Genomic DNA, 144,179 nt, shown 5'->3' with positions numbered 1-144,179 from the left:
CCACCAAGCCACGCCCACCAAGCCATGCCACGCCCACCAAGCCATGCCCACAGAACCGGTGTAGATTGCTATCATATTGCCTCTCACTCTTCTCTTTTGCAAGCTCTATGGTTTTTTTAACTTAGTCCTCATAGGATGTCTTTCCAGATGCCCTATTATCCCGAATTGCCAAATTCTGCACATCCCTAATTAGTTTATCCTAATACATTTGTGTGCATTTAGCTGTTACTTTCATAAGAGAAATGTGTTTTATCCAAAGGAATTTCATTTTAAAGTTATTCTAAGTCAAAGTCTCTAAGTTATGGGAAACAGCTCAGTTTTTCAAATGCTTAAACACAGGTTTTGCAAGAACTGGCCACCAGCGCTCAAATAAAAACAAATTGCAGTCAGTAGAAAGCCAAGAACGGGAACGGAAATAATTGTGAATATACACCGAGATTCATCTGACTGGATTCATCCGGAATGCAGCTTTCATGAATAGAAAGTTTTCTTTCATCTTTGAAGAGCTTTTGATGCAGTAGAAAAATCCCTCCAGCAGAAAGGGGAAGGATAGGAATATATTTTGCCAATCCTCCCTTCCTGCACACAATAGTCATAAAAGCCTCTTTTGAGTTTTGCTCAGTCCCTAGGAATTTTTCCTGTTCACATCCAGGTAACTCCCTTGGCAGAAACATAGAGGTATATTGTCACTGCCTTCTTCCTGTGTGTGTGTTGTGTGTTTTTTAGTCTACCCTGCAGCTTTAGTAGTTCTTGCCCTTCCATTCAAACCCTAACTATGCTTTAGCTTGCTTAGCTGACCAGCCAAGCCAACATCAAGCCATCTGCTGCCATCTACTGGCATTATTAGATGCTTCCTGAAACCCCTGGCTCATATACGTATGGAGATCCTCAATCATCCAGGTCATGATTATCTCACTCAAAGGTGCTTTTTTCCAAAGGCAACTGGACTTTCTTAGTATATTCTTGGAAGATGTTTCGCTTCTCTGATGACCAGATGAAGCTTCTTGGAAGAAGCTTGGAAGAAAACACTAAGGAAGTCCAGTTGCCTTTGGAAAAAAGCACCTTTGAGACCCTAGCTCATATGTCCCAATATGCTTTTGGATTTTCTTAGGGTTTTTTTCCCTTGGAAACCTTTCGTTTCTCATCCAAGAAGCTTCTTCGGTTCTAAACTAAACAGTAGGGAACGGAAGGATTTATATTGCCTTCCATATAAATTCTTCCATTCCTCACCATTTAGTTAGAACTGAAGAAGCTCCTTGGATGAGAAGCGAAACATTTTCAAGGGTGAAAAAAAACCCAAGAAAGTCTAGTTGCCTTTTGCAAAAGCACCTTTGGGACAACCATGACCTGGATTATTGAGAATATCCATAGACCCTGGTCCATAGTTTTCCAAAATACAAGGAAGGGGAGGGTGGACTTTTAATATATACACTGCTCAAAAAAATAAAGGGAACACAAGCAGAAGACATCCAAGATCTGAATGAATGAAATAGCCTTAATAAATACTTTGTTCATTACATACTGTAGTTTTGTGTTCCCTTTAGTTGTTTGAGCAGTGTATAAACTACTGTATGTAAAGAACAAAGTATTTAATAAGACTATGTCATTCATTCAGATCTCGGATGTCTTCTGCTTGTGTTCCCTTTATTTTTTTGAGCAGTATATATATTTTCCTGCTTTCCAGTGGCAATTGAGTTTCTGTTTGCCCTCAACAGTGTAGGGAACACAGACGGGACCTAGGTTATTTTCTAGCAGATGTTTCATTACCCAAACTAGATAATATCATCAGTGCTTAGCTACAAATATTCTCAACCCTGAGCCATATTCTCCTTTATTGGTAGGGAGCACTCTTGTAAGTCTGACTGCAGATACCTCAATGTGATTTGGGCTGAGATATACTGAATTTGCAACTGGATGAAAAGAGATTCCCCTTGCTTTAGTGTGATAAAGATTTTAAGGGATCACAGAACCACTTAATTGATTTACTACCTTCCATGTCTTCTGTCATTATCTTTGTTTTTGTAGGGGATGGATAGCCCAAACAAATGCAAAGCAATTCATTCTGCATTTGAAATGCAAAAATGTCATTGAAGGTTACTGACTCCAATAGCTATTAGAAAGATAATTGAACCGGGGCGTGGTAGTTCCTTCTCTCAAAGGAATATTTTTCAAAACAGGAAAAAACAATCCCAATATGCCAATTGAGAAGCAAACCTGACTGCCTTTGATTGAACTTTCTTTGACCTTAGTCTTTTATTGACTCCCATCTAGAGTTCCACAGAACACAGCTTGGAAAACCTGTGATCCGGAGGACAATATTGGCAAATTCCAGATGTGATCCAGTGTGGTTAAGGTATTGCCAAGACACAGAGGAGATCCAGATTCAAATCCACCCTCAGCTGTGGAAGTTCACCAAATCATTTAGGTGAGGGGTGGGCAACAATGGCCCTTTTATGACCTGGAGACCGTCAAATCCCAGAATTCCTGATCCATGCTGGCTCAGGAATTCTGGGAGTTGAAGTCCACAGGTTGTAAAGGGGCCATAGTAAAGGGCGAGTCACTCTCTCATAGCCCAATCCTAGCCTAAAGCATAGGATTCCTAGCATGAGGAAAACCAGGGGAAGGCAGCTCTATCCATGTCATCTTTTCTGCAATAGCTTTTCCACATGTTCTAAAACAGGGATCTCCAATCTTGGCAACTTTAAGACTTGTGGACTTCAACTCCCAGCTTTGCTGGCTGAGGAATTTTGGGAGTTGAAGTCCACAAGTCTTAAAGTTGCCAAGATTGGAGGCCCTGTTCTAAAATCTAAGATTTTGTTCAAGCAAGCAATATGGAATTAGCCTATTTAGATAGACTTGGTTTGGGTTGGTTTGGAATTCTCTTGGTGTGGAACTGTCTCTTTTCTCAATTGCTCTCTCTCTCTCTCTTTTTTTTTTATCTTGTACCTCTTTATGTCTAGAAATCAGTTACTGTACAGTATGTGATTTGAAGACACATTGAGATTTACTTTAATGCTAGGTACCCCTCGTTTTTCCAAGGCTTTGGGCAAAATTTAAAAAACATCTCTCTTCCTGTTTTTTCCTTGAGGAGAACTGAGGGGATAGGATGGTCGGTGGCTAAAGAGTTAAGAATTCCCCAACTGGGTAGCCTAAACTAGTCGGGGCAAGAGGCAAAATGCTGCAATTTGTTTAGTCTGAACAAACCTTGAAAGTTCTATCTAAAGTTATCCCCTTGCTCTACTCTGCAGACACAACACAAATCCTCGCCTTTTCATATTATAGAGGGGAAAAGGTTGTCTCCATCTTCTGATATTCAAAGAAAGAACAAGGTGCAATGAAGTTTTGCAATGTGCAATATGTATTTATGATTTTTCCCCCTTTCCATTTTAGCACCTGATAGTGCCCTCTTTGAATTCCTTCCTTCCTTCCTTCCTTCCTTCCTTCCTTCCTTCCTTCCTTCCTTCCTTCCTTCCTTCCTTCCTTCCTTCCTCCCTCCCTCCCTCCTTCCTTCCCTCCCTCCCTTCCTCATAAAGGATTGCTGCAAATTTGAGAATTCTCTCAAACTTAGTGGCTAAGGCAGGGATGTCAAACTGGCAGCCCGCAGGCCAGATGCGTCATGCACAGGCCACGCTCACCCAGGCTCCACGAAGAGAAAAAAACATCGCTAAACATCATGGGACGCCAAGGTGACGCTGCAAGTTTGACACTCATGGGGTAAGGCATCAGGCTAGAAACCAGGAGACTGCAAGTTCTAGTCCCGCCTTAGGCATGAAAGCTAGCTGGGTGACTTTGGGCCAATCACTCTCTCTCAGCTGAACCCACTTCACAGGATTGTTGTTGTGGGGAAAATAGGAGGAGGAAGGAGTATTAAGTATGTTTGCACCTTGAGTTATTTATAAAACTAATACAGGTAGGATAAAAATAAATAAAATCCCTCCTGTGTTTAGATATGTTGTTTGGTTCAGAAATAGTGTCGCTTGGGTTTGAACAGCTATTTTAACAATTTTATGCCAGTCAGACAATTCTGGGGAATTCAGGAGCTGCAAAGGAGGGATTAGAAGTAGGTTCTGCATTGGCAGTGGGTTCTTCCTTGTGAGATGAGAAATATCCTGTTGATGCTTCTTGCCTACTATTTCTTCTCCTAAGCACATAACCTCTACAGCAAGTTTGTATTAGCTGATGGTTTCTTTCAACTGTATAGAATGCAGAGAGGAGGTCATTGTTGAGTCCCTTCACCTCTCTGAGCATACCTGAAATATTAACAAAGAATTTCAGTTTTAATTAGCCTCATGACTGGCCAGGCTAAGCAATTATGTTGGTTATACTCAAAATACCTGAAGAATATCAAGTGGCCGTCCTACCAGTCAGGCTATTATCCCCTAAAATTGCTTTAGGACTAGCTTTCAGTTTATAGCCCTTCCAGATATATTAGAATTCTTTCTAACCCAGCAAAACATACCCAGTGGTCATACTAACTGAATTTTGTAATCTAACCCTGCAAGCCTTCTCTGGCCTACTAGTTCATCTGGTAGTAGGCAAATTTTAGAAGATCTGTGTCTCTTTATGCTTACCAAGCTTGTTCCAGGAAGGAGAAAAAAGAACCACCTGGAGAAATTCTACTCAACATGTCCTTCTTAAAAGCAGAGATGTGTGGTAATACTCTGGACTGTACAATAAAGTTCTGCAAAAGAGAACTTCACCCTCTCTTATTTCATCTATTATATGGTTTTCTCTGCAAATTACAGGCTGCTTTGCCTCACAGGGACTAGTTAGCACTCTCGGCTTTCTTGCTGGTCTGCGTCTCTGTCTATCAGTTCTTCAAGATCCAAAAATAAGAGAAATATTTCCACATTAATTGGCTTCACAGTTACATAAATCACATTTTTAGTTTCTTGGCTCTAACCAACCACGGTCTGAAAATCTTCAATTGCAATTGATTGTTTCTTGCTTTCAGTCATGTGTTGAATCTTATTCTTTTTGTCAAAAAGAGAGATCAAATTTATCTGTTCCTGTGGAGCAAATAAAACAAGCATAGTTGATCCAGCTGTATTGGGCAGGGTTCAGTAATATATCTTAAGATTGAACAAGTTCTCTGATGTATGCACTTAATTTTTTAAAAAAATCTTTTTAGGGTCCTGGAATAATATGTCAAGAAGAACCTTCACCACCAGAATTGCAGATTGTTGGTTGTAAAATATGCTGGATTTTTTTAAACCAGTAGTCTTTTTTTTTTTTTTGAGAGAGAGAGAGAGAGAGGAGGGAGGGAGGGAGAGAGAGAGAGAAAGAGATTTTATGATGTTAGCACATATGTGAATTAATGTTTCTCTGTTTATCAAAACTGCACTTTGTAATAAGAATGTATTTCCAGACATTATTCACAGCGTGGTGATGATCTCCCTTCCGGCACTGAAGGGTTGCAGTCCACCTTGTGGCTAAACCTTCCAATCACATTTGGGGATTGTTTACAAGAAAGAATTAAGCAATCAACATTTAAACGTCGACCGAGATTCTCAGTCATCCAGGTCACGTTTGTCCCAAAGGTGCTTTTTTTTCAAGAGGCAACTGGACTTTCTTGTTTTTCTTTGAAGACATTTCACTCCTCATCCAAAAGAGCCGAAGAAGCTTCTTGGATGAGAAGCGAAACGTCTTCAAAGAAAAACAAGAAAGTCCAGTTGCCTCCTGAAAAAAAAAAAAGCACCTTTGCGACAATCAACACTTAAATAGAAAAAAGAAGAGAAATATAAGAAGGGGAAACAATGCACAGTTATCAAAGTGGTGCAAAAGTATCTTTGGGGTTAAAACTGAAATCATATTTCTGCACCGTAGCCCTCAGAACATGATTATCTGAGCTCTTCTACTATTGTTACTACTATTGTTACTATTGTACTACTACAGGAGCCTGGATAGCTCAACAGACAGAGCTCTGTAATTTAAGGCCAGTTGTCTGCAATTAAAGTAAGATCGAATCCCGCCAGGCTCAAGGTTGACTCAGCCTTCCATCCTTTCTAAGGTAGGTAAATTGAGGACCCAGATTGTGGGGGCAATAAGCTGACTTTGTATAAATATACAAAAGTATGAAGGCTATTGCTTAACGCATTGTAAGCCGCCCTGAGTCTCCGGAGAAGGGCGGCATATAAATCAAATTAAAAAAAAAATTGTTGCTATGACTCCGCCATCTGGTGGCCTATCTCAACTACTCACCGCAGGAATGCATAGCACCCTGGATCGCTCGGGAAGGGCTGTTCTGCTCAGAATATATCAGCAGAGGTCCTGGATTTATTGCCATGCTTCAAAAAGCCAATTTTATATATTTAAACTTTCCCACATGGTTGGTAACCTTTCTTTTGAGATAAATGTTATGGCTCCCCCACGCGTAGAAGGTGAACTGCTAGGCCTGCATCAGACCAACCAGGAATTAAATCTGTTCCAATTAAAGTTATTTCAAAAAGGAATAAGGGAGGCGCATGGGAGCAGAGAATACCCTTCGTTGTACCATGTCAAATCATGTGCAGGGTAGTCCTCATGTTATGACCATAACATTAGGAGCAGAATTTTCTGTCTGTTAAGTGAGTCACACCTTTTTTTTTTGCCACGGTTAAGCAAATCATTGTTATGTGTGTTCTGTCCCCAACCACACGCACACACACCAACAGACGTTCAAGAGTTAAAGACCAAACCAGCCGGCAAAATCCTTTTCCTTATGATAACAGAACTTGGCAACAACCTAGTGGCTGCCTGCCAAGAGTTTATTATTTACGAAGAGGAGAGATAACTTCTCCCCACTCCTGGTACATCAAAAGAAACAGCTCAATAATTACGGAGTCAATCAAGTCCAGAGATAATCCAGCAAAGTCTATAGCAAAAAGTCTGGCAATGCAGAATGGCGTGGAAGCTTTCAGCTTTGTTCGTCACAAGGTTTGACTGGCCACCACGCTCCCTTTTATATCCTGTGGGGTATGGTCCAGTGACTCAGCCTAATCTCGGGCATGCCTTTTCTTCTGTTGCGCGCACTTATCTCTGCGACACTGGCATGGATCCAGCCAAGACTCATTACCCTCATCACTGTCTATCTGTGGCTGCGTGGACGTGCTTGGCCCCGGTCCTATCTCTTGCCCTTCGGCGGACATCGAAGGCATTGCCAGAGAGGAGGGTCCTGGAGAGGGAGGCCTTGCCAACTCCTCTTCTTCATTCTCAGAGTCCTCTCCTACCGATGACACAGGCTCAGGTAATGGAGCCACAACAATGTGAATCCTGTGATTCTCCCATTGACTTTGCTTGTTGGAAGCTGGCGATCACATGACCCTGGGATAGATTTAGAACTTAAAATAACTTTATTGTCACTTTGAATGTACACTAATCAGCATACATTAAAATGAAATTTTGTTGCATACAGCTCAGATATACACTACATAAACCTGACAAAATAAATAAATACAAAATTATGTATATACCAACATATATTATATGACACAGAGGTGTTGCAACCATCATCAATATATGCCAGTTACCAAGTCCCCCAATTTTGATCGCATAACTGTGGGGATGCTGCAAAGGTTATAAGTGCAATGATTGGTCATTTCAGTGCCATTGTAACTTCAAAGGCTTGTTAAACAAATGTTTATAACCCAAGGACTACCTGTATTCATGCTACCTGGAGATAGAATGTAATAAGAAATAGAAGACTATTACCTATTTCCATACTTCTAGAAAGATGGATCTTTCCCATCATTTGGGGGGCAGACTGAAAAATGCAAGGTTCATATTCTCCTACCCCAGAGGTAGGCAATATGTTCCCCTTCCAGATGTTGTAAATTCAAGCCCCATAATTGAACAACATATGGAAGACACAGGCTGATTATCCCTGATTTAGTGCTGAAATTCCTGCCTATCATCAAACTGATCAGCCTTTGTATTCCTTGATGGCAAACTTTTCAAGAGGCCTCTGTCAATCTGTCTTTAACAGAATGGATTTACAGCTGTTTAGAAGGGGATTGTCTTTTATCAAATGCCCTTGGAAGAAAAAAAGAAGAAGCTTCATTTGTTAATTTCTCCCTATAAAACTCTTTTTGAAGACAGAAAAACAAGATGGGTTTGGGGTTGTAGAAGAATTTATTATCCTGGAAATGGCAAATCAGCATGTTTAATTTCAAATTAAAAGGAACAGTTGTTAAACTGGAATAACAATTATGCTTTAGGCAAGGAGTCTTTTTTAGTGCCCCTTTTACTGCATTAGTTTGATAAGTGTTTAGGACACCTACAGTTTTGGCTTATTAAATTAATTTTACTATGAACTATCTCAATTATAGCACAGTTGCCATTTTTAATTGTGACTTTCAAATTGTAAATTTAAAGTTAACATTAGCAAGAATTGACTTGTCAGTTATTCAATATAAATTGTTCTGGTTTTTAAACTTCCTCTTTTTTGTAAAATCTCAAGTTATATTTGAAAACCCAATGAAAGGGTTTTCTACATTCTACATTCAACATTCAACATTCTGTGTCCCAGTTTTTCACTGTTCATTTGACTAAATGGCTTTGACTGTATTCCATTATTCTCGTTTATTTCTGGCATATAATAGAGGCTAAAAAAGGAACTTTCTTTAGCAGGACCCACCATTTCATGCAAAGTTAAACCTTTTTTTTCTCCTCTGTTAAGTGAAATGAGCAATTTTTATTTTGAAAAGATATAGAAATATCGTTTGTCTAGTCTTATACCTTTCTCTTTCCTCCTTAAAGATTGATCCATGAAACTTTGATGTTCATTTCAATGCATTAAAATAACCCTTTTATATTATAAACACACACACACACACACATATATGTGTGTGTGTGTGTGTGTGTGTAGGTCTTTGGTTATTCGGGTCTTCTCCCATGTAAAATTGGAAGTGTCTTGGCGACGTTTCGACGAAGTCTCATTCGTCATCTTCAGGCTGGTGTTCTCGGCTTCGTGCTTCTTGCTCCTGGAAGCACGAAGCCGAGAACACCAGCCTGAAGATGACGAATGAGACTTCGTCGAAACGTCGCCAAGACACTTCCAATTTTACGTGGGAGAAGACCCGAATAACCAAAGACCTACATACAAACACCCGAGAAAACCTGAGAAAATATATATATATATTGTATAGACCTAAAGACACCATAGGGGACACGGTGGCTCGGTGACTAAGGCACTGAGCTTGTCGTTCGAAAGGTCGGCAGTTCAACGGTTTGAATCCCTAGCGCTGCGTAACGGGGTGAGCTCCCGTTACTTGTCCCAGCTTCTGCCAACCTAGCAGTTCGAAAGCACATAAAAAATGCAAGTAGAAAAATAGGGACCAACTTTGGTGGGAAGGTAACAGCGTTCTGTGCGCCTTTGGCATTTAGTCATGCCGGCCACATGACCATGGAGACATCTTCAGACAGTGCTAGCTCTTCAGTTTTGAAATGGAGATGAGCACCGCCCCCTAGAGTCAGGAACGACTAGCACATATGTACGAGGGGAACCTTTACCTTTAAGGACACCATGGGTGACTTGGAGGCCAGGCTGAACTGTTTTTGAGTACAAAAAGTGAACAAAATGTGTGGACTGCTAATGCAACAGGAAGTGAGATGGGTGGTACCTAAATCTGATAAGTAAGAAGAAGTCAAGCTTATGGACAGACTACAGAAAGTAAGTCCTCCACTTACAACAGTTCATTTAGTGACCGTTACAACAGCACTGAAAAAAGTGACAACTATTTTTCACACTTGCGACCTTTGTAGCAGCCCCATAATCATGTGATCAAAATTTAGATTTTGGCAACTGGTTCACACTTATGACCGTTGCTCTGTCCCAAGGTCATGTGGTCACCTTCTGCAACCTTCTCAGAAGCAAAGTCAATGGGGAAGCCAGATTCACTTAACAACCGGGTTACTAACTTATCAACTGTGTGATTCATTTAACAATTGTGGCAAGAAAGGTGGTTAAATAGGGCAAACTTCACTTAATAAATGTCTCACTTAACAACAGAATTTTGGGGCTCAATTGTGATTGTAAGTCAAGGGCTACCTGTATATTTTCTGAACCTTTTGCACTTAGTTAACCAATTTATAGGCTGGCTCTGGGTAGCTAACAAACCCCAACCTTAATCAAAACAACAAAAAGAACTAAAATGTTTAAATGTAGATGTGTGGATATTTGTCTTTATTTATTTACATTATCTCTATTTTAAGCTAAACTATAGGACTGGCCTATTTGATGAATAGCCAGAATATCCTTTATCATAGTTCATGACTGAGGCCAAGAGATAAAATTAATATACGTTCCTCCTTATGCGTGACTGTATCAAGTGACTCTAATCAGAACTTGCAAGACTGACCAATTACCACTGAATTGATAACTACAAAGGGGCTGAATGTAAAACAAAGCACACTGTCAGTCAGTCTCCCTGACCTTTCTGATGGAAAGATGAAGATAAGGAAAGACATCAATTAGGGGGTATAAAGGCAGAGCCAAGCCAATCAAATGATTGGGAGAAAAACAGATACATTGTAAAGATAACAAGCACCCACTAAGTTTTGCATCACAGTCTGGTACAGCTGCCCTAAATTGGTTAAGCTCATCTTGACCTTTTTACAGAGTAAACCTAACTTCCAATTAGATTAGAAGTCTTGATGAACTCAGAACCTGGCCTGTTTATTGTTAACTGATTTTTTTTTTGTTAATATGACCAAGTCTTTATGCATACGATTGTTCTAAAGCAGACATGCCCAAATCCCAAATAATAAGGCACCCTGTTATTAAGCTGCTTAAGACCAGCTGCCTGCAATTACTGCAGGGTTCGAATCTCGCCAAGGCTCAAGGTTGACTCAGCCTTCCATCCTTTCTAAGGTAGGTGAAATGAGGACCCGGTTTGTGGGGGCAATAAGCTGACTTTGTATAAAATATACAAAAGGATGAAGGCTATTGCTGAGCACATTGTAAGCCACCCTGAGTCTTCGGAGAAGGGCGGCATATAAATCAAATTAAAAAAAAAAAAATATTTGTTCCTGTGACAAAAAGCCTGCCAAGTATTAAAACTCATGGGAAACAGTCATATATGAATTTGCAATTCATTAATCTCAATTATGTGCAGAATTCCATGGAATAGTTATCTGGCCGGGCTCTGGAATGAGGCAAATATGGGGTAAAGCTTTGTGTTTTTTCAGGATTTCGGGTTGCGAGAGGAGAGAGTAGGAGGGGGTCATTATTGGACGAGAAAACCAGGAGAGGCGAGTTGCCTGCAAGGAATATAAATCCTTCCATTCCCCACTATCCTGTCAGAGCTGAAGAAGCTTCTTGAATGAGAAGCGAAATGTCTTCAAAGAAAAAAAAAGAAAGTCCAGTTGCCTCCTGAAAAAGTATCTTTGGGACAACCATGACCTGGATGACTGAGAAGCTCTACAGACTTTTAGCTATACAATTTGGGATGAACACCCTTGGAATGGTGTGGGAGTAGCGATGGGTTTCCAGAAGAAGAAGAAAAAATGCCTATTACAGGAGCCAGGAGCACCACTCAGGTGACCCTGAGGACAAAGATAAACTTCCAAGTGCTTCAATGATCCTCTAAAAAGATGCAAATAATAATAATAATAATAATAACTTTATTGTCATTGTACGTGTATACACAATATACCCATACAACAAAATTCACTGAACACCCAAAGACCAGGTCCAACACACATAACAATCCCCAAACACACTCCCACCCACCACAATTCCCCACCCCTAAACCACCCAAACATCCACACAACAGACCAAGTAATTATAGCTCTGGGATAAAAACGATTCAGAAAACGGGCGGTCCGAGTTTTAATTGTTCTGTATCTTCTGCCAGAAGGCAACAGTAGGATGACCATCTGCCTGCAAGGAACATCAATCCTTCCATTTCCCCCCACCCCCTCCCACTATCCTGTCAAAGCTGAAGAAACTTCTTGGATGAGAAGCAAAACTGTTGAGAAGAGGAGAGGAGAGGAGAGGAGAGGAGAGGAGAGGGGAGGGGAGAAGAGAAGAGAAGGGAAGGGAAGGGAAGGGAAGGGAAGGGAAGGGGAGGGGAGAGGAGAGGAGAGGAGAGGAGAGGAGAGGAGAGGGGAGGGGAGGGGAGAAGAGAAGAGAAGGGAAGGGAAGGGAAGGGGAGGGGAGGGGAGGGGAGGGGAGGGGAGAGGAGAGGAGAGGAGAGGAGAGGAGAAGAGAAGAGAAGAGAAGAGAAGAGAAGAGAAGAGAAGAGAAGAGAAGAGAAGAGAAGAAGGACCCAGATTGTGAGGGCAATAAGCTGACTTTGTATAAAATATACAAAAGTATGAAGGCTATTGCTTAACGCATTGTAAGCCGCCCTGAGTCTCCGGAGAAGGGTGGCATATAAATCAAATCAAAAAGAGAGAGAGAGAGACAGAGAGAGAGACAGAGAGACAGAGGGAGGGAGGGAGGGAGAGAGAGAGAGAGAGAGACAGATGGAGGGAGAGAGAGAGAGAGAGAGAGAGAGAGAGAGAGAGAGAGAGAGAGAGAGAGAGAGAGAGAGAGAGAGAGAGAGAGAGAGAGTCTAGTTGCCTCCTGAAAAAGCACCTTTGAGACACGCGAGCTGTGTACTTCACCCTTTGTCCGCTAGAGGGCGGAGAGAGAATGCAGGAGCCGCGATCGTAGCCTGATGCTGTAGCCAGAGTCTTAATTCCAGCCTGGAGCATTTAATTGCGCAACGGGGATCCCCTTTGAAGTGTGTGACTTTTAAGAGCGATTACCTCGCTCTCGATATCCCAGGGGGCGAAGCAGGCAATCCCATTAACTTCGACCTGGCCAAACCTTTTACTTTTTTTTTTTCTTTTTTTTTTAAAGCGGCTGCGATTTACCGGCAAGCCACGTGGAATCGCCGCCTAGACGGCGATTAAATCGCTGCTTCCCCTTTCCAGGCGCCCCCCCCCCTCCACCCCACTCCTCTTGCGAGTCATTTCTTTATCTAACGTAGCCTTTGATCCTCTTTGTAAAAAAAAAACATTAGCGGCTGATCGCTTGCCGATGCACCGCCGCCGGCCAGGAGGGTGGGGAGAGAGAGGAGCTAGACTCAGGCGTCGGACCCGATCAGCGAGGGGTCGCCTTCGCACCCTCGAGGAGATGGGGGGGTCACCTTCAAATCCGATCAACTCAATCTGACGCCTGCCGTTGCAGAATAGCAGACCAAAAGGCCAATTGCTAAAGAGCCCCTGCGGGAAGGGTTGAAAGGCCAGCAAAGGAAGACCTTCTGGTGACACCAGGAATGTCCTCAAGAGCAGGGGTCTCCAACCTTGGTAACTTTAAGCCTGGCGGACTTCAACTCCCAGAATGCCCCAGCCAGCTTTGCTGGCTGGGGCATTCTGGGAGTTGAAGTCCGCCAGGCTTAAAGTTGCCAAGGTTGGAGACCCCTGCTCAAAACCATGTTCAAAAAGTCGATTCCTGCCTTGGTTGCCTTGTTGGCTCTTTTTTTTAAAAAAAAAAAACCACACTGCGGAGACCCTTGAGTTGAAAGAAATGCCTAATTTGGTAACGCTCCTTAGTTCTCGGTTTCCCCCAAGTTCGCTGCCCGTGTCGACAGCTTGCAAAGGTTTTCCGAATCGCCCCTGCCGGCATCCCGTGAACAGCAGGAGTTTCGCAGCCCCGGAGGGAAGGCGGTAGCTCTTCCTTTGATTAGCCTGGTTGGCAATCCATGAGAACTGAATTTCAATTGAGTTGAAATTATGCTCTGAAATAGCAAAAGGGGAGGGGGCATTGGGGGGGAGGGGGAAGGGCGGTAATCCCGGCGCCCTAACGGAGAACCTGAGCCAATCTTTTGAGTTTAAATATTTCATCCAAAAGTTGGACTGGGCCCCGGTCAAGGCAGGGGACTGAGAAGGAGCGGGGGCGAGTGTGTCTGGGCGCATGTGGGTTTGGACGAGATTTGCACAGCGAGTCCCAAGAAAGAAAGAAAAAATCAACCACCCCTAAAAGAAACACTCCACGGCTTTTTCGATTGCCTTAAACTCTCAGCGCGTTCAACCTCGCGAATCCCAGCTGTGAATCAGAAAAAACCTCCAGGCTGCAGTGAGCCAATGCCTAGCTTTAAGGGGGGGGTAGGGATGGGGTTCCCCATTAGCCTTGGCTTCCATCAAAGAGCCTTGGTAGTACAGTGGTCTAAAGCACCCTGTTATTAAGACCAGCTGCCTGCAATTACTGCAGGTTCGAATCTTGCCAGGCTCAAGGTTGACTCAGCCTTCCATCCTTTCTAAGGTAGGTAAATTAAGGACCCAGCTGACTTTGTATAAATATACAAAAGGATGAAGGCTATTGCTTAGCGCATTGTAAGCCACCCTGAGTCTCCGGAGAAGGGCGGCATATAAATCAAATTAAAAAAAAAAAAAAAAAGACACCAACTGCCCAGAATGAGCCCCAAAGGGCAAAAGCTTCTCTGAGTCGCTTGACAGGAGATGGACAGAATATAAAGTTAATAAGAATAAATATAAATAATAAAAGGATGGATGGTTGAGATGCCTTCCGCCCTTTCCATTAGTAAGCCAACAGAATGCTGGGAAATCAAAAGTTTTCTGCAGAAATGACAAAGTAACCCTTCCCGCTAAGGGGCCGTGCGATGTAGCAAATCTGCGCTTCCTTGCTGTCTGACGTCACCGGAACTGTGTGGGGAGCAAGTGATTTTTGTTTTATTAAAATGGAGGGTCCCAGATCAAATACCCCATGAAGGTGTTCTCAGTTTATATTCACGTGCGACAAAAGCATTAGGTAGCTCCGAGTGGCTCAAAATAGCAAAGTGAGTTTTCGAATATTCCAGAGATGGGGTGTGGAGATGGGGTGGAGGGTGGGGGGTGGGAAGCAAAGTGTGGAGATAGACAACTACAGGGAATCTGCAATTGTCGGGGGTGCTGGGATATTCGGGGTTAGTAATAAAGCTAGCCTAGTTAACTAAATTAAAAGTATTTGTACAGCAGAACTGAAGGACATTGGAAGATGTTGTCAGTAAGATTCCAAAGATCTCATGTGAACCCTCGAAAAGCAAAGAAAGAAGGAACTATTGGTTAACACCTTGACTTTTAAAACTTGATTTCAGAACTTCTTTAATCGGACGTCCTGCCGAAAGAGGAAAATATAAATAGTCCATTTGACTGAACGTGATATAAATACAAAGGGACTCTGTACTGAAGAATGGTTTGAAATAATGGGAGGAAAGTGAGAAAACGTAGGATAGCTAAATGTCTATGGAAATTCTCAGTCAACCAGATCATAGGTTTCCTGCAAAGCTGTGTGAAAATGATCCTTACCTTTCAGTAGGATTTCTTTGGGGAAATGAAACCCCCACTTCTATTATGAAATGGCTTGAAGGGACCATCTTACTATTAATCTGGGCTGGGGGTGGTTGAATGGTGGTGGCTTGGCTGTTCTTCATGTCTACTCAAAAACAAACCAACAAACCAATCCTCCTTGGATTCAATGGGGCAACTCCTGTACAGGATGTAAAGCAGCATAGGCTTATAGAGCTGTAGCTCCAATGAGACAATGGATTTCAATGCAACTTTTGAAAGGTCAGATTTGGAAATCTGCTAATGGACTAGAAATGTCCCAAAACATTGGTGGGTTGAGAGGCCTTCCTTCATCATCATCATCAACAACAACAACAACAACAATCAAATTAGTGAATTCTATGAACGGTTTATTTTAGACTTCCTTTTCAAGAAACTCATCAAATAGTCTTCAAGACTAAGCAGGTTGGTATTTTCTGATCTAGACTATAAAAATACTAAGCCTGAAAGCTAGCAAGAAAAGCTATGGCATTTCAGAGGCCACTATCAGTTTAGGTGCTTAGGTGGAAACTTTTTGGCTAGGAAGGGAATCTGCTTCGTGCTGCCCGTTGCTGTCCGTGGTGCTGAAGTAGCAAGCAAGAGGCGAGTCAAAGTCTTTGAGTTATCAAGATAGCAAAAATAAAGCAAGGAGTTAAATAGTTAATAACACGATAGGCTGCCAAATTTGAGATGAAGTCAGGCTCCTTGAAATCACTACTCTATTTATTGCTATAGTAATATACATTACTATATTGTCCAATAGGACTTACTTTTAAGTCAGAATTATCTCTTTTAAAAATTACATAAGCCTAACCAAAAATCACACAGGAATAAAGATACTTTAAAGATACAAAAAGATAAAACATAAAAATACAGGGAGAAAAACATTGTGAAAGAAATATTCAGTAACATGGTCTCCCCTTTCCTACAATATTCCCCAACTGCTAACCGCTATTTAAATATTTATGGTTTGCACTGAATGTTAAATATTGGAGACTGTTCCTTATATCTATTTAAGTCGTTTCATGTTCTTTTTAATTAGTCTTTTTAGAGTTCTCCTAGAAACCATATCCCAAGTGCCTACATTTGCCTTGCTGTGTCATATGAAACCCTAAGAAAGCCCTTCCTGCTTAAATTTAAACTTGTTACAAATATGTTGTAAATCTTTAATCTTGTTTAAATTTAAAGTACAAGATGCATTAACAAGGCAGAAAGTCACCTTGAATTTATTTATGTATTTATTTGAAACATTTATATAGCCACACATCTCCTATCAAATTCTGGGCAGTTCTCAATCAAACCTGGGGTCAAAACACAATAATAAATGCCTTCTCCAAGATTTACATTGGATGGGGTGGGGAGTCCACTGATGCAGAGAGGTGAATCAACAAATTCTTAGTACATGAAAAGAATAAATTATTATTCTTTTTCTGCCATTCGGCAAAACCCTGAAAAATAGAAAATTTGCATTTCTGCCATTCCTATCAAATTGCCCTTGCTATTTTTCTCTGCCCACTGTGATTGGGAGAGTCAGGTTTTTTTTTTTTAATTTGATTTATATGCCACCCTTCTCCGGAGACTCAGGGCGGCTTACAATGCGTTAAGCAATAGCCTTCATACTTTTGTATATTTATACAAAGTCAGCTTATTGCCCCCACAGCTGGGTCCTCAATTTACCTTAGAAATGATGGAAGGCTGAGTCAACCTTGAGCCTGGCGAGATTCGATCTTACTTTAATTGCAGGCAGCTGGTGTTAAATTACAGTGCTTCTGTCTGTTGAGCTATCCAGGCTCTTTTCAGGGTAATGCTTCCTCGCCCTCTCTCATTGGGTGGTGCCTTTGAAAATGGTCAGAAAAGGAATCTACCTTCCTGAAATGAATGTCCTGAATTCTCCATCTAAGTTACATTGTGGCAAGGAAAGGCGTAAATTGAGTTCCCCACTCCATTCAGTGAGAAAAACAAGATAAAAGGGGTAAGTGGATGTTCCTATAATCATCCTTCTGCCCACTTATCACCATCCCTTTCTCTCTGAGTATCTCAGGAAACAACATAAACCCAATTTGTAGGCTATCCAGATGGCGAATTCAGGTTTATCATAGATATCATTGACCTTTTTTTTTTACTCCACATTGCCCAGAAGAAGCTGGTGACTGAACAGTAGAAACAAAGACTGGTGTTCTTTCCAAGAAATGTTGATTGCACAAGCCACGCTTGTCTTAGCTCCAGAGAGGGTGAGCAGGAGAAAGCAGATGATCCCTTGACTTACTTGAATTCTCCAGTTTAGGAAGCTCATAAGATTGCTGCTGGCCCCACATCAAAATGTGAAATTGAAAGCACTGTGAATTATGGTAAAAATAAATAAATAAATAAAAAGGTGACTAAATGTCTATGGAGATTCTCAGTCATCCAGATCATGGTTGTCCCAAAGATGCTTTTTTCAAGAAGCAGCTGGACTTTCTGGTTTTTCTTTGAAGACGTTTCGCTTCCCATCCAAGCAGCTTCTTTGGGATAAAAAGATGACTAGTTGTTGATTAGAGCAGATAAGAAGATTTTTGAAGGGACTGATAGCAAGAAGAATTAGTTTGCAACATTAAATTCGGCATAGGAGACAATATTCTGTTCATCTAATAGACCAGAACACATGCTAAATGCATTAGATGGGGAGACTGGATTTTAGGCATATAAACAAAGGTAGCAATACAGGAGAACACAATAGAAATCAACACCTCGGGTGGCACTCTTGACACTCTTGGGCAAGTCTGCACTTGCCCAAACTCTTCCGACATCTACACAAGCAACAAAAGAGGAAAAAATGCAAGGTGAGAATTTTTTTTTTCATTCCACAAAATGATCTTCATTGGCTGATAGATCCAGAAAACAAAAGCTACCTGAGGTATGACACTGAATCAAAAACGGACCTAATGTGACTTCAATGTTTCCAAAAATTGAAAAGAATTTGCCTTGAGCTATAAAAATCTCAATGATCACAAGAGGGCAGCAAACAATCCGGATGGTTCCGTGGACTTATTTGCTGATATCTAGTACTGTACCTGCCAAGTTTTTTTGCAGATTTTGTAGCTGCAGGGCAACTAGGTTTTTCTTTTTTCTTCTTTCCAGCAAACTCAATACCTAATAACCAATGCCTTCTTTCTGTGCCACAATGCCACAACATAAAAAAGATGTTGAGATTCTAGAACACGGGTGTCAAATTCGCAGTGTCACGTTGCTGTCATGTGACGTTTCGTTATGTTTTTCCCCTTCATGGAGCTGGAGTGGGCGTGCCCTGCGCATGACGCATCTGGCCCGCGGGTCGCCAATTTGACACCCCTTGCTCTAGAAACAGTGCAGAGAAGAGCAACAAAGATGAGTAGGGGACTGGAGGCTAAAACATATGAAGAAAGATTGCAGGAACTGGGTGTGGCTAGTCTTAAGCCCAAATCAACATTCCTAGACTGGACATATTGCATGGAAGTTTATTATGTAAACAAAGATCTATCGCACATCATTCCACGATCATTATTATAAATATTGCATGATGTAACAAATGCTATCTTACTATTGGCGATAAAAAAAATGAAAGTTGGGTCAGAGAAACAATTACAGCTGTTGGGAAATAACCTTTGGTCTCTGCTGAACCCTGCAAGAAAGCAACACAGAGTCATTCCATTTACATTATAATTTTTAGTATTTCAATATCTTTTTAATGTTTGCTTTATGTTTATTATATGTTGCTATCTATTTAAACAGGGGCTTTTGCTGATTTGTTCTGGGTTTGGTTGTTGTTGTTGTTTCCCTTCTTTTTAGCTTGCTGTTGTGATCCCGCTTAGCCATATTGGAGAAAAATAGTTACATCATAGTAATTAAGAGTATTGGACTAAGGGAAACTAAGTAATGGGAATTGTTGCATCATTCACAAGCAATCTTTCTTCATAAATTTTCATTTCTAACTGGAGGAAGAAATATCCTTCTGGATTCAGCTCCAAGTGGGGAAAAAGATACTGGAAACATGGAGACTACTTGGAAAGATGGTTTAATGGTGGACAGGATCACATGGTTCGAGTTCCTGAACAGAAAAAGGGCGAGACGCAGTGAGTCCCCGGGTTTCATGCCCTCTCTGGCTTTGAACTTCTTGGGGCCCAGAAAGAGTATCCTGATTGGTTGTCAGACTCCCAGGGGGTGGGGGTCTTATCTAGCCTTGCTGGCTGATGTAATCTTCCCAGGTGCCATGTGGTGAGTTTCTGTTGCTAGATGGGTCCTATTGTGTTAGTTTCTGTTGCTAGATGGGTCCTATTGTGTTGCAGATGATGGTCCATTGACAAAGATTGAGTTTCTGCCTCTGGCCCATTGACAAAGGGTGGGGCAGGAAGATGGGAGCTGCTTCGTCTTTAAAACATGCTTCTCCATTTCTCATCCAGGGAAACATACTATTCTTAATTCTTAATACTATTTTTAATATTTCCCAGAATATTTCATTCCTCTAGGAAAGGGGTGGGTGCTAACTTCCTACATAACGATAGCTAAAATTAGTTGAGGAAAACCAATTTCAAATCGCCACCGCAATGGAACCTTACTAGCCCCACACCTATTAGTTGAATTGAATTCATGTGGTTGGGGCAAACATTCAACATCATTTATTAAATTTATATGCCTTTTGACTGTCAATGAATACAGGTAGTCCTTGACGTATGACGACAATTGAGCTCAAAATTTCTGTTGCTAGGGAAGACATTTGTGAAGTGAGTTTTGCTCCGTTTTACAACCTTTCTTGCCACTTGTCAATAAGTGAATCACCGCAGTTGTTAAGCTAGCAACACCGTTGTTAAGGGCATCAGGATTCCCCATTGACTTTGCTTTTCAGAAGGTCACAAAAGGTGGTCACATGACCCCGGGACACTGCAGCAATCATAAATATGAACCTGTTGCAAAGCATCTGAACTTGGATCACATGACTAAAGGGATGTTGCAACAGTCGTATGTGTGAAAAATGTTCATAGTCACTTTTTCAGTGCCATTGTAACTTCGAACAGTCACTAAACAAATGGTTGTAAATTGAGGCCTACCTGTACATCTGGGAGCAAAGGGCAGTGGTGAAATCCAATTTTTCTTACTACCAGTTCTGTGGGCGTGGCTTGGTGGGCATGGTGTGGCTTGGTGGGCATGGCAGGGGAAGGATTCTGCAAAATCTCCATTCCCATTCCACTCTGGGACCAGCCAGAGGTGGTATTTGCCAGTTCTCTGAAGTACTCAAAATTTCCACTACCGGTTCTCCAAACTGCTCAGAATTTCCACTACCAGTTCTCCAGAACCCGTCAGAACCTGCTGGATTTCACCCCTGGCAAAGGGTATATATGCCATTCTGAGTATTTTAAGGGAGATTAGATGTTTAAAAAACTCAAGTCTTCCTTTAATGGATTTTACATAATGGATTACGTAAAATTCTTGGGTTTTTTTATTTTTTATCCAGTTGCAAAGCAAGGTTCTAGAAGCATACATTAATATTTCAATACCAATGAGTCCTATGATTGTTTCTCTTTAAAAATATTATCATAGATCAAAACTGGTTTTACTGATCACCCTGAAGTCAGTTTCATGGAAGGTGCCTCTTCCTCTGGGTGGGATTACACTAAAGTAATTAATTTTAAGATTACAGGGCTGGTGTGTCATCCTTTTATCTTGATGCATTTATGTTCAATGTGAATAGATACGCTAAATTCATTTGGCTTTAATCAGATAGCACTATTTAACAGGAATCTTTTGAAGGCACCCTGTAAACTATTGCTCCTATGCAATCAAAATCCGGAGGAAAATTTTTTCATATAACTTACTATGCGGGCCGATTTGCCTTCCTTTCAATTGTAAGGATTATTCCCCTCTTTCATCTTAAGTTTGGAATTATCCATTCAGCAAAACTTATCTATCAAAGCTCTTCTTGTCTTTGAGAGGAAAAGCCTCCAAAACAATTTAGAGCAAAGCAAATATTTCAAACTGAACACACTGCTTTTTAAAATGCTGCCATCCGTAGCTCATTGACTGAAAATAACTGGTCTTTTGTAACCCTGATTTTTGATGATAGCATCAATGACCAGAAATATTAGAGTTTTAAGCACAGCATTAATGGCAGCGATCAATTTTCATAATTGGTATGATATCAAGATTTGGCTCTGGAAATGGATGAATTTAAGAGTGTCTTTCAGACATTCATGCTACAGGATTCCTTAGGCTTTTAAACAAAATTATACAAAAAAGTGATTGAAAGGGGTAGAATTATTTACGGGACCGCCTGCTACAACCAATAGCTTCCCACCAACCAGTACGCTCCCATAGAGAGGGGCTCCTCTGGGTGCCGTCGGCCAAACAATGTCAACTGGTGGCCCCCAGGGGGAGAGCCTTCTCTGTGGGGGCACCTACTATCTGGAACGAGCTCCCCCCGGAGATACGGAGGATCCCGGATCTGCGTACCTTCCGTCGCGCGCTCAAGACTTTCCTATTTCATCAAGCCGGCCTGACCTAAGTCTTTCCCCTTTTAAATGGAAATTTTAAATTTGGTTTTAAATCATTGGGGGTTTTAAATTTGTTCAGCCAAATTATTTAATTTGTTTTAATCTATTTTAAATTTTGTATTTATATGTTTTATTCTATGGCTGTTCACCGCCCTGAATCCTTCGGGAGTAGGGCGGTATACAAATTCAATAAATAATAATAATAATAATAATAATAATAGAAGGGACAATATTTTTTTCCATGAATTTCCATGTTGACTTACATTAGGTTGCAAGGCAAGACAGTTAAACTATGCAAAGTCTCTTTAAAAAGCCGACAAACCCCTGGAGACTATTTGACAGATTGTTCCAGAAATTCATTTATCCAGGTTCCACAACACCATTTCTAGGAATATATGTGTATTGCCAACCAAGTTATTTATGTAGTAGAAAAAAAGGAATGAGAAGGCCAGCTGGTTAAGACTGATTTGTGCATAGGCAAAACCATAATATAATTTATTTTTATTTTTGATTTAGCTTATTCTGTGTATCCAAACACTGGGTCTGTATACCCTCATTTACAAGACTCTTTGCTGCCATCTAACAATGATTTGAAATAATAATTCATTATAATGCTATGAGATTTTAAACATTAATTTTAAAATTTAAAAAAGATGTGAATTGATACAGAAATTTAAAATATCCATCTGGTCTTAAACCTGCCCCAAAGTAGTTTTGTTTGCTCATTCAGTGTGTGGAGTAAAGACTATACATATATACTGGTAGTTGTCCCAAAATATTTTGTGAGTGTTTATTATTAATATCCAGAGTCAGAAACAGAATTTATGACGGAACAAGCATAAATTCTGAGGCTGAGTCGATGCTTGGTCTTATGAGACCATTCTTGTGTCAACCATTGAGAAAGGGATGACAATTTTTTGTTTTAAATTATAATGGGATTAAATTAAAGCAGGAATCAATAAATGTTGCATTCTAAAACCAGTATTCAAAGTCTTACCAGCTCAAATATTATACCACTGGAATGGATATCATTTTTAGGGCCAAAATGAGATAGATGAATATGCTCAGTAAACACATCCCAAAGGTACTTTTTCAGGAGGCAACTGGACTTTCTTGTTTTTTCTTTGAAGACGTTTTGCTTCACCTCCAAGAAGCTTCTTCAGTTCTGACAGGATAGTGGGGAATAGAAGAATCTATATTCCTTGCAGACAGGAATGGGGAATGGAAGGATTCCCCTTTGCAGGGGAATGGAAGGATTTATATTCCTTGCAGACTGCTGGTCATTTGCATCCTTTTAAAGGGTCATGGAAGCACTTGGAGATTTATTCAAGGTCACCTGAATAGTGCTCCTGGTTCCTGTAGTCTGTAATTTTTTCTCTGGAAATCCATTCCTACTCCCTCTAAAGGATGCAAATGACCAGCAGTTTGCAAGGAATATAAATCCTTCCATTCCCCACTGCTCTGACAGAGCTGAAGAATCTTCTTGGATGAGAAGTGAAACATCTTCAGAGAAAAATAAGGAAGTCCAGTTGCCTCCCAAAAAAGCACCTTTGGGACAGCTGTGACCTGGGTGACTGAGAATCTCTGCAGACTCTCAATAAACACAGCTGAACAGGGGAGGCTAGCAGATGAAAACGTATTGGCTGATCTTGAAAACCTAAGGAGAGTTGGATCTGGTTAGTAGTTGCCTGGGAGATCACAAGGACATCCACAAACTGTGTTAAAAACTGGGAAGTTGAAGGTGACAGAGGCAAATTGTATCTGCACACCTGTTTGTGTGAAGTCCACCTTTTGAGTCAGTGCCAATAAGGCTTGAGAGGAAGCTACAATATTGAAAGTTATAAACAAGGGGAAATTATTCTTCATCTGATTTGGTGTTTCCCAGCCTAAGCAGCCTTAAGATGTGAGGACTTCAACTGTCTGTGGAATTCTGGGAACTGAAGTCCTTATAACTTGAAGTTTGCAGAAGTTGGGAATCACAGGGCCAGTCCGCTCTTGTATGTCAACACAGAAGTGACTCAGGAACAAATATTGAAAGAGGTAACCCTTTTCCTAGCTTAAAAGAGGCTTGTATGTAAGGCTGTTTCCTTTGCGGATATAATTAAGTAGATTCCAAAACTGCAAACAAACTTGATATCAAAAAGGGTCTTTGTCAAACAAAAAGTGGTTTGAAAGTACAGGTTATCCCATTCTCACTATCCTTAGGAGTTTTTTTTCCCTAAGAGTTTCAAGCTGGAAATAGATTACAAGAAACAAAATCCTGAATAAAATGGCCCTTATTTAGTTACTGGTGTGAATCAAGTTGGCCCTTGTCAATTCAGTTTAATGACCATTAGATCTCCCCATGATCCTTCTAACAATCGGATCTGGAAGATCGGGTTGTAAATCTTCCCCTTGGGTCATTTCCCCTTCATTCTAGCCCCCTTTCAGTCCTTCCATAAAAATATGTCCGGCAAAGGTTCAACAGGTAAATCTTCCCTGGAATTATATTTTTGTGCCAAGAAAAATGTAGGGATTTTTTGCCCTCTTCCCCCATAACCACTTCCTGCAAGACCATAAGGCACATGGAGAGAGGCGATTGTTCCTTTTTAGAGAATAACCTTCCAATCAATTGCCTGCAGAGGTTGTAAAAAAAAAAAGAAAGAAAAAAAGAAAGAAAAAGAGGACCCGGGACCAGGCGCCAGCTGTCTGCTGGGATTCTCAGCTACTTCATGGCTAAGCTTTGCTGATCAAAGGAATCGGGAGTAAGGCAGCTCCCACCTCATTCCCTCCAGACTCTCATTGTCCTCAGACTTTGCATGGAGATAATAAAGTAAGTTCCCCACTCCCTACAAAGCTTCATTTAAGATCACACATCATTATCTGCTCAGAGGGGCAGTTTCCCTTTTAAGTATCAACCCTGGGTAAATTGATGGCTGTTTGTAACACTCACCGCCTCTTTGGAAATGCTAACAAGTTTATTTAGCTGGTCCTTTGATGTCATGATCCCTGCTATTAGGTGGTCAATTAGGCATCAACCAGATTAACCGGGTTAAAAAAAAAAACTTTTGTTTTGAAGCACCCATGAGCACTAACCTGTCCCGCTGTCTTGCCTTTTCTCTGGCAAAAAAAGTAGAAGTAGTTGAAGATAGGGGCACTTTGTCCCACTAAAGGACTGGACAACACAGGGCATAATTTGATGCCCTGTCCCACCCCATTGCCTTTACAGTACATTTATCCCCATTTCTTTGCCAATTAGGATTCCTGGCCCACCCATTTCCCTCCTGGTTTGGAAAATTAAAGCACAGTGAGGGGGTTTTGCTTTGAAGGGGTAATAAGACTGGGAGGGGGGGGCTAAAATACAGTTGATGAGAGTAAATCTAAATCTCATTAGCTTCTGGCCTGAGATCTGAGTGTCAAAAAGCCAGCATGATAAAATATCCTAGGAAGAGATTTGTAAACAAATTTTTCCATATTCACACAAGGCCTTAAGGAGTGCTTTCCTGATCTCTCTGGCACCAGAACTGAAGGAGAAGTCTGCTTAGAAGTATTCCAGTATTGGAGAGGCCCCCACAAAGAGGAGGAGGTCAATTTATTTTTCCAAAGCAGACAAGACAATGGATGGAAACTAATCAAGGAGAAAAGCAACCTGGAATTGAGGAGAAACTTCCTAACAGTGAGGACAATGAATCAGTAGAACAGCTTGCCTCCAGAAGTTGTGGGTGCTTCATCTCTGGAGGCTTTTAAAGAGAGATTGGACAGTCACTTGTCTGAATGGTATAGGGTCTCCTGCTTGAGCAGGGGGCTGGACTAGAAGACCTCCAAGGTCCCTTCCAACTCTGTTACTGTTACCTCCAAGTCTCTTCCAGCTCTATTCTGATTAATGTTTAGGGCATGGCTTCACTGATGATGGCTTTAATGGGGTTTGCAGGATTGCTGCTGTTTAACTGCTCAAGTCAGTCCTCCAGTTTTCTGCAAATGTTTTTCCCTTACAGTTGGCTTCAGATTTTCTCGGGATGGTTTGCAACTTATTTTGGCTATGCTTTTTGATCTTATGTTGTGGTGGAAGAATGTTTCATTTCACGGTGGTGGAGACTTAGTTGTGGCTTTTTCTTTCTCCCATCCTGCAGTCTGTCCCATTCCTGAACTAATAAAGCATCCCAACTTATGGTAAGCCATAAGTTAAGGACATCTTGAAATTCTCCATCCCAATGTAGCTCAATGTGCAAAAGTAGAGGTACACTATATCTAAAATGTCCCAAAGTAAAGCATTCTCTACTTTTCTATTGATGCGTCTATTCTCAATATACTGTATGAAAGATATCATAGACAAGCTATAATATGGTGGTCATATTTGGAGAGTGAAAATCGCTCTTGCAACTTTTTAGCTGCACTGCATAACTGTTTTGAATGGCCACCTGATGTTTATCCACACACCTATGAATCTGTCACATGCCATCCATGTACATGATGACTGAAACCGAGGAATGTTTTTGGCCATTATGAATGCGATGGGTGTGTGAAGGTGTCCCACTCTTTGGCCTTTATGGTTCATTCAGCGCTTCTTCGATTTTTCCATATTTTACTGTTTGACAAGGTCTCTCCATTGTAGCACAATCCTGGGACTGTCCTTTTCATGTCGGTTCCTTTCACCCTCCTTTTGCCACCCCTTTTCACAACCAGCTGTCCCTTAACAGCTTTCCTTCCTTTTCACATGTTATTGCCTCCATGCTGAAGCCAACTGGATGAGATCCAGATCCTTTTCCCCACCCCCACTTTTCCACAGTTTCCAATTGCGCAATGGCTGCCTATCAATACTTTAAAGTCTCCCCAGCTCCTTGTAGAAGGGGAAGAGGTTTTCCTGGTTAATAGACAGTTAATTGCACATCAAAGGAAGCGATAATATATGTCAATTAGGCCTAATGACTTGTAGGGTGAGAACTCCCCAGTTACCACTGGATCTAAAATGGTTTCACAAGACTGTGGCAGAGCTCCAAGGTTGGCTCCAATGTGTCTGGGGACATCAGGGTTTGGCTTAAACAGCTCAACTCCCTGCTGGCTTGTCTGGCCAAATGGTAGAAAAAAAAAGCTACTCATTCAAAGAAGACCCAAGTCAAGGCTTGCACCCTCTTCTATTCCACTCACTCACGGCCATCTTCTTTTCTTGGTCCTTGGTTTTTCTTGCATTTGATCTTTTCTGTTATGAAGTCATATTAGTCACAGGTCAATGATAAAGGTGTTGGTGATCACCTTTAAAGCGCTCCATGGCTTAGGGCCGGGGTACTTACGGGACCGTCTTCTGCCACCAATTGCCTCCCACCAGCCAGTTCGCTCCCACAGAGAGGGCCTCCTCAGGGTGCCGTCGGCCAGACAATGTTGGCTAGCGACCCCCAGGGGGAGAGCCTTCTCTGTGGTGGCACCTACCCTCTGGAACAATCTACCCACAGAGATACGAGTGATCCCAGACCTCTGGACTTTTCGTCGGGCCCTTAAAACCTAACTCTTTCAGTTAGCCGGGCTGTCCTGATTTTATGATGGGGTTTTTAAAATTTGAAATTGGTTTTAAATTGAAATGTTTTAAATTATGGGCCAAATTATTTAATTATTTTAAATCTATTTTAACTTTTGTATATAAAGTGTTTTACTTGGCTGTTCACCCCCTCCGAAAGGAGAAGGGCGGTATAGAAATTTGAAAAATAAATAAATAAATGACAGTAATGGATTGATTGGCTTGATTGACTGAAAACCCAAGTGGCCTGCCTGATTTCACTGTATTTCCAAGGGTTTTTTGTTTTTTTGTTTTTTTTGTTGTTGTTTTTTTGGTCAAGTGGCAATCAAGGATGGAGAGAAGGGGCAACTGTCCAGGGAGCATATCTAAATGTAAATGACACGCCATGCTTTCATTCGGAGTGTTAGGTGCCATTTCGTTTGGGAAACTTTTCTCTCATTCTCCCAAATCAAATCAATCTTTATTGCTGCCATTAACCAGCACAAAGCATCTACAACAATAGGTCTTAAGTGAAACTAAAAGGATTAAAAGAAATGATAGAGAGAGGAGGTATAAAACAGTCACTTTAACTCTTAAAAAAATAAAGAGCTTACAATGCTACATTAAGAAGCAAACCAATTCTAAACTTAAGGCTAAGAGCAGGGGTCTCCAACCTTGGTGACTTGAAGCCTGACGGACTTCAACTCCCAGAGCAAAGATGGCTGGGGAATTCTGGGAGTTGAAGTCCACCAGGCTTCAAGTTGCCAAGGTTGGAGACCCCTGGCTAAGAGTAAGCCATATCCAGCAGGCCGCAATCAAGCCAGGATTGACTATTTTTACTCATTGCGTGCCTAATTTAAATGCAGCCTGAACATGTCGTATATTGTGCGAGAGATGATGTGAGATATCCAAAACTGTATGTATTGTTGGGGTGGTAAAAACTTGCAACATTATTGAGAAGTGAAATAACTGCACAAGGTTGCTCAAAATTAACAATACAGTGGGATGTGCCCCACAGTATCTATCTGCCCTCCCTCCTGGAGACTTATTCATAGATGTTCATTACTTACTGTCAGTGAGGAAGAAAAGTATGAGGCTTACACTCCCACAGAGGTGTTGCTCTAGAGCAGTGTTTCTCAACCTTGGAAGCTTGAAGATGGGTGGACTTCAACTCCCAGAATCCCCCAGCCAGCGCTGCTGGCTGGGGGTTTCTGGGAGCTGAAGTCCACCCATCTTCAAGCTTCCAAGGTTGAGAAACACTGCTCTAGAGAAAGAACTTCAGTAAGATAAGATCCTCCTGGCTAATAGATAAAATGGATGCATGATTTAAGTCTGACACCATGTGACATGAGTTTTGTGCTACTACCAACTACTATAGCCAGAGGCTACCAGGCTGGAAAAAAATCTTCAGTGAATTAAATATCCCCTTTGGGTTCTTTTCAAGTTTGAAAGCATCTGAGGAATTGGCTTTGGGGAAATGCATCTGTTGATCTGGTTAATCAGAAATCTGGTACTGGAATATCGTTCCACATTGTTGCCCTAGTAAGGAACTTTGACATAAAGCCGGAGGCTGTAATTTCTCTACCTTTCTCATCAACTTCAAGATTTTTCTCTTTTTCTCATGATGGAAGATTTAAAGATTACAGTGATCAGTGACAAAGCTAAGGCATTTAGTCTCTGCTTGACAACGAATCAAGGGAGGAGAGGACTGTCTGTGAAAGTTATTGAAGTTTCCTAGTAAATACAATAGGGAATTAATAATTCCCCTTTTACTTTAACACTTTCCATCTCTATTCAAAAAGAGGGGGACACCAATAGGGATGGATGGATAAAGTTAAGTTGTATATCTAAGTTGACACAATTGCCATTCTCATAGCGTTCACTTGAAAATCAGAGACTGAAAGTATGAGTAACCCATCTCAGAGGAAATCCATCAATAGGAAAGTTTGTGGACCCTTTAAAAAAGACATACAAGCCTCTAGGGCAGGGGTCCCCAAACTTGGCAGCCTTACGACTTGTGGACTTCCACTCCCAGAATTCTCCAGCCAGCTAAGCTATGCTGGCTGGAGAATTCTGGGAGTGGAAATCCACAAGTCTTAAAGCTGCCAAGTTTGAAGACCTCTGCTGTAGGGAAATAGCTTAATTCATAATTGTCGAGTTGTGCATTTCAAATATCATTGAGCAACATGTAAGCTTCCAGAAAGCAATCTAGACTTTTTGCAAAAGGAATATTAGCGTAATAATCTTAACATGAGTTGGTTTGACTGGTTCTTCTCCATCAGGTGCTTATAAGTAGCCGTTGTATCTTGCCCCTAGAGAGGAAGGAATTCAGCGTGGTAAAATATTCACACAAAGCAAAAAGCTGGCCTAATTTCTAAGTTAATATGAGCACTGAGAATTATGAATCAACGTAGGCTGGGATGGTATAATAACCTGAGCTAAAATACAGCTCACCTGTTTGTGCTTCAGTGTATTTTATTTTAAACAATTGAGTTGGCAGTTCTCTGATGTGGGCTATTTTTGGCTTTCCATGGTTGGAAAAAGTAGATGAGATGCTGCTAAATCCATGGATTGTAAAAAAAAAAAAAAAAAAAAAAAAAGTCAAAGGTTGCAAGCAGCTCAAGAGTTATCTATATTTGGCCTTGGATCATGTACTTTATTAATGTAGAAATTAATTAAACTTATGATTTCATTCTTTCTGATGAAGGGCTCTATATGTGTTGTGGTCCACCAGCAACCTGCGGAGCTGGCAGCGGAGTCAGACAGTGATGAGGCTGAGGAAGAACATGGGCTAGTCCTGGAGGCTGGGGAAGGCCTGGATGAGGGCTCTGTGTCGGAGGCAGAGATGGGGCCAGGGCCATTGAGGAGTGATACACGGACTTCGGGTCTCCAGAGGCTGACAATAGAGAGGCAGAGGAACAGGAGGAGCCTTTTCCTAGTGCACGTATGAGAAGAGCTGCCAGAAGGCAGGAGCAGCTAAAGCAGAGAGGACGACTCGGGAGTAGGGCCAAGAGATGATTGGCCCCTCCCATAAGGTTTAAAAAACTAGTAACAGCTCTTGGCCTCTTTGCCGGAAAACAACCGTTGAGAGATTTGCTTCGTGTTTGGATGTATTTCTTTCTTGTCAGCATCTTCTGTTCCTGAACTGTTGCCAAGAAAAGCCTTTGGCAGTTTGCCTAATTATCCCAAGGTCAGAGATAAACTGAAGGTGTTTTGAGTACTTTGCTTTCATTTAATTTGGAATAAGCTGAGACTGAGTTAATTCTCAGCTGTTTTAATAAAATCTGTTTGATTTTTGGAACTGTTTTACATTTAATATTAACTACATGGGCCTGGGTCACAAAAATATGATTGTAAATCTTGTGTACAGGTAGTCCTCGGCTTATGACCACAATTGAGCCCAGATTTTCTTTTGCTAAGTGAGACAGTTGTTAAGTGAGTTTTGCCCCATTTTACAAACTTGCTTGCCACCATTGTTAAGTGAATCACCCCAGTTGTTAAGCTAGTAACACAGTTGTTAAGATCATCTGGCTTCCCCGTTGACTTTACTTGTCAGAAGGTCACAAACGGGGACCCCATGATCCCGGGTCATGGCAACCGTCATAAGTATGAATCAGTTGTCAAGCATCCAAATTTTGATCATGTAACCGTGGGGATGCTGCCATGGTGATGTGAAGAACAGTCATAAGTCACTTTTTTCAGTGCCATTGTAACTTTAAATGGTCACTAAATGAACTGTTGTAAGTTGAGGAAGAGCTGTACTTGCATTAAAAGAGCAAAATGTCATCTGTAACATTGGCTCTGCCAACTTATTTGGTGGTTCAGTTTTACAGATGACTGATTGTTTTGGTAGCGATATCAATTCAGTTGCCATCCAAAGAATTGGGAGTCCAGGGAAAACTTTACAATATGAATATATTTCTATATGTTGTGGCCCGTCAATGGCCTGTGCGGATTGTAGCTGATTCTGACAGCGAGGAGGCTGATGTGGTGTTGCGCCAGCAGCCTGTGCAGCTGGCACTTGAGTCAGACAATGTGGAGGCTGGAGAAGATGTGGTGCCAGAGGCAGGGATTCAGCCAGGACCTTCAGAACCTCCAGAAGCTCCTTTAAGTGAAGAGGACGAAGAGGAGGACCCTCTTCTCGATGCACGGGTGCGCAGAGTGGCCAAAAGGCAGGAGTGGCTCCTCCCTTAGCTTATTTAAGGAGGAACGCCGACTGAAGCAATTTGTAGGGAACAACTTCAGTTCATTCTACTTCGCGTCTGGATTCTCTGCAAATTGCTTTTGGGCTTTCTGCCAGCCTTAGTAAGATTGTGATTACTTTATCTTTGGTTTTTTGTAGGCTGTTAAGAAAGTTTATTGATAGCCTTTGTTTTGAAAAAGACTGAGTTATTTTAGTAAATTAAGTTTTGTACAAATTTTGTGTGTGCTGTGTTCTTTGGGATCTGTAGCTGGGCAGAACACTATAACAGGTCTGAACCTGTATTGGTCTTTTTGGGATCAGAGCAGGCACATGTCATTCATGCTCCTATAATGGATGGCTTCCAAATATTGGCATCTATAAGTAAGTAGCTCTTATTGGCAAAGACAGGAGTGAATTCAATTTATGATATTCCACATGTTTCTTCTCTCTCTACTTTTCTTTCATCTTCTCTGATCTTTCTCACTTCTCCCTTTCCTGTTTTCAGTTCAAGCCCTGGCATCTTAAGTTTGTTTAAGGCCATTTGTCATCTGCCCTAAAGGTAAAACAATTGAGTGAAGCATCCTTGGGCCTTTTCGAGGTGTCACACTTGAACGACGTTATCTGGTGAAGGAAAAGGATTTAGAAAAGCAAGGAATGTGTGATTATTAATGCCATTTACAAATGTCATTTGTATTTGATTTATTTCTTCCGAAGGCAGGTATGTAAATTCCCTCAACCCTCTTCCATTTGGAAGTGCCTTTGTGCTTTGATTGGATTAGAAGAAAGCATTTTGAAAAGTTTTTCCCCTTGCTTAAATTGCCTTCACTAAAGGAAAAATATACCCTCCTCCCCCACACCCCCAAGAAATTTTATATGGTCCTTCCTAAACCGACTTCTGAACATTTTTTCAATACTTCAGATAATCCATAAAATAATTCAATCAACCATTTGTCTAACCTGGATACATTGCCTGTAGGAACTTAGAAGTACCTATTATCTTCAGCCTGCATGCAGATACGTTGTGAGATAACCTGTTGGTATTTACTTTACAATCAACCAAGATTTCTATCTTACAATTTCTCCTTTATGTCAGAATAGATAAAAGAAGATAGCTTGAGCTCAGCCTGAAAAAAGAAGAGAGAAAAACAACAACCCCTTAATCTGATTGATAAGACTGACTTCTATTGCTAGGTGTTATTTTCTTTTTGCATTTGTCTGCTCCTAGGGTCCAAATTTCAACTTCTTCATTCTTTGGATCAAAAGATTGGCCATCGGGTCTCATCTGGTAATTCTTTCATATCAAGAGTGGAGTCTCCATTCTTTTAGGAGCTGAAAGCTTGTTTTCGTTGCTGTTGTCTACAACATGCCATTGCTATAGATAGGGGGTCATTCTTGTATATCAAGAATAGACAATATATTGTTTTCTCATTTTTTACCTCAGCCCCCATCAGTGGTCAATGGGCAGAGCTAATGACAGGAGTTTGTTCAGATGGTTGTCCAACATGCTAGAAGACAAATGTCAACTTGCAAAGCTTTCAAGGCTCATGAATTAATTAGGACATCTTTCGGAAACTTGACAACAACACTTTTAGAAGTGCGCTATTGGTATGAGGAAAGTAAACTTCAAAAATATAGTGTGTTTCTATCATTGGTTGTCCCTTCTAGTATGAATTGTATATATTAGATTTCTGTTGCCCAATCTTGAAATACTACAATATTGAATGTATTCCATTTTTTTTGTTAAAAATCAAGAGATGGTATGCAATTATCATAGCTTTGTTGGTTAAAAATCAAGTGATAATATCCACCTTGTATTAGCAATTCCATTATTTTAAGAAGACCCAATCCCAAAGGTTTGTTCAGTTTGTGAAAGTTGGCAAAGAAAGCATGGAAGCTTATCCATTTTTGTAGAACCCTTTGGCAATAATAGATCATTACAGATGACTTGGAAAATTATTGGATTCATTTGGACACATTAGGATTTTCCAAATCATTACCTTTAACTCCCCCCCCTCTTTTTCTTAGACATGATCATGACTTCTTTTTGATTTTCAGGTTTACTCCTACCCACTTCAATAGTTGTTTCTAGAATCTCATTGACCATTTGATCTTTTACTCTCCATATCAAGGTATTACCTTCAATTGTTCCTTGCTCTTATGCCTGATTAGTAAAATCTGGAAAAATACCTGGAATATGCAGTGATGAAATCCAAATTTTTTTTACTACTGGTTCTGTGGGCATGGCTTGGTGGGCATGGTGTGGCTTGGTGGGTGTGTCAGGGGAAGGATACTGCAAAATTTCTATTCCCACCCCACTCTGGGACCAGCCAGAGGTGGTATTTGCCAGTTCTCCGAATTACTCAAAATTTCCGCTACCGGTTCTCCGAACTGCTCAAAATTTCTGCTACCAGTTCTCCAGAACCTGTCAGAACCTGCTGGATTTCACCCCTGGGAATATGTAATAGCCTACATGCCATCTCTTCTGGCCATCTAGCATGCTGCACACAAGCAAGTATATATGCTATATACTACCGGTATGTAGGCATCTGGAATTGTAGTTAATTTAAGGAATACAGGATGCAGACTGGATTCATTGTCATGGGTGAGAGAAGCTCAAACACTATGTATTTATGTTAAGCATTCCTAAAAATTAAATGCAATTGGAAAAAGGCAATGCTTGTTCAATTCCTATTTTAATATACTGGATATCAGATCAGTTTTATCAGGAGAATGAGACTAGGTAACCCAGCAACAAAGAAAAGGTTGAAACATATGATTAGGTTTACATTAAAGTAGAATATGCCAAATAAGAGAAGTTTTAGCTTGGCAGCAACTGAATGACAGCATTGGATTTGAGAAATTTGTTCACATTTCTTCCTATAATGCTATCAAATTCCTGAGTGTATCATAGGGCTTATTTCCACATATTCTCTAAGTTGCATTTTTATCCAAGTTGTTTTTAATTTCCTATTGAAGGTTATCTAGGAAAGACATACATTTTCATATGTTTGAAAATAGGCTTTGTATGTGTGTGTAATGTGCACGTAAGTGATTATATGGGCCATAGTTTAGCCCAGATCTGAATGGAATAATTTTTGGGGAAACCCTTATTTTTTCCATTCTAATACCCAGGGAGAATAACAAAACCCAAATGCATCCAGAACATTTTATCAAAAGGTGAAAACCAGTGAATGACTAAAGCAGTTCAAATAAAAATAGAATTTTTATTAGGTGGAAATCAACATCATGAAAAAATGAAAGTGGAATTCCAAAATATAGTCTAACCCTGAGTTCATCTGTATCTTTTATTCAACATTTATTTGTTTAAGGGTATTAATTATCTGTATTTAGCCCATGATATTAACCAAAAGCAGAGCAATCACCATATAATTGATCTTGCTCCTGGAACATATTTCCAAGATTCAAAATGAAATGACCGTTTTAAAGCCACTTTATTTAAAGTGCTAATGTTTTATCATTAGGTGGCTGACTTTGATGTAAAATTTTTTAAAAAGGCTAAAAGCAGAGTCAAGGCTTGGTAGCATTTTAATATCATGGAAGGAGAAAAATTGTTAGTGGTAATAATATACACAGTATATCATGGTAATTAGATGTAGTAGAGTGAAATGCATTAAACTTTTATCCTGACCCTGCCAACTCTTTGGGCTGGCAGGGGCAAGAGTATTATTGGAGCAGCTCACTTAAAAGTGAAAAATAATCTTTTCCCTAAGATAAAAAAAATAGTAAACCCCTAAAGTAATTGGCAGTCTTGTCTGGTGGTTAATGGCGTTGAATTAAAGTCAAAAGAACAATGAGTACTAGTCCAACCTTAACATGGAGCTAGTCATACTCAGCCCTAGGAAGAAGGTAAAGCAAGCCCCTTCCAAAATATTGCCAAAAAAGCCCTGCATGGAATTGTCCAAGGCTGATTCATAGCAACTCATTTACATTTAAGGTAATTGGCAGGAATAAACCTGCCCTAGTTTGCAAGTTCCTTGTAGGTCTATCAACAGGCTTGATAAATAAATAAAATGCATTGTACAGGAACTCCTCGACGTGCAACAGTTCATTTAGGGACCGTTCAAAGTTACAACAGCACTGAAAAAAGTGACTTACAACCATTTTTTCACATTTACAACCATTGCAGCATCTCATGATCAAAATTCAGGTACTTCGCAACTGGTTCATATTTATGACGGTCTCAGTGTCCCAGGTCATGTGAGCGTATTCTGAGACCTTCTTCCAAGCAAAGTCAACGGGGAAGCCAGATTCACTGAACAACCATATTACTAATTTAATAACTGCAGAGATTCACTTAACAACGGTGGCAAGAAAAGTTGTGAAATGGGGCAAAATTCACTTAACAAATGTTTCGCTTAGCAACAGAAATTTTGGGCTCAATTGTGGTCGTACGTTGAGGACCACCTGGAGAACTTGACTTTTACCTCTATAACTCCCCCTTTTCCTAGTTTCCCTAATAAAAAGTGTTAGAGGCCCTAAACATTTTTTTCCAGAAACTTTTTAAAAAAACTTTCTATTGACCAATAAAAATATTAAGTCAATATGTGAGAAGAGGTGAGTTTGACTAGCAGATATTTGGGGGAGGGGAGGGTTAAAATAATAATGCTACATACTATGAGACTATTTATGTGTGTGTGTGTATATATATATATATATATATATATATATATATATATATATATATATATATATATATGTGTGTATATATATATATATATATATGTATATGTGTATGTATATATTAAATCCTGGCTTTGTGCCTAGATGGTATTCAAGAGAGAGAATAAAAATCTATCCGAAAACCAAATTGGATTAAAAACAATTAAAAACATCACGAACTAGTTTAATGTGGAAAACCTGGCTAAAATAAAGACATTTGAATTATTTTCTAAAAGGAGAAAGAAGAATTGGATACAGTTCTTGTGGGAATTGATTCTATAGCTTGAAATAATTCAAGAAAGAAGAGAATGAGATCATTTTTAAAGAAGATTTGCCTTGCTATCCAGATCGATTTCTCTCAAGTTTACCAGCCAGTTTGGAGATTTATGAGTTATCTGGCACTCAAGGGAACTTGTAAAAAATTATTATCTCAGCTTTACTAACTCAGCTCTGGTTTATCACAGTTCTGACCTAGAAAGTACAGCTCTAACAAGTATTATCCCAATAATGCATATGGCTGAACAAATAAAGCACATAATAACTATTACGATTATAGTTCTCTCTCCATGCCATCTGATGTTTGCATAGCTACAAACGCAAGTGGTTCCCATACAGATCCCTGAGAAAAAAAATATATAGTTCATTGAGCACTTATGCTGCACGTAGAAAGGCCCAGATTTAAATTGCAGCATTTTCACAGAAGGCTGGAAAAATTAATGCTTTAAAACTTGAAGAGATGCTGCCAGGCAGAATCACAATGATTGCAAAGAGACTTTAGTGGTCTGATTCAATATATGTTTGTTTCATATATTCATATTATTTTCAGCATCTCCACAATGGACCTCAAATTAACAATACTTAACAATAAATTAAGCTTTGTATCATGTCAGTAACGCTAATGAAAAATTAAAAGATTGGGGAGAGCCTATGAATAACATACAGTATATATATGTTATTCATAACATATATATATGTTATGAGTAACATAATGAATATGTTACTTGCCAACATAGCCAATTTGTTATTGGTTGTGAATAAGGGCCAATTTTTTTTTTTTACAGAACTAAATATAACTTGCTTATTGCTCCTGCAGTGTTAAAAACACCTGGCTTGTAACTTACGTGTGATGTCCTTATTGCACAACTCTTATAATAAAAGATTCTTTAACTCCTTATCAAGCATAAGCTAATTTGAGAAACCCTTTTAAGATCAGTTTCCCCCAACAACAGCTGCCTTTGATGCATCCAGGAAAAAAACCTTTGCTGTCTGTATACTTCCAGATTAAGTCCTCAAAATTTTGTTGAAGCTATTATGAATACTGCACACATTGTCTTTACATAAGTATCACTTTCCCACTCACTCAATATGTAAATCTCTGTGCAAAAAAAAAAAAAAAAAAAAAAGCTCTTTGCAGCATATCTGTCCAGGACCAAAAATTTCTATAGCTCTTGGTAATCACTTGATGAAAACAAAATAGTGCAAATTGACTGTTACTGGTCATTAAAATCCTTCATAGAGTCATGAACACTGTTCTTGGGTCTTGGTATCCTACAAAATAAGGAAAAGGCATCGGCCAGAGAGCACCTGGCTGTCCTCCAGAAGTGCTTCTGGGATCCAGGTTGGGAGGGGGCACTGGAGGGAAAGGAATGCCAGAGGAATCCCTCCTGGTGAAAGTCTGTTGAGGTGGTGAATAAACATAGGACAAGGGACCACTTTGAGGTCCAAAAGGAAGGTGACCATAAAATGGTACGCCATGGAAGGATGATTCTGGCCTCATCTCCTGCAGCTGACGCTTCAGCTTCATCCGTCGGTTCTGGAACCACGTCTTGATCTGCAGAAATAGAAAGAAACCGGAGATAAATCGGTATCCCTTATTAGCACATGTGTAGAGTCCCATTCTGCTGCCTTTATATTCCAATAGAGTGAAGAAACAAATGCTGATATCCAGTGTTGGGATATATAATGGCAGGGTTTGAAATGAATACTGTTTTATGATATTATAAAACTTGGTGCCTTCCAGATGCACAAAGGCAACAAAAGCCTCCCTAGAATTCCTAACCATTATAGCTGAAGACAAACTAGGCATGGCTTTTGTAATACATTGGGAGGTCACCAGCTGGAGAATGAATATGGTAAGGAATGAATGTCCCTCTCTATACATTAAATCACAGCACATTAGCCCAATAAAATAAACCTACCTACCAGAGAAGCAGTTGCAACACTGGTTAAAATTCATACATTCAGTTCATACTCATCTGGATGAAGGTTCTCTTAAATTGGCTTAGCCTATCTTAAAGCCCAAACATCTATCCTTAAACCTTGTTGAAAACTCCAATTTCCAGATCTCTTTTCCCTTTCCAATGAAAAGGACGATAGGCCTAGGAATTTTGGCAAAATTAGATTAGGGTCCAGAATGTTGATGAGAGAGCCACAGATTATAGAAAGATCTCCTTTCTTACATCTTGGAAATAGAATTGCTTCTCCCCTATCCCCACCCCCAAATCTTTCGACCGGCTTCTCGTATTACCTGGACTTCAGAGAGCTGCATTTTGCTGGCCAATTTGCGCCTTTCCGCCGCTCCCAAGTATTTGTGCCGCTTGAAAGAGCTCTCCAGGGTGCTGATCTGTTCCAAGCTGAAAGCGGTGCGCAAACGGCGAGTATTCGCGTTTCGGCTTCCACCGTCGTCTGGAGTTTGGCACTCGGAGAAGTTTCCTTCGCCGTCGGACCCGCACTCCGTAGTGCTCCACGGCATTTTGGAAGCAGCTAACCAATCCGGGAAAAAAAAAAATAGGGTAAGGATCCGGGGTCAGAGGGGCAAACCCGTTTCCTGTTTTCCCTTCCCGAAGAAAAAGTGGCTGCGTTCCTCAATCTATTGCCTAGAAATGGACTGGGCTGCAACCATGTCCAGATAGACCGGCCTATGACTTCGCTTGGCCAATAATGGAAATTACAGACCCACGAATCTGGAGCGCATCTGACTGAGGAAGGTTGAAAAAGCGCATTTCGGAAACGTTTACATATTAAGAAAAATATGGAAAGGCAGCGTTCACGAACGTGGGGTAAGGGGGTCCCAAATATGCCCAACTCCTTCATACAATTTAGAACCTCTTCAGATTTATTAACCATTAACTTGGGATGGGAAATAAATGGAACTACTCCTTCCTTAAAGTGAACCTTAGGACTGTTTTTTTAAAAGGAGTCTTTAACTTTGCCCGTTCCTATCTCTGAAAGCGCAAAGAGAGACTCCCAGCCTCCAGTCTCACTCCTCTTCGGCTTAGGTTGCCCTCTAGTAAACGTAACTCAGCGGAGCTAGTGCTTTTTTCTAATAATCCAGCTTTTTTCTAATAAGCCAGACAACACGGTGTACTCAATTTCCTTCTACATGCAGCAAAGTTTGCGAAGTTGAAGCCATTGATTTAATCTGACACAGGCCCTCTTCAATAGTTACGCAAAGAAGCAACTTTTTCTCTGGAAAAAGGCAAGGCTCGAAGGCTGAAGCACATCACTCGGCTTCTTTCTTTCTTTCTTTCTTTCTTTCTTTCTTTCTTTCTTTCTTTCTTTCTTTCTTTCTTTCTTTCTTTCTTTCTTCCTTCCTTCCTTCCTTCCTTCCTTCCTTCCTTCCTTCCTTCCTACTTACCTACCTACCTACCTACCTACCTACCTACCAACCATTTATTTTAGTTAAAACACGACAACCGGGAGTCTCCAACTTGGGACTCCCATTTTACTCTGGACTGGAATCCAATCGCCCTAAGTGTAATGGAAGCTGCCTTCCACGCTTCCAGTGGGAGCCACGCTAAGTTTGGAGCACCCAACCGTCTCTGTTTGCACCGTATTCTCTGCCTACCGCCTGATCTAAAACACAACACACCGAGGCCAGTCCTGCCCCCGATGCCTCCATCAGTCAATCCCGGGGCTCTTCCCCCCGTTCTAGCCCGATCTTTGCCCGCGGGCGCCGCAGCAAGAGAATTCAGCAGGAAACCCGCGATCTGCACGAGAGGAGGTACCTGTGGACGAGGAAGGCAAGGGCGGCCTGCTCTTCTGGAGCGAAGGGAGAGGCCCCGGAGGCGGCTCTTGTGAACTGGGGACCAGCTTGATCTCACTCGGGATCTTCTCCCCGGCCGGTGAATCCTCCTGCTGGGCTCGGCCGCCTTCGGATGGGGGGGCCTCCTTGGCTTCTGGCCTGCTCTGGGCATGCCTGCTGCTGGGCCGGCTGCTTTGGGAGAGCCATTCTACGGAGAAGGGAGCCTTGGTCATGGCGCGCTGGCTTCGGGCTGTGTGTCCAGGCTGGGCGTGCCCGCCCTCGTCCCTTCCCTTATGAGCCGCGGCCCCGAGGCAAGCGCCGCTGGAGTAAACAAACATCAAAGGGGCAGATAAGCGCCGTCTAATTATCATCGGGCCTCCCCCGACAAAAGAGGCTGTTCACACATTTTCCAAAAGCCGGCCGGGCCTGGCTCCAAGGTGTCTGCCGAGGGCTCAGGTCGCTCGGTGGTTAAGCGATTTACAGGCCCCGTCATATCCTTTGCCGCTCGGTCTCAACCCCACCGATTGCCCCGGCTTTATGGGAAGGGTGGCTTCAAAAGGCCACGGGGGGGACAGTAAATAGTCGCCTGGCTCAAGAGGAGATTTGGTTGGGGCCAATTTGTCTTCACATCCACATTTTGCAACCCTCTTGCTTGCTTAAGGAGTTTTATCCAACAGGAGCCTGATTAGCCTGGTAGCCTTGCCTTAAAAGAGCTGTCAAACTCATTTGGTGGGCTTGGGGACAGCAGGAGATTGTGTGTGTGTGTCTCTCTCTCCCTCTCTCTCCCCCCCCCTCTCTCTCTCACACACACACACAAACACACAGAGGAGGATGGCAGAGTGACTGCCTGTGGCCCTGAGGTCATTGGAAATGGTTTTACAGAGCTTTTCTCTGCTCCTCTTCCTCCTCAGTTTATTTCCTCCTCCCTCACAATCTGTACCAATGGTGTCTCCTTCCCTCCACATGAAAAAAAATACTTGGGAGTTAGATGGAGCCAATGTCAGCGCCTGACATTCTGTCTCTCTCTCTCTCTCTCTCTTCCAACTAACAATGGTAATTTATTACTTAATAAATAAGATAGGGCTTGAAGTCATTCTCTATCACTCCTTTCTCAGAGGACTTCAGGTGCATCTGTGGCTGTTGCTGCTTCGGATTTGATCATCACAAATGGCTTCTGAGAGAGGGGAGCTGTCAAAAGCCATGGCCTCCAGGTCACCTCATATATTTTGGGCTGAATTACTGGACAGCCTAGTAGTCCAATTATAGAGACACGGAGGGAGGAGAGAGGTTGAAAAATTAGCTTGATTCACACATTTGTCTGTTTTATGGAAGGAGATGAAATTGGGTCAATTGATCTGTTTGTAGTGTTATTTCCACCATAGGAAAAAAAATCTAGTCCTTCCCACCTCCCCACCAGATGCCTTTATCATTTCCTCCTGATCAATATAAATTTGTATTTATTTTATTTTTTTATTTTTATTTATTTTTATATGCCGCCCTTCTCCGGAGACTCAGGATGGCTTACAACGCATTAAGCAATAGCCTTCATACTTTTGTATATTTATACAAAGTCAGCTTATTGCCCCCACAAACCGGATCCTCATTTTACCCACCTTAGAAAGGATGGAAGGCTGAGTCGACCTTGAGCCTGGTGAGAATTGAACTCGCAGTAATTGCAGGCAGCTGGATGTTAAATGCTGCCTTAGTAGGAGGCCTTAGCCTCCTACGCCACTCAGGCTCCATATTTATATTGTAAGGATACGTTTAAAAGGATAATTGTACAACAAACTTTGGTGCTCACAGTTTCCACGGAAGGTTAAAAGAACTACATTAATTCAAGTTCCTTTGAGTGCAGCTTAAGTGACAGAGGTCATTTATTAAGAAAGTATTTCCTATGGCCTCAAAAGCTATACAGCTTTTGTTGAAGTGTTTGTGTTTATTAAGCTGATTCATTTTTTATAAAGCAGGAAATAAGTTTTTGATGTCAGGGTTAATTCCCTGACATTTGAATTACAAGCATATGGTGATATTTTAAAAAAATGAAAGAAGGGGCACTGGAGATGAGTGCAACCACTGTTCAAGCTACATTTGCACACTCAATTATTGTGTTACCTTAAAGATGAATGTGGGAACAATGTATGATCTTTTCTATCAAGTGCAGAGGCACCTTTCAGAAAGACTTTCCAAATCCTTTCCCCTCCCAAATTTTGGAAACATAAATACCAAATCAAGCAGTTTCAAGCCTGATGTGTGTGGGGCTTTGTTGTTGTTGTTGTTTGAGATGCATAAAATCCACTCATTGTACCCAAACTTATAGCTTTTGGTGGCCTCAAACCATGCCTAATTCTGAATTAACTCACATAAGTTTGTTTTAGTCACTACCGGTATATGATTAAATATGCATTTGTACAATGCACAAAATTACAAACATGTAAGAAGTCTGCCAATTATAATGGTGATTTGTGTTTGTAACATATTTATAGGTATCACTCTTATGAAGAGCCAGCGAAGTATACTTCTTATAGAAATTAACTGTACTTCTTATTGGAAACTAACCAAGGAGAGAAGGAACCTAGAACTAAGGAGTAAATTCCTAAAAGTAAGAGCAAGCTTGCCTTCAGAAGTGTGGGTGCTCTATCACTGGAGGTTTTCAAAAAGAGACTGGACAGCCATTTGTCTAAAATGGTATGGGATCTCCTGCTTGAGCAGTGGGTTGGACTAGAAGATCTTCAAGTCCCCTTCCAAGTCTATTACTCTATGTTATGGGTGTTCTATGTTATGGGTGTTCTATGTTATGGGTGTTTGATCAGAGAAATCCAGAATATTTGCACGCAATGATAAAACCTACTGGATAATTAAGCCGGTCACAGACATAGCCACTCCGGCATATCTCCCAAGATAGTAGTCATAGAAATATAATTAGGGACACCTCCTTCCTTGAACTGTCAGAGAAAAGGCAAGATATAAACAAACAAATTCATAAAAGAATGTCCAGAACAAAGTAAACATGAAACAAATCAGAGATCATATACTGTGTGCAGATCAGTAATACCAAATCCAGTGATGTGGGCCACTCTCTGCAATGCTCAGCATTGGAAGAAAATTGTTGATGTGCCACTTTTCTTGTTCTCTTGCCCTGCATGCCAGGTCACCTTCAACCACCAGAAGATTATTCTATCCCCTGCACTGTAATAATTGGAGTAGCAATAACATCATGTTGTGGATTTTCTAAAACAAGTGTCAAAACCAACACTTGAGCACCAGAAAGTGCTGCAGAAAGCATTTTCGTTCACTTCCAACAATGTTCTCACAAGCTATTCTCATCACAAAGTTGTTGTTTTTTCCCTTGGAAAAAGGACATAGTTCAATGCTAGATGTCTTCTTTGAACAAGGAAGTCCTCCATTCAGATCCCCTAGATTGTTTTTCCCAATCTTTTTTCCTACCCTTCCAATTGTGTTAGGATTACAACTACCATAATTGTTATTCCAATACAATTGGAAAACATAGCTTAGAGAAAACTATGTAGCATCTTCAGGATAGAGGGATCAAGAAGGGAGTTACAAGATGACCTTAGCTAATTTGCAATTCTAAACAAAGTCAGAGTTATTCAGAAAAACCTAAGATTGGAAAGTAGAGTGGGATGGGAAACTCTTCAAAGAAAGGAATTCCAAATTACTTTTGTTTTGTTAAAGGAAGAATCCTGACATATCCATGAGGTCATCCAGGAATTGAGACTGACCTTACTCAGTGATAAAAAGGCTGTTTCTTAAGGTCTTTTGTTGTTTATTCAGAATACAGCATAAAGATGAACAAATAGCCTAATTTTAAGTTTGTTTTGCATGCTTTCAACTGATTATTCGTAAATTAATACAAATAGGAACTGCATTAGTAAAACTGATATATTTCTGGATCTCCAGGTGGGAAAACTGGATCTATCCAGTGAAATCTTTCGATCATTTCTCAACAATGGGAGCATCTATGAGTGGTTCCTGTAGCTAGATGTGTTGGGTCTCCTGGAATGCTTACCTTCTTGGTCTTGGCAAACTTGAGAGGCAAGATCAATAATACTGGTAGCAAAGTTTAATGGCTACATTAACCGTGAGACAAAAGTGCTTTGTCCAGATGTGGATTTTGTATGTTGGATTGCCATCTCTTTGCTCTCTGTTGCAATACAAATAAAGGAAGACGAGACAGATAGAACTTTGTCGTGATCATCTTAACACCATTCATCTGATTAGAAAGGAATTTCCCTTCAGGTTATGTACTACAGATCAGATCAATGAATTTTTCTTGGGATTTTTCCAGAATAGATGAGTTTCACAAGTGTGGAAGCTTAGTTTTTCTTTAGGGGCTGTTTTTCTCCCAGGCAAGATTAACTGTAGACTTTTAAAGCACTTTTCTCATCCCCACCCCACCCCACTCCAACCCCAAACAAAACATAACTCACCTGAATTGAATGTAGCAATATCATTTATGGCCAACTTTTTCTGTAGTAACATCTTTCTGCCCAAGTTGTCTAATGATTTCTACTCCTATATACACGATGATCTTGTTGCCTAATCCTTCATCTAGATTTCCTGGCAATTATGCTTTATAGGCACACATGCAGTATAATAGAAATTGCATAAGAGCTCACAAATAGGAGCACATGAGCAATGAGTAACAAACAAGCCAAAAAGATGTGGTACAACACACACAAAAATTAGACACAAAATGTTATCTTATGATATTCAAAGTGTGATAAGGCTGTATAGGCTTTAAAGTTATGATCAATCCAACACAAACACTGTTTCTTCTGTTTGATATTTTTGGGGTTTTAAAGGAAAAACAATTAGTGGGTTCAGCTCACTGTGGGATATTTAATATTGATTTAATATTGGGTTATTAAGAATATTGATGAATTCTTCACACACCACAAACACATTCCTTGAAGAACTATTTAGACCAGTTGATGAGGTTTAGAAATTTTGATTTTAAACCACTGGATTGCCTATGTTAGTAAATTTGCTTAATTGCTGTTTTCTATTGTCAAGTAAACAATAATTTAATGATAACAGTATATAACATGATTTTTTAATGTGAGAGAAGATGAAAGTTTAGTATCTAAGAGATTTTTGTTGAGGTTATCCTCTTTTTTTGGTAAATCGTGGTGATAACAATTTTTCAGAAAAACTAAGCACAGGTAAATGGCTAAAATGCAATAGTACAAGTGGTGATTTCTCTTAGTAAGGGAGCCAAGTAATCTTTGTACAGGTAGTCCTTGACTTACAACAGTTCATTTAGTGACCACTCAAAGTTACAACGGCAGTGAGAAAAGTGCCTTATGACTGTTTTTCACACTTATGACCATCACAGCATCCCCGTGGTGACATGACCCAAATTTGGATGCTTGGCAACCGACTCATATTTATGACGGTTGCAGTGTCCCGGGGTCATGTGATCCCCTTTTGCGATCATCTGACAAGCAAAGTCAATGGAGAAGCCAGATTCACTTAACAACCGCATTATTAACTTACGGTAACTGCAGTGATTCACTTAACAATTGTGGCAAGAAAGGTCATAAAATGGGGCAAAAATTACTTAACAACTGTCTCGTTTAACAACAGAAATTTTGGGCTCAATTGTGGTTGCAAATCAAGGATTACCTGTATTAACTTTTATAATTGTTTAATTAAATTGTATAATTTAAATTGTGTGTGTGTGTGTGTGTGGTCTTATTTTTGGGAAAACACAGATATATATATATGTAACGATCTTACATGGGAAAAGACCCAAATACGCCAAGACTTGCATATATATATAGTGTGTGTGTGTGTGTGTGTAATTTAAATTATATAAAATAAATTGTATAATTAAATAATTAGTTATTAATGCATAGCACAGACCTTTGATCTCTAGACTTTAGGGTGCCTATTTCTGAAGTAAATTATGGCATTATTTTGAAACGTAGCCAGATCTCCTTCTCAGAGGTGGGACTTGATGGCTAAGTTATAAATAGACCTGCTTTAACACTGGAGTACTATGAACTATATCTAATCCTGTACCATCCCAAGAACCAACAGATAATTATATATTGGCTTGCAGCCAATGATTTTTATTAATATGTTGAAATATATACTTCTTAGATAAGCAAAGGCAATTGAGCTGTAACTAGGCTAACCTTGCCTTTTAAAAAATGATCTAAGAGGGACATTTTTCTAGCATATTTAACTGGGGGAGGAGTTGCTGAGGATCTGTATGTCATTCCATAAATTGAGAGTGTCAAACCTGTGGCACTCCAAAGAAGATTGTTAAGATTGACAGCCTAGCTAGCTAGTAATTTGGGTCTGGAATACAACACTAAGGATCTTCAGCATCTCAACTTCTGCTGTAAAATCATTTCTTTCAGACACCTTCAACTTTTGCTTCACTGGATTTGAGTGGATCTTATTTTAATAAATAAACTTCTCTGGAACCAATAGGAATATAAATGTCTTTTTTTTTTTTGGTAGATTTATTTTAACAATGGAATACCAAGATATGTTTTATTGCACAGTTTGATGTATCTTTAAGATTTCTTCAAAATAGCAACTAATAAAGAATAATGAAAGTGGACTAATAGATGTATTAAGTTTTCACCAGAAAAAGCTTAAACCACAATACATTTGTTAACTTTTAAGCACAATACTCACATTCTCTCTCTCTCTCTCCCCTTCCCTCCCTCTGTCTAGTACTTGTATTTGATGAAATGGAATCTCAGGTTATCCCTGAGGGATATTTTCTAAAACTACAATCATAGATTTCCAGTGCCACCTTCTGGATAAATAAGCAATTACGAAGAAAAAGAATGCTGTATATGATACAGCTATCATCATTCCTCTAAAAGGATTTTTAAAGTAACTTCCAAAATGAGAAAGAATGTGTTTTAAAAAAGAAGTAGCATATACTGGTAACTAGCATTTATACTATGTTAGCATTTCTATTCCTTTATGGTCTTAGTTGTACTTTTTGCTCATTCCTTTATTCCATGCTTTGCCCTAAATCACTAGTTAACCTGAAACTTTTTTTTCTGACTTCATTAATTACTTTATTCAATTCTTGTAAAAAAAAAAATTAATAGAGCCTATTTCCCATCTTCCATCTTTGTTCTTTCTTCTGAAGTCAGCATAAACTAAATATTATGGATATTAAGAGAAATAATTAATATGGATATTAATTAAGAGAAATGCAAATAAACATGGAAGGGCACATATAAAAGTGGTATTTTTGCTCAGCCTTACATTTACAGTGACTCCATAATCAATACATCCATCTGTCTAGAGCAGAGGCCTCCAACCTTTTGGGCACCAGGGACCGGTTCCGTAGAGAGGTTGTTCTGTGGACCAGAGGGGGGCGTAGTTTCCCGTGCTGCCTGCATCCCATGGATGGGGCTTCACTTGTTTGCCCAGCCTAATTTCTGGAATGCTGCGGACCAGTGCTGGTCCACGCACTGGGGGTTGGGGACCCCTGATCTAGAGTAATGTCTAGAAATAGTTTGGGATGGTAATTCTTAGTCAAAGTAATTTGCAAACATGCTCAAATCCAGAAAGCTTTCTCTGATGCATCTCTTAAAAACTTCAGGTTATTCGACCTGAAAGCTACAATAGTGAGATGAGGCTGAAGGAGGCAAGAGAGAATAATACATAATTTATGACTCTGATTAGATGAAAATACTCTCATCTGTCCCGACATTAAAAAAAGCCTTCTTCCCTTCTTTTGATTTTGTTCATGACTCAGAGATGAATGAAATATTATAGCTAAAATGCCATAGTTAATATTTGATTATATTCGCTCAAGTGCTTGTTTTACATTTTTAAAAAAAATAGCTTTAACCCCTCCAGCAAAAAGTTCTATAAATTTCAGCCTTACTAACTTGATAAGCCATATCTACTTATGCTCTTGAACAGGGCAGGAAGTTATAGCATGGATTCCAGACTAAAAAAATACATTTCAGTGGTTTAGCAGTATAAACTCTAAAAATAGTTTCATACAAATTCTCAAACTTTATTGAAAATAATTTGGAGTTGTATAAGAGGTTGCTGCAGGTATATTAATAAAAGGTTTCAATTTGTATTAATAGTGTATTAAAAATGCCTGTTTCTCCCTATGTTCAAGTCAACATCAAAATAAATCAGAAAATTTAATAAAAATAGCAATTAGACAAGAAGTTTCCTCTAGACTTAATCATTTATTTTCACATCATATCATAAGATATTTTTAAAAGCAATACTTTGGCTTGAAAATACTGATTGTTTCATATAAAAATATAAGCAGAGTTTAAAAAGTTTAAAAAGTAACTTATATGTTGACGTCTGAGAACAGATTTTAGAAAATTTCAAGTCAATTATTGGAAAGTACTTTAGGTCCTCAGCATAGCACAGAATGACATAATGGTGGAAAGAGGTTCTTTTAAAATAATTTTGACACTGTAATTTACAGAGAAATACTTGCTCAAATTTGCTCATGATTAAACAACTTTTACAGATTTTACAGCTTAAAAACTTTTGAAAAATAATTCCATATAAAAATTCAAAAACACAGATTCGACTGAATTGAAAATGAAATACGTTTTCAAACAAAATAAAACATATCACTATGATTAATCTTCTTCAGATTCAATAGGAAAATTACCTCTAGGTGATATAATAAATACTTGATTTGATTTATTTGATTTTATTATATTTTTATACCGCCCTTCTCCCGAAGGACTCAGGGCGGAGAACAGCCATAATAAAACAATATACAAGACAAATTTAAAAACCATATTAAAATAATTCAATTTTTGGCCGAATTTAAAATTCCCATTCTACAACCCCTATAAAACCATGTTAAAAACCCATATTTAAAACCCGATTAAAATTATTGTCCCATCAGACCGGCTTGCTGGAATAACGGGGTCTTCAGCTTAAATGAAGGATTTAAATCCTTTGAAACAAATCAGTGTCCGCAACTAATTGTTTAACAGGTGATCTGTTTTAATAGGATACATTACAGAAAAAAGTAATGAAAGTGAAGTACATGCATACAAAACATCAGTCCAATCAAATACATAGCACACATAGAAACACATCATGTTTGCAAATCTGTATGAAAATTATTCTTGAAAAGGAATCATATGCTGCCTTAGAACCATAAGATAGAAATAGAGCTGGTATAAGAAGAAGAATAGATACTGAACATGATTTTTTTAAAAAAATAAATAAGTGTTTATGTTTTGGAATTAAGTCTCTGCTTTCAGTTTAGCTAATCTGACTCAAGAAACCGGATTCAGGTCTAATCATTTCTGTATGTTGAGAATTCAATCTTAGAAGGCCATGCCAACTCCCAAAACTAATAGATGTGGAAGAACATTAGGAGCACATGGGCAACTAAACATTTTCTTTTCTTATTACCTATGGAGGCTGATACTATGTGAGTACTTAGGTAGCATTAGGTAATTGAGAGCAGAAAATATTTTGTCACTAGGTAAAGATAAAGGTTCCCCTCGCACATTTGTGCTAGTCGTTCCCGACTCTAGGGAACGGTGCTCATCTCTGTTTCAAAGCCGAAGAGCCAGCGCTGTCTGAAGATGTCTCCGTGGTCATGTGACTGGCATGACTAAACGCCAAAGGCACATGGAACATTGTTACCTTCCCACCAAAGGTGGTCCCTATTTTTCTACTTGCATTTTTTACGTGCTTTCGAACTGCTAGGTTGGCAGAAGCTGGGACAAGTAACGGGAACTCACCCCGTTATGCGGCACTAGGGATTTGAACCGCTGAACTGCCGACCTTTCAATCAACAAGTTCAGTGTCTTAGCCACTAAGCCACTGCATCCCTCATTTTGTCACTAGAGGAATACATTCCCTTGGAGGCACTTACTAGAAATGGTAGGACCATCTCCTGTTGATGCATCTTTTTGTCTTTTGATATCTTCTACTCTCTCCCAAGCAACAAGCAGAGCTCTCAACAGATCTCCTGCAAGTTGTCAGATGGAAGACTTTAATTGTTACTTAGTTTTAATCAAGGGCCCTAGCCATATGGCCATTGTGGGGTTTTGTTTTGAATTTAGTATGTCCACTCCTAAATTGTAGCAAGTTACTCAAATAATCAGGGTAAGACCTTTCAGGTCACCATTGAGCTAAACTAGTGGCTGGTAATTGGTTGCCTATGGGTTACATCCAGTGTGTCAACTTTGAAGCGAGCTTGGCTGAAGCCATCTTTTCCTGCCTCATATTTGCCACAAACTTTGGAAGGGGAAATAGATAGACCAGTTACCAGTCAAAACAAAGGGTTTTCTTATGGGAACCAAGGTCATCCCAACAGAGGAGTGAACAAGCAGTCTCCCAGCTACTCTCATTGGACAATGTAACCGGTGACATCTGGGGAGGGAAATATTCGCTCTTTTAATTAGGGGGACAACTGTGGGAACTTTTAGAGTTGGTTTTCACTAGCTGTGCTGATATGCTGTATCCAATATGTTCTTTGAGGAATCTACCTGTGTCGGAGTTTTGCTTTTGGCGGATGTATTACTTGGCACGCTGACATGCTACTTGTCTTTTTTTTAATGTCAACCTTTGTCTCCAGTTTCTCCTTTGGCCACATAGTAACAGATGTTGGCTCAGGATATGTTCAGTGCTCTTATTCCATTGGCAGTTTCTCTGCACTAGACTTTTTATGCAAAAACCACAGAGAACATGCAGCAGATTTATGAAATTCGAGGAATCAAACTTTATTGGAGAAAATAATGGCAGGACCAGTTCCAATTCTGAACCTGCTTAATCTGGTGATCAATAAATTAGCAACGAAATGAGTTTCTGGGCAGAAATCTCCAAAGGGGAGTCAAGAAACTCAGGTTGGCGGACACAGCCACACAATTCAAGCCTGGCCCCTTTTGTGTATCATGAATGCATCACACATTAAAAAGGAGCAAGGCTTTGATTGTGCAGTTCTAATCACCCTCTTAACTTTGTAGATTCACCCTTATGGATGCCACTGTTTCTCCAGATGTGATTGTACTGATGTTTTGTTGTTGTTGTTAAGATAGTGAAATGTTTATGAAAAACTGGGTCTTCTGACAAGATATACTCAGATTTAATCTTTATCTGTAACCTCTGTCTTCAAGGCAAAATAAAGGTGGGAAAATATTTAATATTAATTTCTTTACACGCCTTTGATATGTTATTCTGAAGCTAACTTATTATTAAATGAAGAAACTAACAGCAGGAATCTTGCAAATGCCTCCAAAGGATTGGCAGTTCCAAATAGAAACTGAGCCGAATGCAAATCTCAATTAACATTGTTTTCAAAATGGTGATTCATCATCATCATCATCATCATCATCATCATTATCATCATCTTAGCTATTGTCTATCCACTGCAGGATGAAGGCCTCTTCCACATGTTTCCAACCAATACGGACTTCAGCTTTCCTTCGCCATTTGGGCCCCACAATACTTGTTGATGTCGTTGTTTCATTATGTTTTAGGTCTCTCTCATGGATGCTTTTTATCAAGTGGGATCCATTCTATGACTGCCTTGGTCCACCTGCCATCAGTTCTTCTTGCTATGTGACCAGCCCATTACCATTTCAATTCTTTTACTTTTTTGAAGGCATCGTATATTTTCGTTTATTCTCTAAATGGGGATTATTAACCCTTATTTTTTTGTATCCATTTCAAGGAATAAACTCAAATGAAACTAATGAAAATAAGTCAATGGGGGAACCCAGTTTTGCTTAATGACCACATGATTCACTAAGCAATTGATTTGCTTAACCATGGCAAAAATGCCATAAAATGGAGCATGGCTACTTAACAATTGGCTTGCTTGGCAATGGAAATTTTGGGCTCAACTGTGGTCATAAGTCGAGGACTATCTGTACAGCTATTTAGTAATTAGTTGATCCAGGAAGATGTTTCTTTAAATAGAAATTGCTCAAGAGATGTATATAAACCTTACTGAAACATTGCTTTCATCCTGTGTAATGCATCCTGGATTTTTCGAGATTGCTTTTCAGGTTTCTGATGAAAGTTGGCATAATTGTCAGCTGCTAATGTGAAGATGTCTGCATTGTTAAGAAAAGCTATTCGTTGTCTTAAGAAATCTTGTAATTGGCAATCTGGTGGGAACATGTAGGGGTTTTCTTGAAATGCTTGAACTTGGCTTACAACTTTTGCAATATTTCTTAAAAAGAGAAAAGATGAAAGAAACCAGTCAGGCTTTTCCCCCTCCATATTTGATGGAAAATAAACATTGTGTTAGGCGCTTAATATTCAATTTTTTAAAAACAAATGTATATAAAACATTCTACAATAAATAATCAAAACGTTCAATTTATCCTTTAATTATTTCATAAATTAATATACAGAATATGTTTCTTAACATTATTGTTAAGCTACCCTATTTCCCTGAAAATAAGATCTCCCGGATAATAAGCCCAATCGGGCTTTTGAGCGCATGAGCTAAAATAATCCCCCCCCCGAAAATAAGCCCTCTCCAAAAATATTTAAACCCATGCGCAGTCAATCCCTACCATTTCCTCTGGTTAGGGTTACGGAGACAGAGCTGGAGATGAGGTAAGATGGCAAGAGGAGCCCCGTCTTGCTCCAGCGCCCCAAAATAATAAGATCTCCTCAAAAATAAGGCCAAGCGCTTATTTCGGGATTCAAAAAATATAAGACAGGGTCTTATTTTGGGGAAAATACCGTATATTAACTTGCAAGGCTGTATTCCATTTTAGTAAATTCCATGCCATAAAAACATTACCTAAGTTTGGTCCACCTGTAGGTGCCATTTCGCATCGTAAATCCTCCAGTTTCAAGTTGTTGTATGTGCATAGCTAGTATGTGAGCCGATGGAATTGTTGGCAGTGTTTTAAATCTCTCCCCTTCCATTAAGCACAAGCTGTCACTTTTTAAAAATACCTGAAATAATAAACACAGACATGCAGACAGACATCTTAGAACAGGGCATAACCATTGGTGGAAAAGCAGGGGTGAAATGTAAAATGTGTTACTACCGGTTCTGTGGACGTGGCTTGGTGGGGGGGAGGGTAATGTGACTGGGTGGGCTTGGCGAACTTTTTTTTTTTAATTTTTCAAAGCATTTTTTCTAATGCTTTGAAAAGCCTCTGGCAATCAGGCAACCCAGCTAGCATCGTCAGAGAGGCTTTTTTAAAAATGCTTTGAAAAGCCTCTCTGCCGATTAGGCAACTCAGCTGGGATCGTCAGAGAGACATTTTTAAAAATGCTTTGAAAAGCCTCTCTGACGATCGGGCAACTCAGCTGGGATCATCAGAGACTTTTCAAAGCATTTTTTTACCACCTCTTCGGCCAAGAGGTTGCAGAAAAAAATGCTGAGTCGCGCGATCATCAGAGGCTTTTTTTTTTTTTACTTTTAAAAGCATTTTTTGTCGGAAGAGGTTGTAGAAAAAATGCTTTTAAAAGTAAAAAAAAAAGCCTCTGATGACCGTGCGACTCAGCTGAGCATGGTGGGGTGGGGGGGTGGGGCGCAGGGATTTTTGCTACCGGTTCCCCGAACCACCCGCCGCCATCGCTACCGGATCGGGCAATCCGGTCCGAACCAGGAGCATTTCACCGCATGGCAAAGTCTTTGCTATGTTGTAACAAACATTTTTGTATAATATTTAAAGAGAAAGAATTGGGAACGATAATGGATATATGTATAATATACACTCTGTAATATGTAATGTAAATAATGTATAATAATGTCTTATATCTGGATATGGATTTTTATGCCAGATTTCAGTCCTGGAGGATATAAAGAGCAATTGCAAAATGTTCTCTGTCTTGCAAAATTTTGCCCTTTCAAGGAAACACAAGTGATCCAGATCATTGGAGGAACAAATACTGCCTATCACAAATACATATATATACCTACACTACTAACAATCATTTTCTTTTGGCTAAAAGCAGAAGACATGGAGAGATTTACTTGTAATAAAAACAAGATATTGTACTTCTCAAAAGTCAGTGTTTAAAGTGTTCCCTTCCCGCAATGCAGGAGCTAGAGAAAAATATAATTCAATATTCTTTTGCAATCAAATCTGAAATGTTACAACTGCATCTAAAAAAAAACACCCAAGGCAGAATGTGAGGGAAACAGAAACCAGAGAATGGATTGTTCAATTTGTGTTTATTTTTCTGTTTATAAGAGAACAGATTTTTAAAAACAAAAACAAGTCCCCGATAGCCTTCCAATTCTTCATTCACTCACTGTCAGAAAGGCTACTGTGATGACATTTACAAGAAACATTTTGGAGCTTAGCTGGCCCGAGGGAGTGATAAACCATTAAGCGGAGCAGATGGGGACAAGATTTCCAGCAAAGGCAAAGCCAGCATGTAGACTTGACACAATGTCAGCCCTTGATCAGAAAGATCTCATTTAATTTTCTGCTCAGCCTTAAACTTGTCTCTGGTTTGGGAACTGTCTCTCTGAAGGCTGCCGTCAAATCCTAGGAAGAAGCCTTGAATGCAAACACTGAAAATATAAAGTAAGCTCTCCAGTGGTGGGTTGGTTCACCCCAGTTCGGGCGAACCGGTAGTGACGGCGGAGGGAGGCTCCGCCTACTCACCCAGACGTCATCGAAAATGCTCTGTGCATTGGTAGGGCGCAGCAAGCGCCTGCGCCCTACCAATAGAGAACGGTAGCACCGGGATTTGAAACCCACTACTGAAGCCCTCCTCCTCCAAATTTTCAAGTTTCTTGAGGACAGACTCAGAGATGTACTTATTCCAGCTAGATTTGCACGGAAGCGGGATACAGGTAATCTTCCATTTACAACAGTTCATTTAGTAATCGTCTGAAGTTACAAAAGCACTGAAAAAAAGTGAGTTAGGACCCTTTTTCACATGACTGTTGCAGCATCCCCATGGTCACATGATCATAATGCAGATGCTTGGCAACTGACTCATATTTATGACAGTTGCAGTGTCCTGGGGTCATGTGATCAACTTTTGTGAACTTCTGACAAGAAAAATCAATGGGGAAGCCAGGTTCACTTAACAACCGTGTTACTAAATTAACAACTTTGGCAAGAAAAGTTATGAAGTGGGGCAAAACTCACTCAACAAATATCTCACTTAACAAAAGAAATTTTGGGCTCAACTGTGGTCGTAAATGGAGGACTACCTGTGGACAAGAGAAGCATATGTATAAAGGAAGGCACAGATCATGTGCACTTTTTTACTATTTCCAGTCATCTCTAAGCTGAGATGACTGGAAATGGTCTCTAATATTATTGTCTCACACTTGATGAAGGAAAATGTTGGACTAGAGTAGTGATGGTGAACCTTTGGGGATGGCGTCAATTTTTTTAAAAAATGCCCACCTTGACTTTTCTTATCTGTTATTCACACACACACACACACACAGACACACACACACATACCAGGGGTGGGTTCTAAATTTTTTTACTACCGGTTCTGTGGGCGTGGCTTATTTTGTGGACGTGGCTTGATGGTCATGTGACAATTCTTTAGGATTTAGCAGAGGTACTGGTCTACCAGGCTTTTAACTGCTTGCAGAGCTGTACCCATTTATTTTTGCAGGCACTGGTCTACTCATGTATTTTTGCAGGCACTGGTCTACCCATTTATTTTTTCAGGCACCGGTCTACCACCAAACTGCTTTTTACCACTGATCAGCTGTAGGGCGGCCCTTTGAAGCCCCACGGCAAGAGTTTAAACAGTTTTTCCTTATAGCCCATCAGCTGGGACTCAGGAGGCAGCAATAGATTGGGGGTGGGGCCAAATAAAAGGTAAAAATAATGCGGAGGGGGTTGGGGGGGCAGGGGGGTGAACCAGTTCGGTGACATCATACCATCACCACTACCGGCTTGGCGGAACCGGGCGGAACCAGGAGGAACCCACCACTCACACACACACACACACACACACACACACACACACACACACCTCAGACAAAAAAAAGCCTCTCTGGACCTCTGCGCCAGACTTTTGTCTCTGGATCTTCTGGAAGAGAGTGCAAGAGAACGGTGTTCTCACTGGGCCTTTGGCGCCCCAGAAAATGCTCATGTTATTTTCGGTCATCTTGGAGACTGGGCAAGAATAAGGCCTTCTCGTATAACTTCTAGAGAAGTGGCCCCCAATCTTTTGGACACCAGGGACTGGTCTCATGGAGAGAATTTTTTCTTCAGACTGAAAGGAGCATGGTTTCGTGTGCTGCCTGTTTCCAGCAGATGGGACTTTGCGTGTTTGCATGGCCTGGTTTCTGGCCTGCCATGGCCCAGTGCAAGTCCACGGATCGGAGATTGGGGACCCCTTTTCAAGAGCATCCAGAGAGTCCAGCAAAAAATGGTGTATTACCTGGGATATGTATATCATAGGTTCACCATCACTGGCCTAGAGCTCCCATGCCTGCTCAGATGCAATTAAAATTCAAATGTTTGGCAACTGACTCATATTTATAATGGCTACAGTATCCATGGGGTCATGTGATCAACTTTTGCGACCTTCTGATAAGCAAAGTCTATGAGGAAGCCAGATTCACTTAACAACCATGTTACTAACTTAACAAGTGGAGTGATTCACTTAACAACGGTGGCAAGAAAAATCGTAACCTGGGATAAAACTCACTTAGGAAATGTTTCACTTAGCAACTGAAATTTTGAGCTCAATTGTGGTAATTGAGGACTACCTGTATAGCATGACAGGCATTTGATCATCTCGTGCAGAAAAAACACGAAACAACTCTGAAGCTGGGCTTGCCAGCAAACATTTCTGAGGAACAGCCCAGATTTCCATTCATGATAGAGAGAAAAGAGCTTATTTTTTTACTGTACCTCTACAGCCTTCAGTTCTTCCAGTATGTCAGAAACTTTAGAAGGCAAATTTTTCCAAATCTGAACAGAAATCAAAATAAATGTTAGTCTTCTGAATGTTACGAGTGGAATGCATCATTTGCATGCTCCAAATATTATAAAAAAGCATATTGCCTGTATAAACGACTAATAACTAGGCATAGTACTCACAGGCAATTGTCTGACAATGAGATTTTCCAGGCCTCTCAGGATCTGCATCGCAGTGGCAAAATTTCTTTGCTTGTAGCAACACTTGGCAGTGAAGAGAAATTTTGATACCCAATTCATCTGTACCTGGAGAACAATCAGAAAACATTTTAAACAAAATTTATCAGTATTCTCTGCCAATGTGTATAACCCATGTTTCAAATGCCCAGCACTCAATGTCAAAAAACACATTTCCAGCAAAGACTCTATTTTTTGCTACACAGTCAGGGAGGGCATCATCATTATATGAAGACAACTGGAAATAGCTAAATGCTTTCAATTCCAGCTAGCTAAATGTGATAAAATTCATTACCCATTGGCAACCAAAGCAAAATGCTCACTAAAAAGAGGAGATTTGATGTCAGATTAAATAAATTACTGTAATTGTTTTGTTTGCTGAAACCACAAAGCGCATTGTATATGTTTTTTCCCCGTGAAACTCCTCTTCATTAGATTTATTATGCAGTTACGAAAACTCTGGTTTCCAAGTAGTTTTTGGTTACTAAGTAATAATCATGTGTATTTTTGAGAAGGGGCGAGAGAAAAAGACTTTATTTTAGTTAATGATCAGACTATAGCAAGATAAAATGTAATCAAACACAATAAAGCATCCAGGCAAATTAAATCTATAAACTTTATAAAACTAAATAAACAATAAAACCAATTCATACATATGAAAACAGAAAACAAAGAACCAAGAACAAGCAACCATGGTACATTAAAATTAGCTTATCATCATGCAATCAAATATATAGCATGCAAATTGTAATACCTGATCAGAGGTAGGTTTCAGCAGGTTCTGACCAGTTCTGGAGAACCGGTAGTGGAAATTTTGAGTAGTTCGGAGAACAGGTAGTAAAAATTCTGACTGGCCCCACCCCCATCTATTCTCTGCCTCCCAAGTCCCAGCTGATTGGGAGGAAATGGGGATTTTGCAGTAACCTTCCCCTGCCACGTGCACCAAGCCATGCCTACCAAGCCATGCCACGCCCACCAAGCCACGCCCACAGAACCGGTAGTAAAAAAAAATTGAAACCCACCACTGTACCTGATCATACACTATTTAATAGGCATAAAATATCAGAATTCATAGAATATATTCTTTTTTAATACAACTTTACTGAATTTCAAAAACTGATAAAATGTAGGAAATTAGAAAAAAAAGTAAAAAAGAAAAATAATTAAAAGTGTAAACAATTAAGCAATTCTTCTCTTTCGGTATCTGCAAGGAATGTTGCTATATTTATTCAAAGAAATTACGTCAGACAATAGATACTAAAGATAAATTACATCTGACTGCCCTGGACCATTTGTTGATCATGCTATTAAATGAAGTGCCAGTTTAGTGTACTGGTTAAGGCACCAGGCTAGAAACCACCAATCTTAGGCAGGAAGCCAACTGGGTGGCCTTCTGCCAGTCATTCTCTCCCAACCCTAGAAGGACATCAAGGAAAAACCACTTCTAAAAATGCTGCCAAGAAAACTGCAGGGATTTGTCCGGGAGTCAACACTAACTTGAAGACACACATCTACTTAGATATCTTAAACAGCACTTACAAATTTCGCCATGCTGGCTGGGGAATTCTGGGAGTTGGGTTACATTTTTTTTAATGTAGTTCAGAGAAAGCAAAAGATTTCTCTGACAGCAAAAGAGCTGCGGTGGCGCAGTGCTTAGAATGCAGTATTGCAGGCTAACTCTGCTGACTGCCAGGAGTTCAATCCTGACTGGATCAAGGAAGGATCAAGGAAGGTCAGCCTTCCATCCTTCCGAAGTGGGTAAAATGAGGATCTAGACTGTTGAGGGATATTTGCTGACTCTGTAAACCACTTAGAAAGATCTGTAAAGCACTATGAAGCGATATATAAGTCCAAGTGCTGTTGCTATTATGATCCTACTCTATTCAAAGAAGAAATATTCATTAATCACATAAATAAAATCACAATAACGAATCATGTGCCCAGGCACACATACACACCCATTCATGAAATAAAAATTCATACCTTAGAGCTGCAACTGGTGACAATCTCAGCAGCAACCCAGGTACTGACATTATCTGCATATTTTAAAAGCTGCAGAAGGTAATCATCCTGGACACAGTTTTTCACAAAAAGGTTATAAGTCGGAGTAGTTAGCAATTCAGAGGAAGAAGCTCTGTAAAATAAAATAAAAAATTTATAACACTTACAGCCTAAGTCTATGCAAAAGCTAACACAACTCACTGCAAGGAAAGCAACGAATCGGATTGTATTTATTTCAAACCCCAAGGGACATAAGATCAAAGCTCAAAGACACGAGTGACCTAGATTTTCAGCAAAAAAACATTATTTTCAGAATGTATCATAATTGGCAAGTACAAGGCTAAGCACCAAGTAAATGCCTTGGATAATTTATCCACAATTCTGCAGTCTTTGATTTGCCTTCCTTAATAGTCTGGAATGATGCCAGGAATAAAACTAGATTTCTAAAATTGTTCCTATTTCACCCCACCTTATCTGTATCATGATCCATAACCTCGGAGATGTTGCAATGAACTCACAGGAGCTCTGAAATATCTTTTAGTACAATATTTAACATATTTAACAAGCCCCAAGGCATCATGACCCACAGTTTAGGAATAGCTGGATGCTTCCTTAACTGAGAAAGTTTGGGAACATTTGCCTTAGACGTAAATTTGTTCCAATGGTTCACATTAAATGAACTGCCTTCTATTTTGCCATTTTATATCCACCTAAGAAAGAAAAAGCATCAAAGGGTTTCTGCAGAGCCAATAGAAGGAGCTACTAAATAACAGCTTTAGCCTGTAATTAAAACTAAACAGAGGCTAAATATTCTGGCATGTCAGCAGCTTTCCACTTTCATCAGAAGGGTTGGCTAAATAGCAAACTTACTTTGGGAGAGGCACGGTTTTATCTTTGACTCCGAGCAATCTTGAATTTAGAAAATGCACTGGATGGCATTTATGGAATATTTCCTAAACAGATGAAAGAAAACGGTCGCGTGTTTATATATTCTATTTTGCATGCCTCCATTATTGTGTTTTCTAATCCAAACTCACATAGTCTCTTAGGAAATGATCCAGAAAGGCAGCAATTATACCAATAAATCAAGGAGGTATTTCTTTACATTCCATCCATGTCTCACTCATTAAAAGTCAAGACAATCACAACAATTTTAGCATTAAAAAAAACTAATCCTGAGCCCAACTGAAATACATTCTTATCAGTTTCATTCATATAGTGTGAATCACTGATAGAAGTCAGCATCTGGTCAATTTTCTATCAGCTTTGAAACTATGCAGGTTCAGATCTAATGAATACTTAGATGGGAGACCATCAGAAACGACCAGAGCTTCTAGTTCAGGGGTCTCCAATCTTGGCAACTTTAAGACTTGTAGACTTCAACTCCCAGAATTCCTCAGCCAGTGCTGGCTGCAGAATTATGGGAGTTGAAGTCCACAAGTCTTAAAGCTACCAAGTTTGAAGACCTCTGGATTAAGCTATTGACACAGCTGTACTTTGGTCTTTCAAAATGGATTCAGTGCTTTCACCACATTCTGAATATATTGTTATATACAACTGGAGTGTTACAGCATAGCAATATTTAAAGAGTACAGTGCTAAAACCATGGTGACAGAAAATCCATTTTACCTGTTCTAATAATGTCAGCTGAGAACAAAGTTGTTGCACAGTATATTCATTTAAGAAGTATGGAGCCTCGGCTATTTTGATGCAGAAGCCAGATAATTCTTCTGTTGTGGGTCTATGACACAACTGTGGTTCAGGGCCTTTTGAAAGTCTCCAGCTAAGATGCTATTTGAGAAGGACAAGAGCCATTAGCTACATCTTTCACAAGGAAAATTGAAACCAGTCTTACATAAGATAATTTAAATATATATATTCTTATATAAGGTATATAAGATAAATTTGTAGGTAAGATTCCAATAAAGGAGAACTCGGGGTTGAAATGAGGGGTCCCTGGTACTCTCTGAGCTTGCTTGTTTTCTTGCAGACATTTCATTACCAAACTAGGTAACAGCATCAGTGCTAGTCAGGTAAGATTCTTAGATTTTCCTCACATAATAATTTCTCATAATTTTCTTAACTTCAGCACTAACTTATTCAATAGCAAATTCTACAAATATGACCAAACAGGAATCCCTTCTAGAACTTTATCCTTTTTAGATTTATTTTATTTATTCATTTCTATCCCACCTTTATTATGTTTACAACAATAATTTTCCCCACAACAACAACCCTGTAAGGTCGGTTGGGTTGAGAGAAAGTGACTGGCCCAAACTTACCCAGCTGGTGTTCATGGCCACAACAGGACTTGAACTCACAGTCTCCTGCTTTCTAGCCTGGTGCCTTAACCACTAGGTTTATGAAAATAAATCATACATCTCAATTATTTCATGCAATTAACTGCTGTTTGGTTTTGTCCAGCTAAAAACGGAGATTAGAAGACGTAACCAGTGGAGGACTAGCTTTCATAGCATCTGATAGTTCTATTGTAGTCAAAATCAAGATTCACCTCTTAATTTAGATGTAAACCTTCCATGATAACTTAGCTAAGGCACTCTTTCAAATAGACTAAATAAGGCTACTAAGCACAGTGAGAAGGAATAACATTGGATATAGTTATCATAAGTGAATATAAAGCAAGTTAGGGAAATTACATACCTTTTGTAAAACATTTCCGGAGTCCCTTTTGCATGAAAAACGTAATGATCGGGTTTCATGGATCGCCATCCCTTGTTCCCATTCTTCCATCTTGCAGAACTGAGAAACTTTTCCCTCTTTCTTGCTAGCAATGTTATTAAGTAATGATAGCAACTGTCTGCCATAACCATTGAGTGGAACCACCTGCAAAAAGTCACTAATTATATTCTTCTGCTTCAAACTGTGTCTTCATTTATCTGAAATAAATTTTATTTCCATTCCCCCACATTCTCAACCAATTATATTTAGAATAATGTACTGGAATATTATATGCTGTAACTTAGAGGTGATTTAGAAGACATTTACATCAAGCTCTCTGTCAAAGCAATGAATTACCTGAGAAATGATAAAGTCTTTTAGTATTCGCATGAAATTAGGGTTTATGCTGAAGTCTACCGTGTAACAGTCTTCGATCCAAGCTTGAAGAATGAAGAAACTGCGGTGGTATATTTTGCTGAACAATGAACAAGATTCTGGGCTGGAACTAAGAAAATTTTAAAAAAAAGAAATGATGAACAGGTGTTTTCATCTGGCATTATCTGTTTCAGTTATTACTTCACACACAATAAAAATGTAATTTTTAAAATCAAGAAAAAAAACCTTGTTGAAATCCAATTATATATTTTGGCCTAAAGAATGTGCCATCAGTGAAAGAACTGACCAAATCTAAACTGATGCACTTGGAAATTTCTTCAGATCCCCTACCTGATCCCCTCTGGTCTAAAAATGCACCAGTAACTGTTTTGGCCACTTTAGGCTTGGAATAATCACTTTCTGAAGTGCTTATTAAGTCTTATGCAGCTCCTTTAAACATGGTTTAGTATTGCTTTGAAAGAGGTCTAGAGCTGTGCTTAAAATGTTTTACTAATGCTGATCCTGTAGTGTATCGATTTCAACCATTAAAGAGAGCTAGATTCTACCAGTTTGTGTTGGTGGTTCTGATATAACAGAACAGAATGACGGAGTTGGAAGGGACCTTGGAGGTCTTCTAGTCCAACCCCCTGCTCAGCCCTACACCTTTTCAGACAAATGGTTGTCCAATCTCTTCTTAAAAACTTCCAGTGTTAGAGCATCCACAACTTCTGAAGACAAGTTGTTCCACTGATTAATTGTTCCCACTGTCAGGAAATTTCTCCTTAGATCTAGGTTGCTTTTCTCCTTGATTAGTTTCAATCAATTGCTTCTTGTCCTGCCTTCAGGTGCTTTGGAGAATAGCACCTTCTTCTTTGTGGCAGCCTCTGAGATATTGGAACACTGCTATCATGTCACCCCGGTCCTTCTTTTCATTAAATTAGACATACCCAATTCCAGCAACTATTCTTTATATGTTTAGCCTTCAGTCCCCTAATCATCCTTATTGCTCTTCTCTGCACTCTTTCTAGAGTCTCAACATCTTTTTTACATTGTGGCAATCAAAACTGTATGCAGTATTCCAAGTGTGGCCTTACCAAGGCATTATAAAGTGGTGTTAACACTTCACATGATCTTGAATTTATCCCTCTATTGATGCAGCCTAGGACTGTGTTGGCTTTTTTGGCAGCACCCTGCTGGTTCATATTTAAGTGATTGTCCACTAGGACTCCAAGAGCCAGGTACTTCCTATACTATATCTATGCATCTTGTTTTTCTTGCCTAAATGTAGAACCTTACTTGTTTCACCACTGAATTTCATTTTGTTAGAGAGCACCCAATGTTCAAGTCTGTCAAGATCCTTCTGTATCTTGAGCCTATCTTCTTGAGTGTTGGCTATTGAAGAGCACTCGGAGGCTCCAACTGGTCCAGAATACGGCCGTGTGGGTGGTTATGGGTGCAACCCGTTGTGCCCACGTGACACCCCTCCTGCGCGAGCTGCACTGGCTCCCAGTGGTCTTCCGGGTGCGATTCAAGGTGTTGGTCACCACCTTTAAAACGCTCCATGGCACAGGACCCGGGTACCTTCGAGACCGTCTTCTGCCACCAATAGCCTCCCACCGGCCAGTCCGCTCCCACAGAGAGAGTCTCCTCAGGGTGCCATCGGCCAAGTCATGTCGGCTGGCGACACCCAGGGGGAGGGCCTTCTCTGTGGGAGCCCCAGCCCTGTGGAATGAACTGCCCCCGGAAATTCGTAAGATTTCTCAGCTCCGGGTATTTCGCTGCGCACTCAAGACCCTATTGTTCCGCCAGGCTGGGTTAGCAACATAATTTTAAATTGGATGTTTTAAATTTTTGGGGTTTTAAATTAAGCCAAATTTATTTAATATTTTTAAATTATTTTAAATTGATGTCTATTCTGTTTTTAAATAGGCTGTACACCGCCCTGAGTCCTTCGGGAGAAGGGCGGTATAGAAATAAAATTATTATTATTATTATTATTATTATTATTATTATTATTATTATTATTATTATTATTATTATTATTATTATTCCTGCCAGCTTGGTGTCATCTGCAAATTTGATGAGTTCCTCATCTATCCCCTTATCTAAGTCATTCATGATACTATTGGAGGAGTTGCTTTTGTCAGTGAGAGTTTTCATGGGGCTGTTATTTTTACTGTTTTTATTACTTGAAATAAGGAAAGTGACTCTATTTTGCTTGCTTCATTCTGGCTCCATGTGTGGGAGATGACCAGGTGGAACCCAAGGGAGAGGTATAATGCATCTTCAATCATGAGTCCCAGTGCACCCACAAGAGTCCAGCACACCTTGAATTCCTTTCTTAATTCCCACTAATTTCCCTTGACTGTTAGTAGTTCAGATTCTTGTAGAGTTTAAGTTTACAATAAATCTTTATACTCATTTGAACTGCCTGAATCTCCTGATTTCTCCAGTGCTTGATACCATGGCCACATATCAGCTATTTCTAGTGATGCTGGCCATCAAGTGGACTGGATGCCAGGACCGCCATTTCTTAGCAGCATTAATCAAGGATGGAGTTCATTCCTTACTGATCACTCCCTACTTCCCTCTGTTACCCTCTTCTTGTGATCTCCCAACTAGGTTTATGCTCACTTGGAAGAGTGCTAAACTTATCTTTAAAATGGGTATAGCACTATTCCAGAAGACTGTTAAATTCACATCATCACTCAACTAATAGGTCACAGGTAGCTAAATGGTCCATTTCAAGCACCCATCAACAATCACCCGATCCTATCCATGTTAGAAAGACATTTGGTATAAGAGGAAATGAAGGTAAGAAAATCTGCCAACCACTTTCCTTACTTTGTTCTTCATTGAAATTCTAAGGATAGCACCATTGCTAATCTTGTTATTATGACAAAAAAAAGGCTTGGTAATCCAGATAGAAAATCTAAAGGTAGCAAAAACTTCAACTGGCACAAGAACTATTTTTTTGTCTATGCCCTTTGACTACAAAGTAAGGAATACTTCATAATTATGAAAAGGTACATAATGAAGGCCACTCAAATACTAATGAACTCAAATATACCTGATTTCAGTGGGATTTCATTACCTACCTGGGCAAGGTAATTCTGATTCTATCCAGAAGAAATTGTAAAAGTTCCTCTTGTGAGCAGAAATAGCGAAAAGTGAATAGAAACTGTTGAACATAGCCTTTTAAAAACGCATTTCTGAAGAATACAAATGAAAACAATAATGTAAACTAAAATATGCTTTATTGGTCTCAAGAATGACAAAAAAATACGACGCAAAAGGAAATTCAATTAGATATCAGTTAATATTGCAATTTCTGTTTGTTGTTCTTTTTGAAAATAGATTTTTTTAAAAATGTATGATAACAAGTAACATATTTCTTGACATTATTGTGAGCCGAAAATACTTTTAAGGTGCAATCTACCAATTTTAAAAATCAATTCTGTTTCTATAACCTGCAGAATTAAGCATTCACCTAAGAAATGGACAAAGCTACTACAGTTTCTTTTGGTCTGGAATGGATGATTAAAAATGTAATAACAAAGGCGTACTACAGTTTTAAGTTAAGAAGTAACAATTTAACTTGCTTTCCTAAGCTTTTACGTGACGGGGCCATTTCACTAGACTCTAGACCAGGGGTGTCAAACAGGCGGCCTGCGAGTTAGATGCATCACATGCAGGCCACACCCACCCCAGCTCCATGAATGGGAAAAAAGTTGCAAAACGTCACCTGATGGCAACATGACGCCGCGAGTTTAACACCCGTGCTCTAGACTAAAGAACATATGAAAAACAAATCAGCAGGCTTCTTCTCCCCCACCTCCCATGCTAGACTTTTTAAAGGTTTGCAAAAAAATGGTGAGAATTTTAGCCTAGCAATCATTCTTTTCTTTTCTTGTTTTTACAAACGATCCAGTGGGATGGTCACTGAAATATGGTCCATGCTCGTTCCTCTTTTCTAGTCTAAATTCTTGCACAAATTAACTATTTACAGATAGTCCTTGACTTATGACCATATTTGGGATCAGAATTTTGGTTGCTAAGTAAGGCAATTGTTAAATGAGTCATACCCACTTTTTTTTTTGTGGTCATGGTTGTTAAGTGATCACAACCAAATCACTGCAGTTATTAAGCGATCATGCAGTCATTAAACCAATCCAGCTCCCCCCCCCATTAATTTTGCTTTGATCACGTGACAATGGGGATGCTGCAATGGTTGTAAGTGCATGGACTGGTTGTAAATTACTTTTTTCAGTGCCATTGTAATTTTGAATGGTTGCTAAATGAATGGATATAAGTCGAGGACTACCTGTCTCTGGAGATTCTTCGTCATCCAGGTCATGGTTGTCCCACAGGTGCTTTTTCAAAGGGCAGCTGGACTTTCTGGTTTTTCTTTGAAGACCTTTCGCTTCTCATCCAAGAAGCTCTCATCCAGAGTTGAAGAAGCTTCTTGGATGACAAGTGAAATGCCTTCAAAGAAAAACCCGAAAGTCCAGTTGCCTCTTGAAAAAGCACTTTTGGGTCGAGGACTACCTGTATATTCAGGAATACAGTAATGCCTTTATTTATATAGCAATTAATTTGGGATAAGAAGACCTAAATATCTTGAAAACTTTTGATCCCAGCTCCAGAATGAATGGAAATCATTTCCCATTACTGAAAAATGAAAGAAAAAAGGTCTTCTAACCTAACAACTCCTTTAACTGAATTTTCTCCATTTACCCTCCTAACAAGCATACCCTCCCAAGGAGCCATGGTGGCGCAGTGGTTAGAATGCAATATTGCAGGCTGACTCTGCTTACTGCCAGGGGTTCGATCCTTACTGGCTCAGGGTTGACTCAGCCTTCCATCCTTCCGAGGTCGGTAAAATGAGGACCCAGATTGTTGGGGGGCAATAGGCTGCCTTTGTAAACTGCTTATAGAGGGCTGTAAAGCACTGTAAAGTGGTATATAAGTAAGTGCTATTGCTATATTTCCACAAATAGGAAAACTGGAAAAGTCCTATAAAACTGCTGTACCTAATGAAGCAACACCAAGCTAGATGGACCAATATCACATTTTCTGATTTTTCTGGGGAAAACATGAAGTGTTTTAAGATTAGAATTGATACTCAATTTTATTGTACTATAATTTCTGGTAGAATTGTATAAGAGGCTGTACCTAGAATACAGATATGCCATTAATCCAAGTGGAGTTCCAGCTTGAAGATTTCTTAGGCAATTTTGATTGTCATTATACTGAGCTTCACTTGGAGTTTTGTTTATGTGATAAAAAAGTAGCATGCCATCTAAGGCACTGATGTCCAGCATTTCATTTTGTCCCATATTAACCACTGTAAGAAAGTTGCATGGTTCAACACCCCATTTTTCTGCATACATAATCTGCAGCAAAAGGAGACAAGAAAAAAACAAACAGAAAAGATACAGAGGAAAAAAAATGCTTCCAAAAGATGTGGGGTAAGTGTTGGAATAGTGTTCATGTATTTTATACAACAACTGCAGCAGTATATTCTTCAACCAGTAGATGGCAGTGTTTATAATTTTGTAGTTGCATCTATGGTATACCCTAGGTCACAGGTGTCAAACTCATGGCCCGTGGGCCAGATGTGTCACGCACTGCCCCCCCCCAGTTTAACAAAGGGGGGGAAAGTTGTGATACATCACATGATGGCATGTCATCGCAGATTTGACACCCCTGTTCTAGGTCTTTTCTCTGTATAAAGGTTTCCTGTTTCCTTCTACAGTTAAGCAGAAAAGCACATGTGGACTGTGCACTGTTCTGTAGGACTATATACAGGATTTCTAACAGTTAGAAGGGGGAACTGCAGTACTAATAAGTAGGGGTGGTGGTGTTCAAGTCAACTTTTGACACTTGCCAACTACCTGGACTAGTTCCTGCAGTTTTCTTGGCAAGAGGTGAAGTGGTTTGCGCTTGCCTCCTTCTTAGGACTGAGAGAGAATGATCGGCACAAGGTTACCCAACTGGCTTTGTGCTTCAGGCTGAACTAGAACTCACAGTCTCCCAGTTTCTAACCCAATGCCTTAACCATGACACTAGATTGACTCGCATATATGATTTAACGCACACAAATTGTGTGCTCAAGCTATGCTACACCTGCAGAGTTTCAGCAAAGATCTGGAGTAGTTCTTTATTAAGGTAGGAAATCATGGCAGAAATGTTTGGTTTCTTAATGTTGCTAAAGTTGCGCTGTCACTATCATAACCATTGATTGGGCTGGTTAGGGAGATAAGAATCCACACCTCCCAATGAACCAGAGATTCTCCATTGTTGTGACAGATAACCCAGGAATGCTTCAAAGATGCTTTGTGAAACAACACAGCTCCCATTCTAAAAAGTGAAGTGAAGCTCCTGTGTTGCTTTGTTTTGCATTGTTTCTTGGAACTTTTCCTAGGTATCCAATAATTGCTTTGTGAAGCAACAGAGATCCCAATATATAATATACATTTTCTTGGCAAGGCTGATTTTGTGGCCTCCCCAGTACTACACACGAGCACATCACTCTGAACTATATTTTAGCACTCTGGTCCTGACGATAGCCATCCCAAGTCAGTTTTGTGTGTGTCCAAAAACCAGAAATCAAAGTGGGGTTCGAAAGATAAGTGCCTTTAAAATGGATAGGGATATCCACAACAAATTAGTCATTAGCTTAATAGGATTGTTAAAGGTGCTTGATTTATTTTGCCTTGTACTTCAAATTTGAATAATTTTTACTGAATGAATACTGTGGCACGGCAAAACTGCTTCCCACACAAAACAATGGATGGCATCAGGAAATACAAACAGTGTTCCACAGACGTCACAAAAATACCACCTGTACTTCATAATGACTTTCATTAGTATGTGGTCTGTTTGAATGGCTCTCTTACAAAGAGAGAGAAATAGTGTAGATGAGTAAGACTCCAACTTTGCAGCTTTAGCTAATTAGAGCAATTATTTTGGACAACTGCAGTTGTCACCTGAATAGCGTGTCAATCAGTGGTGGGTTTCAAAATTTTTTACTACCGGTTTTGTGGGTGTGGCTTGGTGGGCGTGGCATGGCTTGGTGGACCTGGCTTGGTGGGCATGGCAAGGGAAAGATACTGTAAAATCTCCATTCCCACCCCACTCCAGAGGAAGGATAGTGTAAAATCTCCATTCCCTCCCCAATCCAGGACGATACTGCAAAATCCCCATTTCTTCCCGATCAGCTGGGACTTGGGAGGCAGAGAATAGATAGGGGTGGGGCCAATCAGAATTTTTACTACCGGTTCTCTGAACTACTCAAAATTTCCGCTACCGGTTCTCCCGAACTGGTCAGAACCTGCTGAAACCCACCTCTGGTGTCAATGCATGGGAGCCTGGGCATTCCCTGATACGTCCACACCCAATTTTTGAAAACTCACATAGTTACCTGGAGATACTTCTTCACAAGCTCAAGAAACCGTATCTTTGCTTTCATTTCTTCTATCTGTCTCTCCAGCTTTGGCAACAAAGCTTTTATTTCTCCACCTCAAGATTTGAAAAGTGCAATCAGGACCAGGTTGCATCAGCACAGATGAACAATTGCTATAAGACAGTTGTTAACATTTCATTCCCCAAATATACCTTTGCTGCTTCTCTCTTTATACAACAGCCTCTGGTAGAAGGTTATGCTCTTTCTGTAACTTTTTGTCTCAATCATTATCAGCTGGTCAAGTTCCTGGTGGAAGAAGCAGAACAAAATGAAAGTGATGCCATTTCTCTGCAGACTTCTGATAAGGGAAGCTGAGTAGCATAAAAACCAATCTAAGAGCATGTTGATCAAGGATATTTAATAATAGTGCTTCTTGCTGTGGTGGCAGTGGTTAGAATACAGTATTGTAAGCAAACTCTGCCCACAACCTAGAGTTCGATACTGACAGGGCTCAGGGTTCATTCAGCCTTTCATCCTTCCGAGGTTGGTAAAATGAGGCCCCAGATTGTTGGGAGAAAAATACTGACTCTGTGAACCGCTTAAAGAGGGCTGTAAAGCAGTGTGAAGCGGTATATAAGTCTAAATGCTATTTCTAGTGCTATGCTTCATATTAGATCTTCCCAGTTCCTAGCCAATCGAGGATATCATTTATGATTTGTTCCAAGTGAAGATGTGATCCTCCATATTCTGTTTCAGCAACCTCTAGATGTCTAACCTTTTGGTTTGCCTGGACTACACTGAGTGAAGAGGAATTGTCTTGGGTAGCATATAAAATATACCATATATAAAAGTTTATGGCCTTGTGGTGTCCCATTACTAGCTGCCAGGACTGTGTGTGGCTTGTGAGCTGTGGATTGGACACGCCTGTTCTAGATCATATCCAGTGCAACATGTGAAAGGGAAGATAGAAGGTATAAGAAGCCATAATGTACTTACTTACCTACTTATTTATTTACTTACTTACTTACTTACTTACTTATTTATTTACTTATTTACTTATTTATTTATTTATTTATTTATTTCATCAAGCGTATATTAGATAACAGATATAAGTATAAACATGATTATGAATACATGAAATGGATATGAATAAAAAGGAACATTAGGACAGGGACGGTAGGCATGCTGGTGCGCTTATGGACGCCCCTTACTCGTTCGATTGTATTAATGTCCGATATGCAGTGCAGGTTCCAGACAGATGAACTGTATTCAAGAATTGGTCTAGCAAAAGTTTTGTATGCCCTAGTTTGCAGTACAATATTACCGGAGAAGAAACTATGCAAGATTAGGTTAACAACTCTTAATGCCTTTTTGGCAATGCTGTTACAGTGAGCTCTGGCACTTAGATCGTTTGAGATGAGTACTACAAGGTCTTTGACAGAGTGAGGGTCGTCTCTCAACAGTTTCATATAAGCTCTCCAACATCTGACCATTCTGTCTGAAGTAATATAATTAAACTGGTAAGTCAGACTTATTTTAGCCTATCTCTGCATTTTATGTGAAGAACTTAAGAAATACATGAGTAAATGAAATGTTAATATGTTAATGTTTCTTCACCAAGATTATTTAACATTTCAGTTACTCATCCACCTTCAGAATACTGAAAAACTGATGTTTTAACTGCTCTGACAGGAAAATCAGCAAGTAAATAAAAATAACTATAAAGATATTGAGAGACAATCAGGTGCCAGTTACATGGCTCAACATCTTTGTTGTGTTATTAAAATCATTTATATCCCAGTTTTCTATTATGAGATATACAAACTGGTTGCTCACACAGAAAACATATTTTACTTCTTGTTTTCCTGAGTGCCTTTTGCCTAAAGTACAATATTAGTTATTATCTTTTTTCTCCTCTTTGAAAACTAAAAGCTTAATAAAAATTCTGAGAGTTCCTTAAGAATGAATTTATATTCTATATAAATATTAACTAGCCCTACTGACGTTTGGAAAATCATTCTTGCTTAGGGCTTTGTAAATATTTGATTGGGAGAGCCAATTCAATCAGTTCAAGTGAACCTCTAAATCAAATCTGTTTTCTAAATTGAAAATACCGGTAAATTCAGAATGCTTCTCAGTGGATTAGACATGTTTGGATACTCCTGCGCATGAACAGAAAATGTTTTATCCTTTACAGAAATATGAATAAAATCTACCTGATTTGACAATTTAATTGGAATTTCTGAACCAAATCATATCAAAATTCCAAATCAATTCAAGATGACAAATCAAACTGATGTTTTGAATCTGACTTTACTTGATTTACACAGCCCTGATCAACAATACATTTACACCACTGCAACAAAGATTTGCATGTGAAAACAACATGAATATATATATATAAGGAAATACTTCCAATCCTTTTTAAATATTCATCTGAGATGGCGAAATACATAGTTTCTTTTGGGATCACCAATTTATTGCAATAGACAATAAATCCATCGGGATTATAGTTTCCATTTCAGTAATTTTGAAGTTATGAGGAGGAAGAAGAGGAGGTGGTGGTGGTTTAACTGCATATTGAAAAATATTTAGTAAAAGTAATAATAGGAATCCAATAATCCAAACCCAAACAGTTTCTCTTTGTGTTAGGAAAAAAAAACTTAAGTACAGTTCAACATGGGTTTTTAATAAAGGACATCTCTTGCCTGCTTAATAAACTTCTTCCTGAAGGTAGAGATTCTTGAGGGTTACAATGGTAATTTCTCTGATAAAAACACCAGATGGCAAATGAACTGGTTTTATCCGTATATTACTAAAACTCTCTTTCTTTAACTGGGCAAAACAGTGCATTCATAGGTGACCACAAGGTGTTGGTCACCACCTTTAAAGTGCTCCATGGCATCGGACCTGGGTATTTGCGAGACTGCCTTCTGCCGCCGATAGCCTCCCACCGACCAGTACGCTCCCACAGAGAGGGGCTCCTCAGGGTGCCGTCAGCCAGGCAATGTTGGCTGGCGATCCCCAGGGGGAGGGCCTTCTCTGTGGCAGCACCTGCCCTCTGGAACGATTTGCCCCCGGAGATACGAAGGATACCAGATCTCCGGGCTTTTGCCGTGCCCTAAAAACTTTTCTTTTCTATCAAGCAGGGCTGGCGTGAAACCCCCCCTCCTTTTTAGCTCTTTTTAGCTTTTTAAGTGTAAATTGGGTTTTAATTGGATTGTTTTAAATTGTGGGCCAAAGCTGTATAATTCTTTTAATTGATTTTAAATTTTGTATGTTTTTTATCCTTGGCTGTGCACCGCCCTGAGTCCAATAGGAGAAGGGCGGTATATAAATTGAAATAATAATAATAATAATAATAATAATAATAATAATAATAATAATAATATGGCAACAATTTCTGAACCAAGGTACCTCAAATGGGCTAACTTACAGAATGCATCCAAAATCTATAACCATGACTCCCTCTAATGTATTGTTCTATATCACATTCTACTCAAAGTGAACACATAGTTTTTCAGTTTTGAGAAAACAGGATGACTTACCATTTTTTTAGCATCAATATTTTGAGTCCCATGAGCTTTTTGTTTTCCAAGTTTTCTAAAATAATTGTGTACATCTAGACTGAACCATTCTGAACCATAGAATGCGCTGCTCCAACCAGGACAAAATCCAGGCAAATCAGAAGGCAAGGAAGAGCTGGCGCATGTATCTTCTTCCATCCTTCCTTGGATTTCTTCTTGCTTTTGTTCTGTTTCTGTAACACTTGGCCCACTGCAACATTTTTCGGTCAGCAAACATTCTCCCTCTGTCTGTATTCCAACTAGGGGAGTTTGTGATTCAACTTCCTTCTCATCTGAATCCATACCAGCAATATGATCTGCGTTTGTATGGAAAAGAGCAAAGAATGGAAACTCTAATACCTTACATTAGTTAAGTAGTGGTTGTTTGTTTTCAAGCCAATTGTCCTAAGAAGATTTAGGAATAATATTTGCTATGTTTAATAGCATTAGTAAATTAACATTTTTATAGGCCAATTCCCTATTTAAAGATCAGCTTTCTTCCCATGACCTCAAATATAACGAGTATTATGGCTTTTCTTCTATCTGCTTGTGCTGTGTGAAGACAGAAGACAGACTCTACTTGACCATACATTCTAGTTAGTCAAACTTTTGGTAACAGGGGTATCTTCAGAAGAACCTCGACTGTTAATCTGGATAGCTGAAGAGATCCATAATTGAACATCATTCTGATCAATATATATAATACTTTACTGTTTTAGGTCAAACCACATTGAAGTCAGGATTACTATGATTTCATCTCATGAGGAGAAGCATTAGAAGCATCATGAATTTAAATGACCTGAGATATATGGCACTTCAACTAAAGAAAAGCTAAATCTTAAATCTGATGGCTGTGCACAACACAGTAATAACATTAGCACAACCTTCTCCAGCAGGCTCACTTCTGAGCCAGTTTTCCAAGGATATAAATCTTTACTTGAAAATCCCCATTGCTCTTCTTCTCCTTATATCTAGTAGGTCATAAAGGTTATTACTTCATAGCTTAACTGCTGCAGGTTTGTAGACATTAGTATCATTGGATGTAAGGCATGCCCACTAACTATTTCATACCTTTTGCTTCCTCATTCTCACTCAGAAAGGTATTTGGTTTGCTTTGGAAAGTCTTGCTCAAATATTGTGGTTCATTAATTCTGAAAATGAGGGAGAGTGCAAGAGATGAACATCTGAATACATATTCATAAATGAAATACTTTGGGAGGTGGAAAACTTCAAAGATTAGCTAAAGTATTTGCATCTTCCTCCAGGTGTACTGTATGAGTGCATTTCAGTCAAAAATGAAAAAGCTTCAAAGCTTTTAGACATTCAAAATACATGGGGCTTTCTCCAGTGGAACAACTCTCATAAGGTGGATAGCCAAGGCTCAGATAAAACATTAAACAGGTAGAATCTCATCAAGCTGTGAATGATAAAACTTTAAATGCATGTGGCCAATTTTGCCACCTGTTCTCTCCAGGCACCTTTACTACAAGGCTATTAAAGAGAAAAAAAACCCCAGCCTATCTTTATGTTGATCCACGCTTTCAAATATTTATCTGTTCCCTGATCTAGCTACTTTCTTCACTATATTTGGGAAGGTAGCAGTAATCCAAAGTAAAATGAGTTTGCCTTTTGCGCTACACTTGCTACTCCCAAATGGTTGCGCCAAAGAAATTCCCAGTCATTATTCAGCTTTCATGTTTTCTGAAGTCTCCCCTTACTTTCTTGTCAGAGCAGAATTGCAACACAAATGTCCTAAATGAAAATAGAAGTCAGCAGCATTCAGAAAGTCATTTTGAACATTAATAACATATGGTGGAAAGAAGTCTGAGGAAGTATATAAGCTATGTAACATGTGCATCAAACACTGCACTATTTCTAGCACACCTGTAAGCAAAGTCTTGTTCCATAATATGTATATAGCTGAGACACATGCCAGAAATTACCTTTTACTGCCCAACCCTTCTGTTTATTTACAGATAGTCCTCAAATTATGACCGTAATGAAGCCTGCCCATTATAGTTGTAAATCATAATAATTATAAAACCTATCTTGTTTTGTTCTGTTTGTTTTTATTAAATTTATATACCGGCCTACTCCCGAAGGACTCAGGGCGGTGAACAGGCACAAAATAAAATACATAGATACAAAAGTTAGAAACATAATTAAAACCAGATTAAATAATTTAGCCTGAGACAATTAAAAATCCCAATAATTTAAAACAGATTAAAATTTCGATTTAAAAGAATTTTAAAACAGGGGAGAATCTTATGATTCAGTTTGCAACTGTCATTAAACAAACACCACCGTTGTTAAGCAAATCACTGATTTGCTCTGGGCATGGTTTTGACAAAAAGCAGAAGTGTTGGTTTTCAGCAAAGCCATCCTAAAATGTGATCACATGACCGCAGGACTCTGCAAACAGTTGCTAATGTGGCCTTGTTGCCAAGCGCCCAAAGTGTGATTATGTGTATGTGAGAATTTCAGATCTAGGTTGTAAGTCATGTAAGTTGAAACTTCAAACAGTTGCTAAGTGACTACTTGTAAGTCTGTACATGTTTTTTTACCGTCTTAATCTTCCTACTGTATTCTTCCTTCATTGCTTTGAAAACGTTGGTGTTAAAACAAAAAAACATTATTTTGGGTTTGGCTTTTAGAAACTTTATCTTGGGGTTTAAATAATTTTGTTAAAAAATCCAGGTATTACTCAGGTATAGTCTTGAGGTGAGAAATCTCAATGACAAATTAAAATAAAATATGGGGAAAATGCCTAATTGTCCTTACAAGATAGAGAAAAATGGGGAAACGGAGGAAGATGAGTGGTATTCCGAAGTTTGCTCTATATTCATGGAGGGGAAAATGAGGCCATCTGACCTAACAACAACCATGTCACACATATTGATCTTCAACACCAACAATTCTTCGGCATGGAAATCTATGTTAAGAAGTATCCAGCCGATTGATTGACAGCAACCCCTCTAATATTCTATCCTGACCTTTTGATAAACAATATATGCAATACAAACAATTTAACTCTTCCCGTCTTTTCGGGTCTCTAAAGTTGCCCTGTATGTAGACAATATTTGGCATATATAAGCTAATGAACCATTTGGAGACTTAATCAGAGAACAGACATGCAAGGATGTTCTTTGTCACCATCCACCAAATTAGTCATGAGAAACACTGCCAAAAAAACCAGGCGTTTGTGATATAAACTGTTATTTTTTTTAAAAAAAAAAACCCAACCATATGGTTTGAGTCTGTCTTGCACTTAATGCTGAAATTAAAAAGCTAGACAACTTTATTATGTGCTCAATGAAGTTTTGGAGTTAATATATTTGTATCTAACTAGTCTCCAGAGAACATGCTGCATAGCTGGAACAAAAGAGATTCCAGTTTGATTGCAAAGCAGTTTATGCTCACAACTGAGTGTTTTATAGTCTCTCCCGAGCCTCTTTATGTTTACGTCCGTGTATTCATGTTCATGCCTATACAGATGTGCCTATCAATTTAGGCTCCTACACAATTCTTAAATCCTGCAGTACATTGCCTACTCAATGACTTTCTCAAGTATTTGTTCTTCTTTTTTTAATCACAAAGATTAAACGTTGGGCTGGTGTTTAGGGATTATGGTACTGACACGGTTGTGAAAAGTGTAGGAATTCAGAATAATGATGCTGTATCCAGGCTCCCCTCCAGTCTACAGATGTAGCTCTGATTGGCTGTTTCAATTCAGGCACGAGTATATAAGGAGCTGTCAAAGGCTGAGAGCTGCTGCTCCTGTTAGCCGAGCAGCAAGTGCTGGTCGCAATGCTAGTAAACCTGTTAGAACAATGTTAGTGAAATAAATCCTGTTAGCTTTTACCTCAACCTGTCTTGCCTAAGTCTGTTCGTCCCTAACAGGGACATAACAAATGACACACGCCAGATTGCAACCAGACATTCGTCCGATGTCCATTCTGAACTGCCAGTGAAAACAGTAGCCAATATATATATTCAAAAGTCCATTTGGATAGATGGGTGCTGGGAATGGCGGAGGAGTTAAAATGGCAAACGGAACAGTAAGATAAGCAAAAGCAAAATTGGTGATAAAAGGTAAAACGCAAGCATCACTTGCCTTTCAGGTACAGGAGTTCTATCGTTCGCTGCATCATAAAGATTTGCCAGCAATTTTTCTTCCCAGTAAAGTCCACAAAATTTCTCAGAAACTGCATTACAGAATGTATTGTATTGGAGATCCTTTAAAGTGAAAATATATTTGCCTGATTTAAAAAAAAAAAATAGTGGGTTATGTAAAAAAATAAATAAATGGTTAGCTTATTAGGGTTTATTTCTCCCCTCCCCATACTCCTATTTCTTTCCAGTGTTGGTTGAAAATAAAAAAAAGTCTTATTCCTAGGAAGACAATAAAAACAACAGCAAGTCAAACAAAAACTGCAGAGGCCAAGATTTTTATCCTATATATGCGACTTGCATACTAAAAACACATAGCAAAGTTTTTTGAGGTATCCATCTGATAACTGTAAAAAACACACAAACCCCTGTCTAAATTACAACATTCTTTATTGACATGTCTTATTTAGCTTCTTATTTTTTTTAGTATTTGCAATCTGGTATGAAAATATTAAAGCCTACCTATAGCCAGGGCTTCAGTAATGTCCTGAGATTTATCAAATGCAAACTCTTGTTGGATAAGTTGCACAAGGCTCTCCAAGGCAATATTCTGCGTTCCTTTATTCTGCTGAGAACTTTCTAAGACGAGTGAACCAGTAGAATTTTGATCGAGCGAGGTATCCTGGGCATGATCTGATAAAAGGAATCTACCCTCTGCATCTGTATTGGCTTCCTTACAGGATACAAGGCACGGATTACTTTCATAGCGCTTGGTTTGAGTCTCTTTATTAATTGTCGTTGGCATCAAATCACCCATCTTTGCTTTGATGTCCCAACGTTTATTTTGTACATCACCAAATTGATCTTTAATTACATTACTTAAGGATGAATTGGTTTGTAAGGCTCCATTAGCATCATATGTCATTGGAGGTTCTGAAAGGAGCAGATGTAAACTCGGACAACAGCTGTAAGTTGCTTTTGAATGGAGGGGTTTATTGGGTATTTGTTCCGATATAGCTATCTGCACGGGTACAAGGGTCAGCACCCTTGTCTCTGGGTCCTGTTTTAAAAGAAAATTATTTACAAAAGTCATACTAGATGGGACAGTAGAGTCGGGATTAGCCGAGGGAGATGTTTCCAAAGTGCATTTCTCTTGAGACTCTCTCAAAGAGTCAGAAAGTGATAAGTTAGGGTCAGAGGAACTGGTATTGCTTGGAGATTGCTCCTGGGAATCCTTCAGTTGTAATATTTTTGGTTCTTCTTCATTCTGTTCCAGAGCACCAGGCATCATACAGGTAGGAGACAAATTCGAAATCTCATCTGTCTTATTTTCATTGTCATTAATTGAAGGTTTTGGACTTCTGCTACTCACAGATGCTACTCTTGTCATAGTTTCACAGTCTACCACGGGGGTTGCAATGGCATCTCTGGAAAGTAAGAAGATGATTTATAAGATTTACTTTGTCAAGGTGGCTGCTTTATTCTACTACAAGGTTCTGGGACAGTTATATCAATGTGATTTTTCACACCAACTATCTATCTATTAATGGTAGTAATACTACTAAATGCTAAAGCAACTTCAAGAGCTGAAAGCTTATCGGGGTGAAAAGCCAATAGTGGTGAAACAAATGTGAAACAAAACAGTAGTGGTTTATGGGTAATGAAGGTCTATTCTAGATATCCAGAAGCATGTAACTTTGCAAATTAAAAGAACACATGATACGAAAACATTCATATATCTCATACCAAGAGTGAAATCCAGCAGGTTCTGACAGGTTCTAGAGAACCGGTAGCGGAAATTTTGAGTAGTTCAGAGAATTGGCAAATACCACCTCTGGCTGGTCCGAGTGGGGTGGGATTAGGGATTTTGCAGTATCCTCCCCCTGGAGTGGGGTGGAAATGGAGATTTTGCAGTATCCTTCCCCAGCCACGCCGACCAAGCCACACCACACCCACCGAGCCACGCCCACAGAACTGGTAATAAAAAAAATTGAATTTCACCACTGTCTCGTACACTATACTAGGAGTTCAGATGTTTAACTTCTCTTGTTGAAGAGAAAACTAAACAGCAACAAATACAGGTAGTCCTCGATTTACAACAACTCATTTAGTGACCATTCAAAGTTACAACGACACTGAAAAAAGTAGCTCATGATCATTTTTTGCACCTATTGCAGCATCCTCATGGTCACGTGATCAAAATTCAGATGCTTGGCAACTGACTCATATTTATGACGGTTCCAGTGTCCTGGGGTCATGTGATCACCTTTTGGGACCTTCTGACAAGCAATGTCAACGAGGGAGCCAGATTCATGTGTGTCACTAACTTAAACAACTGCAGTGATTCACTTAACAACTGTGGCAAGAAAGGTCGCAAAATGGAGCAAAACTCACTTTACAAATGTGTAACTTAGCAACAGAAATGTTGGTCTCATTGGTGGTTGTAAGTCAAGGACTACCTGTATAGGCTCATGGTTGCCAGCCAGCCCCAATCAGAGCTTCAGGACAGCAGTGTAAAGTTAAAGAAAGTTCTGGGGAGAAAAAAAATCCCCAATAAAAAAGGTTGTGTAGAGTAGGGGTCCGCAATCTGTGGGACACATCCCACTACCAGTTCGTGGCCTATTTACAACTGGTTGGTGCACATGTGTTTGTTCACAGACCCATTCATGTGAGCATCGTGGACACTTGTGGTCCCACTCGCGCGAGTGTTGTGGGCACTTGTGGCCCCACTCGCGCAAGCATCACGGGTGCTCAGGGCTTCACTCGCATGAGCGTGGCGGATACTTGCAGTCCCGTTCGCATGAGCATCACAGGCACTCGCGCTCCCACTCACGCATGTGCCTGCCCCTCCCACAAAACCATCCCCTCTTTTTCCCCCTCTCCAGGCCGCCAACCCAGAAAGGTTGGGAGATTCTGGCGTAGAGTTCAGGGCAGGAATGTTCTTGACATTTTGCTGCAGTTCCCCAAGTGTTAGGATAAATGTAGGAGAATAAAAATATTCACTTGTTAAGTTCATATAGCAGATAGTCCTCACTTAGCAACTATTCGAAGTTATTACAGATAACCTAAACGATACTTATGACCTAGTTCTGAAGTTCCAATAGCTGTCCCTCCATGGTCACATAACCACATTTTTGGCACCCAACAACCGGCCTGCATTTACAACCCTTTGCAGCTCCCTAAGGTCACATGCTCTACAACATTTGTGCCGAAAACTGGTGTTTACTTTTTTTTCCCTGCTAAATGTTGTTGTTGTTTTTTTTTGCTGTTAAGAAAAATATGATTAAAGAATGTAATGCACAGCATTCTAAATGACCTGATTTACATATAATATATTGCAACATAATGTGTTAAATGAATTTTATTTTATTTTGTAAACTTATATTCTTTTAACATGATTTGAAGCGGATTTGTTTGAAAGGAACTGTCATTAAAATTAACCAGACTCAATTGTGGCAAATTAAAGACAGCACTGAAAACATCCAAACTTCTCTGTTGATAAAACTAGGAATAAAGGAACAGACCCATGGGGGAGGGGGGAATTTGTTTAAATTTAAATTTTTAAATTTGTTTCTCTCTGCAAAAATCAGAAGATCTTTAGGATGTGATTAGCTTCATCCCAATGCAAAAGATGGTATTCATAGTATATAATAAATGTTAACTCGCCTCCCACTCCATGGAATTAATCATTGCCTGGACAATACACAACCAGACTTACATTTTATCATTTGCCTTCTGATGCAGAATAATAGGCTTAAAATGAGTTGCTGAAGAAGTGAAGGCATTTGGTAATGTGATCCTTTCTCTGCTTAAAGGTGACTGGCAAGGAACCGGTCCTTTGACTGCTATCAGTTTACTTTCATTGCTCATAGGCAAAAATCCTGAAAGTGGGAACACAATTAACAAGAGAAAGATGCACGCTGTTTAAAGAAAAGTGAACATCAGTTGACCACAAAAAAAAAAAAAAAAGAAGTCTCCAACATGTTTGGCCACCTATACTTAGATTTTTCTTATTAAAAAGGAATCAGGAACAGCAAGGTATTTAGAATAAAATACTCACCTAAGTTAGCATTTCCCGAGCAACTTTCATTTTGAAAAGGCCAGCTAACATTAAAAGAATCCTCTCCTCTGAAGTCCTATCAGCAGAATAATGAAGGATGAGAAAAGTCAAGTCTTAGAAATACTGTTTTCAGCATCCATGCCCACAATTGCAGGCACACACACACACCCCCAACACCGAAAGAAATAGAAATGTTTCCTCTTCTCTGCCTAAGGGCCTAAATTCTTTATACTTCCAATTTCAAGGAAGTCAGAAGAATAAAAGATAGAAGGAAGTCCTGGAGCTAAATGCCAGTTCTAAATCTAGGCTATTTAGAATGGTTTTCCTATTGTGAATGATAGTTGAAGCTCCTCTGTACTATTATCTAGATTTTGTACGGGCTGCTTTTAACCTCTTTCACCTCAAAGATCCCAATGCATTAAAAAAATAATAATAAAGAAGTTAAGTTAGTTTCCCCCAAAGCAGAGGGAAAGAAAAATCAAGTTATAGGAACAAAAAATGTTAGGTTACTGGAATACTTATTTTCTGTTGCTTGAATCAATTGGCAGTCCAAATGGCCTTTGAAAAGGTCCAAGGTCACCATAAAACTATTGAAGGAAGGACGGAAGGAATATACATACATACATACATACATACATACATACATACATACATACATACATATTCATATTCTCGCCTACTTCAGTTCTGGTGCCATAGCAACAGCAAAATAGGGGGAGGGAGCGTGGGACTTGTTCACAGTGTTCCTCCTCTTGCACCACAATATTGCCATTTTTATGAAGGATGTAATTTTAACAGGAAAGATACAAGCCATTAAAGTAGCTTGGCAACTTTAAGACTTGTGGACTTCAACTCCCAGAATTCCCCAGCCACCTGGGAAATTTTAGGAGTTGAAATCCACAGATCTTACAGTTGTCAAGATTGGACACCCCTGCATTAGTCTTTTTCTTAAAGATTATTTGAACAAGATAGAGCCTTATGTGCTTTTCGGATTGTAGTGAATTCTATTCTTTCCCACTGGAGGTGCCTGAAGATATTGAATTCCAAATATATGCTCTGAGTATATTTGCTAATGATTAAAATGTTGGCATGCTTAAAGTATGGCTCTCAAATTTTCCACTCATTCTCTCCCACAGAGTTTTTGCCGAGGAAATGAAATTAAGGAATACACCTCATATACTGCTTTGGACTCTCTCAGAAAAGCCACTTTATAAAATGTTTAGAATATATAGCCTGCCTCACAAGATACTGTATATATTTATTCCTTCATTGGCCTAGAATAAGGTAAGAGCAAGGATGATAAGGAAAGGCTGAATTTATTATGAGTGTGCAAATCAGCCAAGATCTAGTTTGTGATTTGATTTGAACACTCAATATGATCTGAATGTGCAGTGTGATAATGCAGTGTTTAAAAAGTTGAATCAAATCTATCAAAGTTACAGTAGAATAAAATGTATATCTGCATGCACAGAAATTCACTGATTTTTTTCAAGTCAATTCAAATATTTGATTCAATTCAATTCAGTGGTCAAATCACCTTCAAATCTAATATCTGACCTGAAGCTGTGGTGCTATTTATGGCACTTTATTGTAATTACAATATTATACCTGTTGGAGTAATGGTCATTACTGAGCCGTACTCTAAAGTCCAAATAGAGTTTAGATATTTTAGAACACAAACATGTGACGTTCATGTTTTTATAGCATTTGGATTCTGTAATTTGGAATCATTGTTAAGATAAGGTAGTGGAAATGTGAATGGTTTCTACAATTATGGTCTATAAGAAGACTTTTAAAATAAGTCTTGAAAACAGTTTAATTATTCTGTGGTTTATTTAAACAAAACTTGCATATGGATTATTAAAACCGTGGTACTGAACCGAAATGAGATTAAAAGAATGCATGAAGCAAAGTTAATTTTAGTCTGAATAGACTGAACTTTACTGGAATAAAATGTAGACACATGCACCCCCCACCAAAAATGCATACCTGAAACGCCACGTTTGCTAAAACTTCTAGAATCATCCTGCTGCTGATATTTTGTTCAAGCAGATAACTACGACAAATCTAGAAATATGAAATTTCATGTTGAATTACAGACACTAAGAGAGAGGAGGTGTGTATTTAAAAAAAAAACTAGGCATTTTCAAAATAATTTGAATTCATGGAGAAACTTTATTACAATTAAGTCAAAGTTGCTCAAAATTAATAAAATCCCATGAAGGTGTGTTGAAAATAGCCATTAGGGCAGTGTTTCTCAACCTTGGCCGCTGGACAATGTGTGGACTTCAACTCTCAGAATTCCCCAGCCAGCTCTGGGAGTTGAAGTCCACACATCGTCCAGCAGCCAAGGTTGAGAAACACTGCATTAGGGCAACCACACAAATTGGATGGATTACAACCCAATAGAAAATTTTATTTGCTACTTAAGCTGGTCTATTGAAATAGAAATGAAAATTAAATGGCTGAATTTAATTCACCTTAATTGCATCTGCTAAAGAAGGGCGGTCTTCTGGCTTGCTTCTTGCCATATTCAGAAGAAAATGTTTCAGTTTCCCTGGCAACACCAATTTGTGATCAGGTGGAAAATTGCTTCTTGCTGCTCTCCACAAAATTGCAGCTATACAGTAAATACAGGCCTGTGGGAAATGGCACCGTGAAAAGGCAGCTTAGTCACCTAGCAAGCCTCACTTTATTTTCTCCTTGTTCTTGAATACTGTTCTGCCCCAGCTACAGACCCCAAAGAATGCAGCACACACAAAGTCCATACAAACCTTAGTTTACTAATTAAGGACTAGTAATGAGCTTTCTTAGTAGTTGTTTGAACACAAGTACAGTTTAAACCAGTCTTTTCTGAACAAGGGCTGTTAATTTAACTTCATTAAACAGCCGACAAGACTCCAAAGAATAATAACTCAATTCTGAGGCACAGTATTTCAGATAACCATCATCTTACTGTGGTTGGCAGAATGCCCAGAAGCAATTTGCAGGAAAACTGATAAGGAAGCAAGAGCCGATCAAAACGTTTCTGAAATCAAGACACGAAGGAATATGAATGAAGTTGTTTCCTGCAAATTGCATCAGTCGTCATCCTTCCTCAAATAGGCTAGGGGAGTGGCCAATTAGCCCCAAGCCTTACTCTCGAGGAGACCTCCTCCTGAGGAGCCACCCCTGCCTTTTGGCAGCTCTGCGCACTCGTGCATCGAGAAGAGGCTCCTCCTCTTCTTCCTCTTCACTTATGGGAGCTTCTGGAGGTTCTGAAGGCCCTGGCTGAATCCCCGCCTCTGGCACCACATCTTCTCCATCCTCCTCATTGTCTGATTCAAGTGCCAGCTGCACAGGCTGCTGGTGCAGCACCACACCAGCCTTCTCACTGTCGGAATCAGCTACTAGCTGCACAGGCTGTTGACAGGCCACAACAAATACACATGGTTGAACATCCAAATCAACATGAAACTGGGGTGTTGGTTAAAACCGTAACTGTCCAACAGATGAATTACAAGCTTCAGATCAAGTATCTATGGAGAGTCTCAGTCATCCAGGTCATGGCTGTCCTAAGCATGCTTTTTCAAAAGGCAACTGGACTTTTGTTTTTCCTTGAAGATGTTTTGCTTCTCATCCAAGAAGCATGTCAAAACTGAAGACTCTTCTTAGGTGAGAAGCAAAACATCTTCAAGGAAAAACAAAGTCCAGTTGCCTTTTGAAAAGCACCTTTGGGTTCAGATCAAGTAAATAAGTCTATTCTAGGTATATCTTAGGCTGACACAAGTGAGTGTAATAATGGACTTTCCTTCATCATCAAACCAAGTCACAAACACCTATTAATGAGTTGATCTCCAAATAAATCATTCAGCCATTGTAATATGGAATAAAGTTGAAAATGTGCACTCTTCCCTTTCAGGGCTTGACATTAAGGAAGCTCCTTATATGAAGCTCAGTCTTATCAATACTTGAAAAGCTCTCCAATTACTGGAGGAATATATGGATGTTTGATATCCAATGATTGATCCAAAGACAACTGAACAATCCTGTGTATATCAACTCAAAAAATGGCAAAAACAGGATAAAGATCAAATCATGTAAATGTCAGCCTCACCAAGTAGTCCACAAATCAATTCCACAGGTAAAATAAGACTTTTGTATTGAGAGTGGCTACACAGAATCATGCAAGTGTGATTGTTCTGTACTTCGTCCTTCTTCTTACACCCACATGAATTAGGGAGGTATCTGTCTGAGCCACTTAGGCATTGCTTATTTTGGACTTAAGCCACAATTTTCTCTTTGTCACTTTGGTAACAGATCTAGCCTATCTGACAAAGTCCATCGTCTTTACTGTTTACTTTAAGTTAAGGTTCCAATTCCTGAGACGCATCTCTGGACATTTAGCTCACTCTTAACATTCTTTAAGATGTCTATCTGTAGCTATATTGTTTGAACATTCCCACAGAATTTATGACTGATTTATTAATTTTTTCTCAGCATCGATTTTATTCCATTCATTCCATTCCACTCCTTCACATATCATTACTGGCCTTCTTCATATCCACTTTTCACAGATTTTTAAATCTCAATTATTTCTTGTTTTTGACGACGACATTATTTGCAACTATGTTTTTCTTCTCTGTATATGTGAGAGTTGAATGAATGAAAAATAAGACCACCAATCTTATAAATTACCAGCAAATAGCAAAGACATACATAACAGCATGCAATTTATCTTCTGTGTTTTATAATTAAGGCCTATAGGCAGAACTTCCACTTTTCAAAAAGGATACTAAAAAGCAGACAAAATTGCAGCATCCTGAAATCAGGGGTGGGTTCTACTTACCTTTACTACCGGTTTGTAACGGACCCGTGCACGCACGCTCTTCTGCGCAAGCGCAGAAGCGTTTTGATGACATCAGGGTCAGTGGGCGGAGCCTCCCACTGGTTTTACTACCAGTTCTATAGAACCAGTGCGAACTGGGGGCAACCCACCACTGCCTGAAATATAAAGGAACTACGTACAGATAGTATAAATCTGGATAGAATTTGCCTTGGAGTATAGCCCTTTTTAAAGATGGATCTTCATTAAAATATAACACAAAGTTCATATATCTTTTAATACCTTTTCAGTAACAAAACCCTCTTCTGCTGTCTCAGGAGCCAAGTAAAACCTATCCAACGATTCTAAAAATAAAACAAAATGCAATAGCACTTTTAATTTTTGAAGCCAAATTAAATGAAACTTAAAAATATTTACAGCAGCATGTATTTATTTACCTTCATTTCCATATGAAACAAAAGAAATTCTTCCATCATGGTTGATTACTACAGAATCCAAACATAAATATGCTGGAAAATAGACAATAACATTAACAATATTAACAGGGCTTATAATATCACTGACATCTATTTTGATTATTTGGTTATAAGACATAATAACTAAATTATGAAATGTTGAATTCTGACAGACTAAAGTATACTGTTACCTGACCAAAGGTCCATTAGAAGCTTATTCAGCCACTGAGAGATAGGGTGTCCTTGATACACTTTGCTGGCTGTGGGATTCTGGCAGTTGAAGTCCACACATCTCAAAGTTGCTGAGAAACACTGCTCTATTTAATACCTAGAGGATTTTCTTGTAATCCTGAGTTTATGTGGGAGTTAAAGTAAGATGGTCCAAATCACTCAGCCCTTGAGGTAAACCTAAAGAGTAGGGTAATTTTGCTCTACAAAATTGGCATGTTGGTGCATTGACCTTCTGGCAGGGGTGATATGCTCCTGGTTCGGACCGGATCACCCGATCCGGTAGTGATGGAGGCAGGTGGTTCGGAGAACCGGTAGCAAAAATCCCTGCCCCCCCCCGCCCAGCTGAGCCGCACAATCATCAGAGGCTTTTTTTTAACCTTTTAAAAGTATTTTTTTCTACAACCTCTTCGGCCAAAAGAGTGCTTTTAAAAGTAAAAAAAAAAAGCCTCTGATGATTGCGCGGCTCAGCTGGGATCGTCAAAGGCTTTTAAAAGCATTTTTTCTACAACCTCTTCAGCAGAAAAAAATGCTTTTAAAAATAAAAAAAAAAGCCTCTGATGATCGCGCGGCTCAGCTGGGATCGTCAAAGCCTTTTAAAAGCATTTTTTCTACAACCTCTTCAGAGCGAAGAGGTTGTAAAAAAATGCTTTCCAAAGGCTCTGAGGATCCCAGCTGAGTTGCCTGATCGTCAGAGGCTTTTTTTCTTTTAAATGCCTCTGACAATCCAAGCTGAGTTGCCTGATCAGCAGAGGCTTTTTTTCTTTTAAATGCCTCTGACGATCCAAGCTGAGTTGCCTGATTGTCAGAGGCATTTAAAAGAAAAAAAGCCTCTGCCAATCAGGCAACTCAGCTGGGATCGTCAGAACCTTTGGAAAGCATTTTTTTACAACCTCTTCACTGAAGAGGTTGTAGAAAAAATGGTTTTAAAAGTAAAAAAAAAAATTGGCTACGCCCACCCAGTCACATTAACCCCCCCCCCAAAACACACCCACAGAACCGGTAGTAACAAATTTTAGATTTCACCACTGCCTTCTGGTTGGATATACTGTCATTGATTGCGTAGTGGCTAGCACCTTGCTCGGGTTATCCAAAACCCCAGGGAATTTCAATATATAATATGGTGCCTTAGGCAATTGTCAAGCTTATATTAGGTTGGTGTTTAAAAATAAACACAAACAAGCATAAAGGTAGATTTCTTCAAAATGCCAAAGCTGCAGATAAGATCATTGTCTGTGGCAAAGTTTATGAAGTGCTAAACAAGCATTAAGAACATTCATGCAAGCCCAGAATTCTGAAATAAATAGAGAAGGACCTATTAACAATCTGTACTGAGAGTGGAATTTTTACCTGCCAGATGAACACACAGATGCTCACCTGAGTTATTATTACAGAAATAAGCATCTTAAGATATTAAATAGCTATGTTAAAACCTCCCAAACCATGCCTTTACTTTATAATTCCTTTGTGGTATTTGGTGGCATGGAGACAATGACTTTATAGTCATAATAAAATAGAAATGTGATGAATTATTAACTATATTATTCATGTGTCATTACACACAGTTTAAGATTCTTGTTCAAGAATGTCTTAAAGATATATCAATCTACAAAAAGGAAGGTGTGAAATATTCTTGCAACTGAGGCTCCTACAAGTTTTCATTACATAGATGATAAATAATATCCAGGAAGCCAAAATGCATGTCTCAAAAGTATCAATTCCATACTGAGAGCATTGAAAAAAAAATGAAGCATGTTGTAAATATTAAAATAACAGAATACATTAGTTAAAGAAAAAATAGCAAAGGTCATACCTGGATAATCTGTATATGTCTCCAAAGTGAGCAAACATTCATGGCATAAAGCCCAGAGTTCATAATCTTTCAAGGGTTTACCGTACTGTATTAAGAGATGTTTCAGAAAAACACACTGAAAGCAAAATATTAAGGACAGTTGAGAAAGTGTTTTTGAAGCCATACTCATTACAATGTGTGTTAAATTGAAATTACAGTATATGCATGTTAATCTATGAACATACCATATTTTTCAGAGTATAAGACGCACAAGAAAAAAAAAATCTTCCTCTGCCTCTCAGCATCCATCAGTATTCATCTGGCTAGCATCCTTGCAGCAAACAGCAAACAGCCTGGTCAGCTTCAGCACATTATCACAGCCTGATTCAGCACAAGCAGCTGATTGGCAGTTGGATCGGCCTCCCGGAATACCATCAATCAGCTGTTCCAGGCTGCGGGGATCGCCACAGCCCATCACCACCTCTGCGTGCTGCGTTTTTGGCCAGTTCCAGGTGACGTGCGGAGGCCAAAAACATAACGCACAGAGGCTGAAAATGCAATGCGCGGACGCAGCAATCGGCAGCAATGTGCTGTGGTGATCCTTGCAGCCTGGAATGGGTCTAAAACAGGATGTGCGGAGGCCAAAAACGCAACGCGCAGAGGCCAAAAATGTAACGGAGGCCGAAAACACCTGAAGGGTGTGGGCTGGCGGGTGGGCAGGGCTTCAGCAACATTCGCTGTATAAGATGCACAGACATTTCCACCCATTTTTAGGGGTGGAAAAAGTGTGTCTTATACTCCGAAAATTACAGTAAGTTATTGCATTTATGATATAGGTCAGGGGTGTCAAACTCAATTTCATTGACGGCTGCATCAGGGTTGTGTTTGACCTTGGGGGGCTGGGGTGGGCATGGCCAGGGTGGGCGTGGCCAGCTTAACGTCACTTCTGTTGGGGACACCTGCAGGAGCCCCTGGCAGCCAAAAATGGAGCTCAGGAGCCCGTTTTCACTGGCAGAAGCACCGCGGGCCAGTCCTTTGCTGTTTCCATGGCAGCCCCACAGGCCAGATCTAAGTACCCCGTGGGATGGATCCGGACACTAGGCCTTGAGTTTGACACCCCCGATATAGGTGATACCTCTTCTCAGTAATACCTTAGGGCCTTCGATATAGATAAATATGCAAAAGAGTTACTTTTTTTCTTCTTCTAGCACACAAAGAAATACATTCCCCTTGGACATAATTAAAAAAACATAGCTTTCATATATATAAATATCCAAATATAATACAATATTTTATTTATTTATTTATTTATTTATTTATTTATTTATTTATTTATTTATTTATTTATTTATTGTTAAATTTGTATACCGCCCTTCTCCCTGAGGACTCAGAGCGGTGAACAGCCAAGTAAAAACATAAACTACAAACATTAAAATACAATTACAAAAAAAATATATAAATTTGGCCCCATGATTAAAAACAATAACAAACAATTAAAAACATTTTAAAAAATGTTAGGCCAGCCCGGCTTGCTGGAAAAAGAAGGTTTTAAGGGCATGGCGGAAGGCACCGAGTTATATAGTTATAATATTAGAATTAGAATATGAAACTTTACAATTATACAATTGTAAAGTTTCATGTTCTTCTCTAAGAAAAAAAAATGTGAATAAGGCATTCGAAAATGCACAGAAAAGTTATTTTGAGGGTTACTTTTTTCCACCTTGATTGACCAGTAAAATAGGACAGAATCCTATTAAAAGCACTAATATTTATCTTGCCTTTATTATTTTTATAAATAACTCAAGGTAGGGAAGATATCTTTTCCTCCTTCCTCCTCCTATTTGAGTTGCAACAAACCCCTTGTGATGTGAGTTAGTTCGTTGAAAGTGACTAGACAAATCCAGTTGGCTTTGAACCCACGGTGGGACTAGAACTCACAATCTTCCAGTTTCTAGCCTGATGCCTTAAGCACTAGTTCAAATTGCCTCATACTAAACACCGAGAGATTGTTTGGCCTAGTAGTTTTAAAAATCAGGGTCAGACTCTGCAACAAGCCAGCAGAAAAATCAAACTTTTTCTTGGACCACGATGGATAGTTTTGCTATAAGAACAACAGTCAAAACAAAAGGACCTTGCAACCACGAATGACAAAGACCAGGAACAGCAACAACACCGCAAGAAGAAAAGTAAGAAATGAATTGAGCAGGATTGTAGTTGAGCGATATGAGAAGACCGAGACAACTCTTTCCCTAGGGCTCCTGGCTGTGTTTTTAAAATAATAAATAGCATTTTCTGATGTGAGATGGTCTCCTAGTGTCCTTGCCTTTTCTGGTTAAGACAGCTAGCCTGAAACCTGGTTAGACAGAGGAAGCCCTCTGTGCTTACCTTCCCAGGTCTTGGTGATACACGCCAGGGACATCCTTTTCACCATTATGAAGCTGTGGAGGAGCATGGACTTATTACAAACAGGGCTGGGATTCAACAGAATTAAATTGGAGCCCAAGGACTCCAGTAATCTAGCATCCAGAATCTTGGATCAAGGTAGGTAGGAAGGGTAGAAGGAGGAATTGGAATTTAGAACCTAGAATCATAGATCTGGAAGGGACTTCAGAGGTCTTCTAGTTCAGAATTCCCCAGTTTAGCTTTGCTGGCTGGGGAATTCTGGGAGTTGAAGTCCTCCAGGTTTAAAGTTGCCAAGGTTGGAGACCCCTGTTCTAGTTCAACCCCCTGCCGAAGATAGGAAACCTTCTACCATCCCAATTAAATGGCTGTCCAGTCTATTTTTGAAAACCTCCCGTGACGAGCACCCACAATTCCAGGAGACAAGCTATTTCATTAATTGTTCTGTCAAAAAATTTCTTACTTCTAGGTCGGAGCTCTTTTAACAAGCTCCCACCCATTACTTGTCCCGCCCTCTAGTTCTTTGGGGGAAAAGTCAATCCTTCCCTCTCTGTGGCATTCCCTCAAGTACTGGAGACAATCCTTTCTCTATGATCCTCTCCTGGCCTTCCATCCCTTTTGCTTGTCACACTCCCGTTCTCCAGTCCTCTGATGCCTATGCAGCCCCCCCTTTTTTTAATTTGATTTATATGCCGCCCTTCTCCAGAGACTCAGGGCAGCTTATAATGTGCTAAGCAATAGCCTTCATCCTTTTGTATATTTATACAAAGTCAGCTTATTGCCCCCACAACTGGGTCCTCAATTTACCTACCTTAGAAAGGATGGAAGGCTGAGTCAACCTTGAGCCTGGCGAGATTCGAACCTGCAGTAATTGCAGGCAGCTGGTCTTAATAACAGGGTGCTTTAGACCACTGTACTACCAAGGCTCTTTCCCTGCCTATGGCTGATTTCTCTGCTGTCTACCATTTCTTCAGAAAGGGCTCCTCTCATTAGATGTCTCTCCTTGTCCAAGTCTCTCACTCCTGGGGATGGGGCTGTTCCCCCCTCCAGTGTTTTTTTTTTAAAGCTTATTTCCTTTGCTCCTTGAATAAAAATGAATCTTCAGAATTTTACTTTTACCTCATTCCAATGAGTAGATTTGAATTTTGAAAGCACTTTCTCTATAACTACATACAAAATTCAAGACCCTTGGAGCCCAGATGAATTTTAAGCACTCATAGAGTTGAACAAAGAAGATTAATGATAAAAGGAAGAGCCAGTGAAGGAGCATACTTAGCATGAAAGATTCTATGTTATTTTTGATATTCAGAATTAAAGGAAGCCAGTGAACTTACAATTTGGTTTATGGGGCATGATAGAAAATTATGTTTAGGTAGGAAAAACTCCTGCCTGAAATTCTGGAATCTCTAGTACCAAGAACAAATCAATATTGATATCAAATGTGGTCATGACCTAGTGCAACTGTTCTGAAGTTTTATTATGTATGGGCCACCCTCTCATCATCATCAGAAGTATTGAGGACCATTTGATAAGCCAAGGCTTAGGACAGGAGTGGGCTCCAAAAATTTTAGCAAGCGGTTTTCTGTCCGGTTGCTGGGTGGGCGTGGTCATGGTGGGTGTAGCCTAGTCATCCTCCTGCACCATGGTGGGGGGGGCGTTTTTGCCCTCCCTGGGCTCCGGAGGCTTTCCTCGAGCCTCCGGGAAGCCGAAATGGCCTCCCCAGGCTCTGGAGGCCCTCCCGAACTTCCAGTAGGCCCATGTTTTGCCCTCCCCAAGCCTCTGCGCGTGCCCTGCACTTACCTGCATCCAAAACGAGCTGCATGGGGACTCTTGGTGGAGTGGGTGGGACCAGCCAGGAGTGGGATTTGGGGGTTCTCCGAACTGCCCAGAATCTTAGCTAGAGGTTCTCTCAAACCCCTGCGAACCCCCAGCAGCCCACCCCTGGCTTAGGCACATGACACTTATGGATTCCATGCTGTATGACTTCCTTCTAGCTGACCAGGGTGGATAAAAATCAATGATTTTTTTAAAAAAATAAAAAAAAATCAGATTTTTTTGATTTAAATCGGATTTTTTTGATTTTTATCAAATTTATTTTAATAAAAAACTTTTGGGGTAAAAATCTATCGTAAGATAGTTTTCTATTTAAGATACATAAATAATTTAGTTTATTCAGCATGAAATGGAGCTTAGTTATGTAGCATGAGGCTGTATATTCTGCAACACTGGGACTATCGGTGAGTCAACAGTGGGTCAAAGAAGTAGCAGAGATGACAGTTGCTCTTTAAAAATTATGATTTAAATTGAGTTGATTTAAATCAAGCCTTTTTACTAGTGATTTAAATCATGATTTAAATCAAATCCACCCTGTAGCTGACCCAATCCCTTCCCCTCAATTAATTAGAATATTTTAAAAATTAAAGTGGACAGCCTCTGAGAAGACTTGTAACATCTTGTCAGATTTGGCAAACTTCTAAGATTTTGGCTTTTTTAAGTAAAGATTTTTTTTTTCTGGCACCTGTAGTGCCCTGTTAGAGTAACTGCCAGGAACCAATGTTTTACTGCTAAGAGTTTTATCTCATTTATAAATATTAAGAACAACATTTGTGAATGCTTAATGCTCATGTACAGTAGAAAAGGAAGGAAAATTCTAAGTTTATTTTTGCATCCGCATCCATTCTACTCCGTTTGAAAGCTTCAATATTTCAGGGGACATTCTTTTTCTGGACAAAAGTTGGATTTTTTTTTTAGTTTTTTTAGAAAAAAGAAATAATTTCCTATTTCTGAGAGATAAAAGAAATTATTTCCTGAAAACTGCATCCAGCTTCTGAACAGGTTTATCTAGGGATCGGAATAATAGTAACTCTGTGAAAATTATATATTGTCTACCGGCAACTTGATTTTCACTTCTATGACGGTCTGAGGTTGAAATTATCAGAACAAAGCAAGAGAAGAGTGCATACAAAAAAGTTTTATATTGCAGTTCAAAAGCCATGGCAACTGCATGAAAAAGAGACAAGGCAACGAGGTTAAAATTAAGGTTAGAGAAAAAGTCTTCTCAGTCACACTTGAATTGGTTTATTTATGAATTGCAAAGCAAAAGCCATTTTAAAAAGTCTGAAGATACAGTTATGAAGTTGGCAGGCAGCAGGTTTGGCAATATAATTTTGACATAAAGCAAAGAGGACCATAGAAGCATGAGGGTGACATTAAAGTTGACCGATCAAGCATCAAGGAAATTTATGTTGTTTCCAAGACAAATGGGAACATTAAAACTAAGAAAGCTGGAATCTGAAGAGCGCATCAAGATTTGTACAGTGTTCATTTCCAAAATGAACACCTAATGCAAGCAGAAAGCATGCAGATCATTCCTGAACACTGAACCAAACTGCAAATTTTACTCCTCTGTTTCTACCAATTTTACTCCTCTGTTTCTACCTCCTTATTTTTACTCATATAATAGCCAGCTTATCTTATTTTACTGCATGAATGGGACTTCTTACGTATATCCCTGGCATCATATTTTAAAACCTTGGTGTACGTGATAAACTAAGGGATACTGGTTTAGACCTTAGCAGCCTTAGACATAAAATTGCTTCTAATTCTCCACCTACAAGTTGCTATCTTTTCCAATACACTTTCTCCAGCATTTACTACACCAAGAATTGATGAACATATCCAATTGCTGAGAAAAGCATTTTACCTGAGGAATCTGACATGACACATGTATTATCTTAAAGAAAAAGTGACTCAGAACCTTGATCTATATAAAATTGGCCGTAATGTGATTCAAAATAAATTTTGCATGCAGATGGTGATTTTTGATTTAGTGTGATAAAGTAGAAATTTACTTCGTTTATATTTCAGTTGCATTAAATTTAACTTCTTGAATTTTCAAATCCAAAGGTTTATTAACAATTTCCAGTTCAAACTTTCCTTTTTAAAGTGCTGGTAATCAAAAGTTGCCTCACTAACTCACCATGGCATATATGTGTTAAAAGAGTTTAATTGTAGGGCCACACTCTCCCATCTCCACAAAGAAAGTGCTTTATGTGCCAGACTAATTAAAATAGTTTTTAAATGAAGGATTTGTTTTTGCTACCTCATTGTTTCTCATTTCTGAGTCCCCGTCATCATCTTGTCTGTCTTCAATCCAACTGTCTTTTCTCTCACTGTGTGTCTCTTCAGGAGAACTTAGCATGGTTGACTTACATCCATCTTCCTTAAAGGCCATAAATGTGGGAGACATTTTGTTAATATAAAACAAAGAGTTTTGACCTGATTTTAAAGGAGCTTCATTAAGGAATTCTCTTACACCACAGTTTTCTAATGCCTTGCATTCAGGACTTGTTTCATCTGTTGCATCCGATAGATTATTTTGGCCTGAAGTTTCAGAAATGGTGTAACGATATGGAAAAATATCCACTGCTTCTTTGTCATCACTGGATGTCATGTGGTTTGGATACACTGAAGATGTATTTGGGCTCAGACAAAGTTCTCCGAAATTGTTATGCGGAAGAGATTCTGATTTTGATTCAGGATGATCACACTGAATTAATGCTCCTTCTAAGATAGTGTCCTCAGTACAACCAGGTTGTCCCTGACATGGCTTCCTTGTCGGTGAAGTGTGATTCCCTATAAAAGATAAACATGCTCCTGAGTATGTCTCAGAGTTAAATGGCACATCTGGAAAAGTTCTAATTTTCCTTAAACAGTATCTCTCAAACGTATCTCTCTCCGCTCCGGTTGCATATGGCTTAGCATCTAACTCCTTGTTGTGTTTCATAAAACTGTTCCTCTCTTGACTTTTTGTAACCCAGGTTGAAATACTTTGGCAGCAAACTCTTTCCTCCTTCTTGTTGATTTTCATGGTCTTTACATCACCGTTTCCGTCATTCGACGCATATGTGCCAGAAGAACATTCACTTCTAGCAAACTTCAAGTCCTCTGGTGATGGTGTTCTAGTCTTAGCCAAGTTATTATTTGGGCGCTCTTCATTCGGCGAAGGGCTCTCATAGAACGTTCCTTCCCAGATGTCATCAGAACTGTCTAGATACAAAGAGAGAGGATTTTATTAAAAGCATTTTTTTTTCTCCTGCCTCCGCATCCCATCCTGAATTTGTTGGTGCCATGAGAATTGGAAATTAATACGGAGTGCTATTATCAAAAGTTAAATAAGAAAGGGTCACTTGGAAAAAATACCAAACTATTGATGGCTTCCCACGATATTTTGCACGCCAGCAATCTTCCTAACATCTCACAGCCTGGAAGCAACGTCTGGATAAGATTAGGTTACACAGATCATTGCCGACCACCGCTTATATGCTTGCTTGAAAACTTCAACAAGTCCACAATGCCAAGCTGGAGGCTCGGAAATTCACACTTCCATTAAAAGAGAAGATTATTTCAAAGTACAGGTAGTCCTCAATTTAGGACTGGTTGTTTAATGACCATTTGAAGTTATGACAAGCTTTCCCAGGGCTATTTGTGTCCTAGATTTGAAGTTTTGACTGTCTTCTGTCACATGTTTGTATTTTGGGTGCTTGGCAACTGGCCTGCATTTATGTCCATTTGCAGCATCTTATGGTTACATGACTGTGATTTATAGTGTTTCTTGCCAGAATCTGGCATTTACTTCGGGTTTCTGGGAGAAAAATGCTCACTGGGTAAAAACTGATCTGCTTAATGACCACACTGATGCACTTAACAACTGCTGCATAAAATGTCATAAAGCTGAGTGTGGTCATGTGATGACTCACTTAACAACCAGCATGATTTACGATTAATTCCAGACTTAATTACAGTCATAAGTCAAGGACTATCTATATCTAGAATATAGAATAACACAGTTGGAAGGGACCTTGGAGGTCTTCTAGCCCAACCCCCTGCTTAGGCAGGAAACCCTATACCATTTCAGACAAATGGTTGTCCAATCTCTTTTTAAAAACTTCCAGTATTGGAGCATTCACAACTTCTGGAGGCAAGTTGTTCCACTGATTAATTGTTCTAACTGTCAGGAAATTTCTCCTTAGTTCTAAGTTGCTTCTCTCCTTGATTAATTTCCATCCATTGCTTCTTGTCCTTCCCTCAGGTGCTTTGGAGAATAGCTTGACTCCCTCTTCTTTGTGGCAGCCCTTGAGATATTGGAACACTGCTATCATGCCTCCCCTAGTCCTTCTTTTCATTAAACTAGACATATCCAGTTCCAGCAACCATTCTTCATATGTTTTAGCCTCCGGTCCCCTAATCCTCTTTGTTACTCTTCTCTGCACTCTTTCTAGAGTCTCAACATCTTTTTATATCATGGGGACCAAAACTGGATGCAGTATTCCAAGTGTCTTACCAAGGCATTATAAAATAGTATTAACACTTTACGTGATCTTGATTCTATCCCTCTGTTAATGCAGCCTAGAACTGTGTTGCCTTTTTTTTAAAAAAAAATCCTGTACATAAACACCTAGAGGTCACTTCAAGCTCATATGTTTTTGGATTTCAGTTCATGAGCTACAAACATTATTTTATTATTATTACTCCAAGGTCCATGGTATGCATCAAAAATACAAAAACTATACCTTGAAAGGTGCCATATGATTCAATTGAAAGCATTTTTCTTCCAGTAGCTGAAAGAGCCTGGCAAATATCACTTGGGGAGGAAAGCTTGAGTTTCTCTTTGCATAATGATAGAACAACCTACAATGACAATTATATCAAAAGACATTATCAATTATCTAGCTATGTTTTCATATGATCCAATAGATTAACACTACCTTGGAAACTTCAGCATTTTGCATTTACAGAGGTCCTATATATATCATCTCTTTTCAACTGTCGATTTATTACATGTAAACAAATCACTATGTAGCATAACAGTTGAAAGTATTTTATGCTGTTTAAAATATAGATATGGTAATAAAATGCAATATAGTTTATATTGGGGAAATACCTTATCTTTTTTGTACCTAAATTTTAGTTAAAATTGCATCCTTCGTTCATTTTTTGGTAGTGGATTTTAAATGAATAAAGGGGGTTTGAATTAGGTTTGTAATATGTTATAGCAGTAAATCAAGTTTCAATGGTAAACATGCAGTATCTCCTAGAAACTAAAACAGCAATTTCCAAGAAACAGAAATGTAATTAAAAATGCAACTCAAGTCGAAGCATTGCACTTTGCTCTCCAAAAATTTATACTTTAGACTTGAAAATGGTAAAATGAGTGTAAGTGAACCCAATGGGACACACCCATTCACAAGTTTATGGCGGTGATGAAAATGGTGAATGAAAAGATCATTGTTGGGTTCTTTTCATTCAGAAACTTTGTTCAAAGTTGCTCAAGATTTATTCTGGGGAAGGGCTAGATTGATGACTTTCTGGAAGGCTGTCGTGATATATTTGTGAGACTGAAAAGATTTGGGGCCTTTATCAAAATGAAGTGGATTATCTGGATCCCTTCCAGTCTGTGTTTAGACCTGGGCATGGGACCAAAGCTGCATTGATTGGTCAGATAGATGACTTGGACTGAATGTGGAAGAAGGGTGTATGTTCCTTTGCTTCTATAATCTCTTAGTAGCATTTAATAGTGTCCATCATTCTATTCTTCTGAATTGCCCGCAAATGGTGAAGAAGACAAATTCCTTGTGTGTCCAATCACACACGGCCAATTAAGAATTCTAATCTAATCTAATCTTCTGGAGTGTGTATCTGGTGTCTAACTGGTGATCATGAGGGGAGATGTCCAGCCTGTGGTTGCTTTATTGTAAGGTACCCCAGATCACAAGAGGAAATGTCCATCCGTGCTCTACTCACCCATGATATTAAAAATCTGTATGAAGCAGCTTCGGTAGATCAAATATTAGTTTAGGATGAGATATCATCAGAATGCTGCAAAAACGTAGTTGCACAGCATCACCCAAGGCCAGATATGCAGTACCAATTGTTATTTAGCATCTGGAGGCATGTGAGGAACTACATGGGCCAAAACAACTTTAAACTGAAGGAGTAGATTTGAGGGCTCTCCTGGGCTCCTGGGTGTTACTGCAACAGCAGGCAGAAATCATGGGCAAGGAAGCCTTTATCCAGTTGGCATTAGAAGGCAATTGGTTTCTGTGTTTAATTCAAAATGCTGGACTCAGCTTATAAAGCTTATGTGGGTTGATTCCTGTCTACCTTCTAGGGCTAGGCGATCTTCTCCTATTATCCTGTCCATGTTTTCATCTTTGGATAGAAGACTTAGATTGCCCACCTCAAGGGAGTAACCTCGAAGAGTTTGTCCCTTGAGGTACATTTGCCCTCCCACAATTTTGTCTTTCTACAAAGCCCTGAATTTTACTGGCACATTTGGGACATTATCCTCTGGAGAGGGAGGGTGAGGAATTGAGAATGCTTTAAATTGGATTTGTGTTTTGATTTTTTTTAAAAAAAAAATGGAGTTACTGCAATGTTATCTATTATTGTGGGGTTTGAGATTTGTTAGAGAGTTTTGTAAGCTGCCTTGAATCTTTGGGAGCTGGCAGTATACTTTTTGCAATAAGCAAAAGTATACAGAGCATACATTTTTGCAATAAGCAAATAAAATATACATATGACCAATGTCAAAGTATTTAAGCCAAACAAACCAAGTTGCCAAGTCTAAAGTGAAGTATTCTGATTAACGAACATTGCATACAATCCTGACTTCTTATGTTAGCACACATGATATTGTAAGTTATTATTGTTAGCATCATAGCTGCTAGATTCATAATTCATTTCCTTGGAATGTATTATTTTAAAAATTCCATTGCATATATTTATTTAGAATGTTTGCTCCCTATAAACTCAGGCACTAATAAAAGAAACATATATTTCCAAATTGTTATTCTTTTGTTAAAGAAGAATAGTAACTCCCATGTGGAAACGACAAATTATATTAATGCCAAACAACATATACTATATAACAATAATGCCTATATTTCTAGTAATGTTGTTTTACCCATACTTAGCTTCAGCCAATTGTCTTGTAATGAAACAGTCAAAGGAAGATTGGATAAATGTTTCTATTCAAGAAGGCAAATCAAGACCTTTACCTCAATATCTGGCCTTTCTTTAGGATTTTCTTTCTGCATTTGTCCAAGCAGAGCATACAGATCCTGGCTAAATTCCAGATCTGTTTCAGTTTCCATTGTATACTCTAGTGCTGCTGTTAAAGTAGCTCCTAAGGAATACAGATGGGCCTGCAGAAATTAAAAACAAAAACAAGGCACTTTACCAAGTACCACTTTGTATTTAAACCCAACTTAATGTCTGGCTCCCTGTCGGGGAATCGAACCCCGGGCTCCCACGTGACAGGCAGGGATACTTACCACTAGACGATCACGACGATCGTATACTTACCACAAACTCACTTCATTAAAACCAGTGAGTTATAACTAACATTATCCGGAAGCTTCAGCTGATGCAGAATGCACTACTCAGGCAGTTTTCTGCAAGCTGCACTGGTCGTCAGTTTTGTTTCTGGGTCAAATTCTAGGTGTTGGTTATCACCTTTAAAGTCCTGCATGGCATGGGCCCAGGCTATCTGAGGAACAGTCTCACCCACGCCAGCAGAAAGGGCATGCAGTGGATCCCATCTGTCAAAGAATTCTGTTGGGCAGGGTCTAGAAGAGGGGCCTTTTCTGCCGTGGGTCCCACCCTCTGGAACTTCATGTCCCCTGAGGTGAGATCCACACCCTTCCTTTTGGCCTTCTGAAAGGGCTTGAAGACATGGCTGTGCCAACTGGCCTGGCACCCCAATGGGGATGTGGCAATCTGAAGATGGTGAATGGATTCGATAACATCCCATCTCCTCCCACCCTCTCAAAGTGTGTACTTTGCTCCCGTTAGGATATGGTTTGAGCCTAACAAGTTGTCCAGGCAATATATGTGTACTGTAACTTTAAGCTGAATATGTATTGTGTGACTTTAAAGTTTTACTGCTGATTCACTGTAATGCTGAGTCACGCTGTAATTAGTTGTGAATGTATTTAAGAAAGGTACTGTAACATATTCAGTTGATCATAAGCTACCATAGTGTGTGGAGTTGCGATCATTGTGCTATCATCGTTGGATGGATCTGCCACCATCGTGGTTTGTGAACCAGAGTGAGTTTGTTATTCTAACCAACTACTGTTTGTGTGGTAAGAAGATTTTGTATCACTGGACTGATTTAACTGGGAAAGACTTGGATTGATTTAAAGACTATGAGATTGTTTTTTCACTATAAAGTAAACTTTTGATAAACCAGTTTGCACATCTCTTATTCATTGCTCTCAGCAACGTTTCTCTACACTCTATTGGTTGGTAACACAACAACAATAACCTTAACATTGGTCAATTTAATTTTCACTGAATTTTATATTTAAGATCTCTATTGTTTTAAAATTTTATTGAACCTTGTAAGGGAATGATTGTAAGCAGCCTAGTATCACCCTTGGGAGATGGGCAGCGTATAAATTGAATGGATGGATGGATGGATGAATATCTCATTTTGTGTCCAATATAAAAGGACCCTTACTGACATGCCATTATAGAATATTTGAAATATCTTTAAATGTATACTTTCATATTTAATAATGTGAATGCTTCTTTTTTTCTTGACTAAATACTTGAAGGGGAAAACTCTGTATTAAGCTAACATGGAGGCTGGAGTTAGAGTATAAAAAGGAAAATATTTACCCATTTCCCTGATTCCCGAGTCATATCTTTGGACTAAAACAAGAAGCAAACCCTTCACAAATACAACATAAGTAATGAACAACCTTTAACTAGTTCTACAATGTCTCAAATGAAACATTATATCAGGATTTCATAGTTCTGGGAAGGAGCAAATATGGCAGAGTTAATTATACCGAATAATGCAATTATGGATTTATGCATCACGCTAATTTGCAATATGATATGTTTATTTTTGATTTATACACATGCTCATCAGCAGGATGGTAAATAGTATCTGAAACAACTCTGACATATTGTCAACATGAATGATTCTTTTAAATTCAGGTTAAAAACAAAGCCAGTAGTTTATCAGATTTCCACTAGGTGGAGCTTTCTTCAAGTCAGTTCAAACTATTCATTGCAAGTTTAACAGAACAGGTAAAGTACCTCTGCCAAATTTTCCTCAGAACAATACCAAGAGTTATACTTTAAACATTTTAAAAGAATTATAAATTTAACTTCATTAAAACTAATGAGTTAATAGTTCTTAAGGACTCTTTTAATGAAATACAAGGTAGGGGGGAAAAAGTAAGAAAGGATCAAAGCAGAAATTTCAACCTGCTGAAAATACAATTTTTACTTATACATAAACTTAATGAAGACTGGAAATCCCTATTGCCAGGTTTCATAAAAAGCACAAGAGATGGGTAAAGGCACAGCTTAAAGGGCTTGCTACAAAGCAAACCTGGCATTTGTAATCTAAGAAATTCAGATATTAATTGGCAAAATGTCTCCTTTAAGTTTTGTTGGACAATTCAAAGGTAGAAACCCAGGGATGAAATCCAGCAGGTTCTGACAGGTTCTGGAGAACTGGTAGCGGAAATTTTGAGTAGTTCGGAGAACCAGCAAATACCACCTCTGGCTGGTCCCAGAGTGGGGTGGGAATGGAGATTTTGCAGTATCCTTCTCCTGCCACGCCCACCAAGCCACGCCCTCAGAACTGGTAGTGAAAAAAATCGAAATTTCACCACTGTACAAGCCTCTCTGACATAAATTGTGAACAGAAGATCTTTAGGGCTCCCAGAGCAGTAGAGCCAGTCCAAGTGCATCTTTGTACAAATGCAGCCTACATAAATGCATGCCCCACTCTTTCTTGGTTTTCCTAGAAAAGAAGGGAAACTTGGTTCATTCCCTTCAGGTTAAATACATGTAGTCCTCGACTTACGACCACAATTCAGCCCCAAATTTATGTTGCTAAGTGAGTCATTTGTTAAGTGAATTTTGTCCCAGTTTACGACCTTTCTTGGTCGTACTTAACACTGCAGCTGTTAAGTTAGTGACACAGTGATTCTGGCTTCCCCCATTGACTTTGCTTGTCAGAAGGTCGCAAAAGAGGATCACATGACCCCGGGACAGTGCAACCGTCATAAATGTGAGTCAGTTGCCAGGCATCTGAATTTTGTTCACATGAACATGGGGAGGCTGCAATGGTTGTAAGTGTGAAAAATGATTTTTTTTCCCCCAGTGCTTTGAATGTTTACTAAATGAACTGTGGCAAGTCGAGAATTACTTGTATTGGTAACAAAACCAAGATCAATTATCAGAACCTATCTTCAAATAATTTTGCAGGGCAACAAAAAATGAAAAAGAGGGGTGATTGGCTCACCTTTATTGGACATGCTCTAGCAAAGGCTTAAATAAACCCTCCCAATTCTATGGAAGTTATAGACAAAATGTACAGTATATTAGTGCAATGAATAGAAATGATCACAGTTTCATTTTTTGTTAAATCACAGATGAAAAAACTGAACTGAATAGCTTCTATCTTAATACATGCAAAAATGAACACAGTGAATTTTCCAGAAAGGATCTAGTTATCCACAATACCCTACTCATGTAGGTTGACTTAGCCTTCCATCCTTCTGAGGTCAGGAAAATGAGCATCCAGATTGTTGGGGACAATATGCTGACTTTGTAAACTGCTTAGAGAAGGATGTAAAGCACTGTGAAGCGGTATACATGTCGAGGCGCTATTGCTATTGCTACTCTGTGAATTAAGATGCAGATAAAAGCATACATATTTTGCAATATGAACAACATTGGACATGGGAGAAATCAAGAGGGGTGATGGGATATAGTGATGGGGAAAACTTTAGTTATGGTGATACATTAACATTTGGACCAGATATAATATATTAAACATATGTTGTACAATATATTGTGAGTCAAAAAACCTATGGCAGTACTCAGAAATATAGCATATGTTTTTGTCACTGCTTTAAAAGCAAACTTTTCTGAGACCAAATCTTGGCTGAAAAGTAAGTTATAAATATGTTAAATGCAATCAAGCAATAATTATGCTAATATATTTGGCTATTTAACAGATAAAGTAAGCAAGTTGAGCTCGACACAGAGTTTTATATATTCTTTGAAGTGATGAGTTTCTGAGAATGATTACTATTGGGGCCTATAATCTTTTGGCTCCAAGGGGCTCCAAGTCGTGAACTGTTTAAAAAGCAATCAAATATACTGTATTTTTCACACTATAAGATACACCGGTCCATAAGACGCACATTAGCTTTAGAAGAGGAAAACAAGAAAAAAATCTGCCTCTGCCTCCCAGCATCCATCCGGTATTTATCTGGCTAGTGTCCTTGCAGCAAACAGCCTGGTCAGCTTCAGCACATTATCGCAGCCCCAGCACATGGCTTGTCAGGGCTCCGCTCCATTGTGCCCACCACCGGTCAACGGAGGTGAGCTGCTGCTGCCGGCGGGGAACACTGGAGCCTTTGCTGCCGAGCAGCTGATTGGTGGTTGGATCAGCCTCCCGGAATACTGCTGATCAGTTGTTCTAGGCGTCAGGAATCGCTGTCGACTGCCGTTCACCACCAAATACCTCCACATATTGCCGCATATCGCCGCCACCTATTGCCACAGATCGCCATCGCCACTGATTGCCACTGATCACCGCCGCCGATCACCGCCGCCACCAATTGCCATTGATCACCGCCACCGATCACTGCCACCTAGAACAGCTGATCAGTGGTATTCCGGGAGGCCGATCCAACTGCCAATCAGCTGCTCCACCGTTCCCTGCTGGTGGTGAACAGTGGCAGAGGTGACATTTGCACTATAAGACGACAGACATTTCCACCCACTTTGGGGGGAGGGGGAGAAGTGTGTCTTAATAGTGCGAAAAATATGGTACATTCAACAAAAACAGTCTCTATCCTTCAAATATCATTCAGCACTCTAAGGGAAAGAAAGGTAGTTTGGTGTAGTGGTTAAGGCATCAAGAATAGAAAATGGGAAACTATGAGTTCTAGTCAGTGGTGGGATTCAGTCAGTTCGCACCACTTCGGGAGAACCGGTTATTAACTTTCTGAGCAGTTTGGCAAACTGGTTGTTGAAAGAAATCATTAGGGCAGAGAACCGGTTGTTAAATTACTTGAATCCCACCACTGGTTCTAGTCCTGTCTTAGGTACCAGCCAGATAGGCAAACTTCAGCCAGTTACACACCTTTAGCCCTAAGAAGCAAGCAAGGACAACCATTTCAGAAAAACCTTGCCAAGAAAACTGCAGAGACTTTCCAGGAGACAGCACTTACTCAAAAGTGCACATACACACACAAACACACAGAAACTCTTTCAAAGAAATAATTAGAAATTTCCTGAAAGAACATGTGAGATTTCTAAGTGAACTTTTGATGCTTGTTTTTAGCTGGTTGACACTTTATACTATGCTTGATGCATATATAATGTTTTTCCATCCCATAAATTTTATCCTTACAACACCTCTGACAAGAACATGACATTAAAAAATATCTAGTATATTTGCAATATGTTATTGTTTCAACCTAGCTTTGAACACTGGAAAAATTCAAAATACAAGCTGGTTTCAGATGGATGTGGCTGCTTGACAGAAACTTCCAGCAATTATTGAAAATCAGAGTGGGAGAAATTTATCTATTGAGAAAATATGAAAGAAGCAGATAACTGTTATCTGAAATAAGAGGTGTTGAACATATGTGAGACAAAAACAAGAAAGAAATGGATAGGATATTTTAAATCATAAATAAGAAATTAATATAGATTTTTATCTTATTCCCATTGTTCCCCTTTAATTTTCTTCATTTTTGCCTTCAAATGGCATTTAAAATATACTAACTTCTCAATTGAAGTATGGAATGAGGTTCCTTGCCACTTTCTGGACAACAAACAACTGTTTCAAATCTAAATGGCAGAAATATCACCAAACACAGGGTGAATATTATTTTAGCATGTGTATGTGTATAATTGTTTTTTTTTTATATTCAGCTTTAATAAAACAATCCATTTATCATATTACATTCCATAAAACCTATCTGAGCAAAGAACAGACATTTTTAAAAGAGTATGACAAACTTCTTATTCTGATTAAATTTCCATTTGAAACTTACTCAGTGAAACTCAATAATGTATTCTGTTTCACGTAGTTATAGCAATGAAAACTTTAAGCAGGATCAGAGAAAATATGCAAATCTCAACACAGAGGACTAAAGGAACAGACGAGGAAAGAGGCCCTGAAATCTTGCACACTATTTCTGCAAGTGTATTAGTTTAAAGGGACTAACTTTATTGGATCAAGAAAAGAATTTAAACACATAGTCATAGTTTATAATCTCCCTTCCTTAAGTCAAGGGAAAATACCTTAAGCCCAAAGAAAAGAAAACATTAGATGGATCTAATTCTAAGCAGTATCATTTACAGAAATCTGCCCATAAGCACTGAAACTAAAAGTTGCAGCTGTATATACACAGATAGAGTTAGGCAGAGATAAAATTAAGGAAAAACACAGAAAGCAGAGTAGTTTTTTAAACAAGATTTTGCAGACACTAGCTGCTACAAAGCTGTTTAGAATAACGTAATTATGTATGTCTTAAAGGTTGCTAAAAAAGGGGAGGGGAGAAATGCTTGCTGTTCCTATAGTTAATTAAATGAGTCACATTTTAAAAACTTGTATGATACAATAGCTTAGATGCTTAGATGTTTTTAACACTGAGCACTCACATACCGCGAACAACGGAAATCCATATTTGCAATCCCCGGTATCAGTTTGAATGGTAGCTTTGTAATATGGACAAATGCCCATTTGAGGCTGAGCTGACACGAGCAACACTGCTTAGGCCCAGCAGAAGCCTACTGTTGTGCCAGTGAATAGAATGAATCTATTAAAGAAATCTCAGGTGGGAATTTATGTAGCAAACCTTATTGGAAATGTACTGTCATCTCTTTTCGGTGTGAGTGCGACTTAGGGAGAAAAGAAGGCAAACGGAATTCCCATGAGGAGAATGAAAGCCCGTAAAGATGGAAGCTTTTAAAAACTAAGCATTTCATAAAAATGCTCGGTGTTGGCACATTGCAAAAATTTATGTTTTAATTGCAAATTCGAGGCAGAAACTATTTTTTTAAAAAAGTAACATACAGTCTAAGGTAGGGATGTCAAACACAAGGACCGCAGGCCGGGTGCAGCCCATAGGGTACTTAAATCTGGCCTGCGGGGCCGGCCTTGAAATAGCCCATGGTGCCTCTGGCAGCCAAAATGGGGTGTGGGGGGGTGCATGCGGCCTCCATGCCTCCCATTTTTGGCCTGGATGGCCTCCTGCAGTACTTTGCCAGCCAAAACGGATCACGGGGGGGGGGGGGGGGGGCGCACAGTCCTCCTGTGACCTGTTTTGGCCAGAAAAGTGCTGCAGGAGGTGTTCATCTCATCTTCCCCTCCCCTCCCCTCCGGCTGGCCTGAGGAGAACTACAATGCTGATCCAGCCCTTGAAGAAATCCCGTTTGACACCCCTGGTCTAAGGTTTTCATTCTCTTTTTAAATATGTACATAATAGGCAGTGGTGGAATTCAAATTTTTTTACTACCAGTTCTGTGGGCGTGGCTTGGTGGGTGTGACAAGGGAAGGATACCACAAAATCTCCATTCCCATCCCACTCTGGGGCCAGCCAGAGGTGGTATTTGCCGGTTCTCCGAACTACTCAAAATTTCCGCTACCGGTTCTCCAGAACCTGTCAGAACCTGCTGAACAGCACCCCTGCTTATAGGTTGTTCCACAATACTCTCCATTAATCTGTGGTCCCATTATTAACTGAGAGCAGAATGCTTGGGCATGTTGTGGCCCCGCCCTCTGAGCCTATCTCATCGGAGGAAGAAGGCTCCGAACATGAAGAAGAGGAGTCGGCCAGGCCTCCCTCTCCAGGCCCCGCCCCTCTGGCACTGGCTCAAGTGCCGGCCGAGGAAGAGGAGATTAGCCAGGAGCCAGGTGTCTCCGATGAGAGCGAGGGAGGTGATCTGTCGTTCCTGGATCCACGCCAACGAAGGCATGATAAACGGTTGCAGCAGTTAAGGAGGCGTGCCAGGGATTATAACTGAGTCACTGGACCACACCCCAGAGACTATATAAGAGAGTGTGGTGGCTGTTTAAGACTCTGTGACGAACAAAAACTAACTCTGGCTAGTCACTTGAACAACGCCTAAATCTGCCGAAGGTTCCTTGTTTTGAACTGGACTATTTGCAATTTGTATGTATTTTCTGTTTATCTGATGAAGTAAAGCCCTTGGCAGTCGATACTTGTATAGCTGCCAAGTTTTAGATAACAACCTGTGTGTGTGCCAAGTGCTTTCTTAACCCTCGGCTGGCTGTGTTTGTGTGTGTGTGGAGACGGGGACAGAACAGGGCATGCTCTCATTCCCTTGAAATCTGTAGAGCTCAGCCTTCAAGACTAAAGATGCAGTTCTGGAAGAAATGTAGCGAGCAATAACACATCAGCTAGGAAGATACACGTGTTACTTCTCCTTCCTCACTAAATAATAATTTAGATTTTTATAGATGATAAAGTCATGCTTATTTGAACAGCCTTGGTTCCTGAATTCTTGTGCCTGATAGACAATTTCTTCTCACTTCTATCTTCTGTAAATACATATAAGTTTGCAAATTTTGCTACCTACATTTCTATTTGTATGGAATTTAAGAACAATTCACCTCATCCCAATTGACAACTAAATTATTATTGCTAAATCTATGAAAAATAAAAATCTAATGTTTTCTATGACTTAGAAAGTACAGGAGAACATTGGAAGGAGTCTTAGAATCTGGATCACAGAATATTTTGGTCAGTTTGTTCTAGGAGTCAATGTTTTACAGAGGACTCCCAGATTAATCTTTAGCCCAAGGACAACTCAGTGATATATGGCCTGTAAAGCTGTTTGCAATAATTGCATTTTTGGCAGTTTTTTTTTTCGAATACTGGGACTTACAGTTTTCAGCAAAACTGCTGAAAGTGAACCACTGGCTCACTTAGCAATCCCAGCGTTCACTTTATGACCCCCGCATTCACTTAATCTGTTTTTTGACCATCATAACATTTGATCATAATTGGCAGACTCCATTACAGTTATATGTCAAGGACTATCTGCATTGTAAAGTCTGAGAGCCTCTTAATTTATGAGATTGTGCAGAAGTGGTCATCAACAGATTAAGAATATGGCGTCATCTTTTATTGCACTATTATTTCTGACACAGGAGAGGCTGTTTTGGTTCTGGGTCAACGTTTGGATGCAATGGCCAGCAGGATGGAAACTGATCTGATGCTGATCAGTTGTTGCTGAATCTATATAACAGCCTATGGATAGGTTGCTTCCAGATGTAGAAAACACTTGCAGATCTGCATTCCCATAGGAATCGATACATCACTTAGCTATATTCATGGATCTAGCAGAGTCACTAAAAGCCTAATTGACAAAGTCCTTCAGTTCATAAAACAATTATGTCTCCCCCTGGATAGGGGACAGCTTAGGCAATTGATACATGCCCTGATAACCTCAGTTTTTAATTACCGTAATTTATTCTGTGTAGGGCTGTCAATATGATGGAAAGCTGGGCTAATGCAACATTGAGCAAGTTACTGCCACTGCAATATAATGTTATTTTAAGAATTTTACTGGCTGCCACTTTGCCACCAGGTCAGGTATAAGGTTGTAGTATTAACCTATTTAAGGCTAAATATGCTCAATCTGCCCAATGCAATCATCTTCAGATGATGCCTGTAGCTATTTCATCTGATGCCATGCAGAAAAATACATTATCAGAGGTAGCTTTCGTTTTTAGAATCTTGGTTGGTCAGAAATAAAGCAAATAATTCAGGGTAAGTTGTTTAAGTTTTTTTTTTAAATCACCTTGACATTTACAATTTCATAATTGTATTCTTGTGCAACCTGTGACCATTTTCGCAAGACAAAATATATTTTATAATGTATTGAATTTATTTTAAAATGCTAGACACCGGGTAGATTTTTTAAAGACATAAGTACTCTTGATCTTTAGTTCACCATTCTACTCAACTGAGTTCTCAAGTAAGCTTACAATAATTTTTAAAAATACAAAAATTTTAAAAATAGAGTAAAGGTAATATTGAAGTAAATTAAAAAATATTAATTGAGACATTACTGAACAGATGTGAGAAAGCTACATTAATTTGATTTTACTTGACCTTTTATGATAATAAAGTATCCCTTGAAGACCTGTGCAGTCCTACCAGCCATGATTTCAGAAACAATCACTAATAATTAGAAATACATCAATGCATATGATAGAATATCTAACAGTCCCCTTCAACTTTACCTGAATTCCTGATAATGTTAAGGGTTGGATTGTGGATTTTTGTTGGCAGAAGTATGGAAGTGGTTTTTAATTCTTCCAGGATGTTTTTTAGATTTCTCAGTCTAAGCCACAATCCTGGAACTTCTTAGCAATGTCACTTCCCTATATTAGCTGGGTCTGCCAAGCCTAAGCAAGGTAGGACAAATACCACACCTGCTCAGATATCACATTCTAGCAAGACCCAACCTAAGAGGGAATTCATCTTAACATTCCCACACATATGGAGTCGTTGGTGCTCTCTGAATTCTGTTGCTTGCTTACCAATGTTTCATTACCCAACTAGGCAATATCATCAGTCATCAGACTCACATTGATAATATACCTAGTTGAATAGGAAACATTGGCAAGCAAACAACTAAGTCAGATAGCACCAAGGACTCCATAGTTCAACCCTGAGCTACACATATTCTCTTCTATTGATTCCCACACATGCTGAACTTCTTACTTTTTAATAATAGAATTTAAATAATAGAATTCTCAGTCGAAAACCAACACTGATGAGGCCTTTGGATATCTGATCTTGGAAACTAATGAATTAGTGGGCATAATTAAGATTCTAATGCAATTCAACCCTAAATAACATTTAAGAGTTATTAGACTAGGAAGATTCATGTGTTAATTATCCAGAAAATAAAATATTCCAACATTATTTTTAGAGTCAATACCAAATAAAATTGCAGCTTGCTACAATCTTTATAATTAGCCTATGAACAAATACATACAATGAAATACACAAAACATGAAAGTATGCTTATTATAAAGGAATACATTTATCAAACATTTATCAAACCAAATAAAAATGGCAAAAGAGGATTTATAGAATACATTTTGACTGAATTCTAGAGGAGGAACCAAACACATATTCATATTTTGGAACCATACCAAGCATTTAACATTTTAAAAACATTTCTTTACAATTAAAGACGTTCTGAGCTGTACAAGAAGAGTTCATTACTTACCTCAAATGTGTTACCAGTTTCATCAATCTCTGGTGGGACAAAAGCTCCTTCTGGATCATCTTTTAAAAAAAAATTCATATTAAAAGATTAAAACCTTTTTAAAAAAGAGCCCTGGTAGCGCAGCAGACTAAAGCACTGTTATTAACATCAGCTGCCTGCAATTACTGCAAGTTCAAATCTCACCAGGCTCAAGGTTGACTCAGCCTTCCATTCTTTCTAAAATAGGTGAAATGAGGACCCAGATTGTGGGGGCAATAAACTGACTTTGTATAAAATATACAAAAGTATGAAGGCTATTGCTTAACGCATTGTAAGCCGCCCTGAGTCTTCGGAGAAGGGCGGCATATAAATCAAATTAAAAAAAAAATCAATTCACGACAGATCAAAAATCAATAAATGGTAATACTTTAGCTTAAGTTTAAAGATGTTGGTTTTTATTCAGAGCGATGAGTGTTCGGATTTTCCTCTTTGTAACATAATCTATTCTTATAAACCACCTGGAGTCTTTATAATTTTGCAAAACATATAAATGTATGTGATAGATACATTAAATACAATCCTCCAAACCATTTAAAAATAGGTTGAGTCTAATTTCATGTTAAAAATATCTACATTAGTGAGCAAAGCGAAGTTTTTCAAACACAAAATCTACGACATTTTCTATGTAATACATTATGCAGCTTGGGTGGAATCGCATCAAATTTTTAAATGGAGCATTGGAGAAAGAACTTGCTGTCAATATGTTGATCAAAGAATGTATTTGCATATCAAGTGTCTCAATTATTTTGTTTTAAACATTCAAGTACAATGAAGAGACTATTCATAGCCTTTCTAATCTGCTCAGTTCATGCTTTTTACACATCACAATCGAAGCCATTGCCTCATTAGTAAGAGAGACAATTCTATCAGAACATTTTCCACAGAATGTGTTCCCTTGTCATTTCAACAATTACATTGGGGTGAAACGAAACTTAAAAATGTACTGTTAATGCACTTATGATGAGATTTAGCAGCCTCAATAATGCTGGTATTATTATAAAATAACTGTGTGTGTGCGTTTGTGCGCGCGCATGTGCGTGGGTTAAAAAGCACAGAACAACCTTGTTGAAGCTCTCTGAGGCTGTTCCATTTGTTTAATGTTTAACAAATACTGTCAGTCATATATCAATATATTTCAGAAGAACACCGAGGAATTTGTTTACATTTAACTTCATATCCTTAACATTTATAATGCATCAGTTTCTAGAAGACAATAAGATCTATAAAGTTGAGAGGGGTGGGTGGGGGGAATGAATCTTCCAGAGTTCTAATTCCACTCTGCAAAAATAAATGTCTTGAGATTTAAGAAAGTAACAGCATGACATCCCAGCATTCTCTGTCATCCTCAAATATCCCTAAGAATTACTTAATCAACTACATAAATCTTGAAATACAAAGCTCATGAAAGGATACATGGAAAAATTAGGGAAAGTTTCATTATTCTGGTTCCTGTCCTGCACCACACCAAGATCTTGCCCCAAAAGCAGGACCAGGTAGGAATCAACTTCCCAAAATGGGCAAGTTAGAAACTTGCCTGTGGAAGGATCCAATCAAGAACCAACACCACCAAAACAATCAATCAAGATCAAGCACAAACACAAGCCCTAACCCTAACCAATCAGAAACCAGCCCTCTCCAGCCTGTACCAATAGGAAGCCAGCTTAGCTAAAAACCAATCAGAAGTCAGTGGCTGTAAAGACAAGACTCCTAATCAGTCCCTGTTTGCAAACCACCTTGCCTCTGAAGATGCCAGTCATAGTTGCTGGTGGAACCTCGGGAAGTCTATTATCTGGATCATGGCCATTAATCCCTGAAGCTCAATTTATCACAATTGGGATCAGTGATCTCAACGACCGCAATTCCAGCTCTCAGCTGTAGTTGTTAAGCAATCACAAAGTGACTCAGGAGGTAGGGGAAGCCTGGCACCCACCATCATACATAAACCTGTCATGGACTTCAGACAGCTACAGGGCCAGTGGTGTGCAGAAACATGTCACAGGTTATGGTCCTCTTCCTGCCCCACCATACCCAGGTCCATTTACCTTTGCCTTTTTCTGCAGTTGCAGAAAAAAACCTTCAGAACAATTGCCTTCCCTAGCTTTCTGGTCAGAACAATAGCAGAAGATATTCCTGGGAAAATCAGTTTGCTAAACTGCCCCACACTTAATAACACATAATCATCATTTTAGCCATGGTCTATCCACTGCAGGATGAAGGCCTCTTCTGCATGTTTTCAATCCATATGGTCCCAAGTTTTCTTTTGCCAATTGGGCCTGCGATACTTGCTGATGTCATCGCTCCATCTTGTTTTAGGTCTCTTTCATTGACTTTTTTTTTTTATCAAGTGGGATCCATTCTATGACTGCCTTAGTCCACCTGCCATCAGTTCTTCTTGCTGTGTGACCATCCCATTTCCATTTCAATTCTTTTACTCTCTTGTTGCTATCATATACTTTTGCTTGTTCTCTAATCCATGTGCAGGTCCTTCTATCTTGTCTTGTAATGCTGAGCATATATCTTTCCTCTTTGTGCCACTCTTAGCTTTTGTATCGATTGTTAGGTTACTGTCCATGTTTCGCTGTCATATGTTAGAGCAGGTAGCACACACTGATCGAAAACCTTTCTCTTCAGGCATAGGGGGAGGTTGTTCTTGAAAATGATGCTTAGCTTGCCAAATGCTTGCCAACCACATTTAACATGCCCTTCAATTTCCTTTATTGTATCACCTTCCATTGAGATCCATTGGCCAAAAGATGTGATCTTCTACATCTACTCCAGATACAAAATATTTTCTCAAGACACATAATATAATACTATCATACTATACACAGATATGTTATAATGCCCCATTATATAAAAGCCTTGATTATAAGTAGAATCAGGTGATGGAATAAAATAAATTACAGAAGCTAAACCTATACCAGATAGACAATAAACTAGAATAATATATAGTCCTCTGAAGCTGATCAGCTGGTCATTTGATTAGAAAATATGACAAGTGAAATGACAGAAGGGAACAAGCACGTGATCTTTAATTAGTTTCTCATACAACTTTAAGGGATATCTCAATAAACAATTACACAAAAGGATGTTGGAAAACAGTATTTACACAATCTGTGGGCATCAGTTTCTTTAATGATACAGTAAGTATTTGCAAGGGACATGGTGGCTCAGTGGCTAAGACGCTGAGCTTGTCGATCAAAAGCTCGGCAGTACAGCGGTTCAAATCCCTAGTGCCGCATAACAGGGTGAGCTCTCGTTACTTGTCCCAGCTTCTGCCAACCTAGCAGTTCGAAAGCACATAAAAATGCAAGTAGAAAAATAGGGACCACCTTTGGTGGGAAGGTAACAGCGTTCCATGCGCCTTTGCCATTTAGTCATGCTGGCCACATGACCACGGAGACATCTTCGGACAGCACTGGCTCTTCGGCTTTGAAATGGAGATGAGCACCTCCCCCTAGAGTTGGGAACGACTAGCACATATGTGCAAAGGGAATCTTTACCTTTTAAGTATTTCCAATTTTTTGACAAATCATGAATGTATGAAAAAATGTTTCCATTAAGTGGCTGCTCATGAGATGTCAGCTTGGCATGGATTTTTGAAATCACATACTCTTCTAATGATCCATCATTCTACAGGAGGTAACGCACTATAATTTGTTAGACACCGGGGGAAAAAATCTAGTTCACATAGAATGCTCTGCCTGATCTTATTAATGAGATGTTAATACCAGCATAGGCCCCATGTAACATCCTAGAAAAAAATTATGCATATCCTTCGGAAGTTAATCAGCATGCTCCTGACTGAACAAACACCAGCATTAATTAGGACAAGTAAACAAGAAGCTATCTGTGTAGAGAAACTGTGGAAGGAACTCCAACATAACATATTCATGACAAATTATTCATATCTCCACACACTCAATTTTTCATCAATCAAGTGAGGCTTTAAAAACACTAAATTTTCCAAGCTACAACATGAGGACAGTTCTTAATAAAATAGATATCCAAAGGTAGAACTTCAAAATTATGAATGTTCCCAATATGGTTTTTCAGTTGTGCATTTGTATGCCAGTCTATTAATTTAAATGATTTTAGAATGAACTAGAACACTGTATTAACTGTAAAATGAGCACGGTTTTAAAATTGGGAAGAAGAAATCTATCGATAATTTGTGCTCTGCTGATGATACTGCTCTGACAGCTGAAATACAAATTTTCTGCAAATCCTAGGAATAAAAATCGAGGAATATAGTGGAAAAAAATGAGGTAGATTAAATGTAAAGAAGACTCAACTAATGATAACAGGTTCAGCAAACAGCCTTAGAAAAGGCAGTGAAGATACTGAAGTGATGGATAACCTTTGCCTCTTAGAATCAAGTATTAACAGCAAAAGAAATCGGCAATCAAGAAATATGCCACAGACCAATACTTAACAAGACAAGAATGAAAGCTTTGGAAAAGTTATCTAGATGGTGGGATGTGTCTACTGGAATCATGCAGGAAATGGCTTCTCTGTCGCACTCTATGGAAGCAAAAAGTCGACTTTGAAGTACTAGAATAGAAAGAGAGAGAATTTTGAATGCTTCTCTTTGGGGAAGACTCCTAAGAATACCATGGATAGCCAGGAAAACAATTGGATCATCAAACAAATACAACCCAAATGAGCAGACTCAAATTATCCTATTCAGATGTGAAGATTTCTCTGTTAGTTCTCTGGAGAAGTCTGTAATGCTGGGGAAATTGGAAGGAAGGAGAAAATCAAAGAGTCCAAATTCAGACCATGACTCGGAAGTAGTCGAATAAACAACATCCATACTAATTTGCATCACATAAAAAGGTATTTAAATACCAGTGTTCTGACACACAAGCACATTTCAAAACGCATGGACGATGTCTCCTCGAACAGTGATGAAACATTTGCAAACAAATTGCCAAGCTCGGAGCTCAAACCAACAACGTAACTACCAACCTGAGCTACTAATATTCAAATAAATTTCATTTTAGAATGTAGCTAACCTGCAAAAGAAACCAAACTGGCTTTCCAAATATGATAGGGTTGGAAAAAAGGCAATGAGGATGTAAGTTCATTATAGTTTAAGTCAAGGGTGTCCAAACTTGTCAATTCTAAGACCTGTGAACTTCAACTCCCCGAATTCCCCAATTCTCAGAATTCCTCAATTATGTGAGCTGAAATCCACAAGTCTTAACATTGCCAAAGTTGGACAGCCCTGGTTTAAACTAAGGCCCAAAGACAAAATGCATATCTTAAGTCAGTATTGTAGAGCCAATGAGTAGACAAAGTTACTCTAGCCATATTAGTGCTAAGTGGCTTTCCAATAAAGTTAGAGGAGGTATTTAGAGAGATATCACTATGTATTGCATTGTAATCTACTGGAAGTAATACAATTGCTTTGCTAAAATGGGAATTTGAAAGTTAACGTGAAACATGGTAAAATTTGTCAGGCTGGCATGACAGAAATGAGTACATGGACAAAATTATCTGTTCCATTTATTTTGGGTCACATAGGGAGCTTGAGCAATTTAATATCTTCCAAAGAATATGATGGAAATATTTAAGAGGAAAATAATATATCATACCTGCAATGGGCCCATTGAGACACTTTTCCACTTTGTTTTAATCTAAAATTTTCTCTGAATCCTAAAGAATTTACAAGATCCTTCTTCTATCAAAACCTTCAGGACGTTTCAATTTTTCCCCCCTGTTGCTATCTTTTCAGTATTATCTGGGAAGTCTTGTTTGCCAATTGTTTATATCAGCAGTCCCCAACATTCCCATTTCTGTGGGCTGGTCGGTGGCAGCCGGGAGATGGGCTGGTTCTGCCCAAATGGTGGATGCATGCGCACAACTCTATTTGCACAAATGGAGGGCACGCACACACACCGCTTGCGCAAATGGAGTTTTGCACGCTCTTCCGCTCACCCACAGCTTGTGCAGACCAAGGGCTAGGGACCCCTGGCCTATATTATCTGCTCTTTAATATTTCTATTTCTACTCAACTAAACATGAAACATAGGTACCCATCCACAACCTTCACGGTGGGGCTATTTCTCCCCAATTTTAACCCTTGATCTATTTTCTCCAACATCTTATCAGAGTAAGGTTCTTGGTCCTATTTTCTGGAGCTAAGGTCATAGCCCTTCAACATTCCACTGTGATACAGTGTTCTTTCTGAACTTTTCTGCTAAGTAATAAACATCTCAATACTTCAATACTTTAACAAATTTAAGAATAGCAAACTCCAAAATCTATCTTGAGGTCCCCCCCCCACTGTTTCCCAATATCTTAAATAAAAACATCTATTTATGGTTCAAAACAAACAAGGAAATATTCCCTAGATTTGTACCAGATCACTCCTTGTATTTTTCAGAGATCTGATCTGTTACAATTCTGTTTTTCCCAATACAAAGAGAGCATTTCCTTTTCTTTTAAATTATCTTCTTATATTGTTATGCACAGAGACCCGGATACAAAAATTCCTGGCTTACAAACTACACTAACCTATCAATCTTCCCGTCCATTATGTGGATCTTTTAACTTTTTAAAAAAAAACTCACAACTTTCACTGAAAAGAACCAAGAATAAGGATGGAGTGAAGCTGGTTACAAAGAATGCTGATGCTTCAAAAACTTCCCAAGTATCCTGAAGTTAATTGCAAACTGATTCTTCCCACCATAAAAAGATGAGACACTACGAAAACAGATTCAGATGAAGGTTTCCTTAAAATAGCACCTATGGTGGGACAAAGGGGGAGTTCAGAATGAGGAAAGTAGCACCAGGCATTGTGATACAAGTCTCACACCCCTTTTCAAGTGTGTTACTTCTGACAGAAGAAGCAAGCTCCTGAAGATACCCATGGTTCCCTATGAGCAGGTTTTGTTATCTTCACAATCTTCCTTTAGTAAGTAAAGTGAAATTCGAAGAAAGGTGGATCCCTTCAGAGCCATAGGACATGGTGCTTACAGAACCTTGAAGCTTGGCTTCTAGAGATTCATATAATGTCAATAGGAAAAGCTGTAAGAATATTGGTCCCTGTCCATGGATATCATTCACACTGCCACCCACTGTTATCTACCAAGCTACAATTTCACTTATAAATCTAAAGCATCAGAAATATCAAACATACCTTCCAATTCATTCTTTGACTTATCATCTTGCAACACAACCTACCAGAGTTAATCAAGGTTTCCAAAATGTCACAAATCACACATAAGCTCGGGGGGGGGAGGCAAAAGAAATTATAGCTTCTTTGGCCATATCAAGAAGTTGAAATGTTAGATAGCTTCAAATATGGCGAGTTCTCCATCAATGTACTAACTTTACTTTGGCTTATTTCTCATCTCCCACAATACATTTTGTTGCATAGCCATGCTTTCTTAGCCAATTGGTAATAAATGCACAAAGATTACACCCCTGTTGCATGACCTGCATTGGCTTCCAGTTTTCTTCCGGGTGCAATTCAATGTCCTGATTATTACCTTTAAAGCCCTACATGGCATGGGACCAGATTATCTGAAGCACTGATTCTCCCAGAGAATATCTATCCATCCTACCAGAATGGATAGTGGGGCCACACTCCACGTCCCTTAGGAGGCAGTTCAGTGACTTAATGACGCCGGAGATGGTCTTTGGTCCAGCGGTTTGAGTCCTAGCACTGTATGGCGGGATGAGCTCCCATCACTTGCCTCAGCTTCTGGAGTTCAAAAGCATGTTATACACGAGTAGATAAATAGGTACACTTCAGTAGGGAGTCTAACTGGCACTTCTTGCGGATGGTTAAAATCCTGCTGGTGCTGCATCTTTCCAGTTGTGACACCCGTTTGTGAGGTGGCTTTGGTGGAGGGAGAGGACCCCAGATGACATAGCAGAAAAGCCACTCATCTTTCTTTCTGGTGTAGTTAGCTCATCCTGTGGTGCACCTTGGGACGCGCGCGAGCGTGAATCAAATAGATCTAGCGATGTTAGGCAGCCAAACTACTACTCTGCATTAGCATTGTCCTTTTCTGGCTAATATAACATCACCCTACACTAAAAAGAAAAAGAAAAAAGTAAGAAACTCCAGATTCTTCCCTTTAAATATTGCCATCTTATGGGAATTTTCAAACATACCATTTTTGTGCAGCTCCTGTCCTATGGAACACCCTCTTCCCTGTGATTGACAGATCTCTATCTTTCTATCCTTCCAGAGATCACTTAATATCTCGACCTTAAAACCTGGTGAGCCCAGGACGGGATGAGAATGTGGGTGCATCAGAGGCTATCGCACCAGGTTTTTCTGTTTTTAGTTTTATTGCTGTTGATTTTTATGCCGTTTGTATTATTTTATCCTATTTTTATAGTGCTTTATTAGTTGCAAGCCACCCAGAGTTGTTTTAAGAGGGGGCAGCTATATAAAAGTTTTAAATGAATAAATAAAATAAATGCACAGAACACACATAAAATCTGTTCACTAAAGGAAAGGGGGGGGGGGTGTTTTTGCTAGCTTTAGCTTTTTATATATTAAATAATGTATGTTACCACTAGAGCTAGTTAATGTCAGCTTTTCTCCAATTAGAATATATAATGAACACTAAATATATAATCTATCTATATATCCTCTCTTGGCTCTCAGATTCTGTTTTTGTTTAAAAACATTCATATAAAAGCATGGTAGCATTTATTGCATAAAATCATCTGGAAAATACAGACTAGATCAAAGACACAAATTTAGAACCACATTAAATTTAATCTAGTAATCTTTGTTCAATACTATAACACCTACATGAACATACATAGTAGATATAACCTAATTTAGCTTGACGTGAGCTGACATTCATTGTTGCATTTAAGAAATTATGGTTCACACTCTAATTAAAATCCATGTAGAAATCTGACAGAGACAATATATAATGTTTCACTACATTTTCTCAGTAGGATTTTTTTTTTTTACTTTTCAACAAATCGTCTACCAGCCTGCATACTTACCACTGATCTGTTCCATGAAGCATACATTGCCATTGGTGTTAAAAGCCAAAGTGTCAGGAGTAATGCAAAGGGTCTGGAAGACTGTAGAGTGGGCAATGTTCTTCAAAGACTGACTACACTCCAGACAAATAGCCCAAATATCCTGCTCAGTAAGACAGCTATCTTGCAGTGAAAGAACATCAGCGAGCGACACATTCTCCTGCCAAGACAAGAATTCAGAATTACTCCACATTTCAGCACAGTGAACCTGATGAAGCTAGCTCCAGGTAATGCATAATCCACCAACCCAACACTTTTCCAAAAAGTTCAAAGCTTTCTAAGACAAAAACCTAAAAGGTACTTGTATTTCAGGTTGTACCTTCATGGTCAACTGTTCTAAACCTGCTTACTAAATTCTGCTTTGCTGTTTTAGATTTCTTTCCCCTCTCTCTCAATGTTTCTCTAATTTGTAGCTGCAACCATCTCTAAACTTCCAAGTGCATCTTATTCGGAAGAGTGGATTTGATCAATTATATCAAGCATCACAGTATCAGACCGCAGAAGATTCATAGAACAAAGATCTCATGATCAACACTAGAAACTGACTTCATGCTCTCTCCTTCTTTCTTCCCTTCAAAGATCTTCTTACCAATATAAATATTATTTTTCTACAGGCAAGTGGGAAGAAAAACACATAATCCGCCATGGAAATCTAAAGAGGAACCCTAGAGAAAAAAATTGTCTATGACATTTTATTGATTTTTATATCACTTCATTTAACTGCCCTGTGCAGAATCCAGCAGGTTCTTTGATTATTGAGAAGCTGTGGGAAACGAAGCAAATGACGAGATGCTTGGAGCAATAATGAAGAAAAACAATGTGAATGAACATGGTTGCATGCTATATTTGGCAGCGTTTCATGGTGGTAAGAGCAGTGAAACATGTGCACTTCACTATGTTTCCTGCATGTTGAGATTTGTATTTAGAGGCTCTGTCTAAGGTTACACTTTGTCTCTTGGGTAAGAATGAAGATCCACTCCAGAACACATAATAGAATTGCTCATGTTCACTCAGAGATGGATACCAGCTGGGCAAAGTCTAGTAAGATTAACTCAGACAATGTCTTGTGAGACCATCTGAGACTCTTTGAGTTCTTTTGGGAAGACAGAAGACAAAAGAGTTAGACAGAGCTCTCTGTGGCATGAACTCTGCCTTCTATAGAGGCAGTTATAACCTACCCGTATCCAATTTTGGCTCTGGATAGCCTCACCCTCCCACATATGGATTGCGTTCATGACTTGGGGATCCTCTTGAACTCATGATTCCCACTACAACAGTAGAAGGGGGAGTATGACTCCCGCTTCAGTATTCGGTATTCCAGTTCTAGGCCTCCTTGTATGCCGCTAACAAGTAAGCTGGTTTGGTCGCTCAACAGCAAGACACTGACAAAGCGGGCACAGCAGTGCCTGCATTTTCTGCATCGCATGAAAAAAGTACATCTTCCTCCTGCTGTCCTTGCCACTTTCTATAGAGCGGGGTGTCAAACTCGATTTCATTGAGGGCTGCATCGGGGTTGTGTTTCACCTTGCGTTAGGTGTGCAGCCTTCAGTCCAACCGCTCCTTGAATTGTATTGAGCTTTATCTAACTCCTAGCAGGTGCTAACCATTAGTTGAGAAGATTCTTATGGGTAGGCTGTGTTTAGCAATAAATCAGTTTAATTGGAACCTCACATGTAGACCTGGTTTTTCTGTGCCTGACAGTTAATATCTTATTGCTTATTAGGATTTAATTATTATTATAAAGTATATGTACATTCTTTACTCACTTCCATGTGTTCTTAATTTATTCTATTTGTTCTGTCCACATTTTTTTTAAAAAAAATTATCTCTAACTGAAAATAAATAAATAAATAATATTATGGTCCCAATGGAACGTTCAAATAAAGAGTCCACACTGCATCCCTAAACACCTGCAAGCATATTTTTTATTAGAAGCCCAATGAATGGAACAATTAGCTCAATCCACAGTGTGCTTGTAAAACATTCTGGCTTCAGTACTACATTTCCTGGCAAGCCTATTTAAGAATGGAAGGCATACTCTCTTGCTAAAAGAATACTGTAGTGCTACAAAGCTAAGCCCCATGGCAAATGCTTTCTCCCTGGTTACAATTCTACTGCTGTAAATATAAATGGTTGTACCATATGGCAAAGGCATAAATGTATAAAAATTCTGTACAGACCATGAAAAAGTAACATTCTCTCCAGTTGAGGGTGGCCATATTCGTGGGAAAGCATTTTAAGCATTAACGGAAGGATAAAAACACACCAGAGTTCCTCTGCTTTTCTGTCCTCAGAAAAAAATAGTGTTCTAACTCAAAAGGAAAGATTTGACTCTAATTTATTTTTAATTGCATAGGTTGACATCAAAGAACTATATAACTTTTTCAGCAGTTAATTAGCTGAAATGTGTTACTCCTGGATTTTTATATCCTGAACTGAGTTTCAAAGGGAAGAAGTTCCACTGAGCATCCAAATTGAAATTGAAAGATGGGATACAAATTTGTTCAATAAATAAAATGGATTTAATTTCCTACATTGGTTAGGTTAGCAGTTCTATTTGATATCTGCTTGGTTTTGATTTTTAAATGTTGATGTTTTTATTTTCTTCTTGTTTTGCTTTTATTTATGTGAAGCTTTGGCGGCATTCCTCCTGTGGAACAGCTTGAGTACAAATATTTCTTTAAAAGCCTTTTTTTGATTAAGCTTCTGAAAAGTGGTAAAAACTTGGCTCTGAAATAACATTTGGAGGATGTCAGATTTTCTTTTCTGATCCACATCAGCTGGTTAGTGCTATTGTAATTTATATTACTTGTGATTTCTTTGCTGTCTTTTATCTTGACTTCTAGTCTCTGTTTTGAAGCAGAGCAGCATAGAAATACTAGCGATAAATAAAAATAAATAGCACACATTCATTATGGCATCTGGCCATAAATAAATGAATAAACAAAAGAGACATAGCTCTTTCTAAGGATAAGTGGAAAGCAAAAGGTACGTCCCCAGGTGGTTTTTCAGGTGCAATTTAAAGTTGCAATGCAACATTTTGGAAGAGGAATGTAATACTTCCCAAAGGATTACATTTTGGACTAAAGGCCAACCTCGTTCAATCTTCTATTTTCAAAGCGACCAACCAGATTTCTATAGAGATCATACAAGTAGGAGATTAAAGTCCCACAGCAACTACTACGTGTTCCCGTTCTCATAAGCATGCTGTCTGCAAAGCTGGAGGTACTACGGGTAGTTCTCAACTTATAACTGGTTACTTAGTGACCGTTTGAAGGTATGGCAGACAGCCCTCCCCAAATGCAACTTACAACCCGATTCAGAAGTTAATGACCATTGCAGTGTCCCTGTGGTCATCTGTCCTAAAGACCAACTGCAGGGATGCTTCAGCAGGACACTCCGCCCCCATCTCCTCCCACCGGTACTTGCAGGTCTTGGGCCTGCTTCAAACTCCACTGGGCTCGACACCTTCCTCCTCACTCCACATCCCCCAATCCAATGCAGCTGTCCAGAAAATGGCAGCCCCTTCTGGAAAAGTGCCACCTGTCCCAGTAAAGGAGTGACCTGCCCTCCTTCCTTAACCCTGGCTCCGGACATTTTTGAAAGATAAGCGACCAATAGACAACGCAGGGTGACGAGGGTGTGGGGCACAGTGAGGGGGGAAACAGGCCTCAGGGGAAGGTAGCAGAGCACGAAGGGAGGGGGAGGCCCCTGAGGCACCCCATATTTTGTTTAATAACTGCATCAGGAAGAACAGGGATGGGGGAAGGGGGTTCTAAGTGGTAATCATACTTAGATCACTTATGATTGCCACTTTATATCCCTTAACAGCTATCACAATTTCCAACCGTAATGGGCCAGCTCCATTACGGTCATTGGTTGTGGACTCCCTGTATATTAGTTCAACCATGTTACACTCAGTTAAGGATTTAATGATACTTGTAAAGAGACTTTCATTAAGAGGAATATTGCCATGGTACTGAAGTTATTGTAAACACAGTTTCTCAGGCACGTTCTTTAGCAAAACATCCCTTAATATTAGGATGAATCAGAAACCTATACACAATTCCACTTCAGTCTACTTAATTAGAAGTAATAAATACTTGTTTCAACCAGATACGAGTGAATATAGCACAGAATTCAGATGAGCTGGCAACTAGTAATGGATAAGATAGGACCAGTAGTGGGTTTCAATTTTGGCCGCTACTGGTTTGCTTGTGGGTGCGCATGTGCTTGCATACGCGACCCTTCTGCGCATGCACCGAGACATCCAGGCGGGTGGGCAGAGCCTCCCGCTGCCGCTACCAGTTCGTCCGATCTGGGGTGAACCCACCACTGACAAGGAAGTTAAGGAAACACTGAAGTACGAATGGATTCAGCCCCAGGAGCATGAAAGTCAGCCTTGTTCTTTTTCCCCACTCCGATCATGTCATTGATTCCAATGAGAGGCATTCGAAAGTCAGGCTGGAGAGTAAAAAGTGTTGTTTGAAAGCAGCCCCTTTCTTAAAACATTTTACTAATGTTGCATGAGAAAGACAATACAGCTGAATCATGCCTTTTCGGGTGGTAGGTTTGCAGTCTCTTTACCCACCTGTCCTACAAGAGACAGATTCATGCAATTACAGGTAGTCCTCAACTTACAACAATTCAACTAGTGACCATTCGAAGTTACAACAGCACTGAAAAAAAGTGACCTAGGACCATTTCATAACCATTGCAGCATCCCCATGGTCATGTGATCAAAATTCAGACTATTGGCAACTGCCTCACATTTATGACAGCTGCAGTGCTCCGGGATCATGTAATCACTTTTTGTGATCTTCCGACAAGCGAAGTCAATGGTTAAACCAGATTCACTTAACAACCATGTTAGTAACTTAACTGCAATGATTCATTTAACAACTGTGGCAAGAAAGATCGTAAAATGGGACACACCTCACTTAATTTTGGGCTCAGTTGGGGTCGTAAATCAAGGACTTCCTGTACTGCATCTTTTTATGACTTAGGCCAGTGTGGTTATCTATTCCCAAAATTCCCCACCCAGCAAGAATTCTGGGAGTCAAAGTCCACACATCTTAAAAGTTGTCAAGGATGAGTAACCCTGACTTAGGTTACAAAGAGATCACTTTTTTGCGCTTGTTTCCAAGTTAGGAAGCATCTGGGAGGGATACTGTTCCAAGAGACTCCTTGGCAGGTTTATATGCCCTCCCTCTCAGCAGCTCCACACCTAGAATACTGCGTCCAGTTTTGGTCACCACACTCTAAAAAAGATGTTGAGACTCTAGAAAGAGTGCAGAGAAGAGCAACCAAGATGATTAGGGAACTAGAGGCTAAAACACAGGATGAACGGTTGCAGGAACTGGGCATGGGCTAGTCTAGTGAAGAGAAGGACCAGGGGAGACATGATAGCAGTGTTCCAATATTTGAGGGGCTGCCACAGAGAGGAGGGGGGTCAAGCTATTTTCCAAACCACCAGAAGGCCAGATAAGGAATAATGGCTGGAAGCTGATCAAGGAGAGCCTGTAGTACAGTGGACTAAGCACTATTATTAACATCTGCTGCTTGCAATTACTGCAAGTTCAAATCTCACCAGGCTCAAGGTTGACTCAGCCTTCCATCCTTTCAAAGGTAGGTGAAATGAGGACCCAGATTGTGGGGGCAATAAACTGACTTTGTATAAATATACAAAAGGATGAAGACTATTGCTTAACGCATTGTAAGTCTCCGGAGAAGGGCGGCATATAAATTAAAGCAAAAAAAAAGGGAAAAAAAAGGAGAGATTCAACTTGGAAATAAGGAGAAATTTCCTGACAGTGAGAGCAATCAAGCAATGGAACAGAAGTTGCCTTCAGAAGTTGTGGGAGCTTCATCCCTGGAAGCTTTCAAGAGGAGACTGGACTGCCATCGGTCAGAAATGGTGCAGGGTCTCCTGCTTGGAGAGGCGGTGGGGAGTCGGACTAGATGCCCTACAAGGTCCCTCCCAACTCTGTTAATCTGCTTTCCCGCCGCCGGAGCCGCTCACCTCGTCCTCCGAGAGCGCCGGCAAGGGATCGAAGTCGCAGCACTCCTCCTCCGCAAACTCATCCATCGCGGCTGCTTCCGAGGGTCCTTTCTGGCCCCCGCCGGGACAAGAAGCGACCCGAGAGGACTCGGCTTCCAACGGCCAGCCGGGCTCTCTCCGGGATCCTCCGCCGCCGCCTCCCCTGTCCAGCGGCGCCCCCGTCCCCACGTTCTTCCCCTGTAGCTAGTTGGGGTCCGTCTCTTCCCCTCCCCGACGGGTTGGCTTGCCGCGCTTCCCTCCCGGCGCCGTCCGACAAATGTGTTTGCCGAGCGAGGCAGCGCCCCTGGCAACCGAGCTGCCTCGCCCTCGGCCGGGCTGGAGCCAAGAAAGGAGGCTCCTCCTTGTTCCGGGCCGGTGGCCGAAAAAGGGGGAGGCATCGCCGGCTCTCCTTTAAAGAGTAACTCCGCTATAAGCGGAGGAGAAGTTTCCGCGCTGCGGCTGCTGATTGGCTGGTTTTTGGCCTTCGCCGGCGGTTCCTGAAACGCTGAGCCTTCCCGCCTTTTTTTTTTTTAAGGATAAATTACGGAGTTTTTTGGTGACTCAAGTCAATGGCGACTAGATACAGGAATACAGGATAACAGGGATTGGAAGGGACCTTGGAGGTCTTCTAGAAGACCAACCTCCTGCTCAACCAGAAGACATTATACCAATTCAGATAATGGTTGTCCAATCTCTTCTTAAAAAGCTCCAGTGATGGAGCACCCACAACTTCTGAATGCAAACTTTCCACTGATTGTTCTTCTAACCCTCAGAAAATTTCTCTTTAATTCTAGGTTGCTTCTCCCCTTGATTAGTTTCCATCCATTGCTTCTTGTCCTGCCTTCAGGTGCTTAGGAGAATAGGTTGAGCCCCTCTTCTTTGTGGCAGCCCCTCAAATATTGCAACACTGCCATCATGTCTCCCCTTGTCCTTTTTTCACTAGACTAGAGATACCCAACTCCTGCAAACTGTTCTTCACGTTTTAGCCTCCAGTCCCCTAATCATCTTGGTTGCTCTTCTCTGCACTCTTACTAGAGTCTCAACGTCTTTTTTATATCATGGCGACCAAAAGTCTACACAATATTCCAAATGCGGTCTTACAAAGTGGCATTAACACTTGAACTAAGAAGCAGAATCCAGAAAAATATCTCAGGAATATGTGGTTTGAGAGGATCAAATTTTAGGATGTGGGTCTTACAAATCGTGATAGCCTCAAGTAGCCCAGGCTAAGCCTTAACACAAAGATTGGAGAACCTTTGGCATTATGAGGGCTCCTTGGTGCTTTCTGAGCTTGCTGGTTTTCTTACAGACGTTTCATTAACCAAACTTGGCAACATTATCAGTGCTAGCATGATGGTTTAAAGCCCATCAACTGCTAGCACTGATGTCGTTACCTAGTTTGGGTAATGAAACATCTGGGAGAAAACCAGCAAGCTCAGAGAGCACCATTTCAACCCTGAGCAACAAATATTCTCCTTTGGCATTACAGATAGTCCTCGATTTACAACTATTCATTTAGTGACCATTCAAAGTTAAAACAGCACTGAAAAAAGTGACTTCTGACCATTTTTCACAGGTACGACCTTTGACGCATCCCCATGATTATGGGGTTCAGATGCTTAGCAACTGGTTCATACTTATGAATGTTATTGTATCCCAAGGTCATGTGATACCCTTTTGTGACCTTTTCACAAGCAAAGTCAATGGGGAAGCCAGATTCACTTTAGCAGTCAGGTTATTAACTTACCAACTGCAGTGATTCACTTAACAACTGTGGCAAGGAAGATTGTAAAATGGGGCAAAACTCACTTAACAAATATCTCACTTAACAATATTGGCCTCAATTGTGGTCGTAAGTTAAGGACTACCTGTATTTCTCAACCTAGACAACTTTAAGAGATGTAGACTTCAATTCCCAGAATTCCCTTGCACAGATTGTGAAACACTGCTTTAAGGGCTGCCTTTGGCCGATGTTTTTGCATTTACTTGCGGTTTGAATGGGTAAGTTAGGGTTTCCAGAGCACAGTAGCCCCTAAATACTTATTTTTTTTTTATTTTTTTTTTTTATTTTGATTTATATGCCCCCTTCTCCAGAGACTCAGGGCGGCTTACAATGCGTTAAGCAATAGCCTTCATACTTTTGTATATACCTGCTTAGTTACCTATTTGAATTGGATTTATCTGACATGTCAGGCTGAAATGTTGGCTTGTTAATGATTCACTGTGTCCTTCAAACCCAACCTCCAGATTAATTTGTCCAACCCTTCTTTGAACTCTATTCCAGAGTCATTATATTAATTATTTTCTGCAGAAAGTGGGTGAGTTCATAGTGGAGAATGGAAAAAAAGTTGAGCATCTGTAAAGTCAAGTTTAGGATGCAATCCTAAATATTCTTGGTTTGGATGGAGTTCCACTTAAATTCAGTAGTTCAACTACTGAAGCACTAAAATCACTTAGAGACTAATAATGGGTACATTTTCCTGGAGAAGAAATCATGCCAACAGAGGCACATAATAAGACTTTTGCCAAAAAGAACAAACAACACCTATCTTGCATTACAGTCAATATGATTAGACTATCACAAACATGCTACACTAAGAAGATATGTCAACATTAAAACATTGTATACACATTCAGCTGAAATCACAAGTGGCATTGGGTAACAATCTTTACAGAATAAACAATACCCAGTTTTTCAGTCTTGTTATTCTTAAAAATACTAGGTTTACTACCTAGTTTCTGCTCCAATATAATATTCTAGCAGGGTAATCCAAGTCATGTCTAATATTTGTACTTGGAAAATGACAAATATTCATAGGATTTTTAGTAGCCTTCACTTATAGCACAATTCTGTGCATATATAATCTGTATTCGGAGCTAAATCCCAAGCTTTAGCTGTGATCTTAAATCGTGTGTGTGTGTGTCAGTGATGTGTTTCAAATTTTTTTACTACCGATTCTGTAGGTGTGGTTTGGTAGGCATGGCTTGGTGGGCGTGGCAGGGGAAGGATACTGTAAAATCTCCATTCCCTCCTGATCAGCTGGGACTTGGGAGACAGAGAATAGAAGGGGGCAAGGCCAGTCAGAATTTTTACTACCGGTTCTCCGAACTACTCAAAATTTCTACTACCGGTTCTCCAGAACTGGTCAGAACCTGCTGAAACCCACCTCTGGTGTGTGTTTGTGTGTTTGATGTGTGAGTGATTGAAGCCCATAGGGCATGCATAAGCGCACCAACGTGCCTACCATCCCTGTCCTAATGTCTCCGTTTATACGTATCCATTTCATGTATTCATAATCATGTTTATACTTATATCTGTTATCTAATACATGCTTGACAAAATAAATAAATAAAAATAAAATAAATAAGAACAGAATACTGAGCAATGTCTCTTCAGGTTTCACCATATTTAGACATGAATACTCAAAAGTATAGAAAATAAGACAACCTTGAACTTTTAGTATAAAAAGACACACAAAAACTGGGTGGAATGATGTCATACAGTTTTCTCAAAAGGAATAAAAGCAATAGAAAATGACTTGTGAGATAAATTAAACTATTCTTGCTCAGAAGAAGGACTAAAAGCAATACTATTATTGTCAGGCTTCCCACTATGGCTTGGCAATAAATCTCAGTTCTTCAGACTCTTGTTCAGGAATTGCCTTGGAAGTGAATCCTCAGATATAACCTGTTTTTTTATTTCAGATAAGGATGAAGCCAAATCCACAAAAATGATTGGTGCTCCAGAATGTAAAATCTAGGCTTTTTCTTTCTACTTTCTGTAATTCATAAACATTGGCTGTTCTCTTGATGGCCAGACAGATAGCTGGATTATGCTTTCATAATTATTTTCACTAGCCTGATAACCTTGGACTGGCATCTAAGCTGTCCATCTACCCATCCACACGTTGGTTAAGTGTCGGGTAGTTCACAAAAGTGGTGGGTTGATCCTGGTTCTGTCCAGTTCTTCAGAACTGGTAGTAAAAACAGTGGGAGGCTCCGCCACCTGCCCTGATGTCACATTTGGTGATCTGCGCATATGCAGAAGCTTCTGCACATGTGCAGAAGCGCACGCTTCCATTGTGAACCGTTAGTAAAGATAAGTAGAACCCACCCCAGGTTCACACAAATGACACTCACACACACACAAAGATTGGAGCTTTGATGGCTTTATAATGGCTCTCATTATTTTGGACTACACCCTATAGACACTACTAGTTGGGTATATACCAGGGGGTGTCCAACTTTAAGACCTGTGGACTTCAATTTTCAGAATTCCCCAGCCAGCCATGCTGGCTGGGAAATTCTGAGAGTTGAAGCCCACAAGTCCTAAAGTTGCCAAGGTTGGACACTCCTGGTGTATAGCATCATCCACCCAACCATCCACCCAAGATATAGATTGATGGTTTCCAAAAGCAAATGATACATCTCCCAAGATAAGTTACACCTTCCTAAAAATATAAAACCTTCATCATGGTTACGTCATGTCTTTTTGAATGATGCATCTACAGATAATCCTCACTTAATGACCATTGATTAAGCTATTGTTCAAAGGTATATTGGAAGTCGAAAAGGTACTTATGACCCAATTTCAAAGTCCTGACAGCCCCGCTCTCTCATGATCATGTGATCACATTTTGAGCACTTGGCAACCAGATCAACTTTCCGATCACCTGATTGAGATTTTCAATATTTTTATTAGTTTCTTCTGGTTTCCAGCAAAAAAAATGTCCATTGGATAAAATGGATTCGTTGAACGACCAGAGCATTTGCTTAACAACCACTGCAAAAAAGTTATAAAATATGGCATGGTCACATGGTGATTGTCTGAAAAAAACCACAATTTAGTGGTAATTCTGGGATCAATTCCCAGAATTTAAGGTCAAGGATTATCCATCTCCAAGGTCCCTTTCCATCTCTGTAATTCTATAATCCCATTACTAATTGCATATAGATTAATGGATCATTTAAATACAAATGCATCATGCAGGGCAAAAGCATCTATTTATATGCTGCATCATTATTGTTGTTGTTGTTGTCTTGGCTTCCTTCAAGTCAGTTTCGATCCTGGTAACTTCCTAGACAAGTTCCTGCATTTTTCTTGACTTCTTCCTAAGGCTGAGAAAAAGTGACTGGCCCAAGGTCACCCAGTTGATTTTCTGTGACTGGTCCAAGGTCACCCAGTTCCTGCCTTATGGGGAACTTGAACTCATAGTTTCCTGGGGGTTTTTTGCCTGGTTCTTCCCCACTATATCAAACTAGTTCTCAGACGTCTTGGTTATTGAAATATATTCAGTGTGGTGCAGTGGTTAAGATAGTGGCTCAAAGAAACTCAGAGACTCAGAATTCCAGTACTGCTTTAGGCATGAAAGCCAGTGAGTGGCTTTGGACCAGTTACTCTCTCTTAGCCAATCTCACCTCGTAAGGTTGCTGTCATTGGGAAAAGAGGAAGGGAGGGAGGGAGGGAGGGAGGGAGGGAGGGAGGGAGGGAGGGAGGAAGGAAGGAAGGAAGGAAGGAAGGAAGGAAGGAAGGAAGGAAGGAAGGAAGGAAGGAAGGAGCATTATGTGTGTTCACTAATTTGAGTTATTTATAAAAAGAATAAAGGCAGGATAAAAATCTAATAAATAAACACATGTTTTGAATGGTAAGCGATGCTTTCCTAGCCTCTCTTTATCTGATCCCTCTTTACTATACTTCTCCTAATTTTGAACTCATTAAAAAAATCAGAACCAAAAATTACTACAGCCACTGGAAAAGCTAGAGATCCTTCATATCAGAACTGAAATCTGCCTTGTGTTCTTTTGTGAAATGTTGTAAGATCATTCATTAAATTAAAATTTTATGGGATATCAGTGCTTTATCATCTTTATCCCATTTATAACCTTTAACTCAATCTAGCAAATGCATAAAAATATGGATGAACACTAAACAGAAACTTTGCAAACCCACCATCCTGCTACTATACTTACTTTTCCCAATTAAAATGGCATGAGTTATACAGGAGGATCAAGCTAAATGAGATCTTACCATTTCATGAAAAGAATAATGGTAAGTAGGTGAGGGATTTTCTTAAACCCAGAGTTCAACATGCCTTGGGCATTACAATCACTTTAGAGAATGACAAGGAACTCTCAGAAAAGGGATTTAAAACAAGTTAAATTAAAAATGATTGAAATATGGAATCCACTTGAAATAAGTATCTCCAGTCTCTTCAAACAGCAATATTATAATGGCATGGGTTCACTTTTGATGCTTGCCCTCTATAAACTGATAAAAGGCGCAATAGCAGCTCCAAATAAGCCATGATTCCAAGTTTAGACATAATGACATAATATGCTATACTGTCACATCAGGCTCAGTTAGTTAATGTCAGAAGTTCTACTTTTACAAGTACAACCTAAATGAGGAGAAGAAGATCTAAGGATAGGATGTTAGCAGAATGGTACATTTTCTCACTAACTAGTTATAGATTTAATTATCAAGGATTTCTCTTCTGCTTTATCACAGGGGATTAGCTATTTTTCTTCATAGCCTTATCACAAATGGCTACTGTACAAATTTTTAGGATCACTGCTGCTGTAGATGAAGGAATTACACATTTCTTGCATTTTAATTAGAAATATATTCTATTTTTAAGAGCTTTGCTTATTGTCAGCTTGACAAAGGAGTTTCTTTTAATTTAAATAAAACCCTCTAGGTCTAGGACAAAAGGGCTGTTAGACAAAAGCAGTTTCAGTAAGGTCTATGTTACTAGTTTTTGTTTTTAATTGTCCCCCACCCTGTAATTTCATCATTAAGTAAGTTGGGGGGAAACAGCCTCACTATGACTGTCTTCTGCATGAGACAGCAGTGGGAACGCAATTAAGAGAAAGCAATTAATGTCTTGCTACACTATGAACTTTCTCTGTTAAATGTGCCTCCATACAAGAACTGGGGGTGAAGGTGGGTTCAACCACCATTTTAAAAGGATTTCCATTCACCATGACATACTGTATAATTAGCTTTCTACCCTTTATTTTTAATATGAGAGATTATTTCCAACCAGAACACCAAGCAAAATTGCTCTGAATGCCATTATCCTTGATGGCACTGGGGTCTCGTTGAGAATAAATTCTCGTTGCCCTTGATTGTTTTCAGAGACCTGATTCTGAAAATCCTCCATATTGGTGGAGGAAATGATGGAGGTGGGAAGATTCCTGTGGTTTACATTATACATCAATGCTACAGTCTGGCCTGGTGCTTCTGATTCATTTCCAGATTGTGAAACGCATCTTTGTGGTGGGAATGTAGACTGGAGTCCCAAGAGGGAGGGGCTGCTTTCCGGGGGGCAAAGAGGCAGCAGAGTTTTGAAAGTTTGGTAGGTAGGAAGAAGATTAAGATGGCCCCTCCCTAGCTGTTCACAGAGTATATATATAGCGATGCGGATAGCTGCTTTAGTCTGGCAAGATTCTGCCGATAGTTGAAGGACAGTAAAGGAAGCTACTCAGAAGCAAATCCATGCATTGTTCTTGCTTCTTGGGACCAGACAACATTTTACTAATCAGGAGCACCTCAATTAAGTGAGCTATCTCCCCCAACTATAATTGTTTAATAAGAAATTTACCAGTTCTCTCATTGAAAAATGGATGATGACTCTCATCTCTTCATTGCTTCAAACCCCTAACTTAGCACATTTCAGCCTGGAAATTTTAGGCATTTTAGACTTAATAGCCTTGGTAGTATTTTTCACTATCAATTAAGGTCTCCAACACTAATGTTTGTTCTTTGGAATTGGAGTAAAACCGCATGTCATAAGTAAAGATTTGTGTTAGCTAATAGTATATGTGTTGCTCTGTTTTGAATCAGAACCACAGTGCACAGGAAGATACATATGACTTTTTAAAATTCTATATTCTACCCTTTATATGTAGGTGCTTTTGTGGCTGATTTTGTGCTACAGTTCCCACCTATGGACTATAAACATCACAAATATAATATGATTGTGATTTACAAATTTTTTTAGCTGGGATGCGTAATAAAATCTGCCGCCTCTAAGCTGAAAACCAAAAGAAAAATTTCTTCTTGTAAGGATTTATTTATTTATTTATTGGTTCAATTTATATGCTGCCCTTCTCCGGAGAATCAGGGCGGCTTACAATGTGTTAAGCAATAGCCTTCATACTTTTGTATATACCTTCTTAGTAGGGCTTTAGCCCCCCCCAAAGTGGTGTTCTTTTTTATACAAAGTCAGCTTATTGCCCCCACAAACCGGGTCCTCATTTTACCTACCTCGAAAGGATGGAAGGCTGAGTCAACCTTGAGCCTGGTGAGATTTGAACTTGCGGTAATTGCAGGCAGCTGGTGCTATTTAACAGCACTTTAGTCTGCTGTGCCACCAAGGCTCAGCAGATTACCAGAGATACACATACTACCTTCCCTCTTTTTCACCATCTCCATGGAGATCAAATGAAAATATACAATCCCTGCCCAAGCCAGAAGCTTCATATTGCTGGACCATCTGGAATGTTATTTGCTATGAATGGTGAAACGTGGCTCCAAAGATTTTAGAATATCTTCTTGAATCATTGTCTATGGACTCATTTTGTGGAGCCAGAGATCATGTCAAAACTTTGTCAAAGTACCTGCCACTTTTTTTACAAGATTCCAAGAATATTTAAAGGAAATTCTATGATCCCATCACTGAAGCTTCAAGCTTATAATCAACTTATTTTCTTAAATTGACAGATTCAAGTTACAATAGTCTTGCTCAGTGGTGAAATCCAATTTTTTTTACTACTGGTTCTGTGGGCGTGGCTTGGTGGGTGTGGCAGGGGAAGGATACTGCAAAATCTCCATTCCCACACCATTCCTGGGGAAGGATATTGCAGAATCTCCATTCTCACCCCACTATGAGCCAGCCAGAGGTGGTATTTGCCGGTTCTCCGAACTGCTCAAAATTTCTGTTACTGGTTCTCCAGAACCTGTCAGAACCTGCTGGATTTCACCCCTGGTTTTGCTGTGGTAGAAAGGATACCGCATGAAGAAAAGAATCTAGAGGAAGAGGAGCTAAATAAGGGATCTTTGATGCTCTCTGAGGTTGGTTGTTTTCTTGCAGACCCAGATTAAGTAACATCATCAATGCTAGTAAGGAGTGGGGTTTCCTCTCAGTTTATATTTTAGTGGCTCGCCCTGAGGTGGTCTTAGAGGTTCTTTGATTGAGCTGTTTACTGTTGGCTTGTTTGGCCCAGTGGCCCAGTGCTTAAAATACAGTACTGCAGGCTACTTCTGCTGACTGCTGGCTGCCAGCAGTTCAGCAGTTCGATTCTCAAGGTTGACTCAGCCGCCCATCCTTCTGAGGTCGGTAAAATGAGGACCCAGATTGTTGGGGGCAATACACTGACTCTGTAAACTGCTTAGAGAGGGCTATAAAGCACTGTAAAGTGGTACATAAATCTAAGTGCTATTGCTATTGCTATTGCCAGTTCCTTGTTGGGGTATTGTTTACCTGATTGTTGATCTGATGTTAATCTTGGAATTGATTTATGCTCATCTGGATCAGGGGTGGTTTTCACTTACCTTTGCTACTGGTGCGCTTGTGCGTACGCCCCGTCTGTGCATGTGCAGAAGCTTGTGCGCATGTGCAGATCGTATTCGATGACGTCCGGGCAGGTGAGTGGAGCCTCCCGCTGCCGCTGCTACCAGTTCGCCCAAACCGGTGTGAACCAGTAGCAACCCATCACTGATCTGGATGCTGATTGCTGGTAGGGAGATGCTTTGGTCCTTTTGTTTCCTTTTTGGCTTGTTGATTGTCTCTTTGCATAGTATATATGTTGTGTTTTGGCAGGACCAAAACACCTCTCCACCAGCAATCATTACCCAGATGAGTATGGATGAGCTCCAAGATTAACTCCAAGACCAGATTAACAATCAAGTAAACAATACACCAACCGAGGAACTGCCAAACAAACCAAAAGCAAACAGTACTACCAAAGAACTTCTAAGACCACCCCAGGGCAAGCCACTATAAAATAAACTGAGAGCAAACCCCACTCCTTAATAGCATTGATGATGTTACCTAGTTAGAGTAATGAAACGTCTGCAAGAAAACAACCAACCTCAGAGAGCACCATAGATCCCTCATTCAAACCTACCTACCTCGAAAGGATGGAAGGCTGAGTCAACCTTGACCCTGGTGAGATTTTAACTTGCAGTAATTGCAGGCAGCTGGTGTCACTTAACACCACTTTAATCTGCTGCGCCACTCAAAGAGCCTTGGTGGCGCAGCAGATTAAAGTGGTGTTAAGTGACACCAGCTGCCTGCAATTACCGCAAGTTCGAATCTCACCAGGCTCAAGGATGACTCAGCCTTCCATCCTTTCGAGGTAGGTAAAATGAGGACCTGGATTGTGGGGGCAATAAGCTGACTTTGTATAAAAAAGAACACCGCTTGGGGGGAGGGGGGCAAAAGCCCTACTAAGCAGGTATATACAAAAGTATGAAGGCTATTGCTTAATGCATTGTAAGCTGCCCTGAATCTCCGGAGAAGGGCGGCATATAAATTGAACCAATAAATAAATAAATAAACCCTGAGCTATAAATATTCATCTTTATTGGCGCTAAATAAACTTTTCAGGAAAAGTTTTTCCAGAATACAAACTCCACACCAATAGATATTTGCTAAAAAATATCCATCTCTTGTACTCACAAAGTGGATTTATAAGCAATGATAGCAGACAAAAGATAGCCATTCTGAAAAATCCAACATGAAGCAAATCATAGAGAAGCCAGCAATTCATCCATTATCATAAAACCTAGAAAAGAAGATGAATTTTTTTGAGGATCAAAGAGGTATCAACAGCATTTTTGGTACATTTTGTTCAAACAGAGCAGGATCTCAGTTCGGCATCCTATGGTTGATAGTATGGAAACTACTGAGACACAACAGGTGCAAAACCTTTCCTTGTTGGTAGTGTAATTTTAGTTGCAATCAATCTTTAGCACTTCATAACTTACTGATAATAAAAGACTGTGGCTGGTAGATAAAGACTTGTGGATTTATTCGGCATCCCTGTTTCTTTCACTCTGCCTGCCCTTTGTCTAAGACAGAGGTCTTCAAACTTGGCAGCTTTAAGACTTGTAGACTTCAACTCCCAGAATTCTCCAGCTGGCTAAGACTTCTGTCTTAGACAAAGTTTGAAGACTTCTGGTCTAAGAGAATGCTAATCTGGAGTGTTGAAATACATACAGATGTTTCACCAGTAACTTTCTTAAGTCAATTCCTTGAGGCAGATACAGTAACAGTTCCCAACTCAATCATAAAGTGAACAGATTCTTTCCCACAAATAAACAGACATTTTTCTTGTTTAACCTTTTCATGCTACTTATTCAGGAAACTAATTACTGACGGATTTTCCTCCTTTGCTAAATTACAAACTAGCTTAACATTATAAACATTTGGCAATGCATCCTTCCTCTTCCTGTGCCAAGTTCTTCTTGTACTTGATACATACTAAATATTATTAATGTTAAATATTAATGAGCTAAAAATGGGCTGCGTTTCAGGTGAAACCATCCTTGTCTAGTCATACCCAAGTCTATCAATTATTCTCCTTAATAGAGCCTGCATCAAATACTATCCACCCTTGATAATCAGCTTTTAATACCCTGGCAGAGAGGCTATTAATTGTGTCCGTATTTCTAAAAAGAGAGTCCAAAGCCAAAAGTAATTTAAACATTTGAAGCTTTTGAAAGAAAGATAACAGGACATATGCCTTATTATCCTGGTGGTTTTATAATTTTCTTTGTAATGGCAATTACCTTTACTACTTTGTACCTTTGGTACAAATGGTTTAAAAATCAATAGCAAATTTAATGCTATGTGTTATCTATTTAAAAGCAACTTCTGTTAAGTTTAATGAAATTTATTTCCATTTACGTGTGTGTGTGTAGGACTGTAACCAGATTGTTTCAAGTTTAATTTCACTATTAATCATATATAGAAGCCGCTTGCTGTTTTCCAATCTTACACACCAAGAGAAAAAAAAATCCAAGCTTTCCTTAAAAACCTTTAAAAAAAATAATACTGCAGGCTGGGACATGCTACTATGCCAATCCGGTGCACATTTTTGATACATCAACACATTGTACAATATACTAAACAAAAAGTAATATTTAGTGATTTTATCACATTGGGATGGTACGCTAATTTTTCAAAGGCACCTTTGACTTTCATAGCTGATGGAAGAGCAGAAACCTCACACAGGGAATCAAAATAAATAATTTTTCCTTTGGTAATGGAGCACCTGGTGGTTTTTCCATACACTTGTGTTTCTAGTTTGCCATTGTGATCAGGGTTAGGGTTAGGGCTGATCAGGATGTCCATGTAGGGTGGTGAGTTGTTTTCTTCTTTTCTGGTAAACTGGATTTTTTAAAAAAATGTTCATGGTTCTCTAGCTGTTCTCTAATTGGTCCTTTTTTTTTATTATGATGAAAGTGTTGTCTACATTTCTGATCCATAGTTAGGTTGTCTTTGTGGAAATGCTATGGCTTCTAGACGTTGCATAACAACCTCCACTAAAAGTCCTGAAAATGATGATCCCATTGGTGTACCTTTAAATTTGGTAAAATTTGTCCATCAAGTAATCATGATTTTCTGCCCATCACACAGCTGTTAGAGAGATACATATTTTGCCAGGAAAAGCTGGTATAAAAGAGTAATATGAATTTTCCCTAAAGGAGTCCCCATCCAAACTGAATCAAATGTACTTTCCATCCCAAACATGTTCCAAAATGATTTCATATGTGGAAAAAAAACTGACTGGCTCCCCTCACAACAAATTAATATGGAAGTTGACTATCTTCTAAAACAGTGGACTTCAGTGGACTTGAACTCCCAGAATTCCTCAGCCAGCTTTGCTTAAAGTTGCCAAGTTTGGAGAACCCCTGTTCTAAAATGACATACATTGTTCTTGTTTATAGGAGAATCAATGAAGTTCATTTGACCATTAATATAAATCATACAATACTGTACAGCAGGTACAGTTGAAGTAAAGGTTACTATAATCCAGGCCTATTATCCACTGCGCTAACATTTGCCTTAGGTTTCGATTACTTTAAACAACGATTTAAACTTTATAAATGCATTGTAACAAAACAGCTGGGAACTTTTCAAAGCGGGATTAAAAATTATTTTATGCAGCATGTGCTCTCTTCTTTGAATACATATATACACATACCATATGAAAAGCGTCATTTCCAGATCCCTCTCCTCTTGCCCAGATACTTTCTGTTCTCAACCCAAGAACAGCATAAATCATGTTGCATTTCCAGCACGTGTGAAGAATTAAATTAGGCAATTAGTCACTGTCTTAAAATTCAGACACAAAAGCTCAATAAGCATTTAAAAGAGAGAAAAGGCCATGGACCCAAAATGAATATTCTATCTATGTAGCATAACATAACTCCATTGTTGAGGTGGCCATTTTTATCCTCTCTTTGCCTAGGGCTTTGTATATTTGTTTATAGTATTTATTTCTTAATAAATAGATTTTTGATTTTTTATATATGCCGTTTTTATATTTGTAACTTTTATATGATTTTTGTGTGCCATCCAGAATTACGTTTGGTGAGACGGGCAGCTATGCAAGTTTGATTAATAATACAAATAACAGCTGGGACTGCATCTGTTGGATTTAAACACCTGCACCGAGAACCAGTTTGGTATAGTGTTAAAAGCACCAGACTATAAATTAGGAGACTGGGAATTCTAGTCCTTTCTCAGGCATCGAAGCCAGCTGGGGATTCTTACTTCATTCACTCTCAGTCCTTGGAAGAAGGCAAAGCCAAACCACTTTCAAAGTATTGCCAAGAAAATCTAACTTTAGTCTAACTTTAAGTAGGCACCTGAGCAAAAACTCCTCACTTCTTTGTTGCCTCCTTTTTAGACTTGTCTCCACCATGCTATTCCAGATGCTACAGTTTCTCTGGCTTCCTAAGGTAGCTCCCCAGCCCGCCCCAGTAGTATAATGCCAAGCTGCAGTGGTCATGAAGCCCCAGCGAGTATTTATTCACCCAGCTATCTTCTCTCCTCATTCCCTACAACACCAGCCAACCTTTTGCACCCAACTACTGTGGGAACCTAGCAGTGGTGAAATCCACATTTTTTTACTACCGGTTCTATGGGCGTGGCTTGGTGGGCGTGGTGTGACTTGGTGGGCATGGTGTGGCTTGGTGGGCATGGCAGGGGAAGGATACTGCAAAATCCCCATTTCCACCCCACTCCAGGGGAAGGATACTGCAAAATTCCCATTTCCACCCCACTCCAGGGGAAGGATACTGCAAAATTCCCATTCCCTCCCCACTCCTGGGGGAAGGATATTGCAAAATCTCCATTCCCATCCCACTCTGGGACCAGCCAGAGGTGGTATTTGCTGGTTCTCTGAACTACTCAAAATTTCCGCTACCGGTTCTCCAGAACCTGTCAGAACCTGCTGGATTTCACCCCTGGAACCTAGCTTCATTAAGGACATTGCAGCTTTTAGAAGTCAGTGCAGATTTACCAAAATAGCACAATGGTGCAAAGTCTCAGGGAGAGAAAGCATGGCCAGAGAAGCTGGGTCCCAAAAGCAGACAGGAAAGGAAGCGAGGCACTTCTGCTTCATGTCGTAAATCGAGAGCTACCTGTACTAATACTTCCATCATTTTTTTTTTCTTTCCACACACATGAATTCCACCAGGGAAAGATTTACATCAGGGCTAGGCAACTATTCCCCCTTTTAGACCTGTGGACTTCAACTCCCAGAATTCCAGAGCCAGCCTGAGACATCTTATTTATTTATTTATTTGTCAACAAGTACAAGGAAACAAGTAACAGTATAGATATAGACATGGACACATGAAAACAATTGGCACAAATAAAAGGATATAAATAGGCAAAACATAGCCATAAACACATAGAATGACTTCATATAAATGGGGACAGTAGGACAGGGATGGTAGGCACACTGGTGCGCTTATGCACGCCACCTTAGGGACCTCTTAAGAAACATGAAAGGTGCATGGTAGACAGTTTAAGGTACAAGGTATGGGGATTAGTGAGACTAACAACAGGATTAGGTAGAGTGTTCCAGACATTTACTACTCTATTGGAGAAGTCATATTTCCTACAATCAAGATTAGAGTGAATTACATTGAGTTTGAATCTATTTATTTATTTATTTATTTATTTATTTATTTATTTATTTATTTATTAAATTTTTATACCGCCCCCTCTCCCGAAGGACTCGGGGCGGTGAACAGCCAGAATTAAAAACACACAATACAAATATTAAAATACATTAAAACAAAATTAAATTATCTTAGGCTTCTCCAATTTAAAACCCCTTACCCATAAAATTCACCCAATTAAAAATTTTTTAACCCAGCCCGGCTTGCTGAAATAAAAAAGTCTTCAGGGCCCGGCGGAAGGTCCAGAGGTCCGGGATTAGTCGTATCCCTGGGGGTATCTCATTCCAGAGGGCGGGTGCCCCCACAGAGAAGGCTCTTCCCCGGGGGATCGCCAGCCGACATTGCCTGACAGACGGCACCCTGAGGAGACCCTCTCTGTGGGAGCGTGTTGGCCGGTGGGAGGTTATTGGAGGCAGAAGGTGGTCTCGTAAATAACCGGGTCCTAAGCCATGGAGCGCTTTGAAGATGAGAACCAACACCTTGAAGCGCACTCGGAAGACCACTGGAAGCCAATGCAGCTCGCGCAGGAGAGGTGTCACGTGGGAGCGCAATGTCGCCCCCATAAGTACCCGCGCGGCCGCATTCTATTGTTAGCCCTTGTGTTATTACGGTTGAAATTAAAGTACTCATTTACAGGTAGGACTTTTTGGTAAATAATCTTATGAACTAAGCATAGGTCGGAACACAGACGTCGTAGTTCGAGGCTATCCAGACCTAAAATTTCAAGTATAGGGTGGTATAGGGAATTTTATTACGAGCAGAGGATTTGAGTACTCTTCTAGTAAAATATCTCTGGACCCTCTCTAATGTATTGTTGTCTGAAATACAGTGAGGATTCCAGGCAGTTGAACAGTATTCAAGTATACAGTAGGTTTGGCAAAGGTTTTATATGCCCTAGTTTGAAGTATAGCGTTATCAGAGAGAAAACTTCATAAAATGAGATTGACAACTCTTAATGCCTTTTTTGCAATGATGTTACAGTGAGCTCTGGGACTTAGATCTTTTGGAGTGAGTACTCCTAGGTCCTTGACAGAGTGTGGGTCAACTTTTAGATAATTTCCAGTCAGCAAATTTTGATATTCTCATTTCTATTGCCAATGTGCAGTACTGAGCATTTGTTAGCAAAGATTTGAAGTTGCCAATTGTTTGACCATTCAGATCTTGTGGAAGTTGAATTCCTAAAGGTTATAAAGAAGGCATAGTTGCCCACCCCTGGTCTAGACCAGTGTTAGCAACTTCAAGTTGTGTGGACTTCAACTTTAAGCTGTATGGCTGGGGAATTCTGGGAGTTGAAGTCCACACATCAAGATTTGAAATCTTGCCAGATTTGAAAAAACACTGATCTAGACAGTATCTTCTGGATGATAATCCTTGGAAGCCTTCTATCTGGAAGTTCTTAAAAATGTGCTTTTTCATGTCTACCTAGATGAAGCTCTTAATTGGTACTTCCTGATTCAAAGTGCAATCCCTTATCAGTGCAAAGTTAAGTTCCATCCTACTTTTAAACACACTAAGAGCCAACTTTAATAATTACACATGGACTAATTTTGGATTATGTTGTTATAACAGTGGCTCATGGCTTCATTATAGTACATCAGTTCTCAGGCAAACACCTACACCCCAAACATTGAAAAATTGTAAGTGACATAAGAGCCAGCAATATTTTAATTCAATGATGCTATAGAGCACTGCATACCAGAACAACTAGACACAAGAACAGTTTTTTTCCTGAACACCATCACCCTGCTAAACAAATAATTCCCTCAACACTGTCAAACTAGTTACTAAGTCTGCATTACTATTAATCTTCTCATTGTTCCTATCACCCATCTCCTCCCACTTATGACTGTATGACTGTAACCTTGTTGCTGGTATCCTTAAGATTTATATTGACTGTTTCCATATGACTATCATTAAGTGTTGTACCTTATGATTCTTGACGAATGTATCTTTTCTTTTATGTACTCCAAGAGTGTATGCACCAAGACAAATTCCTTGTGTGTCCAATCACACTTGGCCAATAAAGAATTCTATCTTCTTCTATCTTCTTCTAAGGAAAAAAATGTGAACCATTTCATTTTAAGAATATCAAAAGGATGAAAGATTTTATTGTGATTTGATTGAAGCAAGGTCAAATATACCATTTAGTTATTGTTTTAAGAACACACTATTCAGGATTTAGGAGGTATAGACTTAAATAAGCTTATTCAATTTACATGTTTCACAGCTAAAGCCTGTGTCCCATTTCCCCTCCACCCAACAATCTGATATAATTACAGGAATGAATACTCCCAAACTAGAAATGGGAAGAGACTCTCTGCTTGTCTACTTTTTAAACTTTGACTTCATTCTCCAGAGCAAGAAAAGTAAAGGGAAGAAATTTACTCAATGAATTGCAAACATAAGTAGAAAAGGAGTTTTCTTTCTGCATTCCCC

The 144,179-nt window shown here is 39.5% G+C and overlaps 2 protein-coding genes across 2 annotated transcripts; both read right to left on the bottom strand.

Annotated features, from left to right (window-relative positions):
• Positions 1-36,171: 36,171 nt before the first annotated feature.
• Positions 36,172-40,841, bottom strand: VENTX (VENT homeobox). Its single transcript, XM_034436537.3, has 3 exons — positions 40,129-40,841; positions 38,649-38,884; positions 36,172-37,952 (listed from the first exon to the last, which is right to left on the bottom strand). Exons 1-3 carry the CDS (start codon positions 40,514-40,516, stop codon positions 37,632-37,634), a joined length of 945 nt encoding a protein of 314 aa, XP_034292428.1. The 5' UTR covers positions 40,517-40,841; the 3' UTR covers positions 36,172-37,631.
• Positions 40,842-48,332: 7,491 nt separating this feature from the next.
• Positions 48,333-126,907, bottom strand: KNDC1 (kinase non-catalytic C-lobe domain containing 1). The gene is made up of 30 exons (XM_087871690.1): positions 126,521-126,907; positions 120,460-120,658; positions 111,436-111,494; positions 100,170-100,316; positions 97,683-97,800; positions 95,213-96,159; positions 88,732-88,846; positions 86,673-86,744; positions 86,518-86,579; positions 83,891-84,049; positions 83,400-83,477; positions 81,411-81,486; positions 81,069-81,231; positions 77,873-78,777; positions 77,355-77,499; positions 74,312-74,391; positions 73,223-73,557; positions 69,887-69,980; positions 69,693-69,790; positions 67,442-67,662; positions 65,365-65,478; positions 62,249-62,396; positions 61,874-62,056; positions 60,842-61,003; positions 60,083-60,165; positions 59,195-59,345; positions 57,158-57,280; positions 56,969-57,028; positions 52,912-53,069; positions 48,333-52,329 (listed from the first exon to the last, which is right to left on the bottom strand). The coding sequence occupies exons 1-30, from the start codon at positions 126,584-126,586 to the stop codon at positions 52,101-52,103; spliced, it is 5,550 nt and encodes a 1,849-aa protein (XP_087727816.1). The 5' UTR covers positions 126,587-126,907; the 3' UTR covers positions 48,333-52,100.
• Between the last annotated feature and the right edge of the window lie 17,272 nt (positions 126,908-144,179).

The sequence above is a fragment of the Pantherophis guttatus genome, chromosome 6, assembly GCF_059756535.1.
Source record: "Pantherophis guttatus breed Tessera chromosome 6, ASM5975653v1, whole genome shotgun sequence".
Classification (NCBI taxonomy): domain Eukaryota; kingdom Metazoa; phylum Chordata; class Lepidosauria; order Squamata; family Colubridae; genus Pantherophis; species Pantherophis guttatus.
This window is presented reverse-complemented; position numbering and strand designations above follow the sequence as displayed.

Coding starts and splice junctions, on each gene's coding strand:
- VENTX (XM_034436537.3), bottom strand. CDS start 40,516: ATGATAATTAGACGGCGCTTATCTGCCCCTTTGATGTTTGTTTACTCC. Junction 38,885..40,128: donor CTTGCCTTCCTCGTCCACAG/GTACCTCCTCTC, acceptor CGGATTGGTTAG/CTGCTTCCAAAATGCCGTGG. Junction 37,953..38,648: donor TGCAGCTCTCTGAAGTCCAG/GTAATACGAGAA, acceptor CTATTTCTGCAG/ATCAAGACGTGGTTCCAGAA.
- KNDC1 (XM_087871690.1), bottom strand. CDS start 126,586: ATGGATGAGTTTGCGGAGGAGGAGTGCTGCGACTTCGATCCCTTGCCG. Junction 59,346..60,082: donor AAAACCGTGCCTCTCCCAAA/GTAAGTTTGCTA, acceptor TTTATTTTACAG/AGCTTCTTCCTCTGAATTGC. Junction 52,330..52,911: donor TACAGGTGGACCAAACTTAG/GTAATGTTTTTA, acceptor TCTCTTTTTAAG/AAATATTGCAAAAGTTGTAA.